The following is a 144,179-nucleotide window of genomic DNA, read 5'->3' on the forward strand; positions in this document are numbered from 1 at the left end:
ATATCTTCAGGAGCGCATATTGGAGGAATTCTGAATATATCAAAATGCTGTGTTATATTTACAAACGCCAAATCAAGAATTTTGCCGTGGGTATTTTTTTTTTTTTTTTTCAAAATGTTTATTTGATAAAGATTTAAGTCACAAAAACGATTTATAACTTCAAATGTATACTGAATACTGTTCATTTCGGATGGCAAAAAAATCAAAACTTCAGAATCTTGCAATGGAAGCCACCTAATGGAAGACATATTAAAATCACCAAGGATCAGGATGCGATCGGAATCTTTAATTTTTTCAGTGATTAAATTTATTGCTGATTAAGCGCTGATTACAAATGTCAAGTGAAGATGAAGGTGGAATATAAGAGCAAGTTACAAACAATTTAGATTTGCCCAATTCAACGGAAACACCAATGAATTCTATATCAAGAAAATCATTTAGATCAATTAAATTAGTGGTATACTTGGTATCAACTTCAATAAGGACGCCACCACCTTTTTACAAACACGGTCTTTTCTAAATATTTGATATTTTGAACATAAAATTTCACTATTTTTAACCATGTTTCGGAAAAAACCAATACATTATAATAGAAACCAATGATATCAGTGTATAACCGGTTAATTTTTTGTATTAAGCCCCCCTTACATTCTGATAGCAAATAGACAATGAGTCATTTAGTTTTTTTGGAAACGAATCTGGTCTTAGAGGCAAATCAGCTAAATTATCAGAAATTCTTTAATTAATGCCTTAGCAGGCCAAAATTCTTTTAAAATCAACTGTACAAAAATATTTTCAGGCACAACGAAAAAAATGAAAATGCAGATCGGAGCTTATAAGATCTCAAAAAGTAATCTCCCTCAATTTTTGATTTTATATAAACACTTATGTAATCGGCCGTTGTTTCTGGTGCAAACCTTGTCCCAAATATAATTTTCATTGCGAGAGCCATAGATAACGATCTATGAACAGGTTGAATTTTGCCAGTAACAGTCTCTGGACGATCACTAGATATCGGAAGTAAAAGAATACAAGCAAGAATACAAGCCGTGTGACGCTAGCAGCACCAACCAACCACCACCACAATGTTCACACAACACGGCCATAGGCAGCCCACAAGGCGACAACAGCACCGATCAATCCCACGGCGGCCGGTTCTATGTACCGGATTGACTCGGAGGCACATTTCTCCGACCAGGGGCCGTCAACCCAGCAAATACATGTTCGTGTCCTAGGTAATGACCAGAGAGGCATGGCGCTGGCTGAGCAAATCGATAGCTCCACGTTTTGCACAGTGAATGAGGACGCGCCCACCAGAATAAGGGGAGACTGCCACAGTTCTCCGGACATATCCATCGTGTCCCCAGGTCTGACGAATGACGTAACTTGGCAATCAGTCATTTCTCTAGGCTCAGACCACCTCCCCATTATTATCGCCATCAATAGACCACCCGACTTCATCGACTCTGAACGCCGCACTTTCCTTAACCACGGGAAAGCTAATTGGCAAGAATTCAGAGAGTATACCAATCGCCGCTTCAGAGAACTGCCCAACCCATCTGATGTTCAGGTAGCAGACAGGTGTTTCCGGGACATCATCAAAGCTGCAGCCGCTCGCTATATACCTGCTGGTCGAATACCTGAAATAAGACCAAATTTCCCAGCAGAGGCAGCGGGATTAGCAAACGAGCGAGATGAGCTTCGCCGTACTAACCCTAATAACCCCAGAGTCAGGGAACTTACTTTGGAGGTAAACAGGTTAGTAGGTGAGCATAAGCGGAAAAAGTGGTTAGAACATCTGAAGCATTGCAACATCGGTACCGGAACGAGTAAATTGTGGGCAACGGTTAAGTCGCTTTCGAACCCTGGAAAAAAGGACGATCGGACATCTGTCTCATTTAACGGCGTAGAAGTGACAGATGCGCGTGTTATTTTAACCGGCAGTTTGTAGAGCACCCCGAGAGTGACAGGGCGAAGAGAAGGATACTACGCCGTGTACGATCCCTTCCAGCCGAGGAGGTACCACCACAATTTACGTTGGCAGATGTTGCACAGGTCATCAGAAGCGCAAAGTCATCCAAAGCGCTTGGTCCTGACGCAATCTCAATGGTGATGTTGAAGCAACTGGATGAACCAGGAGTTGAGTATCTGACAAAGCTTCTCAATCTGTCGTTAGCCACCCTAGTAGTTCCCGATGCCTGGAAAATGGGCAGGGTGGTCCCGCTACTGAAGCCAGGCAAGGATGCCAGCAAAAGTGATTCTTACAGGCCGATATCACTTTTGTCACCAGTAGCAAAGACGCTTGAGGCTTTACTCCTCCCCAGCATAAGAGAGTGTTTCCCAGTAGCCGATCATCAACACGGATTCCGAAAATTGCATAGCACAACAACAGCTTTACACGCCATTTCCACACATGTCAGTAGAGGTCTCAACCAGAACAGGCCGTGCGATAGAACAGTTATGGTGGCACTTGATTTATCAAAAGCCTTTGATACAGTCAATCATGCCACACTGTTCGAGGACATTGAACGCACCACCCTCCGGCCAAGTTTGAAACGTTGGATAGTAAACTACATGTGTGGACGCCAGTCGTACGTGGAATTCAGAAACAAGAAGTCGAGCATCCGTAGAGTTAAACAGGGAGTTCCCCAAGGTGGGGTGATATCTCCGGAACTATTTAACCTCTACCTTTCTGAAATTCCACGCCCTCCAGACGGCATAGAGATTATCACGTACGCAGATGATTGTACGCTCGTGGCGTCCGGACCCATTATTGATGACATTTGCCATCGGTTGAACGCTTACCTTGTTGATCTTACCGCATTTTTCACTGCGAGGAATATGAAGATATCCGCCACTAAGTCGACGGCCACACTTTTCACCACATGGACTGCGGAGATGGGGCTATCCTTGAATGTGCAGGTCGATGGTGCTATTATTCCGACCACCAACTACCCCAAGGTTTTAGGGGTCACATTCGATAGCCTCTTTAAGTCGTCCGCGCATACCACAGCTATCTGCGACAAGATTAGAAGTAGGAACAAGGTCCTCAAGTCTCTGGCCGGCAGTACTTGGGGAGCTGATAAGGAAACCTTGTTGACCTCTTACAAGGCGATAGGCCGGTCTGTGGTAAACTATGCGGCTCCAGTGTGGTCCGCTAACGTCAGTGCTACGCAGTGGAAAAATGTTCAGTCCTGTCAGAATGCCGCCCTTAGAACCGCAACAGGGTGCCTTCTCATGACACCTGTCGATCACCTACATGAGGAGGCGAAGGCCTTACCGGTGCGACAGCATAACAAAATGCTGTCAATGCAATACCTGCTTGGGTGTTATAGACAAAGCCATCCAAATAACCATCTTGTGGATAGGCAACCTCCGCCCAGGCACGTTAGGAAAGACCTTCATGATCTAGAGAGAGAGGTACAGAGGTATAAGAGAGAGCCTCTAGATCAACAGGCCTATCAAGCGGGACTGAATAGTATTCACTCTAATGCGGTCTCAGAAGCCATTGAAGGATATAGAGTGAATACTGTCCCGTCGCAGCTGAAGAACGAGAGCTGCCCCGACAAACCCGAGTAGTCTTGGCTCAATTACGATCCGGATGGTGCAGCCGTCTAAATTCCTACTGGGCCCGGATCAACGGCGAAGTGCAGAACATCTGCCCAGCATGTGGCACAGGCCCACATGACACGCTGCACTTATTTCGCTGCCCAGCCAAGCCTACTCACCTAACTCCAGTCTCGTTATGGACACAACCCATACAGGTTGCATCCTTTTTGAGACTGGACTTAGAGGCAGAACCAGATTGAACTGAGTCAGAAAATGGAAACCGAACGAACACAGATGTGTGAGCTGCTACAACATCAACAACAACAGCACCGATTACCACACAGCATTCGTTGGACGTGTAGTGAACAAATTAAATTTCGGTGGTATGCCGTTCACAGCATAAGGCAAATAATTCGCAATGACTTGGTAGGACCGGTCACATATATTGTTCGGTTTGAGGTGCGATGAGGGAAGGCTTGCTACTGCAGGGGCTTGCCAAAGGGTAGCTAGTGATTTTATAAATTATCTGCCGTCCTCCGACTAGCAAAAGCGTTAGACGGGAATAATTTTACCAAGACTGGATCTGATTAAGTTGAGTGGCCGGTAATTCATTCACACATGAGATTCGGCTCGCTTTTCCGTATTATAGTCAAATATTGGTAGTAGAGTAGCCGTAGTTATAAACCGCAGCTAGTTACCTCGCTCCTGTAGACGACCCAAATGACAAAACCCAAGCTGCCGAACCTGAACGAGCCCCTATCTATCTACAAAGCCAAACGCATCGGTTTCCGAATCCACCCTTAACGAGCTGCCAAACATGAACGAATCTCAATACGCCTACAAAGACCTGGACAGCTGCTTCCGAGGAAGTCCCCTGTGAATTGCTAGCTTATATACCACAGGTCACCAATCTGTCTCCGAAGCCCTGTAATTCCTAATCGTCGACAATCGACGACCACAAACTCCCGATTATCTTCAAATCGTCACAACCCTCATCACCCGAACACAAACTACGTAATTCCTGATCGTCGACAACCGACGACCGCAAGTTCCCTTAAGTCTATTTGTAGAGGAAAAAGCTGCTAGGTGTGCCCTGCTACTCAATGAACTGGGACAATGGCGGAGTCAGTCCTTTGAACACTCTTCCATTCTCATGTATGTGGAGAACATAGGAAATCAGGCTATAGCCAGTGATTATACATCACCTAGGCAAAGCTTTGAATTAGTTGATATCCATATTCCTAACAGAGACGTCTGGACCCTCAAAGCTCCACCTTTTAATGGTATAGCTGCCTATACTGATGGATCAAAGATAGAAATTGGAACGATAGCAGGGGTCTTTTGTGAAAGCTTAAGTATCCCAAGATCCATCAAACTAAACAACTAAACTGCAGCGTTTTTCAGGCAATTTTTTTTTTTTTTGCTGTCAGGAAGGCCAATGAGCTGCTGGCAAACAGATGAATTGGTCAGACGCGGATCTGAGTCAGTAGATCTAGAGATTAAGAGCTCAGTGAAGCCACCTTTATGCCACTTCCTCAAAATACTGCATACACTTCATCTTGAGAGATCTCAACAGGGGATGTAATGTTTCCAAAAAGATTTGGCCGGTGAACTCCGTAAGGAGATCAAGGACACTCATATCCATGACGAAGTCGGACATTAAGCTTATGGTGGGCCTAATTACGGGACACTGCAACATAAGGGCCATGACTTCAAAGTGGCGATACTGAATACTACAGGCTTTGTCAGGCCACTGCCCAACTCTTATCGAAGTGAGACAGAGGCTACTGGGTAAGCAAATTCTGCCCGACTTGTCCTCCCTCTCCGAAACCGAGCGAGCGGTAATTCTTTAGTTAGCCAGAAGACTAAAAAGGCTAAGGACGACACTCTGATTCTTCCTTCCTTCAAATTCACGCTTCTTCCCTTCCCTTTTATTATTTTATTTTTCCATCTTCTCTAAAGAATAACTCATTTTGTTTTAACTATCATTTCTCCATTGCTTTTTGTTCTTTACTTAAATGATCTTCTATCGGTAATTCACTTTTCTAAAATCTTAATGTTTGCAGACGATGTTAAACTTTTTTGTAATATTGAGTCAGACATCCAAGCTTTATATTTACAAATTTATCTACACTATCTTGTGAAATGGTGTGATGTTAACGGAATGTCGCTTAATCTCAAAAAGTGTAAAAAATTATCCCTATATAGATCACGACTGTTTTCCTACTACTATTTAATAGGTTCTTACAAACTGGATAATGTTGACTCTTCTGTTGTTCTTGTCGTTATTTTAGTTGTTAATCTGCGTTTCAATTTACATACCGAGTCTTGTGTCAACAAAGCGATTTATAAGGGTTTATATCTTATTTGCTCTCAGAGAGCTGCCTTGGAATACATATTATTATGTGAAACATAGAGCAACTTGTACAATCGTATTTCGTATAAATGTTACCAAGAACTCTAAATTGCGTCTTCAACTGTAGATGCCAGGTGTATGTGCTACTGTGTTGCATTTGCATTGTCAATTATTCTTAATCCTCTTAAATTAATATGTAATCTGTGTAACCGGCTTATGTATTTACTGAAGTTCCCTAACATTACTAACACTCTCCCTACATTATGGGGAGGTGGCCCCTCGGTCGGCAGGGGCGGGTAAGAGTGGCGTTGGGAACGATAAAAAAAACACGGGAGCAACAAAATCGCTCAGATGTCGTGCTTTAATAACCCCATTTAACCCAAGAAAGAAAAACAAAATATTTAATTGGGTTTTGGAAAAATTATTTATTAGTGCAGGTTTATATGATACCTATATTTGTAGGACATACCGTATAATGTACAATATTTTCATATTTATATTCTTAAAATGGAAACGGACGTACAATTTTTTTTAACTTATCTACAAAATCCAAAATCTTAATAATGTATAATTGTACAATTCTAATTAACTATTTTATTAATTACTTACCATCGACTTCCTTCCCTTCATTTAAAATCGGGTTTAAAAAATCGCGCTTTAGAGTAGGCGAATTCGAAAATTTAAGTGTTTGTTTTCTCTTTCGAGACGAGCTTAATTGTTTTGGAATTTGATTAGATGATGGTTGACTATGTCTATCCGGGGAGATGAAAGCATTACTTTTTGGCAATGTTGGCGTTATCATCTTACGGACTACTTCATTTGAACAGTTCTTTAGTTGTCATTTAGACAATTCTGTTGAAAGAAATTTCTTAAGACGTTCAAAATATTGAGGATGAAGTTCTACATCGTTATGACCCGCACCCTATACAATAAGAAAAAAAGAATCAATTATATTCCATTCGATACCTTTTTAGGCAATGAGCAAATAGGAGTATGCCCGTTAAAAAATAATTAGATTTTATAAAAATTACATGATATTCACTTATAGAATTATAAATCGACCAAAAAGGTCGGTTTACTACAATGGTACAATAATGTATGTATATGAATCCCCAATTACAATATTTTGGTACCCCTTTTTGTCAAGACTTATTTAGATTAACAATAAGTGGTGGTATGTTTGTTTTAACTACTCTACCTTATTATGATGTTTTGCATTTCTAATACTGGCTTATAGATTTAATATGAAATATGTAGTGGATTTCAACACATAATTCAAACGTACTTTATGTCAGCATAAATTCCTCCCTATAAATTCAGAATTATCCATATTTTATTTGAAGGTAGTTTTCTTTTCGATGGGAGCAATTTGAGTAATATTCTATCGCTTAAATAAACAAGTTAAAAACCCGAACTTTGAATACCCTTAGACATTTGGAACGAATTTGGCAATTTTCAAAAGAAATATAATTCGTTAAAAATTCTGTTCAAATCTTAAAAATACCGAATGTTGCCGTTATATTAATGTCTTTACGACGACGTGGACCTGCATAGGCAACTTCGCCATAAGCCATTACAATATTCAGATGCGAGACTTAAAATAAATCTGTGAATAATGTGGCTAAAAATCACCAAAATGTCATTATATGGTGGCTATAGCAAAACGTGGACCTGCACAGACAATTTTATGTCATAGACTGTAATATCCATTACGAACTTCAAATAACGAATTTGAAACAATTCCATTGAATAATGTCGCTAAATTATCGAAATACCGAATATCGGGAGGTACCGTTATGTAGGGGCTATACAAAAACGTGGCCCATTTTCAATACCAAAAATCCTGCAGACATAATATACATTTGAGTAAAATTTCATCAACCTACCTCATTTCGTTTGGAAGCTAGAGTGATTTCAACAGACGGACGGACAGAAGGACGCACATCGCTAAATCGACATAGAATTGTATGTGACTTATATCCGATAAAAATTCCTTTCTTCTCATCTTCATTCTTAGTGTTGTCCTTATGCTCCTTTTCTGTATTTCTTGTCAATTAACATGTCGAGCTATTTTATGCGGACTTTGAAGTTCTGGTATAGTTTTTTTAATAGTTGCGAAGTTTTATGCAAGACAACATTAGCATATATTGGATTGTTATTACCTATACCACCTATAGCCTGACCGCGTTTCCTGTTTTTCATGCACTAGCTTCTTCATAATAATTTTTTTATACCCAACTAAATAAAAATCCAGCATATTTCCACTGCTGACCTCAAAATAACCTCTTTAATATTTATGAGTAATCAAAATTTCTGAAATGAAACAGTAAAAGTCTAGGAAGCATTTTAACTCAATAACTAAATTCCAAATTATGTTTTTAAGTTAGTCTAAGAATTAAGTAGTGGCGTAAGCACAAGAAAAAAATAAAACTAAAAATAATTTTTAAAATAATCAAAGTAAAAGTTACGGGAAAATTGATTCATTATATTATTCATTTTAATATATATATATATATATATATATATATATATATATATATATATATATATATATATATATATATATATATATTATATATATATATATATATATATATATATATATATATATATATATATATATATATATATATATATATATATTTATATATATATATATATATATATATATATATAAGAAAAAGAAAGAAAATGACCATTTAATCATAAAAAGGTAACAAAAAATTGAAACAGTTGAAAGTTTATAAAAAAAAATAAATATTCTTAAACAATAGTTTTACAAGAAAGAATATATATGAAAAAATACGTTCTGTTATGTGGAATTGTAAAATTCTTAAAAAACAAAATTATTTGAGAAATACCAAACACAAAGCAAACCTGCAAATAAAAAAGTACGTATAAAAAATAATAGTAAAAGATAAAACTACTTGGAGAACATCCTCCTCCTCGTTAATCCTCGTTTCAATTTACACACCAGGTTTATTTCTTATTTGCTCTCAGAGGGCTGCCTTGGAATACATATTATTTTATGAAATATAGAACAACTTGTACAATCGTATTTCGTATAAATGTTATCAAGAATTGTAAATTGCGTCTTCTGCTGTAGATGCCAGCCATATGTGTTACAGAGTTGCATTTGTAGTGTCAATTATTCCTAATGCTCTTAAATTAATATGTTATTTGTTTAACCGACTTATGTATTTACTAGAGTTCCCTAACATTACTAACACTCTCCCTGCATTATGGGGAGGTGGCCGCTCAGTCGGCAGAGGCGGGTAAGAATGGCGTTAGGAACGATCAACAAAAACAAAAAAAAAAGAACACGGGAGCAACGAAAACGCTCAGATGTCGTGCTTTAATAACCCCATTTAACCCAAGAAAGAAAAACAAAATATTTAATTGGGTTTTTGAATAATTATTTATTAGTGTACGTTTCTATAATAACCATATTTGTAAGACATGTACAATATTTTCATATTTATATTCTTAAAATTGAAACGGACGTACAATTTTTCTTAACTTATCTACAAAATCTAATACCTTAATAATACGATTTATGTAATGTATAATTGTACAATTCTAATTAACTATTTTATTAATTACTTACCATCGGCCTTCTTCTCTTCATTTAAAATCGGGTTTAAAAAATCGCGCTTTAGAGTAGGCGAATTCGAAAATTGTTTTGGAATTTGATTAGATGATGGTTGACTATGTCTATCCGGGGAGATGAAAGCATTACTTTTTGGCAATGTTGGCGTTATCATCTTACGGACTACTTCATTTGAACAGTTCTTTAGTTGTCATTTAGACAATTCTGTTGAAAGAAATTTCTTAAGACGTTCAAAATATTGAGGATGAAGTTCTACATCGTTATGACCCGCACCCTATACAATAAGAAAAAAAGAATCAATTATATTCCATTCGATACCTTTTTAGGCAATGAGCAAATAGGAGTATGCCTGTTAAAAAATAATTAGATTTTATAAAAATTACATGATATTCACTTATAGAATTATAAATTGACCAAAAAGGTCGGTTTACTACAATGGTACAATAATGTAAGTATATGAATCCCCAATTACAATATTTTGGTACCCCTATACAATAAGAAAAAAAAGAATCAATTATATTCCATTCGATACCTTTTTAGGCAATGAGCAAATAGGAGTATGCCTGTTAAAAAATAATTAGATTTTATAAAAATTACATGATATTCACTTATAGAATTATAAATCGACCAAAAAGAAGGTCGGTTTACTACAATGGTACAATAATGTATGTATATGAATCCCCAATTACAATATTTTGCTACCCCTTTTTGTCAAGACTTATTTAGATTAACAATAAGTGGTGGTATGTTTGTTTTAACTACTCTACCTTATTATGATGTTTTGCATTTCTAATACTGGCTTATAGATTTAATATGAAATATGTAGTGGATTTCAACACATAATTCAAACGTACTTTATGTCAGCATAAATTCCTCCCTATAAATTCAGAATTATCCATATTTTATTTGAAGGTAGTTTTATTTTCGATGGGAGCAGATACGTTTGAAAAATGCTGACAAATACTCAGATTGCAAATTAAGTAATATTCTATCGCTCGGTCATTGACACCAATAAACAACTTAAAAGCCGAATTTTGAATACCCTCCACTATTTGGAACAAATTTGGCAATATTTAATCCGTTACAAATTCTGTTCAAATCTTAAAAATACCGAATTTAGCCGTTATATTAGCCATTACAATATCCGAATGAGTAATTTAAAAAAAAATCTGTGAATAATGTGGCTAAAAATCATCAAAATGCCGAATATAGGTAGGTACCATTATATGGGGGCTAAACCAAAACGTGGACCGGCACAGACAATGTTCTGTCGAAGGCTGTTGTTGTAGACGTGGATCTGCGCAGACAATTTTCTGGCATAGGCTGTAGTATCCATTACGAACTTCAAGTACCGATCTTAAAAAAATTCCAATGAATAATGTCGATAAAATCATCAAAATACCGAATATAGGAGGGTACCATTATATGGGGGCTAAACCAAAACGTGGACCGGCACCGACAATGTTCTGTTGAAGGCTGTTGTTGTATCTATTACGAACTTCAAATAGCACATTTGAAACAATTCCGGTGAATAATGTCGCTAAAATCATCAAAATACCGAATATCGGGAGGTACCTTATATGGGGGCTATACGAAGACGTGGACTTGCACAGACAATTTAAAGTCATAGACTGCAGTATCCATTACGAACTTCAAATACAAAATTTGAAATAATTCCCGAAATAATGTCGCTAAAATCCTGCAGACAATTTTCTGTCATAGGCTGTAGTATCCATTACGAACTTCAAGTACCGATCTTGAAAAAATTCCAATGAATAATGTCGATAAAATCATCAAAATACCGAATATCGGGGTGTACCGTTCTATGGGGGCTGTACAAAGACGAGGACCTGCACAAACAATTTTCTGTCATAAGCTGAAGTATCCGTTACGAACTGTAAATACCAAATTTGAAACATTTCCGGTTAATAATGTGTCTTAAATCATTAAAATACTAAAAAAAGGGAGGAATCATGATATGGGGGCTCTACCAAAACGTGGACCTACATGACCCATTTTCAATACCAAAAGTCCTGCAGACATAATACACATTTGTGTACAATTTTATCAACCTACCTTTTTTTAAAGGACTATAAACGTGGATTTTTTTAAAGAATTTTTAAAGGACTATAAACGTGGATTTTTTTAAAGAATTTTTAAAGGACTATAAACGTGGATTTTTTTAAAGAATTTTTAAAGGACTATAAACGTGGATTTTTTTAAAGAATTTTTAAAGGACTATAAACGTGGATTTTTTTAAAGAATTTTTAAAGGACTATAAACGTGGATTTTTTTAAAGAATTTTTAAATGACTATAAACGTGGATTTTTTTAAAGAATTTTTAAAGGACTATAAACGTGGATTTTTTTAAAGAATTTTTAAAGGGCTATAAACGTGGATTTTTTTAAAGAATTTTTAAAGGACTATAAACGTGGATTTTTTTAAAGAATTTTTAAAGGACTATAAACGTGGATTTTTTTAAAGAATTTTTAAAGGACTATAAACGTGGATTTTTTTAAAGAATTTTTAAAGGACTATAAACGTGGATTTTTTTAAAGAATTTTTAAAGGACTATAAACGTGGATTTTTTTAAAGAATTTTTAAAGGACTATAAACGTGGATTTTTTTAAAGAATTTTTAAAGGACTATAAACGTGGATTTTTTTAAAGAATTTTTAAAGGACTATAAACGTGGATTTTTTTAAAGAATTTTTAAAGGACTATAAACGTGGATTTTTTTAAAGAATTTTTAAAGGACTATAAACGTGGATTTTTTTAAAGAATTTTTAAAGGACTATAAACGTGGATTTTTTTAAAGAATTTTTAAAGGACTATAAACGTGGATTTTTTTAAAGAATTTTTAAAGGACTATAAACGTGGATTTTTTTAAAGAATTTTTAAAGGACTATAAACGTGGATTTTTTTAAAGAATTTTTAAAGGACTATAAACGTGGATTTTTTTAAAGAATTTTTAAAGGATATTAAAAGGACCATAAACGTGGATTTTTTAAACGTGGATTTTTTAAAGGATATTAAAAGGACCATAAACGTGGATTTTTTAAAGGACTATAAACGTGGATTTTTTAAAGGACTATAAACGTGGAATTTTTAAAGGACTATAAACGTGGATTTTTTAAAGGACTATAAACGTGGAATTTTTAAAGGACTATAAACGTGGATTTTTTAAAGGACTATAAACGTGGATTTTTTAAAGGACTATAAACGTGGAATTTTTAAAGGACTATAAACGTGGATTTTTTAAAGGACTATAAACGTGGATTTTTTAAAGAATTTTTAAAGGATATTCAGGGCTGTCATAGAAACCAATTTTGTCACTATTGGTTTTAAAAACGACAAGAAAAAATGCTTTGGTGCCATGAAAATCAATGTTATTGGTTTTATTTTCGAATTAGAATTTTATCGGTTTTTGTTGTCATAGAAGCCAATGTTATTGGTTTTGTTATTGGGAATAAACCAAGTTGCTTAGAGCTGTCACTTTTCATTTGCTTTGGATTTTTTAAACAACTTTTAAAGGATATTCAAAGGACCATAAACGTGGATTTTTTAAAGGATATTTAAAGGACCATAAACGTGGATTTTTTAAAGGATATTTAAAGGACCATAAACGTGGATTTTTTAAAGGATATTTAAAGGACCATAAACGTGGATTTTTTTAAGGATTTTTTAAATAATTTTTAAAGGACCATAAACGTGGATTTTTTTAAGGATTTTTTAAATAATTTTTAAAGGACCATAAACGTGGATTTTTTAAAGGATATTTAAAGGACCATAAACGTGGATTTTTTTAAGGATTTTTTAAATAATTTTTAAAGGACCATAAACGTGGATTTTTTAAGGATTTTTTAAATAATTTTTAAAGGACCATAAACCATAAATCTGCAAAGCAGGTTTATGAGTAAGTTTACAACTCCGGCAACTCCAGTGGGTTGCTGAAATCTCTAAGAGCTTTTCTCGTCACCTTTTTTGAGCGTTCTTCGTCCAACAACACAAAAACTACCACTGCTGATGCCATCTTACTTTATTTATAGCGACTTATTCCTTTTTTTATTTACTTTACTTTTACTGATATTTCAATGAAAAATAAACAAACAACACATGTAAGCAACAACAGCTGTTTCGAACATTGGTTTTATTTACATTCGAAATTGACAAAACCAACTTGGTTTCATGACACCAAATGAAACCAACATTGGTTTACAAAAACGACATGGTTTCTGTGACAGCCCTGATTATTACAGTTCCGGCGGAAAAACATCTTTGCCTTCGGGGAACAACCAATATAATCCCAAAATGTATGAACGATTTAATATTGTCGATGTAGATTATCGGCTTAGTTTAATTTATACTGGAACATATATAATTTTAATATATATAGCCATTCCTAAGGAAGATGTTTGTGTGTTGAATGTACTTTTTTAAATTTTTATCTTATTTTTATTTGTCTTTGCCGAAAATAATAATTTTATTAGAGAAATAAAATACTTATGAGAAGACAAGGTAGGTACGTTTCGTTTCTCCCCGCAACGTAATGTGTGCGTGGGGTGCATTATGATTTAGACACAGCGTTAAAGTACGGTCACACTGGGCAAATATTTGATCGAAATTTGTTTTCCCATATTTGACTGAACAAATGTGAAATTCATACAGAGTTGATTCGATGTTCACATTACAGTCAAATATTTGACAGATTTTGTTTGTTCAAGCAGTCACCAAACAGCGTCAAACAGTGCTATGGGAAAACATGTTTGACACATGTTCACATTCGTAAAATATATTTTCCCATTAAACTGTTTGATCAAACTGTGAGGAAACATAAGTTTATTTGGCCGAGAGAAATAGACAGAGAGAGTGAAAGAGAGACATAAAGAAAATGTAGTTTCGGGTATAATTTATTTGGTGAAGGGAAGCAAAAATACAGCTGTTGTGGAATAAATTCCTTGTCAAAACAATTTTTTTTTTTGCATTTTTGTTTGTATCATGGTAGAAGAATACAGGTAGTCACATCGACATAGCTGCTGGGACAATGAACTGTCAAAACAATTTTGGAATTGAAAATGATGAATGAAGTATTATTGAAATTTGTAAAAATTGTTGAAAAATATATATCATTGCAAACTCCGATTTTTCGCTGTATAGGAAAACATAAAAATCTACTTATTTTTGTAAAAACATTTCAAAATTTTTGACATATCATTGTTTCAAGCGTTGATGCATCTACCCATATCCTGTTCCAGAACCTGCAAGAATCTACTAGTTTCGCAATTTTCTTCGATATAATAAAGGGAAAATCGGTTATCGTAGTAAAAACAATAACAGTCTCGCAGTTCTGGGACAGACCAAATATAAACATTTTTTACTCAACATTCAAATTCAGTTAATTCAAAAATATCAAATAAACAAAGCCACTTATTGCATTCGTTTGTTTTTCTATTCATTAAAAATCATGCTACAAATGCTCCTATTCTTAAAGCAAAATGCTGCCCAATGTTTTAAACTGACATTTTTCCTTGTTTGACCTTACAAAACATTTACATCGTCAAATAAATGTTTGACCAAAAAATAGGAAAATAATTGATCATATATGTTCACATTATGGACACATTGGTCAAATTTTTGTTTTCTGGCAAATAATTTTGTTTTCCCAAAATCAGATGTTTTTGTATTTACCGTCAAATAATATTTGGTGGTCAGATTGTGACAAAGAAATATTTCACATTTTCCGTCAAATATTTGCCCAATGTGACCTTACCTTTAGTAAATAAATGCATGTGTAAATGTATTAAGGTACGGTCACACTGTGCAAATATTTGATCCAAATTTGTTTTCCCATATTTGACTGAACAAATGTGAAATTCATACAGAGTTGATTCGATGTTCACATTACAGTCAAATATTTGACAGATTTTGTCTGTTCAAGCAGTCACCAAACAGCGTCAAATAGTGCTATGGGAAAACATGTTTGATACATGTTCACATTCGTAAAATATATTTTCCCATTAAATCCCAAAATGTATACACGATTTAATATTGTCGATGTAGATTATCGGCTTAGTTTGATTTATACTGGAACATATATAATTTTAATATATATAGCCATTCCTAAGGAAGATGTTTGTGTGTTGAATGTACTTTTTTAAATTTTTATCTTATTTTTATTTGTCTTTGCCGAAAATAATAATTTTATTAGAGAAATAAAATACTTATGAGAAGACAAGGTAGGTACGTTTCGTTTCTCCCCGCAACGTAATGTGTGCGTGGGGTGCATTATGATTTAGACACAGCGTTAAAGTACGGTCACACTGGGCAAATATTTGATCGAAATTTGTTTTCCCATATTTGACTGAACAAATGTGAAATTCATACAGAGTTGATTCGATGTTCACATTACAGTCAAATATTTGACAGATTTTGTTTGTTCAAGCAGTCACCAAACAGCGTCAAACAGTGCTATGGGAAAACATGTTTGACACATGTTCACATTCGTAAAATATATTTTCCCATTAAACTGTTTGATCAAACTGTGAGGAAACATAAGTTTATTTGGCCGAGAGAAATAGACAGAGAGAGTGAAAGAGAGACATAAAGAAAATGTAGTTTCGGGTATAATTTATTTGGAGAAGGGAAGCAAAAATACAGCTGTTGTGGAATAAATTCCTTGTCAAAACAATTTTTTTTTTTTGCATTTTTGTTTGTATCATGGTAGAAGAATACAGGTAGTCACATCGACATAGCTGCTGGGACAATGAACTGTCAAAACAATTTTGGAATTGAAAATAATGAATGAAGTATTATTGAAATTTGTAAAAATTGTTGAAAAATATATATCATTGCAAACTCCGATTTTTCGCTGTATAGGAAAACATAAAAATCTACTTATTTTTGTAAAAACATTTCAAAATTTTTGACATATCATTGTTTCAAGCGTTGATGCATCTACCCATATCCTGTTCCAGAACCTGCAAGAATCTACTAGTTTCGCAATTTTCTTCGATATAATAAAGGGAAAATCGGTTATCGTAGTAAAAACAATAACAGTCTCGCAGTTCTGGAACAGACCAAATATAAACATTTTTTACTCAACATTCAAATTCAGTTAATTCAAAAATATCAAATAAACAAAACCACTTATTGCATTCGTTTGTTTTTCTATTCATTAAAAATCATGCTACAAATGCTCCTGTTCTTAAAGCAAAATGCTGCCCAATGTTTTAAACTGACATTTTTCCTTGTTTGACCTAACAAAACATTTACATCGTCAAATAAATGTTTGACCAAAAAATAGGAAAATAATTGATCATATATGTTCACATTATGGACACATTTGGTCAAATTTTTGTTTTCCGGCAAATAATTTTGTTTCCCCAAATCAGATGTTTTTGTATTTACCGTCAAATAATATTTGGTGGTCAGATTGTGACAAAGAAATATTTCACATTTTCCGTCAAATATTTGCCCAATGTGACCTTACCTTTAGTAAATAAATGCATGTGTAAATGTATTAAGGTACGGTCACACTGTGCAAATATTTGATCGAAATTTGTTTTCCCATATTTGACTGAACAAATGTGAAATTCATACAGAGTTGATTCGATTTTCACATTACAGTCAAATATTTGACAGATTTTGTTTGTTCAAGCAGTCACCAAACAGCGTCAAATAGTGCTATGGGAAAACATGTTTGATACATGTTCACATTCGTAAAATATATTTTCCCATTAAATTGTGTGATCAAACTGTGAGGAAACATAAGTTTATTTGGTTGAGAGAAATAGACAGAGAGAGAGAGTGAAAGAAAATGGAGTTTCGGGTATAATTTATTTGGAGAAGGGATGCAAAAGACCCGCCGTTGTGGAATAAATTCTTTGCCAGAACAATTTTTTTGCATTTTTGTATGTTTATATCATGGTAGAAGAATACAGGTCGTCGCATCGACATAGCTGCTGGGACAATGAACTGTCAAAACAATTTTGGAATTGAAAATGTTGAATGAAAAATTATTGAAATTTGTAAAAATTGTTGTAAAATAGATATCATTACAACCTCCGATTTGCGTCGTATAAGAAAACATAGAAAAATCTACTTATTAAATATTTCAAGATTTTTGACATATCAATGTTGCAGAACCTGCAAGAATTTACTAGTTTCGCAATTTTTATACCCTCCACCTTGGAAAGGAGGGTATATTAACTTTGTCATTCCGTTTGTAACATCCCTAAATATTCGTTTTAGACCCCATAAAGTATATATATTCATAATCAGCATAAAATTCTAAGTCAATTTAACGATGTCCGTCTGTCTGTCTGTCCGTCTGTCTGTCTGTCTGTTGAAATCACGATACAGCCCACATTATTTGACGTAGAGCTCCAAAATTTAGCAGAGCTATTTGCATTGTGTCTAGGATGGTTGGTATTGAAAATGAGATATATCGGTCCACGTTCTGGTATAGTCCCCATATAACGGTACCTCCCGATATTCGGTATTTTGATGATTTATGCCACATTTTTTCACGGATTTGTCTTAAAATTGGTATTTGTAGGTCATAGCGGGTCCCTGAGCGTGTGGCAAAACATTGCATGTATAGGTCCACGTTGTGGTATAGCCCCCATATAAAGGTACCTCCCGATATTTAGTATTTTAGTTTTTTTTACCACATTTTTTCACCGATTTGTCTAAAAATTGGTATTTGTGGGTCATAATGGTTTCCAGCTCCGGTGGCGGAACATTGCATGTATGGGTCCATAATTTGGAATAGTCCCCATATAACGGTACCTCCCGATATTCGGTATTTTGATGATTTATGCCACATTTTTCACGGATTTGTCTTAAAATTGGTATTTGTAGGTCATAGCGGGTCCCTGAGCGTGTGGCAAAACATTGCATGTATAGGTCCACGTTGTGGTAAAGCCCCCATATAAAGGTACCTCCCGATATTTAGTATTTTAGTTTTTTACCACATTTTTTCACGGATTTGTCTGAAAATCGGTATTTGTTGGTCATAATGGGTTCCAGCTCCGGTGGCGAAACATTGTAATTATAGGTCCACGTTTTGGTATAGCCCCCATATAACGGTACCTCCCGATATTCGGTAATTTGATGATTTTTGCCACATTTTTTCAGGGATTTGTTCGAAAATTGGTATTTGTTGGTCATAATTGGTTCCAGCTTCGGTGGCGAAACATTGCATGCATGGGTCCATGATTTGATATAGCCCCCATATAACGGTACCTCCCGATATTCGGTATTTTGATGGTTTTTGCCACATTTTTTCACTGATTTGTCTAAAAATTGGTATTTGTGGGTCATAATGGGTTCCAGCTCCGGTGGCGAAACATTGTAATTATAGGTCCACGTTTTGGTATAGCCCCCATATAACGGTACCTCCCCATAATCGACATTTTAATGGTTTTTGCCACATTTCTTCTAATGTTTCTTTTACCCTAAGGTGGAGGGTATTAAAAGTTTGGCCCGGCCGAACTTAATGTTTTTTTACTTGTTTCGATATAATAAAGGTAAAATCGGCTAACGTAGTAAAAACATTTACATTCTTGCAGTTCTGGAACATTGACATTCTTACTAAACATTCAAATCCAGTTAATTCAAAAATATCAAATAAACAAAATCACTTGTTGCATTCGTTTGTTTTTCTATTCATTAAACATCATGATACAAATGCTCCTGTTCTTAAAGCAAAATGCTGCCAATGTTTTAAACTGATATCTTTCCTTGTTTTACCTTACAAAACATTTGCACCGTCAAATAAATGTTTGATCAAAAAAGAGGAAAATAATTGATCATATGTGTTCAAATTATGGACATACTGGTCAAATTTTTGTTTTCTGGCAAATAATTTTGTTTTCCCAAAATCAGCTGTTTTTGTATTTACCGTCAAATAATATTTGGTGGTCAGATTGTGACAAAGAAATATTTCACATTTTTCGTCAAATATTTGCCCAATGTGACCTTACCTTCAGATGTAAGGTTTAGTGTTAAGGAAATGTTTTAAAATAAATTGAGTTCCCTTCCAGCCACGGAACGAGAAACATCATTTCGCAGAGTTTTCCTTTTCGTTTTTTAGTTACACCGTTTTGTGATGAAGTCGACCTCGTCATTTGGTGATCCCGACGTGATAGTATCGCGTGTAGTTATGAAGGAAGTGATTCGATAGGCTATATTTTTTAGGCTTATACGTTGTAACGACGTAAAAGATGCACTGTGGAAGCAACGATAGTGTTAGATCTTTTCCTTTGTGTAAAAGGAGATATGATAGGTACGCAGTGAAAGATTCTGTCGATCTATTTCTCCATATATTAACGTAATAGACGTGTAGTTAAAAGTAACTTGTTTATTCGTTTATTTTTTGAGCGCACATATATTTCGTCAATATGAATTCTGTAGAATTCATTCAACATCCAAGGATGTTGGGCGTGTATATTCTGTCACTTTATTTAGAACTGGTAAAAAAATTGCTCTGCTCTGGATAAAATTGTGGTGTAACTAAGGAAGCTAGGGAAAAATGTACCAAATTAGGCAGTTCCTTTACAGAAGCAAACAATGAATATTTAGATAACGAGAGGGAACTCCGTCGTATGCAAAAATTTACATACTCGGATTGCATAAACGCCTTGGGAGTGCGGTATGCGACTAAAGATATCGAGAGAGTACTAAACGGGATAGGTGTTTTTGTGCCCATAGAAATTCCAGATATCGATTATTTAGCTGAGGTGAACAGCTGAAGTTCATCGGAACAGTGTGGGAAAAATGCCTTACTGTTCCATTCACGGGCGCCAGATATTGGGATAACGGTTAAACTTATCGATGGATCATTAGATTTTTGGGAGAAGATTAGAAAAATATTTTCTCAGGAATAGAAAATATCGATAGGAATTTTCAAACATTATCGTCACAATACATGCGGTATTTGGATGAAGTTGGAAAGCAGGAAGACTACACAAGTCATTACCATTTTCTTAAAACTTGTTACCGCATAATGAGAAGTGGTAACATTACAAGAATAGCACCTAAAAAGGCGAACATGAAGAATTATGTTGATAATGTTTCAGGTAGTTTAGGGACTCAGCAACAAGTAGTTGAGAACTTAGAAGCTCTCGAAAGAAAAAATGAAAACGTTCGAGTTGATGCTTCGCGAGTCGAAGGGAAAATAACGCGTGGAATTAAAATTGAAGAAGTGCTGCCAACAAGGAATTTGCAGGAACACAAGAATCCTGTATTTGCTCCTCCTGACGAAGAAGAAAGTGAAACTCCGGCAAAGGATTGTATTAGCGATGGACATAAAGAGAAGATTGATTGTTGGTTCAGAAGTCGTGATGAACGTAACAACATAGGTATAAGTAAACGACGTATCCATGCAGAAGATGTTTCATTGAATTATGGCAAGGATTTAAAAATATCCCAGGTATCTGGTCATCGCTGGCGGAGAGATCCAGACTTCAAGTGGTTGGTGGATGTCATAGTTTTAACACTGAGAGAAAAATGCTTCATTGCATCCATGAAACATTTTCATAAGAATTTTTTCATTCATCCAATGAAAATATTCATTAATAGAATGAAACTTCATAGATCCAATGCAAAAATTGCATTGGTCCAATGAAGGTGTTATGAAGGCTTCATAAAAAAATCATAAAAATAATTTCATTGGTTGAATGAAATATTTCATAGGTTAAATGAAATTGCTTTAATTTTTATGAAACTTTAATGAAGGTTTTCATAACCCATTTTCATAAAAGATGTTCATTGGTCGAATGAAAAGTTACATACATGTTTTGAAATAGCTTCATTAAATTGCATTATTTCTTATGAAACTGCATTGAAATTTTTCATCCACAATGTTCATAGGCTTAATGAACCGTTTCACATTTTTAATGAAATGACTTCATAAATAATTCATAAAAAACCCACCCCCATTTCTATCAATTATGTGCGTGTTTCTTGAATTATTTCAAAACGAAACAAGTTTAAAGGTACAAGTACAAAGGTGGCAATAGTTTATTATTTCAGGTTTTAATCTGAATTAATTTAGCATACGCTTCATAAAAATTGTATCACTGGAAATTACGCTGGAATAAAAAAATCAAAGTTGTGATATAAATGGACATGCAGTACTTTGCTTTTTTAAGATTGATCAAATCTCTCTAAACATTAGTTCTAGTTTTTCCTTAATAATGTTCGTTGGAAGCCTAAATATACAAAAACACTCTTGTTACAAGAAAAAAATACACAAGACTGAACGTAACTGAAACTACAATAAGAAGAAAATACAGTTTAACCTCGATTATCTGAAATAGTTCCTGTTTGATTTATAATGAATAATGGGAAGCATTTCATGAATGACATTTTTCAGTTCATAAAAATATATAATGTATGCTTCAATAGTTTGCCACTAAGTCAGTTCATGAGTACACATTAACTTAAGTATATGATCTAAACTGTTTGTTTATTTATAGTATAATAAAAATAAAATAACAGCAAATTAAATAAACGAAAAAAGGTCTTCTGCCTAAAGGCAAAATCCTTTGAAAACTCCAACAGCTACAGACGTTGTAATAAATATTTTTTGCATCTTTAACCATTCTTTATGTTTTTTTTTTCAATATTTATGTATTGCTCCGTTCTGTGTTTATCAAACTTGTGGGACATTATAAGTTGGTGAGTATATATCAAATAGTAAACACTTGACAACTTTAGCGTAATTCTACAAAAACTGTTTTCAATTCAGATTGATATTGACTTCTCGATAATGCACAAATCGCACAACAAAATGCTTAACTGGGACGTTTTTGTTTTTGGGAAAGACTTTGCAAGAATTACACGACCATATTGATTTTTTGTTAAAGATTGATATTGACTTCTCGATAATGCACAAATCGCACAACAAAATGCTTAACTGGGACGTTTTTGTTTTTGGGAAAGACTTTGCAAGAATTACACGACCATATTGATTTTTTGTTAAAGATGAAAGAAAATATTCAGCCTTTTATATTGGGAATCGGAAGTCTGGACAAAATATATGAAATTTTTTTCCTAAATTCCGCAGATTAAAAACTGACTGTGTATTCGAATTACCTCAAATAATTACAAATAAAAACACTTATACACTATATAACTAAAAAAATGTATAGTATTTTATAAGAACTTGTATGTTAAAAATATTTTCAATATATTCCTGTTAAAAACAAATCAAAATGGACTGAACAATAAATAACAACTAAGTAGAATTGTTTACAAAATATGATATGTAAGGAAAAAATGAACTTTTGTAACAATGATTAAATAATATTTACAAAATTAATTTTGAAAAACCGCTTGCAAAACAAGTCAAAATATGAATTTATTATTTTTGATTTTTACATAAATATCTAAGACGTTTTTGTAAATGAATTAACAAAGATACGTTTTTACAAAATAAAAAAAATAAAACAAGTAAAAAAACATTAGGTTCGGCCGGGCCAAACTTTTAATACCCTCCACCTTAGGGTAAAGGAAGCATTAGAAGAAATGTGGCAAAAACCATTCAAATGTCGAATAGTTGGAGGTGCCGTTATATGGGTACTATACAAAATCGTGGACCTACGCATGCAATTTTTCGCCAAAGGAGCTGGAACCCATTATGACCTGGAAATACCAATTTTCAGACAAATCCGTGAAAAATGTGGCAAAAATCATCAAATTACCGAATATCGGGAGGTACCATTATATGGGGGCTGTACCAAAACGTGGACTTATAACTTCAATGACTCGCCGCACGAACTGGGACCCACTATGATCTACAACTACCAATTTTCAGAGAAATTCGTGAAAAAATGTGTCAAAAATCACCAAAATACCGAATATTGGGAGGTACCGTTATATGGGGACTATACCAAAACGTGGACCTATACATACAATGTTTCGCCACACGAACGAGGACCCATTATGACCCACAAATACCAATTTTTAGACAAATCAGTGAAAAAATGTTGCAAAAACCATCAAAATACCGAATATCGGGAGGTACCGTTATATGGGGGCTATACCAAACCATGGACCCATACATGCAATGTTTCGCCACCGGAGCTGGAACTCATTATGGCCAACAAATACCAATTTTTAGACAAATCCGTTAAAAACTGTGGCAAAAATAATCAAAATATCGAATATCGGGAGGTACCATTATATGAAGGCTATACCAAAACGTGGACCTATACATGCTATGTTTTGCCACACATACAGGGACCCGTTATGACCTACAAATACCAATTTTCAGACAAATCCGTTAAATAATGTGGCATAAATCATCAAAATACCGAATATCGGGAGGTACCGTTATATGGGGACTATACCAGAACGTGGACCGATATATCTCATTTTCAATACCAACCATCCTAGACACAATACAAATTGCTCTGCTAAATTTTGGCACTCTACGTCAAATAATGTGGGCTGTATTGTGATTTCAACAGACGGACGGATGTCGTTAATTTTATCGAAATAGAATTTTATGCTGATTATGAATATATATACTTTATGGGGCCTACGACGAATATTTAAGGATGTTACAAACGGAATGACAAAGTTAATATACCCTCATTTCCAAGGTGGAGGGTATAAAAATAAGTATGTGAATATATATAATCGGCCCTATTATGGTTCTCGTCGGCGTCGCAAAATGAAGTCGAGACGACAATAATGATATTAGGGTTGTCGTTTTTTGTCGATAGCGACAAATGATTGCTATTATAATTGTCGATACAACAGTCGACGTGAACTCGATTTTTAAGAAAATCTATCGCCGTATAAAATTGTGGCGACATTGTATTTTTTAGTCGACATTGATATTGTAAACACGACATAAAAACACGAAAATAAAAACAGCAAAACAATTTGAAATGTTGCTTTCCGAATTGGAAAAAAACCCATGCTTGTTGAGGGGGTTTTCCAAAGGTCATTTTCCAGCTAATTTGAAATCAGATTGGAATCCATTGCCACAAGATTAGATGTAAACGGTTCACCGATTAGAGACTGGCAAAAAGTATGTTGAAATTAAAATTATTTTTGTATTTTTTTATTAGTTAGTTTTCTAAAGTTCTTCTAGGTTTGGAAAGATTTAAAATTTAAAACTTAAAAACAATTGTGCACAATAAGGGTGAAGCTAGCAGTGCTGTAAGTATTTTTAAGCAAATGACTATGTCGCTTTGGGAGGAGTCCTTCGCGAATGTAATGCAGTTTCAAAAGTTACTGAATCCACCAGGTCGTGCACTTGGAGTAAAAAATACGGAAAACATAATTGTAACAGACGTTATAGATCGTGAAAATGAGCCAGTGGACAATCCTGATGACGAGACTGGTGTAACTACTTTGCTGCCTTAGCACTCGCCGCTGCACTACTAATACATTCTCCACTTCATCCTCCCTTGAACTTAAGATATGTAACACATTTATAATATCCATTTTTATACCCTCCACTTTGGAAAGGAGGGTATATTAACATTTCGTTTGTAACATCCTTAAATATCCGTCGTAGACCCCATAAAGTACATATATTCATAATCAGCATAAAATTTTAAGTCGATTTAACGATGTCCGTCCGTCTGTCTGTCTGTTGAAATCACGATACAGCCCACAATATTTGACGTAGAGCGCCAAAATTTAGCAGAGCAATTTGTATTGTGTCTAGGATGGTTGGTATTGAAAATGGGATATATGGGTCTATGTTCTGGTATAGTCCCCATATAACGGTACCTCCCGTTATTCAGTATTTTGATTGTTTTTGCTATATTTTTTCACGGTTTTGTCTAAAAATTGGTATTTGTTGGTCATAATGGGTTCCAGCTCCGGTAGCGAAGTGTTGCATGTATGGGTCCACGATTTGGTATAGCCCCCATATAACGGTACCTCCCAATATTCGGTATTTTGATGATTTTTGACACATTTTTTCACGAATTTCTCTGAAAATTGGTAGTTGTAGATCATAATGGGTCCCAGTTCGTGTGGCGAGTCATTGTAATTATAGGTCCACGTTTTGGTATAGCCCCCATATAATGGTACCTCCCGATATTCGGTAATTTGGTGATTTTTGCCACATATTTTCACGTATTTGTCTGAAAATTGGTATTTGTAGGTCATAATGGGTTCTAGCTCCGTTGGCGAAACATTGCATGTGTAGGTCCACGATTCGGCATTTTAATGATTTTTGCCACATTTCTTCTAATGTTTCCTTTGCCCTAAGGTGGAGGGTATTAAAAGTTTGGCCCGGTCGAACTTAATGTTTTTTTTTTACTTGTTTCACATTTTCTATTTTTCCGAAAGAGACGAAATTATAATTCAAAATACAAACAAATTGTTATCTTATTTTGTCAATAACAAGGGAATGTTGCCAACGTTTTTTTAATGTTGCCAACTTTTATGTTAAACTGTCGATGTCGCTCCCATGCCTTACCGTAATACTATTTTTGAATCGAAGCGACGGCGAAGGCGACTTGCACATAAAGTCGACGACGACTATAGAAACGACAACCGTAATTGGCCCGAATGTATGAACGTATTAACACAACAAATGAAACCCATTCATAAAAAAATTAATAATTTCATAAAATCAATGAAACCCTTTCATTATTTAAATGTACATCATTCATTTAGCATATAAAGGGGTTTCATTTGTTGTATGAATATGTTTTATTCAATCTATGAACACATTTCATTGGATTTATGAAGACATTTTATTCGATTTGTGAATAAGATTCATTAAATCTATGAAGATGTTGCATTGAATTGAAAAATTGAATTGAATATGTTTCATAGAATAAATGAAAGCTTCATTAAATCAATGAATTTATTTCATTACATCAATGAACATATTTCATTGGGTTAATGAAACTTTTTCAATAAATGTGTGAATATGATTCATTAGACGAATGCAACTATACATTAAATATATGAAGATATTTCATATATTCTATGAACTTGTTTCATTATATCTTTGAATGGCTGTCATTAATCTACTGCAATATTTCATCCATCCAATGATGAAAACGTTTCATTAAACCTATGATTTCGATACATTCATCCAATGAAATATTTCTTTGGTCTTTTTTAATGAAACATTTCATTGGGCCAATGCAGAAATTCATTATATTAATGCAGAAATTTCTCTCAGTGAAGTAGCACACTTCGGAGATTATTACGTTAGAAATGACTTTAGCACAGTTTTAGTCAATTCTTAATATTAAGAAAATTATGCTTATTTTATATAATTTTTTAAGTTTATTAAAAGATTAGAATCTTTTAAGGACGGGAGTATGTTTAGTTTTGTAGAAACTGTACTTGTTGTATAAATAGTTTGTGTGTTGAATGTACTTTTTTAAATTTTTATCTCATTTTTATTTGTCTTTGCCGAAGATTGTAATTTATTTAAAGAAAAAAAAAAATACTTAAGAGGCATGTGTTTTCCATATGCTATGTTTATGGTCGGTAATAAATAATGAAATTAGTGTCATGGCCATAAATAGAAGATAGGGTCGATCACAAAGTAGGTACGTTTCGATTCCTCCCGCAACGTAATGTGTGCGTGGAGTGCATTATGTATTTAGACGCAGCGTTAGTAAATAAATGCATGTGTAAATGTAGTTGATGTTTTAAAATAAATTGAGTTCCTTTCCAGCCACGGAACAAGAAGCATCATTTCGCGGCGTTTTTCTTTTCATTTTTAGTTACACCGTCTTGTGATGAGGTTAGGAGTCGACCTCGTCAGAAGTAATTAGATGTTTTGGGTCTACGGATATTAGAATGTGTATCGATTACATAATTAATATGAAACATTTATTACGAAAGTAACATTTTAACATTTGATGTAAACGTGAACAGTTTTAGTATAACGATACCTGTTAATCCACCATTATTGCAAGTTCCAAAGAAAGAAACAACCACCAATTCGAAGGAACAAACCTTGCAGGATAATAGCGAATGTAGACCCCAGTGAGTCATCATTTTTATCGTCATCGCAGTAAGAGACCAACCGCAATCTCCACAACAGTAATTCAGGAAGCAGTTGACTCCTCACTGTTCAAATTCCGGAAAACGAATATTTTCTCCAATGTAACTGCGATGGTCTCCAAGGTAAGATCAACGAAATTGTAAGCTTCATGAGTCCGAAGAATATCAAGGTCGCAGCGATCCAGGAAAGAAGCTGAGTACCACTGCAGGATTCAAAGTTGTGATGGATACAACTTATTGAGGAAGGGTCGCATCAGAGGTGGATGTGGTGGATTTGCACCACTCTGTCCAGTACAAATCTATCTCGCCCAAGCTTCTCTCTAGTACTTAGAGGACGAGCCAACCAGAATAAGTAGAGACTGCCACAACTCGCCGGACATATCCATCGTGTTCCCAGGTCTGACGAATGACGTAACATGGCAATCAGTCATTTCTTTCGGCTCAGACCACCTCCCAATTATTGTCGCCAAAAACAGACTACCCGACTTCATAGACTCTGAATAAGCTGAATGTAAGGTGAATACCGTACTAGAAGACCATCCCCCTTCCATCGTAGCTGAAGAGCGGGAACTGTCCCGACAAACTCGAGTAGTTTTGGCACAGTTTAGATCCGGATGGTGCAGCCGCCTCATTTCATATTGGACCCGGATTGACAGCGATGAGCAGAACATCTGCCCAGCCTGTGGCACAGGCCCACATGACATGCTGCCCAGCCAAAGCTACTCAACTAACTCCAGTACCGTTGTGAACCCAACCCGTGGTGTTGCGTCCTTGTTGAGGCTGGACTTAGAAGCAAAACCCGATTGAGACGAGGAGCTGCTACAACAACAGTACTTAAGGAAAATATTTTTAAAAATCAGAATCGCATCAACAATTGAACTGTAAGGTTGTGTGTGTTCCTTTCTCGTCTTCCTACATTTGGTCCTTCGAGCTGGATAGAGAACTGTATATTCAATTCTAACAAAGCGGTAGTGTTTTCCTTTCTCACTAAAACATTGTTCCTTCGAGTAATTTATTCATATTTATAGAGACAATCAGATGATGATTTTTGTTTTGTTAGCCATTTATTTTCAGTTCAATTGATTCTTATATCAAAAAGGAAAGGGGTAGGATGATTTAAGAACTGTGTCGATAGCGTGGCCTTTGTGCGGGAAATAGAAGAGATTTTAAAACGTCCCTTTGCTTTGTGGCCTTATTGAGTCTTCACAGACTAGCACTTGTTTAAAAAGCATTATCCAATGATTTAGTAAGTAAGCAACGGCTACAGTCGGGGGGATAGACCATGGGCTACCCTACAACCCTTTAATTTACGGCAGTTTCTGTAGATCTGAAACCTTTTGGACTGGATATTGGGATACATACTTTGACTATTAAAATCATCAATCTATATGTCTGGTTTGCTTACTAGCAGTTTCAAAAAATGTAATACATTCCTATTTTAGGGTTTCGTATCAATTGTCTCATTTAAAAATTTAGATAAATATTATCATATTAATATTATTTTATCCAAAATGGTAAGCTTCTGTCTGGTAAGGTATGACGAAAAGAATATATAATTTTGAATATGTATGTGACATTGAGCGGTGGTCAATATGGACCTATATTAAAAAGTTGGGTGTTTGTACTGAGTACATGTTTCAAAAAACTTTCTAAATGTTTCTAATTAATAATATTTCCATTCAACATATCTATTAGTTCAACTTCTGTGAGAAGTGATTTATTAAAGTACGAAAAGCGGAATTTTTTAATAGCTGGTATCGGCCTGGAAAATTCAACAAATTTTCTATTTAAAAGGTGTTAAATTGTTTGTACTTTAAGCAGCGTTCGAAAATAAGCAGTATGGTACTGTATCGTAGTGTTCTGTTTTTTAGTGATACTGTACCAGAGCACAACGAGAATCGTAGTGTTCCGCAGCCGGAGCACTACAAAATCGTAGTGTACCACATGGCGGAACATGAAAAAAAATGTACCGGTAGTATACCACATGTGTGTTGTTTACGATTTTTGAGAAAAATTAGATGTTGGATGTTTTTGGTCATGCAAAAAATTATATTAAAATTAAAAATTATTTGTCTTGTATGTTTAGATTGGTTGCGAAATTGAAGATAGTAGAAAAATATGAGAAAAGGTAGAAAGAATAAAAAATGACCAAATCTGAAGTAAAAATAATTTGTATTTAACTATTGAAAATTTAAATTTTAATTTTCCGCGAAAAAGGGTATTTTAGTGGTTGCGTTGTAATGGGTTATTCTGCAGATAATTACCTGCTATTTTGTGGTACCGAGAAATCAATGAATGTACGCGTAAAAAACTAAACTCCGACTGCGGTAAACTACGATCATCGTTGTGTTCCGGTACAGTATCACTAAAATATATTTAGTGGTAGTGTACCGCTACACTACAGCTATTTTTTAGTAATACTGTACCAGTACTGTACACTATGTTTGTGTACTGTTTATTTTCGAACGCTGACTTTAAGTCTGTAGGAAGCATTGGATTTTAGGTAGTTTTGTCAGATTCTTACTGAAATTTGATATGTTATTTTGCGATTTTAAGTAATTTATATGTGTAAAATATCCAATATCTATTTCGTAGTCTGTTATCTATACAGTCATACAGCTCTGATGTTAAATAGTTTAAATGGTTGCATAATTTGTAAATATGACCTTTTCCAATTCCAGTCTCGCATACATAAGTAGTCTGATATTTTGTTCTAATTGTAGTAAACCAAGTGCAACCCAAGGTTAACGCACTTTCTGCAATTAACGCGCATTTTTCATTGGTACGAAATAACTTTGACGCCTATTTCGGAGAAACGATGAAAAAGCTCGAAAAGTCGACTTGGATATGTAACTCATTTCTTGACCAACTATCAACATATTTGTCCAACAAAGCAGGGGTGGATCATTATTTAAATAAACTCCCACAATTTTTGCTTGATCTTTTTGTCTGCGGTCATTTACATAATAACTGTCAAACCAATTTTGAATCAAAAATTATTCAAATTCGTTAAAATTGTTGAAAACTGAATATCCTAACAACCTCCGATTGGCGTCGTATAAGAAAACAAGAAAAATATTAAAAACAAAAAAAAAAAAAAAAAAAACATTTTAAAAAATTGTACATATCATGCTCCTAAGCGTTGATGCACCTACCTGTATTCTTATACTATGATATTTATGGAAAAATCAACAAATAATTTTAGCAATAGAAGTTCTTAAAAATTTAATACAAAAAATGTTTTGTTATAATTGCCTACCGTCCTACTAAATTCTATCGAGGGTTTTCTTTTTTAATAAGGTGCTTTTGTATATATTATTAAACTTACCTCGACCCAAAGTGGCTCCACAGCTTTAGGACATCTTTCGTAAATGCCAATTCCATGAGAAAAATCTATTACTTCATCCTCAGTTCCATGTATTACCAAAACGGGTGACTTAACTTTTGAAACCTTGTCAATGCTGTGATATGCTACAGTTAGTTAGGATAAATAGATTTAAAAAAGTGTATATGGGACAAGGTAAACAAAAATCTTAAGTTTTGTCTGCTGATGTTTGTTATTGAATGCCATTATTCAAAGTTATGTTAAATAGTCACATATGAAAAAATAAGCGTAAGAATGTTTTAATATATTTTTGGGATATAAACCATTTTTATGTAACTTTAAATTCTCTAAATGTTTTATACTGATTTTTACGTACATAATTATATTTAAAGAAACTTTGCGTTAAATTGTAATAAATTGAGCCAAAAGGTGGGAATATTTGAATATTCATATTTATCGATAACAAGCCCCGTATATCAGAAACGATACTATGACATCACAAAGTAACTAGAAAATGTAACACTCAGAATGAAATAAAATATTAATACATTTTCCGGACCTGTAAGCCTACACAACAAGCTTGTTAACTAGTATCGGGGATGTTGTTGTGATGTTGAACTAGAATGTTAAAGGTACGGCCACACTGAGCAAATAAATTTGTTTCTCAAAACGGAATACCACTTTTGTAAAAAATAAAGGGATAAAGCCTGACCATTTTGCAGCAACAAAATGAGGTCTATGAAATTGTTTCTAAACAGCGAAGAAACAAACATTTAGTTGACCGAGAGAAATAGAGGTAGATTTAAAGAAAGACAAAGAAATAAGTTTTTTAAATTTAAATTTGTATATAATATGTATTTCGCGAATACATGTTGTATATCATGTGATGTACTACTTCTATTCTAAACACAGTGTTGTTGTCCTAAAACTTGTGTGATATATATAATAAATGAAAGTTAAGGAACTGTAGTTTCAACAAGACACTACTCATACGGTCAGAGAAACGATTCAATTACTACATCAGTCATTTCCCGGTCGTATTACATTGGAATTCTCCTAATGACATTGACCATTTAAATGTAAAAATTAAAATAAATTGTAACACACACAAAACCACACGTAAACGTTTAACAGGAAACAAAAAGTTCTGTCTGTGTAAATCCTAACAATGACATCCACACCTTCTAAGTTAATACTTGCCCATATTGTTTAACTCATAAGCTGGTAATAAAAGCGATACGGATAGCTATATGACTAAGCCACCCGTTAAAATATTTTTTTTTTCAATCAGTATACAAATATATATAGTTAGTCAAAATAAAACAAACAAAACATTTTCTAAACTTAAACTCTTACACCGCCTCCTCATCATCTGATATCATAATCAAATGTAGCCCTCGTCTGGATTCATCTTCAATACAAATTCCAAAACAAATGCACCAAAACAGAATGTACTCCATAATCTATCGTAACTTATCAACTTATAAAAATTATGAATATGCCAATTCTGCAACAGCAATTCTAGTAAAAAATAATATCAATTAAACGAATACTGTCGATTCAGCTAGAGATCTTGCTTTGCAATAATTTACACGCAAAATTGTAAACTTGATATATATATTCCACATAATCACCAGACTCTCTTAACTAGTGACTCAAATATTCAGAGCACTTGACGGAATATGTCTCACACTTCTGAACGAGGCCTTACATGAACAGAAAATACAAGGATAGAAAATATTACAACATTGTTATGGCACAAGATTAAACACATATATTTCTCGCTGTGTTCCAGAACTGCAAGAATATAAAACTTTTTTACTTTAAACTAGTAGATTCTTTCATGTTTTAGAACTGAGTATATATGAATGTTACCGAAATACGCGAGCGTATGAAATTTCAATGTTGACCAATTTCAATACTGGCAATTGTACAATTTTTTTATGTTGAAAAAGGAATCAGTAATACTCGCACAAACTAAATGCGAATGTTGGAAAAATAAAAATGTATGAAATAGATCAATTTTTGGTTTGTCTGGTTTGTCTAGGCAACTGGCGTTCTTCAGCTGCAATGGCATTCATTTCATATCTGCTGATAGCATCCGCGACTGCATCTGTATAAAAGCCAAAGCCATAAAAAGGATTGCCTGATAGGCTTCTTGATCTAGAGGTTCTCTTTTATAGCGTTGGACCTCCCTCTCTAGATCGTTGTTGTTGTTGTAGCAGTAGTACATGTATGTGTTTGCGTTCTGCTATTCTGGTTCCAGCTCCAGGTTTAGAAATTCGGCTACTTTAACGGGCTGTAGCCAGAGATCTTCTGGAGTGAGTTGGGTAGGTTTGGCTGAGCAATTAAAAAGGCGTAGCGAATTGTGCGGGCCTGTATCGCACGCCGGGTAGGCTTCACGCACATCCTCTTCAATTCGTGCCCAATACGAATTGAGACGACTACACCATCCTGAACGTAATTCCGCCAAAACTTCTGCTATTCTGGTTCCAGCTCCAGGTTTAGAAATTCGGCTACTTTAACGGGCTGTAGCCAGAGATCTTCTGGAGTGAGTTGGGTAGGTTTGGCTGAGCAATTAAAAAGGTGTAGCGTATTGTGCGGGCCTGTATCGCACGCCGGGCAGGCTTTACGCACATCCTCTTCAATTCGTGCCCAATACGAATTGAGACGACTACACCATCCTGAACGTAATTCCGCCAAAACTGGTTTGTCTAGGCAGCTGACGTTCTTCAGCTGCAATGGATGGGATGTGGACTCCGAGGACGGCATTTACTTTATAACTGCTAATAGCATCCGCGACTGCATCGGTGTGAATGCCACTCGGACCTGCCTGATAGGCTTCTAGAGGTTCTCTCTTCGTTCTCTAGATCGTGTATGTCCTTCCTGACACGCCTGGGTGGGAGAGTTGTATGTTCCATCTGATGGTTGGGATGACTCTCACGGTAACACCCAAGCAGGTACTGCAACGGAAGCATATGATTATGCTGACGTAAGGGAAGGATTTTCGCCTCCTCATGTAGATGGTGTCATGAAAAGGCACCCTGTCGCAGTTCTCAGGGCAAAGTTTTGGAAGGTTTGGATGTGCTTCCACTGCGTAGCACTAGTATTCGCAGACCAAACTGGAGCCGCATAGCTGACCACGGACCGACCTATCGCGTTATAAGAGGTCAACAAGGTTTCCTTGTCCCAACCCAAAAGGCAACAAGTAATGACCGAAACAACAGATTCTGTATTATCGGCTATAATAACGAGGCTGACGAAATAACACAACCTGAACAGACACTCCCAAAGGTTGGGTAAATCTAATTTTAATGTGGTCTCTAATAAGAGAGGAAATCCGCAAGAGACAAAATGAATCATAATCTTAGCAACTAAAGAAAAAGGGACAAATTCATCCAATTTATAAACTTAGGCAGAGTCGAAATAGAAAAATCTCAAAAAAGGAAAGGTCAACCTCAATGTAAAAACTGCCAAATGTACGGGCATACGTATTGCAAACTGCTATCGGTGTATGTGCTAATTGCGGCGATCTCCACAAATCCTCGGAATGCAAACGTCAAGAGGTGCAGAAAACGGAAACAGAAACCATATTGCAAACTACAGAGGATGCCCTGTATATGTCAACATAAAAAAACTAACTTAGCCACACAAAAGCTTGCAAACTACCGGATATGAGAAAACTTACAATTTAATAAAAAAATCGTCTGATTTCCCTGAGCTAAAAAAGAGGAAAGAATTCACCGCCCCAATTACAATCTACCGTCTCAGAATATGCAATACTTATATTCTATATATATCATCTATCAAAAAACATATCGACGCCATGAATTTTTTTCATGACAAACATGAAATCATGATGCAAGATATGGTGAGAAATCAATATATGCTAACGCAAATCGATTTAAAACAAAAATAGATAAAATTTGAATCTGTGTTTTGAACGCAAACGGCTTAAGCCAACATAAACACGAGGTCGAAAACATTATTCGTTACACATTTTATTGGTATATAATACTCATTTCACTTCTAGAAACTGTTTTATAATAAACGGTTACAGTACATATGACACTAAACACCCTCGTGGAGAAAATGGGACTTGGGCAAAAACTACAGAAGATGAAGTAAACGCATTTGCCAAGCACCTTGAATCTGTATTTACACCAAATCCCGGGCCATCGACAGTTTTTCAAACTTTTATTGAAGACACCGTTCCGAACCCAATACGATTTCCTCTAAAAGATATGAAAAGTTCTATAGCTTCGACGAAACTAAAAAGATCTCCTGGTAAAGATCAAATTACTCCAAACAAGTTCAAGAAGTTAACAACTACGACCGTAAAACTTGTTTTTCATATTTAACAGCATTCTTCGAGTAGGGTACTTCCCGTCTGCATGGAAAGAATAGTAATGATTCCGACACTTGGAAAAGGTCCAACGGATCCATCAGTCTTCTATCTATACTCTCAAGTGCACCGCATAGTTACAAACATTAGAATGGCATTCGAAAGGAAGCAATATTCGTCCGCGTTATTTACGGATATTTCCCAAGCCTTTGATAGAGTTTGGCATCTTGGAATTCTATACAAAATTTGCGAAACTCTACCTAAAAAAACATATACACCTTTTTTGTAGCTATTTGTAAAATCGTATATTAGTTGTTAAATTGAAAGACGTACTTTTAAATTCGAGAAAAATTTTGGCTGGAGTCCCACAGTGTCGTATCTTAGGTCTTATTCTGTATGTGATATTTACTGCCGATATGTCCACAACCAATGAAACTCTTACCTCAACATTGCTGATGATACTGCATTCATGTATGTCTTCTCGAAAATTGGTTGTACTCAAAGACGTAAATTTTACCCCACGATAAAAATCTTCAATACACAAGTTCCACAGAAAGATACCGTAAAATGCGAAATGCACATGGACAGAGGACTTTTTTTGTTTATTTTTCCCACGCCTCACGTTACCACACCTAGGGGGCGACCTGTATTTTAATTATTTAAAAATAAAATTATTTTAGATCTAGAAACTTTGGCAACATTCTTTGCGTCAATTGAATTTTGTACGGGAACAAATGCAAATCAATGCGAATAATCCGTTATAAAGTGGACCGAGCCATGCCCAACTGCTGAGAATGGCGTTTTTGGGATGTTCTTGGGGACCTCTCAACACTGGCTCGTACGGCAGCGATATTCTCGGCCGATCGCCTTGGTCGACTTTTATATGGCCTCTTCGGATTAGAAAGAGCCTTACCAGTCGAAAATTTTTCGTATAAACGCTTAATGGTGTTCTTAGAAGGCGCACTTCTCACATTTTTTAATGTTTTAAAAGCACGTTGAGTTTCCACAATTGACTTCTTTTAAATTTCAACTATTTCATAGCGCTCGCGTGGCGTGTATTGGTTCATGGAAAAAATCTACTTGGACTGACGCTTCAAACGCGGTATGTCATTAAGCGATGTGACATCTCTGTCAAAAGTTATGGCGTTGCCAGATGGGTCCGTCGAATATGGGAAACTCTGTACACAGAATTAAAGTCAACACACATATTACTAAGAGCCTCGCCCATTGAATAATTCGTGCGGTGAAAATCGGTATATAATAATTAATACATTTAATATTTTTAGTACAAACATGGAGTTCAACATAATACGTCTGCTTTTAGGTGTAGGCAATCTAATTAAATTTAGCCTGCTAGTATAAGAACGCAAAACAAAAGTACTATTCCAATGTAAACCTAGTAAGGCAAATAACAGAAATTGTTTTTGCACGGATTCTATCCATACAACAGAACCGTATTCTAATATAGATCTAACAAGAGACGTAAATAACTGTTTTGTTATATATGGATCACAAAATTATTTAACAAAACCTAGAACGCCATTTGCTTTATTTACCATTGTTATTACATGACTATTAAAATTTAAATTTGGATCGATCAAGAGGCCAAGATCGACAAATGAATCTACAGTTGATAATGAATGACCGTCAACATTATATTGCAATATCGGAGAAGAAGATCTGAAGAAGCACATATGCTTACATTTGCTTAAATTTAAATCCTTACAATTTAACCTGCACCATTAAAATAGCTTGTTTATTACAATTATGGAAAATGAATAATTTAACATCATCTGCGCTGAACAAATTCTTTTATTACTGTTGACGTAAATATTATAAGATTTGTTGTAGTTGAAAGACCACTACGAAAACCATGCTGATATAGGCTCAATAGAGATTGAATTTTCAGTAAAATTACCGCAGTAATTAATTTTTCGAACAATTTTGGAATGACACTTAATTTTGCAATACCTCTATAATTTGACACATTAGTAAGACTACCAGACTTATGTAAAGGCATAATATACGATTTTTTCCAGAAAGTAGGAAAGTGACCAAATATAGTTAAAGGGAGTGCTAATGGGTTTTGAGGAAACCTTTCTTTTTAGGTTAACGAAATCATAAAAAGATTTAGGATTGGATTTAAAATTATTTTTAATCTTGTCGTGGTAAAGTATATTTAGATCTAGCAACAGAGTAATTGGTATAGTCTATTGTTAAGCCTAATTTTTTATATTTACGAAAAAGCTTATTTTTAGAATTTTTTAAACTTGACAACTCAGTGGTTATCCATGGATATTTGTTAGAATTTTTAACTATAGTGGTTGGAACACATTCCAATTTAAATCTATTAAGAATATCATAAAATTGATCAATTACATATTCCAGATCTTTATGGCTGTTACACAGGCATACAGAGGCCCAATTTACGGAGGAAATGAGGGTATTAAGTTTTCGAAAATTATTTTTTTTTGTAATTAAGGACAGTTTGACATGAATCGGACTGACTTCCTTCAATTGCAAAACTGTGAGTCATGGATATATATAAAGTTGGATGGTACATATCTTCAGGAGCGCATATTGGAGGAATTCTGAATATATCAAAATGCTGTGTTATATTTACAAACGCCAAATCAAGAATTTTGCCGTAGGAATTTTTCACACTGTTTATTTGATAAGGATTTAAGTCACAAGCACGATTTATAACTTCAAATGTATACTTAGTACTGTTCATTTCGGATGGCAAAAGAATCAAAACTTCAGAATCTTGCATTGGAAGCCACCTAATGGAAGACATATTAAAATATCAAGAATCAGGATGCAATCGGAATCATTCGTTTTTTCAGTGATTAAATCTATTGCTGATTAAGCGCTGATTACAAATGAAGATGAAGGCGGAATATAAGAGCAAGTAACAAACAATTTATATTTGCCCAATTTAATGGAAACACCAATAAATTCTATATCAAGAAAATCATTTATATCAATTAAATTAGCGGTATATTTGGTATCAACTGCAACTGCTTTACTAAATCTCTCCAGAAATTCTTAAAATCAACTGTACAAAAATATTTTCAGGCACAACGATTTTGAAAGAAGATCTACTTTCAGAAAATGTAGATCGAAGCTTATAACATATCAAAAAGTAATATCCCTTAATTTTTGATTTTATATAACTTGTAATTATACAAGTTACAACTATATTTTGTAAGATCACTTCTGTAGCTTTAACTTTTATTTATTTATTTTATTTTTTAAAAATGGTACGAGATAAAAAAAAGAATAATGTTGGCATCTCTTTTGAGATGAAAAACCAAACAAGATATGTTACAACAACTAATAAGCTAATGTAACAAAGGAAACAGGATTAAGAGGAGAATGTAAAACTACACAATTGATGATGAATTGATGATAAACACTTTTAGACACTTTTTATCAGATTAATTAATTTAATAAAAGTGACAATTAATATTTTTTTTTCAAAAACACGGAGCAACACATTTTTTTGACACTAATCATTTTTTTTTGGAAGCAACAAATCGACGCAAAAATCAATCAAATTAAACCAAAAAGGCCAATCTTGTTTAATAAATTGGTTCTATTAAATTAGGATACGTAGCCCTATTTTATAAGACCGTAATAAAGCCAGTTTGGAATTATGATATACAGTTCTGGAGCACAGCTAGTGGCTCCAACGTAAGTAAGCTACAAAGAAGACAATCGAATATTCTTCGATCTATTACAGGTGCACCTTGGTACATAAGAAACGGAAACATTCACAAGGACCTTAACATGCCTATCGTTGAAGAAGAAATAAAGAAGCTTTGCCGGAAGTATTTGAACAAACTATCTGTGCACCCAAATAATTTGGTTCGCCAACCCCATTTATTCGGAGGATACGATAGACTGCGTAGACGTGACACTCTTTCTATCACATAGTTTATATTTGTCTTAAATGTTCATTATTTCAGCTCTTGTCTGTTCAATTAAACGTTTTTCGTCGCCTACTGTTATACTTTTACAGTTTGTAGTATGTTATAATGAAATCCACTTTTGTGAAGAAATCGCGAGTTGATTAGATATAACTGTATCTAATCAAAGCAGCATCTTACCCGTGAGACTATTCCTGTAGACTAATCTGAATTACTACCTAGTCAATTAATTCACCGCAATATCTGTAACCACAAAAAAGAAACCCTTAACTTGAAAAATAAGAGATACTATAATATGATAATAGTATTTAAAATAAGATATCTAAATATATGAAAGATTCAATAAACAAATAAATATGTATAAAAAAGTTTTTTTTTTTTTCAAAATACCCGATAGAAATGGATTGCACAAAATGAGAGAGTTTTAAGCATTCTATCTGCACCTATACCTTGCAGTATTTCGAAAGTACGATTGTTCTTGAATTGGAAAATTAAAATTATTTTCTACAAATTTTGCCTCCGCTTTACAATTTATTGAGTAAGGGTGTTCCATTTTTCCATCTGATAAATGCCAACAGACGTATAATAAAATCACGCTGTAAGTTGCCTCTGACCAGGTCCTGGGCCATTTTAATATTAATTTACCTTTGGTTTTTACAACGGATGCTTCTAATAATGCCGTTGCAGGAAAATTGTCACACACATTTTCTGAAGGCTGCAAAGCAATTTTATTTTTTGCTTTAACTAAACGTGAAAAAAATTATAACACTCTAGAAATGGAAGCTATGTTGTTTTGTATCACAAAACTCAATATATGTTTATGTTTATATGTTTACTTTGAAAACTGATCATCGCCCTATTCAAACAATATTTGGGAGTAACAAAGGGATTATCAATTATAAACTCTTTCTGGTTTTAATTATTCCATTGAATATTTGGAAGGATGTATAATTTTCTCCAAAGTATAGGCGGCAAGTATTTATGAGGGGACAGTTTTAAATTTAAAAGACCGCATATTTCGTAAAAGTTTCGAGAAAAATATGTTGAACTGGGGCCTAATTACGGCATCCGCTATCGAATGCAGAATTGTATCGACATGAATTACGACTCGAATTTATTGTTGGGATGATTGCATTCGATGCCATCTTTACGAATAAACAAAACATGTTGTTATTTATTTGGTAAAAAAGTGAAATTTTGCAAAAAATGGATGACGAATTGTGTTTTTTTTTATGTCATCGTAAGGAAATAAATCCGCGATAAAAGCAATCCATTCTCTTTGCCAGAAAATATGTAAGTACACTTATTTTAATAAATCACAACCGCTGTTATAGTGTTTCTTCACACTGAAGATTTAAACTACGCTTTCGTGTTTCAAAGGAAGCTTTTAAATATATTTTGTCAGAACTGCACTTTACTGGGCATATGTCAACAGCGGTACCACCTACTCTACAGTTAGCAGCTACACTATGACTTGTGGCTAGCGGCAGCTTCCAGCACTGTGTCGGGAACGACTTTTTGGTTGGTTTGAGCAAAGTGCTTTGTGCAAAACTGCAGACCGACATTTAAAGAAATGGAAAAGAAGTTGTGTCACAAAAAATAACATTTCGATTGGAAGAGTCGGAAAAATGCAAAGAAGCTTTTGGGTCAAAATACAACATTCCGGGAGGTATGTATATGTGAGTATCGAAATATTTAATTTAAGTCGCGATATTAATTACATTTAGTTTGAAAATAGATTTGAGATTTGACCAACATCATTTGAAATCATAATAATGATTCAATTATTTAATATTTTTAAAGAAACTTACATTTTGTTTTTGAATTAATGCGCAAATTATGCTCCAATCAAAATTATAACGCTTTAAATTGTCGTATACGATACAAAAAATAGACGCGGGCAACAACTCGCATGGTTGCATTCGAAACTTCCATGTCAAGTACTCGATATTGAACGCCGTCATCCAAAAATAAGATTACGATATCGTAACTTCTCGATATCGTATGTGGTAATTAGACCCTGATATGGTAGAATATGGTTGTTTTTTATGGGATATAGAACAGTCAAAAATTGTGGTAAACAATTTAGAAGATTTAAATACATCGCAGATGGTATTTATGGTGGTCTGACATTGAGAGTCTCATAAAGAACGGTTTACCCTGTTAAAATTGCAGCCCAGCCCTGTGCTTCTGTGTAGAAACTCGTCCATGAAGATTTTTCTGATCCAATAAACAATTTTATTTTATGATTGTCATTGCATGGAAAAATATATTTCGGGAGAGAACTTAAGACGCGCAAACCTGGAGAAAAATGAATGCCAACAAACAAAGAAAACTGCATAATTATTATTATTTTATATAGTTAAAAGCAAATTTAAAATATCCAAGCGTTCGAATTATATCCGTTTTCTCAACTCTCTAAATCTTCTCCACATACAGGACACATATTGAGAGCATAATTTGCCAAACATCCCAATAATCTTAACGGATTATGTAACCTCCGATTTAGTTCATGTTCGCCAATACTTTATTTAGACACATAAGGAAGATCACCGGGTCCGAGAAAAAACAAATTGAACAACATGTCCCAATATTAGACTCCTGTTAGATGCGTTTGCAAAATGAATACCCGACTGCAAAGGCAACTCAAAGTATGGTTAACAATTTCGAGATATTTTACCGCTTTAAAACATCCATTTTAATAATACTGAACTTTAGATAAAATATATAAAGCAGGTCATAAACTTCTAAAATATTTTAATGTCCCACATAAAATACTCTAAGTTGGTTGATAAATGTTTATGTCGTTTTATTGAATCCTCGCTTATCATAATAATTATGTAAATATTCTAAATCTAGCCAAGATACAACAGAAAGTTTAAAAAGTGAGGCTGGATGTTTGTGCAGCAAAGTTTAGATTACAAGAAATTGGAGAAAAATTGGGTGGTTGTTCGTGGAACAGTATTACCTTTGTACAAAAGAATCGTAATCGGATGTTTGTAATACTACGAGTATTAGTAGAGTGCTGACAAAATACTGTATAGGCGGAGAATACAAACGTCACTCCTTAGAAAATGTCATTACTTTTGGTATTATGTACGAAGTACAAACTCGTATTAAGAGATAGTAGCAGGGTTTAAGAGCCAGCACTAAATTAAAAGTCTTTGCCTCTTAGTGCAACTATCCGCCGTTCGCGGAAACATAGCTGAGTGCTACCGAACGCGTCCACAGGTTGCGGATAGTGGGATATATCTATCGGGCAGCTGCGAATTAAATAAGCAGTCGCGGACAGCTCAGCGGTTTCTAGGGTGAGAGTCTCGGACTAAATACCCGAGTGCCTATGATCCCTGGACTCGACGAGGCAAAGTTACTGGCGCCCTAAAATACACAGTCGACGGACTGGTAAACCGCAATGGACTCCCTAACACGGGGGTGTTACGTAAACCGTGCCCAACAATTTTCCAAGGTTTGCAGTTACCTGCAGATACCTGGGCGCCTCGACGAGTAATAGGCTTAGGTTAGGAGGCTATGTCATGGCAGACCTCGTCACCTCCAATATCCAAAATTTTTATGGAGAAAAATTTAACTAAACAAACAAAAACCGACAACACCTCAACCGCCTCTTCGGGGGCCCAGACACAGGACATGGCCACGGACAATATTTGAATTGCGGGTGGGGACCGGACTCTGCAGACGTACCAAGACGTGGTATGCGAAAGCATACAGAGACAGAGTGAACAGCTATCCGCCCTTCTCGAGAAGACCAAAACCAAAGGCTTTGCCAGGAGTGTGTATCATCTGGGTTTGGGAATGATTCACATCTGTCTGATGAGGAGCTCGACGGCACCGTCATATCCTCATCTCAGAGAGATGAATCAGTCCAAAAAGCTGAAGGGGATGCTCAAACAGACGCTCAGGTGAGGCCAAACCTCGATAAAGGGGTTTCATCGGAGCATACCGATGCGGCCAACCTGCGGTCAAGGAATGCGTCGTGGAAGGTGACACTAGTGTCCCTATCAACCGCGACGACTCCGTTCGAAGGAGGGGCTACAAACGGTCTGTGAGGTACTGTAAATACTTTATCGGAAACGATCCCTTAAAGAAAAGGGAGAGGGAAAAGACCCTAATCTGTACGAACCTAAAGGCTGTGCGGAAGTTCGAAAAGAATCATCCGCAACTGCCAAAATGTTCCCTTGAGAAGGTATTTGCATATCTTCTTACAGACCTCGTAAAGAAGGTGAGTCCAGCTGAGGACAAACCTACGAATGAGGCTGCGCACCATCGTCGAAATTAGGCAAAAAAAGAACAAGAACCCCGACGGAAACAATGCCCCAGTTGTCCCAAAGGAGACCTAGCCCTCCTCTCGTTTAACGATTAAGACGTGACCGCATCCCGAGGCAAAGAAACCGTCAACGGGTAAACTTTTTCCTCCGCCAACTGCGTCATCTACACCCGTAGCTGGCAAGAAGATAGTGGCTAGGTCGGTTCAGGCAGCGTCTGTAGACCCTAGGTCTGCTAAGGCCAAATCTGTTACTACCAACCCTCAACCTTCGAGCCAAAGTAGCAGGAAAAGGAAACATTCCCAAACCACCTACACGGACAATCTCCGTGTAGCTGAACCAGAAGGCAAAATAAGTGAAAGTCGGTGGCTTCTCATTGTGGACCGTCTGAGGAAGTTGGTTTTCCTAGGGGAAGACCCAAGAAGGCTACAAAACGGCAGTACTACCTTCTATTTAGTGAAGATTATCTGTTGCGAAAACGAGGAGTCCAAAAACTTCCTCGTAACCACATTAGCTGGCTCTCAAGGGCTCTGAGATGGAAGTGCACTTGCCGCTATATCCCTAAAGGAAATTCCCTGTAGGAAGATATTGACAGCTTGGGTGCCACCCCATTCGGTGAATCCGACACGCATGCTGACAATATTGGGGAAACAGAATCTCAACCTCAGTACGGACAGCTGGCGTTTAGTCGGCTCAAGCACGGAGGGAGAAGGCCTGGTCGTCAAAATATCCATCGATACTGCTGGGCAGGATTACCTTCAGGCGCGTGGGAGGCACAGGATGGATTCGGTTCCGTCAAACGCCGCCGCCGCAGTAGATAGAAGGAAGCCGCAGCTGCTCAACATTGTGCAGATTAATCTGCCCACTGCAAGGCATCCGCAGCTGAGATTCTCCCGTCCCTCACCAATTTTGAAGTAGACATAGCCCTGGTCCAGGAACCTTATTTGGTCAAAAATAGGGTGACTGGTCTAGGGAGTGAACGGTGCATTACCTATGCCACCTCCAACGGAGAAAACGTTAGAACATGTATTGTAACTAAAAAGAACTTACATTTAATCTTCCTCAGTAATTTCAGCGGAGGATACGCCACGGCGGTCAGATTGGAGTCACGAGCCGGAAGAGTTCTCTTATTTATCTCTATGTAACTACCCTTTGAGTACCCCGACCCGCCTGACCAAATTGTAGAGAAGCTGTTCAGTGAGCTGGGAAGCAAAGGCAATCTCACCATTTTCAATGGGGCAGTAAATATACGAACGCAAGAGGTGAGTCGATTTTTGATTTCATTTTAACACATAATCCCAATTGTACTGGCGGATGCGTTTATTTTTCGTTGGTAATGAAAGGTGTCTTTTTTATAAGTAAAGCAGCTTTTCAAAGAAATCAAACTGGAAGTTTTTAGGAAATAAAATCTAAAAAAAATATTCCTTTTTTATTAAGAATTTTTGCAAAAAAGTTTTTCATTTTTATCCTCTTTTCCCCAAGCAGGAGAAATTAACAAGTACATAATTCGGTTTGTTATAGTGTTAACAACAAGTGCATGTCACTCTCATACGGAAAAGAGAAATGTAAGTGAGAACGGGCAAAACGTATACCTTAAGTTGAAGTCGACAGATTTCGGCTCAACCGAGCCGAAACGCCACGAAAGCTGGTATCATGATTCATGATCCAAGTATAAACCCCCCTTCCAGCTCAGCTGATTACCAAACGATCTGTCAATTAAATTTGAATTCGCCGCAACAAAAACAAACTTCAAAACTATGGTAGAAGAATACAAGTAGTCGCATTGCATAGCTGCTGCCAACCAAATTTTTAAATTGAAAATTTTAAATGAAAAATTATTCAAAATATTATTTTAACGCTTGGGAACATTGATATGTCAAAATTGTTAAAATGTTTTGGCAAAAATAAGTAGATTTTTATACGTTTTCTAATACGACGGAAGTTGTTATGATATGCATTTTTCAACAATTTTTACAAATATCAACAATTTATCATTTTAAATTTAAACGTTCAAATTCGGTTTGACGGTTCATTGTCCCAACAGTTGCGTCGATGCGTGTGCCTTTATTTTTCTACCATGTGTTATACATACAAAAAAATGACAACAAACATATTCGCCACAAAATTTTGACAGAAGAATTTTGTGGCGAATATGTTTGTTTTCGCCTCAAGCATGAATTTTGACATTTCATCTGATAAAATAACAGCTGTTTTTAGATTAATTCGCTCGAAGGAAGACCTTATAATTGTCATATAAACAAAATAATGTAAACACGTCCAAATAAATTCTATAAAGGTGCTATCACACGATGCGATTGCACATCAAGAAATTATCGCTTCAAAAAAGCATGCGTCTCTTAGAAAAAAAACACCAAGCAAAACAAAGTTCCTGCAGGCATGGACCGATATGCGAAGCGAAAGGCTAGTTCTAGAACTACAACAAAGGAACCAAATGCTAAAACACAAAAGTCTGCAAATAATCGGCCCTATTATGGTTGTCGTCGGCGTCGCAAAATGCAGTCGAGGCGAAAATAATGATATTAGGGTTGTCGTTTTTTGTCGATAGCGACAAATGATTGCTATTATAATTGTCGATACAATAGTCGATTTTTAAGAAAATCTGTCGCCGTAAAAAATTGTGACGACATTGTATTTTTTAGTCGACGTTGATATTGTAACTTTTTTGTATTTGATATTTGATTATGAAAATAACAACAGCAAAACAATTCGAAATGTTGGTTTCCGAATTGGAAAAAAAATATTTTTGGCAAAAGGGTTTACCAAAGTTCATTTTCCAGCTAATTTTAAATCAGATTGGAATCCATTGCTACAAAATTAAATGTAAACAGGTCAACGATTAGAGACTGGCAAAAAGTATGTTAAAATTAAAATTATTTTTGTATATTTTTATTAGTTAGTTTTCTAAAGTTCTTCTAGGTTTGGAAAGATTTAAAATTTAAAACTAAAAAACAATTATGCTCAATAAGGGTGGTGGTATTTTTAAGCAAATTACTTTATCGCTTTGGGAAGAGTCCTTCGCGAATGTAATGCAGTTTCAAAAGTAACTGAATCCACCAGGTCGTGCACTTGGAGTAAAAAATACGGAAAACATAATTTTAACAGATATAGAAATAGATCTGGAAAATGAGCCTGTGGACAATGCTGATGACGAGTCTGATGTAACAACTATCCAAGCTTCTCGATCGCCCAGAAAGAAGCAATGATAAAAAGTCATTAAGGAAAGAAAAAAACTATTGAATTCTTGAAAGAGCAGTATAAACTTTTGAAACAACACAATCAAGAGTCAGGCAATCCAAATATGTTTGTTTGCTGCACTCGCCGCTGCACTACTAATACATTCTCCACTTTATCCTCACTTGAACTTAAGATATGTAACGCATTTATAATATTCATTTTTTCACTATATTTTTTATTTTTCCGAAAGAGACGAAATTAGAATTCAAAATACAAACAAATTTTTATCTTATTTTCAATTACAAGGGAGTGTTGCCAACGCTCTTTTAATTATTGCCAACTTTTATTTTAAACTGTCGATGTCGCTTCAATGCCTTACCGTAATACCATTTTTGAATCGAAGGGACGGTGAGAGCGACTTGCACATAAAGTCAACCGTAATTGGGCCGAATGACCGGAGCAACAGATTCTCAATTTTCTGCTCGAATAACGAGGCTGATGAAATAATACAACAGGTTAGATCCCAAAAACTTCCCCCAATATATCTTCACGAAGAAACTACAATCTCGTAAACAAGCTCTCCCAAATGTTGGGTAAACCTAATTTTCACGTCGTATCTATTGAGACAGGAGCTCTCTAAGAGACGAAAATACAAACGTATACTGGGGACCTAGTTATATGGACCTAGTTCGTGCTCTGGATTCTGAAAACAAAAATTACTATTAGATCAAGAGCTCAAAAGGACAAATCGTCGTAATTAAAGGGCTTCATAGATCTACACATATGGAGGAAATAAAAGATGCTCTCGCAGCAGAAGGATTCGAAACAAAGTCCATCATCAACATTTTCAATAAAGATAAAGTCCCGCAACCTATGTTTAAAGTAAAACTAACATACGAATCTTCGCAACTAAAGAAAATAGAACAAATTCATCACCTTAGGTTTGTTTGTAATCGCGGAGTGAAAAGAAGAAGAAGAACCTCAAAAAGGAAAATGCCAACCTCAATGTACAAACTGCCAAGAGTACGGCCATACCAAAACGTATTGCAAATTGCTATTGGTATGTGTTACTTGTGGCGACCTTCACAAATCATCGGAATTTCCACATCCCAAAACTGAAACAAACGTCAAAAAGTGCAGCAATTGCGGTGGAAATCACACTACAAACTACAGAGGATGTCCTGTATATATCCACTTAACAAAAAACTAGTTTAGCCACAAAAAAGCAAACTACCGGGTACGGGAAAACCCAAAATTTGATATCCAAATAGCTGATTTCCCTGTGCTAAATAGGAGGAAAGAAACCGCCGCTCCCAATTACAATCTCCCTTCACAGAATATGCAATATTTATATTCTGATACTTTTAGAAATGACTCATAAAAATCTAAATATAGAATCATCTATCAAAAAACTAATTGTCACCATGAATTCTTTCATGATAAGAGTGCAAAGCATGATGCAAGAAATTGTGAGAAATCAATCTATTATAATGCAAATAGTTTTAAAACAAAAATAGATAAAATTCGAATCTGTTTTTGAAACGCAAACGGCTTTAGTCAACATAAACACGAGGTCGAATACTTTATTCACTCACTCAACATACACATTATATTGGTATCTGAAACTCATTTCACTTCTAGAAACTGTTTTAGAATAAACGGTTACAGTACATACGACACTAAAAACCCTAGTGTAGGGGCTTGCGCAGGCAACGCGGTGATAATTTATAATAAAATTCAACATTACCCCATGCCAGAATATAAGATTGGCCACTTACAAACTACAACAGTTGCACTATCTTCAACGAATACAGTTATAACTGCAATATATTGTCCTCCAAGACATAATATAAGCAAAGGCGAATTTACCGATTTCTTCTCATCTCTTGGCAGTAGATTCATTGCAGCTGGAGATTATAATGCCAAACACACTTTCTGGAAATCTAGACTTATTACACCCAGAGGTAGACAGCTTTTAAACTCCATTTCGTCCGCCAACCTAGACGTTTTGTCTACCGGCCAGCCTACAGACCTGCAAAAACGTCCTGACTTAAGTAATTTTGGGGTAACAAAGAATATTTAGAGGGAACAAATGTCCTTAGTACCCCGTTTGACTTGTCGTCAGACCATTCACCAACTATAATAACATTAAATGACATTCAACTCGCAACTTCCCCGTATTATCTGCCAAATAAATATACAAACTGGATGAAGTACAAAAAATATATGTCAGTACACATGCCAATCTTAACACTTCCCTAAAGTCCGGAGAAGAAATTGACAATGCAGTTAAAATATTTACTTTGATAGTCAACTCCGCTGTCAATGCTTCCACTCCCTCTTAATTTTCTAAACCAATAAATAATTCCGCCAAGAAAATGGGACTTGGGCAAAAAATAAAGAAGAAAAAGTAAACGCATTCTTCAAGCACTTTGAATCTGTATTTGCCCCAAATCCCGGACCATCGACAGTTGTTCAACCTCTAATTGATGACATTGTTCCTAATCTAATACGATTTTCTCTAAAAGAAATCGAAAGGACTATAGCCTTGATGAAACTATAAAATCCCCGGTTAAAGATAGATTTACTCCAAACATGCTCCAGAAATTACCAATACCGGCCGTTAAACTATTGTTATTCATATTTACCAGCATTCTTCGAGTAGGATACTTCCCGTCTGTATGGAAAGATTCCGAAACCTAGAATTCCGATTCCGAAACCTGGAAAAGATTAACGGAGGTCAAATGGTATAGACCCATTAGTGTTCTATCTATACTCTCAAAGTTGTTCGAAACAACATTACTAAGAAAGTTAACTCCCCATATTACATATAGCAATATCATCCCCGACCACCAATTCGGCTTCCGTAAGAACCACAGTACTATTGAGCAAGTGCACCGAATAGTCAACATTAGAAAGGAAGGAATACTGTTCCGCGTCATTTATAGAAATTTTCCAAGCCTTTGACAGAGTCTGGCATCGTGGAATTCTATACAAAATTTGCGAAACTGTACCTAAAACACTCATAAACTTTTTTATAGTTATTTGTCAAATCATACATTTGTGGTTAAATCGAACGACGTGCTTTCAAATTCGAGAAAAATATTAATATTCATTTCATTTATTTACATTCAATACAAAGAAAGCCACTGAAGTCACAAAAGTAGAAGTTCGTACTAATGGAGCATCAATTTGTATGTTACGTGTAGAATTTATAAATGCAAACTCTTAAACCAACAGTTGAGTTTGTTGGGTTCTAACTATCTTGTAAAAATGAGAACTGTACGCAGATTAATGTAATACCTACAATTGCAACCTAGAAATACTGGTGTTAATTGAAGAGCACGTACATGATCCTACATACCTATATGAAAAATAGATCCAACGTCTTTTTTGCACTATTTTTTCAATCCTATCAAGATTATAACACCACGTTCCAGAAAAAACTTCAATGCCATAATTTACAATGGATATTAATAAAGAGTTTGCCAATTGTATTCTAACATTTAAGGGTGTAAAAGCATTAAGACAATAAAGTCTTCTCAAAGTAAGGCATACTTTTCCATTAATATGGTCAGTAAAACTAAGATGAGAATCAATAATTAAGCCAAGACACTTCATAGAATACACAAATTCAATAGGGGAAACATTTATTGCAATACTTTTAACAGATGCAATTTGGTTACGTGGATTAAAATATAAAGCTTTAGTCTTTGAAGGGTTAATTTCCAAATTGTTAGATAACAATAAATTTGAAATACATGAAAAATGATTATTCGCGGATTCTAAAGAATACGATTGGAACAACAAAAAAAATGTCATCTGCAAAAACGTAAGGATTAAATATAGAACTTTGTAATGCTGAGACAATATCATTTATATAAATATAAATAAGAAATAGAATGTGGCCTAAAATCGATCCTTGCGGTACACCAGAAGTCACATCACCAATACAAGAATTAAAATCATTGTAAGATACATACTGTTTACGTTCGACTAGATAGGAATGAATTAATTTACAAGCCAATTTAGAAAACATAAACTTGTCTCTAAGTTTATTTAACAAGATGATATGATTGACACGATCAAAAGCTTTGGAGACATCTAACAAGACCAACATACAACTATCGTGATTGTCAATATGCTTTCTTATGGAATCTGTAATAACTAGTAGGGCAGAAGTCGTGTTGTGGTTTTTACGGAAAGCAAACTGACATGGACTGAAAATTGAGTAACGTTGACAATGTTCAAGAATTTGTGTCTTCATAACATGCTCAAGAATTTTAGAAAAAGATGGAAGTACAGAGATAGACCTATAATTGTCTGACAAATTATGACGACCCTTAGATATAGGGACAACACAGTTTCCAATCAGTTGGGAAGAAGGAAACAGTAAGTATTGTATTAATAAAATGTAGAACGTATGTTGAAATAATCGGATATATAATTTTAAGAAAAGAGATTGGGACTTTATCATAACCAATTGCATTCGATTTTATAGAATTGATTGCAACAATTAAATCATATTCACTTAAAGCATGAAATGAGAATGACGAATTAGTATTATCAAAAAATTCTTCAATGTTAAATGTGACATCATCTGAAGGGTACAATTACTCAAAAAAGAATTCGCAATCGTATCAACATCAATGTCTTCCATGTCAAAAGATTCTTCACGGCCAATGCAACCCATATGTCGTAATTTTTTCCACATTTGAGAACTGTTTGCATCTGAAAAAATTCTATTTCGGTACGGTACAAAGACGTGCTTCTCTTATAGTGGACTTAGCCTTATTTCTAAGGCGAGTATATTTCTTCCAATTTTCCTCAGTAAGACTTCTAAGATAGTCAGAATAAGAAGCGTCTCTATTTTTTCTATCTTGTTTAACTTCAGACGAGTTCATCCATAAATGATCGGTAGTGGAAGGATTAAATTTAACAGTAGCAACATACGAATGAAATAAGTTAATTGCATTAGATAAAGTGGATAATTGAGAATTCACATCGTTAGAGCGATAAATAGAATCTAAATTAACATCAAAAGCAATGTCTGCAGTACTTTCAATCCTGAATTTATTGTAATCCTTAAATTCAACCCAATCATGCCTCACATGAGATACAAATTCCATAGAAATGAAAATCAAACTATGGTGGGAGGAAAAGAAGGGAAATTGCATCTGTATGCTATGGGCAGCATGTGACAGATTATAATTTTCAATTTGAAAAAAACAATTCATAACGATATTACCATGTAAATGAAAATGGAATATAGTAATTGTAATATGATTAACAAAATGAATGAGATCAATTGCAACAAATTTAAAACTAACCAGTAAAGAAAGTCCTAAACTCGGGCTGGGCCGACTGTATGATACCCTACACCACTTTGCTAATTTAGTAGAGCTCCACATAACAATTAAGTTTTTATGGGATAATTTAATCATACACGCTATGATTATAATTATTATTTAAAGTTCAAAGGACTATATATGCCGAAGCATTTGTATCTTTTAAATTCGGACTTGTATTGCCCATTTGGTGCAAAATTAATTTGAAATCATATAAAGATATATATGGGAGCTATATCCAAATCTGAACCAATCTTGATCAAATTTGGCAAAGATATATCTGAGCTGTTATGATGTATTTCCCTGAATAACATTGTTACGGAGTGCATATTACGGCTGTGGGTAACAAATACAACAAATCGGATGAACAATATATATGGGAGCTATATTTGAACCGATGTCGATCAAATTTGGCATACATATTTGCAGGCCTAATTTGGTTGTATGTGCAAAATTCCATACTATTCGGGCTGATATTACACGTTTGGTGCGCAATAAAAGGCAAATCGGACGAAGATATATATGGGAGCTATATCTAAATTTTTACCGATTACCTCCAATTTCAATAGGGTTCGTCCTTGGGCCAAACAAATGTTGTTTGGAAAATTTCGTCTCAATTGGATAAGAAATGCGACCTGCATTTTGTTCACAAGAATACATGGACAGACGGACGGAAGGACTGACATGCATAAATCAACTCAGAAAGTGATTCTATGGAAACCCTCAAAAGTAACTATGGATCTATCTCGCTTCCTTCTCCATGTTACAAACAAATGCAGAAAGACATAATACCCTTACCACTATGTGGTGTAGAGTATAAAAATCCAGGTGGTGAGATTCACAAAATTCAATGCATTGATGAAGATTAAAGACTTTAGGATCTTGATTATCCAAAGTCATTCTAGATTTCAGCACTTCATTATTTTTAAGACTAAAGAGAGTAATATTCTTTTCCTTCTTCAATTTCCAACAGATGTTAAAAAGTTTATTTGCTAGGTTCGACTTGTTGTCATTAAGGTAGACCCTAGTGTGTACAGATCCGCCAATAACTTCCGACACCTTGAGGGATTTGGTTTCAAAATAAGCAGCCATGATTTCATCTCGATTTAAGACATTGTTGAATTTGATTAGTATAGATCGTCGCTTATTGACATACATAACATGATCAACACATCCAGGTCATCAAAAATGCACACATGTAATCAGCAATATCATCAAGCTTTTCAAGATTATCAGGTAAATCAGATATCAGCATGTCGCCTCTGTTTAATCTGGGCTGCAAGATATGGTTCTGATATTCAAGTTCTACGAACTTATTCTTATAAGACACATCATGGGATTTGACAAGGTCTCTGCAGTTAAACAATATCATCTTGGATTTCCTGTAGGCTTTCAGATAAATCTGCTCGAATTTCCGTAACTACATCTTGAAACTTATTTTTTATTTAAGCTTGGTCATTCTTTAATTCACTTGCTAGTGTACGAAACGAATCTCAGAGAAAATTAAAATGCTCACGCAGAGTTGTCTGGAGGATTTTTCATACAATTAGAACAAGTATATACAATATTGCGATTCTTGTCTAATATCTTGAATAGAGCTTTCGAAACATTTTCGCAATCAGCATAATACCAGACACTACATTTTCTGCATAGTATGCATTTCGTTTTATCTGTTTCCAAGTCACAGACTCCACAAGGATAACTCATTGTTATGTTTTAAATATCAAGTTGCAGCAAAATTTCGTATTGTTTATATTTTTGATCAACTAAATCAATTCAAAGCCAGATCTCAAAAAAGGTACGACGGCATAAATAAATATGACTTCAAAACGCTCTCATTAACAACAATTTTGAACGCATCGATTAGTTTTTTGACTAGCTGCTTTGATGATCAATGCCACAAACAATGTAAGAAACGAATGATCGACGGCCAAATGTTGTTAATTTTTTATGGCGTCTTCAAACTGAGTCAATACGCAATTCTCACAACACAATGTGATTTTTTTTAATTTGCAAATAATTTTAAAAAACGTGTATGTCACAATTTGATTTCATATAACCGAGTTAATATATGTTCAATTTACCACTCATTCACTTAAAGGAATGTCTTTTTCGTTTTTCAATTACGAGGAATATTACACACGTCTACCACAGCATAGCGTTGCCACCTGCCGATATGCCCACAACCAATGAAAATCTCACCTTAACGTTTGCTGATGATACTGCTTTCATTAGCATAAACAAGGTCCTATGATAGTTTAAAAAAAAAATTACAAAACCTTGTAGATCTTCCCGAAAATTGGCTTTTTCTGTAAGACGTGAACTTTGCCCCACAATAAAAATCATCAATACTCAAGTTCCACAGAAAGATACCGTAAAATATCTCGGAATGCACCTGGACCGAAGACTTACATGGAAGCAACACATCGACGTAAATATCAATCAAATTAAACTAAAAAGGCCAATCTTGAGTGGTTAATTGGTATACGTTCTTCTATTATATTAGAATACAAAGTCCTAATATATAAAACTGTAATAATGCCAATTTGGACTTTTGGCATACAGATCTGGGCCACAGCTAGTGGCATCAACGTAAGTAAGCTACAAAGAAGACAATCTAATATTTTTTCGATCTATTACAGGTGCGCCATGGTACATAAGAACGCAAACATCCACAAGGACCTAAACATACCGTTGAAGAAGAAATAACGAAGCTTTGCCGAAAGTACTTGAGCAAACTATCCGAGCACCCAAATAGCATGGCCCGCCAACTCCTATTATTCGGAGGACACGATAGACTGCGTAGACGTGACCCTCTTTCTATCACATAGTTTATGATTGTCTTACTCTCTCATTATTTTCAGCTCTTGTCTTGTCAATTGAACGTAATAATAATAGAAATCGATAACTATTAATGTAGTCCGCGAGATAATTAGATATAACAGTATCTAAACAAAGCAACATTATTTTCGTAAGACTATTTATGTAGTCCACGAATCTAAATTACCTACTTAATTAATTCAGGGATATAATTGCATCCACAAGCCCACAAAAAAGACACCTCTATATCTTAAAAAAAAAAAAAAAACATAATAATAAATAATTAAAGCACGAAAAAATATAGGGTGATTGTATTGACTACTTCCCTATAAAAAATAATAGTATGTAAGATATGAAAACTTATTGTTATTTTCATCAAAATATATGAAAGATTCAATAAATTAAACAAATATAAAAAAACATATCAAAATATGTAATAGGGGAAATGAGGCTACTTTCCAACATAAGAATAGGGAAGAGGTCATTGATCTCACCCTTACTCTGCTTTAATGAGTCCATAGAAGATGTCAACGCAGCCTCCAGATTCCGTAAAGTACTTTCAAAGGATCCCAAATCCATTGGATGCGTAAAGCGGAACGACGGAAGCTGGACTGACTGTGGTCTAGAACTGCTCCGATATGGTAATTGACCGATTGGTAAATCGGTTTAGTCAGCATCGTGGGGCGGAGAACGTAAGTTTGACTGAGAGGATTGTAAGTTCTCGCAAGATTTTGTGGACTATAAAATCAAACCTTTCAAGTCACCGGGGCCGGATGGCATTATTACGATAAAAATGCCATCCCTGGAAGTGATATTTAAGGCTTGTATGCGTCTCTCTCACATTCCATCACTGTGGGGGGAAGTTACAGTCACTTATGTCCCCAAGTCATGTACTTCCAAAAGATTACAGGCCTATCAGTCTCGCGTCTTTTCTATTGAAAATGCTGGAGAGACTAAAAGACATTGAGATTAGATCTCTAACACCCTTGACCTCGTTGAGCACAGCTTAACATGCCTATATGAAGGGCAAATCTGTTTTATCAGCGCAACACGACGTCGTGGGTTATGTAGAGAGGAAGCCTTTAATAATGTCACACTCGAGGCATTTCATAGTTCTCTCGCAAAACTTAGTATACCACCACTCCTAGTTGATTGGATTGATGTTATGTTCAACAGCAGAATCGTCAACTCAAGCATCAGGGAGTGTTTTGTTAGAAAAACGGTCATTAGGGGCACTCCGGCAGGAGGAGTTCTGTCACCACTCTCTGGCTTTTGGTGATAAATGGCATTCTAATCGAACTGGAACATGGCGGAACAAAGGGTCGTGGCTTACGCCGACGATGTGGTCTTGCTGATTGCTGGGAAATTCCCGCAAACTGTTTCAGATCTTATGCAGGGAGCTCTAGTAAAACTTTGCAGATGGGCACGCTGTAACGGGCTTGGCGTGAACCCATCTAAAACTGAGTTCGTACTCTTCACAAGGAAGCAGAAAATCCCAGATTTTTCTCTACCGATACTGGATGGTGTTATGTTAAGCCTTTTTTCGGAAGCCAAATATCTCGGTACCGTCCTAGATCAGAAACTAAGCTGGAAGAGGAACATCGATGAACGAGCGAATAAGGGCTCAATTGCACTTTATTCCTGCAAAAACTCCATAGGAAAAAACTGGGGACTCAAGCCTCATATAATCAAATGGGTTTATGACTCAGTCGTCCGACCAATTCTACCCTATGGAGGGCTTATTTGGCGGCACTCTCTAGGACTAACTACCTTCAGCAAAAGCATTGATAAAGTCCAAAGAGTTGAATCGCTACTAATTAGGGTTTTTTTGTAGAGGAACAAGCTGCTATGTGTGCCCTGCGACTCAATGAACTGGGACAATAGCGGAGTCAGTCCTTTCAAGTATGTGGAGAATATAGGAAATACTGAATACTGTTGGCTTTTTCTAGACGACTTGTCCTCCCTCTCCGACATCGAGCCAGCGGTCATTCTTCAGTTAGATAGATGACTAAAATGGCTAAGGACGACACGCTGACTACACCGTGGATGCAAACCTACTAACTTCTCTAGTCTTTATTTAGATTCTTGTTTCTTCACTTTCCCTATTCGTTTCCTTCTGTTTCCTTATTTTATTCTCCTATCTTCTTTAAATTAGGATGAACACAATGGACCAATAGGTCTCCAAATGGAGTGGTTGTTTATACAACCACCTAATCGAAATATTAACCAACTTATAATTAATTTGTCAAATTTATTATTGGAACTAAATTTAACTAAACTTTAGGTGTTGGCAACCCTGTTGTGATTAGTGTCAAAAATTGTGGTGCTCCGTGCTTTTGAAAATATTATATCTTTTATTAAATTAATTAATTTGAAAAAAGTGTCTAAAAGTGTTGAATATTGATTTTGCAAATCATAGTGATAATTAGTGTAGTGTTTTAAAGTTTGTTTTGTGTTTAAACTAATATTCAATTGTGTAGTTTCACATTCTCCTCTATTAGTTTTTGTAACATATCTTTTTGTTTAGTTTGTCATCATCTCAAAAGAGTTGCCCACAATAAAAAAAAGAAAATAAATTAAATAAAAAATTCCAGTTACAGATCTGATCTTAAAAATATAGTTGTAACTTGAATAATTAAAAAAGAAATTATTATAATTAAAATAAATAAAATGTTCCTGCCCTTTTGAATTGTGTAATATTGTTGCAGAATATGAATTGTGTGTTACCTGTTGGTTTTGTCTTAATCAATGGCATGCCAAATGTGCTAGGATTAATGCAAAAGTCGTAGACACAATAAGAAATAATATTGGTGTTCGTTGGTGTTGTGTGCAACTGGTTTCAGTTAATACCACTGATACAATTGAAACTGGTACGTGAACAGTCGTATGCCAACGTTGTTACACACCCAGTTCCGGCAATTAATAGCGATATAAATAAAGGGGTTAATAATCCTGAGGTTATGAGTATTGATATTGAGATTTCTAAGAAAACCTCACAATCTATTCTTGACATTCAGAAATTATTACTTCCGATATCTAGTGATTGTCCCGAGACTATTACTGGCAAAACTCAACCTGTCCAAAGATCGTTATCTATGGCTCCCGCAAGGAAAATGATATTTGTGACAATGTTTGCACCAGAAACAACGGCCGATTACATGAGTTTTATATAAAATCAAAAATTGAGGGAGATTACTTTTTGAGATGTTATAAGCTCCGATCACTACGTTACGTCGTTTAACGCGAGTGGTCGTGTTTTCGTTGTGCTCCTACAAAATTGCAATTATATGTGAAATATTCTTGTAATAATTGAAAAGGAACGTATTGAATTAACAAACTATACACCCTGTTTCCAAAGCATACAAAAAGCTTTACTAAAATTTTCATTGTGCTCACATTTTTGCAAATTTTATATTCTTGAAAACAAAAAACATTAAAGAAAGTATAAAAACAAACTCCAAACAACAACAACAAGCAGTGAACATAAACCACATAGTAAAAGAGGACATCCACAGTGAGAGTGACTTACATTTTAGTCTCCACTGTTAAATGTAAATTAATACGTGGCAACAAAAGGGCTCCAGCCTGAACTAGTAAAAGCTTTTGTTTTTCAATTTCTTTTTAACGCGCCTAAAAATATGCTACACCTAATCTCATAGGGTGCTTCATATTGTTACGAATATAACTTTAGATTTAAGTTAATTTAGATGAATTCCGTTAATTTAAGAATTTGAATTGTAACGTAAATTTCTACTACGCAGTTTATTTGAATAACTTCACAACAACAACTACTGTATAGATTTTTCTACATCCTTCCATTTCCTCTTTCATTTTCTATTTTGTTGCTGACGTACAATTCTTGTTAAACGTCATCATTGATGATCGCTTAATTCCTCTTTCTTTGTTACCCCCTCGCCTGTGTATGTGTTGTTGTTATTGTTCACTCAATGTAAGTTTGTATGTGTTGTTGTTATTGTTCACTCAATGTAAGTTTGTATGTGTTCGTTGCATTGGTAGATTGTTCGTAATCTAGGCGTTACCAGATCGTCTAGAAACTTCTGTAGCGACAGGCGAGGCTCATATAAATAGGGGAAATGGAAAGGCAGTTAGTCAGTTGTGAATCAGATCGCGAATTGAAACCGTCGAGTAAAGTTGTGTGAATAAAATCATTGTAATAATCGTAATCCGAAAGAACCCGCGTTTTATTTGGTACGAGCTGTATTGGGAAATAAAACAACGTCTACACGGGATTAAGTAAAATCCAAGAACGTAACAATTGGTGTCGGAAGTGAGATTACGATAATACTACGATGAAGTTTAAGGATCTACGAGTGGAAGACTTGAAGAAGGAACTTAATAAATTGGAATTGTCCTCTACTGGCAACAAGGCTGAACTACAAAAACGTCTGTTGGATGAGTTCGAGCGCCGTGGTATGAACATCGATACATATGAGTTTGACAGTAAGGATGAAGTGGATTTATCGGAAATGGGCGAATCCAACGGTGGGGAAGTCTCGTCAGTAGCTGCCAGGGGTGACGATTTCAGAGAAATGTTAGCCAAAATGTTTGAGGAAAATTTCAGAAGAGTCGAAGAAAATTCGAGAATAACGAACGAGAAACTCGAGTACATTACAGAAGTTATTGGAAGGAGAATGGAAACCGTGGAGGTCCAAATTAAAGAGTTGGATAAGAAAGTGCAGTCGGTTGACGAGAAATTTCTGTCCCACGACCATAGGGTTACAAATCTGGAGAAGAAAATTTCGGAACTGGAAATCAAAGGTGGTCCGGTGCGAGTTCCTGATAACACACTAAAAATCATACCTCCTGTATTCGACGGCTCTACGTCATTCAATGTTTTCAAGTTACAGTTCGAGACAGTGGCTTCTAGAAATTCGTGGAACGACAGCGACAAAGCGGTTGCACTACTTCTGGCATTGAAGGGCAGTGCTGCTGATGTTATACAGAGTATTCCTGTCGCTTCTAGAAACAACTATGAAGATGTTATTGCTGCACTGGAACGTAAGTACGGTGGCGAACATAAACGAAACATCTACCTTATGGAATTAAGGGGAAGAGTACAGAGGGCAAACGAGACGTTACAAGACTTTGCAGCTGAGGTGGAACGTTTGGTGCTAATGACGTATCCAGGAGAGGATCACCCATTGCTTGACCGTATGAAAATCGAAACCTTTGTGAATGGCATACGTGACCCTGAGATTAAGTATGCAACATATGCGTCACCAAAAGCATCATTTTCCGAAACTGTGTCGTTTGCCCTTGCCCAAGAGACGGCAAGAATAGTTGTTAAGCCCCAGACCCACAAGATTCGCCAACTGGAGACCGAAGGTTGCGAACCCAAATCTCTCGTTAACTCGATCGAAGACGCCATGAGGCGGGTAATAGAAGAGACAAAGTTAGTTGGGATGACTAAGCCCAGGGTTAGATGCAACAACTGCGATAAAGCAGGTCATATTGCGCGCGAATGCAGAGCTAAGCGCAAACGATCCAGGTCATCATCACCACCTCCAACGAAAGATGGTAGAAGAATGGCCCAACAGTCCACCAATGAGTCACAGTTAAACTAAATCGAGCCAGTCCAGCGGGGCATGAACTGGCTCCCATCGACGATGGCCCCACAATCTCCATAGCAATAGTACAACAGGAAAGTCACAACCTAACAACAACTGGGTACATCAATGGTGATAAGCGAGTTCTGACGTTAGATACTGGCGCATCAAAGTCCATCGTAAGATCAGATCTGGTAAAGGGAAAAATAACGCAACTTAATGGAGTCAGACTGCGCACAGCAATGGGGGAGCCCGCGGCAGTACACGGCAAGATTACCCTGAGACTAACTATTGCCAATAAATCGGAGAATTACGAGTTTATAGTTGCCGATATCGTAGACGAAGTGATAATAGGCGCAGATTTTATGATTGCCTTTGGTATCAATCTGGATATGAAAGAACGTGTGATGACCTGGTGTAACGTCGAAATTCCGTTAAACGTGGGCTACGATGAAAGTACACCCATTAGACGTCTGACCACGGACCATCCAGAGATAATACCGCCCTGTGCCGAAGCAATAATATGGGTACCAATGAATGGAGATTGTGGAGCCGAGAAGTTGTGGGTGGTGGAACCAGCAGAAAACAGAAACAGTAACATCCTAATAGCGAATGCCCTGGTGAAAAGCAACAAGGACGGATTAATTCCTGTTAGAGTTTTGAACCTGTCAAACAAGCAAGAGCAAATTTGCCAATTTTCCGATGTTGGACAATGCACACCAGCTGAAGCTGTAGTTAATTTGGAAACTAGCACCGAAAAGCCAGCTGCCATGGAGAAGAAGCACCTCGACGGCTACATAAAAGAGTGGACACACCAATTATCACCTTCCGAGAGGAACAAGGCTAAGCAGCTATTATGGAAATATGCCTCTACCTTTGCGTTGACAAAAGAGCACCAAGGAAGAACATCAGTGGTGAAGCATGAAATCAATACAGCAGACGCGAGACCCATTAAACAGCCTCCAAGAAGTGTTCCCCTGGCAAAAAGAGACGAGGTTCAGAAGCTGATAAGTGAAATGGAAAAGAGTGGTGTAATAGAACCATCGTCAAGTCCATGGTGCTCCCCAGTGGTCTTGGTCAAGAAGAAAGACGGAAGCACCCGATTTTGTGTGGACTACAGAAAGTTGAATGATGTCACCAAGAAAGACCGCTATCCGCTCCCAAGAATCGACGACACATTGGACACATTAGCCGTGACGTCATGGTTCTCCACCCTCGACCTGCAGAGTGGGTACTGGCAAGTAGAGATCGCCGAGAAAGATAAGGAGAAAACAGCGTTTGGCGTAAATGGGGGTCTCTGGCAGTTCAATGTCATGCCATTCGGACTCTGCAACGCCCCGGCTACATTTGAAAGGCTGATGGAGCGTGTGTTAAAAGGGCTTTAGTGGAAGTCGTGCCTCATATACCTGGATGACATCATAGTCATGGGACGCAACTTCGACGAACACATCAAGAACTTAAAGGATGTTCTACAGCAGCTTTCGTCTTCAGGCCTCAAGCTGAACCCAAAGAAGTGCAGTCTCTTCCAACGAGAGGTGAAGTTCCTGGGGCACCACGTGACGCCGGAGGGCATATCGACGGATAAGGAGAAAATTCAAGCCGTCAGAGATTGGCCGCAGCCCCGAAATCTCCATGAGCTGCGAAGCTTTCTGGGTCTCTGCACATACTACCGTCGATTTGTCCAAAATTTTGCCAACATCGCCGCCTGTCTACACCGTTTGACGCAAAAAGGCCAGAGGTTTCAGTGGGGCAACGACCAAGAGGAGGCATTCAGAAAGCTCAAAGACATGCTATGCAGAGCCCCCATTTTGGCATACCCTATACCTGGCGGCAAGTTTGTCCTGGACACAGACGCAAGTGCGTGCGGCATCGGTGGCGTCCTTTCCCAGGAAATCGACGGACAGGAAAAAGTCATCGGGTACTACAGCCGGACATTGTCGAAACCTGAGAGGAATTACTGTGTGACGAGGAGAGAGCTGCTTGCTGTCCTTGAGTGCGTTAAACACTTCCACAAATACCTATATGGCCAGCATTTCCTGCTGAGGACCGACCACGCTGCTCTCCAATGGTTGCTGCAGTTTAAGAATCCGGAAGGTCAACTAGCCCGTTGGATCGAGAGGCTCCAGAGTTATGACTTCAGAATCGAGCACAGAAAAGGCGGAAAACACGGTAATGCTGATGCCCTGTCTCGTCGGCCATGCAAAGTAGAATGCAAGCACTGCTCAAAGGCTGAGAATAAAGAGAATATCGTTGATGTCCGACTATTGCAATTTGAGTCGGTTGAAGATTGGTCGACGGAACAACGAAGAGATCCCATTCTGGGCAAAGTAATTTCGGCCATAGAAACGGGCAAACGACCTAGTCGCAAAGAAATTACCTCCGAAAGCCCTCTTTTAAAATCCTATTGGGCCCAGTGGGACAGCCTACTTATAATAGATGGTTGCCTATATCGCAAATGGGAAAGTGAGGACGGTAAATCTCACCGGAACTTGATCGTCGTCCCAGACTCCAAAATAAGAGATGTCTTGTCGGAGTTTCACGATGGGCCAAGTGGAGGACATCTTGGCATAGCAAAAACCGCTGAAAAGGTAAAGCAGAGATTCTACTGGGTCGGCTGTCAAAAATCCATTGCCGACTGGATCGCCAATTGTGAAAGGTGCATAAGAGCTAAAGGTCCAACACGGAAGAGTCGAGGCTACATGCAGCAGTATAATTCAGGAGCCCCTTTTGAAAGAATCGCAATGGATGTAGCTGGACCGTTCCCAACAAGCGACTCTGGGAACCGGTATGTCTTAGTGGTCATGGATTACTTCAGTAAATGGCCAGAGGTTTATGCTATCCCAAATCAAGAAGCCAGGACAATTGTGGATGTGTTCAGCAGAAATTGGATTTGTCGCTATGGTGTTCCATCTGAGATTCATTCCGATCAAGGGAGGAATTTCGAATCAGCGATCTTCAAGGAAATGTGTGACTCCTACGGAATCAAGAATACCAGAACGACGCCCCTACATCCACAATCAGATGGCATGGTGGAAAGATTCAATCGCACCCTGGAAGAACATCTACGGAAAGTGGTGGACAGTGGCCAACGAGACTGGGATGAGCATATTCCCAAGTTTTTACTGGCTTATAGATCGGCCATTCATGATTCCACATCCCGGACCCCAGCCAAAGTTCTGTTCGGAAATGAATTAAAGCTACCTGGCGATTTGATATTCGGTGCTACCCCAAACGACGATGTGAACCAAGATGAAGACAGTCAAAACTCTTTTAGTAAAGTCCACGATGCAGTCCGACATCGAATAAAAATGGTTAGCAACGGCATGAAGGCAAGGTACGATCGAGCGGCAAACACCGATGGGTTTCAGGAAGGGCAACTGGTACTATTGTTCAACCCACAACGAAAGAAAGGACTATGCCCCAAATTACAAACGCACTGGGAAGGACCCTACAGGATTGTCACGAAAATAAATGACGTCGTTTATCGCATCCAGAGGAGCGACAGCCCCAGGTCGAAGATGAAAGTTGTACATTTGGAGCGGCTGACCCCCTACGGAACGGGAACTGTGCCTATTCGGGACGAACAGGCTTAAGCGGGGGGCAATGTTACGAATATAACTTTAGATTTAAGTTAATTTAGATGAATTCCGTTAATTTAAGAATTTGAATTGTAACGTAAATTTCTACTACGCAGTTTATTTGAATAACTTCACAACAACAACTACTGTATAGATTTTTCTACATCCTTCCATTTCCTCTTTCATTTTCTATTTTGATGCTGACGTACAATTCTTGTTAAACGTCATCATTGATGATCGCTTAATTCCTCTTTCTTTGTTACCCCCTCGCCTGTGTATGTGTTGTTGTTATTGTTCACTCAATGTAAGTTTGTATGTGTTGTTGTTATTGTTCACTCAATGTAAGTTTGTATGTGTTCGTTGCATTGGTAGATTGTTCGTAATCTAGGCGTTACCAGATCGTCTAGAAACTTCTGTAGCGACAGGCGAGGCTCATATAAATAGGGGAAATGGAAAGGCAGTTAGTCAGTTGTGAATCAGATCGCGAATTGAAACCGTCGAGTAAAGTTGTGTGAATAAAATCATTGTAATAATCGTAATCCGAAAGAACCCGCGGTTTATTTGGTACGAGCTGTATTGGGAAATAAAACAACGTCTACACGGGATTAAGTAAAATCCAAGAACGTAACAATATTATAATTAATACACAAACAAAAAACTTTAACGAGTCAGCCTGCCAGTCCCCATAATTCTTTATATTTCAAAATGTTCCATGAATGCGAATTAGATACTACTCAGGTGAGTTTTTCGGCTGATAACATCAATAAACAAGATATTAGGGCCCCCAATCATTCAAAAACAACAAAGGTTTCTGATTCTCCTTTCCGCCTAATATAAATGCTCGACGATCGATTTGCAAAGCTAAGTGATCGGTTGACAGTGCAATTTAAAAGTATGCTTAAAGACATTGAATCCCGTATCCTAGAAGACCTTGACAATAAACTGTCTAATCTAAGAGCTGACTTAGAAGATGTGCAGAACAGGGTTTCTAATCTTGAGAACAAAGTTTATGATTGTAAGCTTGTCAAATCTGAATTGGAGGACCTTAGGACTGAGCTATTAAGGCAAGAAAATTCTCCGGTGGCCTGTGAAATCTGAGTTAATGGCGTACCATTTGTTAAAGATGAGAATTTGGCCGTAGTTTTCAATAACATCTGTCGCTCCATCAACATGAATACACCATTTACGAAATCCATCCACAGGTTGCAAAATAGATTGTGAAATTTATGTCCCCCTACGATAAAAATTTCTTTCTAAAGTCCATATCAATCTTTAAGAAGGCTAACCAAAATAAACTGTACACCAATTCAATTGGTTTTTCATCAAATGCCCAATACTACGGTAATGAAAATCTGTCAAACACCAATTATCTTCTTCTTCAGGATGCAATACAGATAAAGAAGAACGGCGTAATGATCCTATATGTGTTTACCACCGAAAAGTTATTGATCAGTTTCGCACGCTTGGAAATGTTTTATGCTCCGAATCTCAGGGTCAACAGCAATAAAGTTCACACACAATTGGAACATTAAATTTTCCTTGTAATAAGCACATCAATTTTTATCATTCTTTTTTATATTCTTAAAATCTTTAATGTACAAGTGACTAATACTTGTTAATCTTAAAAGGGTCCATGTTTTCATACTTTTATTTATTTTTTTTTAATTTCAAATATACACGATGCTGATTGCTCTATTATTAGTGCACCCCACAACGATGCCCTTGGTTAGACAAGAAACTAATTCCAGGGACGTAACATACAATCTATTGAGAATTCTAACAAAGCAAAGAGAAGACATTAAAATTTGTCATATTAATGCACAGAGTATTGTGAACAAAGTTGACGAATTCAAGTACTTATTTAAAAACTCAGGTACTGATATTGTATGTGTCTCTGAGACTTGGCTAAACTCTACGTTAGGCCTGGACGTATCAAACAATTCTCGTCCTACTCACTTCTCCTTAAATACTAATACGCCTCTGGATTTATTTTTTGTTAATAATCCCCATAATATTCTCTTATACGATAAAATTTCAGCGTCATGTTTTTCTAAGCATGACCTGATATTTCTTATATACAAATTTATATAATGATATGGTTCCACTAAAGACTAAACGTATTGATATTAGAAATAAACCTTGGTTCAACTCGACTATCAAAGCATTTACTGCTTATAGAGACAAAGCTTATAAAAGATGGAAACGGTATAAAACTCTAGAACTATATAAGGAATTTCGCTTACCCGAAGGAGAGTAAGCAAACATATCAATTATTTATTTCCTTGTCTTATTAGACCACTCGAAAGCCTTTGACACTGTCGATCACATTAACCTTTGCATCACACTACGGCATCTGTTGAATTTTCCAACACTTCGACTAATCTTATAAAATCTTACTTGTCCAACCGCTCACAATCGGTATACTCTGGAGGGTCCACCTAAACACCATTGGCTATATGTAAGGGCGTCCATCAGGGCTCTATAGTAGGTCCTCTTCTTTTCAGTATGTATGCAAATGATCTTCCCAGCCAAATAATCCATAGCAGTGTGCACATGTATGCCGATGATGTACAAATATTTCTAAGCACCAATGTGAATCATGCAAGACAATCTGTAGTTAATTTAAATGAGGATCTCGACAGGATTTGTAAATGGGCTAGAGCGAATGGTCTCCTCTTGAACCCCTAGTAAGTCCAAATGCCTCATCATACACAAGAATAAAAGACTTCAACTGAGAAATATAAATATCTTATTGAATGATCAAAAAATAGAAATTGTTACGCATGCCAAAAACCTTGGAGTAGTTTTTAACTCTAGTCTAAGTTGGACTAACCACATTAACCATGTGGTTGGACAAACCTATCGAAAACTACGAACCTTATGGTTAACGTATTCGTTTACACCTCTTCATATTAGACGACTTTTGACTAAAACTTTCTTGTTACCTGGGCTGATATATGGCTCTGAACTTTATGCAAATTGTGACTCCATAAGTCGACGAAAGTTAAACGTGGCTTTTAACTACATTACGCGTTATGTCTTCGGTCTGCGTAGAACTCAACACGTGTCACAATACTCTTGCGCTTTATACGGCATTAGTTTTAAAAACCTCCTTCAAACAAAAGCTTTAACACTTCTACACAAGATTATTGTTAAACAAAGTCCAGCATATCTCTTCAATCATATCCAATAGAGGTAAAAAGATTATGCCTTTTAGAAAGAAAAGCTGGGTTTCCGAATGCCAGTTCTTTACTTGGACATTTCGTCTCTGGAATACTCTTCCATCTGACATACAAAGCATCAGCAACGTGTATATCTTAAAAAATAGGCTTAATTTCTTTTTTAAAAATATGGAAACAAGCACTTAACATAAATATTAAATTTTCTCTTTTCCATACATTGGCCAAATTGTTAATATTAACTAAACAATATATGTAATTTTCATGATCAAATGATGTATTTTATTGCATTAGTTGGAAATGTTTATAATATTTGTCGCCTGTACTGTAATTTATAAGATATTAATCTTGCTGTGCAGGAAGAAATAAATAACTAAATAAATTTGGCCTCTGTGTGCGTGTGTAACAGCCATAAAGATATGAAATTTGTAATTGATCAATTTTATGATATTCTTAATAGATTTAAATTGGAATGTGTGCCAACCACTAGAGTTAAAAATTCTAACAAATATCCATGGATAACCACTAAGTTAAGTTATCAAGTTTGAAAAATTCAAAAAATAAGCTTTTTCGTAAATATAAAAAATCAGGCTTAACAATAGACTATACCAATTACTCTGTTGCTAGATCTAAATATACTTTAGAGTCTCGTAGATTGTATAATCTTCTCGACAAGATTAAAAACAATTTTAAATCCAATCCCAAATCTTTTTATGATTTCGTTAACCTAAACCAAAAGTTTCCTCCAAGCCCTCAGTATTGAATTATAACTACAAAGAATTTGTCATAGGCACAGATATTGCTGAATGTTTCACAGATATTTCACAGCCTATTCCAGTACATCCTGTCAAATCAAAGATTCATGTCCTTTTAAGTTGTCACAGGCTGATCAAATTTGTATGCCCAGGCCCGGATGGCATTTCATGCCACGATCGATATATATATATATATATATATATATATATATATATATATATATATATATATATATATATATATACATAAATGTTTAATTATTGTTCTCACAACATATTCACTTACAACACGAGCAAGTCAAGCCAATGCCATAACAGCAGATCCAGTTACAACACGAGCAAACCAACATAACACGCGCAACCCGAAACAATAACACTTTTCCACAATCATCAAATATCAGTGGCGTGATCGTGGGAAATACAAAGTCAGCATAAATAATAATAATTACGTAGTATATAAAGCAGAATACGGCGAATAATCATCAACAGAACGAGCCAGCAAACACAGAAGAATACTAGAACTTTTTGATTCTATAAAAGGTACTAGTAGGTATTTTGCCATCCTACATACCGTCACATCGAAAGTTATTGGTGACGCTGATACCGCTCTGAAATCTTACAGAACTTCTTTAGACTGGGGAAAAATCAAAAAGTGTTTCATGATGCACTATTCCGATGATGAGTTACCAAAATTATTAGCAATTTCCGCTCCCAATTCACTGCCTCAAGCATTTCATATCTGTCTCAAATTGGATAATATGAACATAAGAACTAACCATGTCTTTGGTCAGACGAGAACGGCTACTAATTTCGGAAACTATGCAACACCTATCCAGAACTTGTTAATTTTGAGGGACAGAACGAATTCCAAGCGAGCCTCAGTTTCCGCCTCGGACTCAAAAACCATCAGGGTTTAAGGCACCACAAGCCTCCAATAGTAATCATGCTTTTAGACAATATTTTAATAATAATCGTTCTCAAATCAATCCGGTTCAACATTACCAATATGATACAACATATAATAAGCCTCAACCCATGGAAGTAGATCAATCCATGCAAACGAGACACGTTAACTATGCAAATAGACCTCAATTTAATAATTTTCCATTCAAAAGGCCAGCAACCGCAAGCTTTCAAACACCAGTCAATAAAGTTAAACGCAACTTTCATTTAAAGACAAAGGATACACCAAATTCAGTAAATACAGATTTCAAGGATTTACCAGAATGTTGCTCATCCAGAGCAACATCGGACGCTGCTGCCAATGCAATATCGGGTAATGTTTTAGTCACTCACCATACCCTAGTTGAAGTATTCGGTAAAGAAATTGGAGCAATAAAATTTTACATATTGCCAAGCTGACGTACATTTGACGCTATTTTGGGAAATGACACACTTGTGGAATTATCTGCTGTGATTTACTCATCTAAAAATTACTTTACACTTCACAATCAAGTAAAAAGACCCATATACCAATATTTGATTCAAAACATTAATAAAACAGAAATGAGAATGGGACAAATGACTCCAAATCAAAAGGTACAACTTTCACGGATGATTGATACTTTTAGGAACCTTTTTGCTGACCCAGACGAGCGTTTGACTTATACCACTCGGGTAAAGGGCGAAATTCGGACTACAACTAACGAACCGAAATTATCCATATCCAACAGCACTGAAAGGGATAGTAGACGAAGAAATTAGTAAGCGTCTCAAGGATGGAATAATAAGACCTTCTCGTTCACCATATAATTCGCCTATTTGGGTAGTTCCAAAAAAGGAAGATGCATCAGGGCAAAAAAAATATCATGTGGTGGTAGACTTTAGGAAGTTGAACTCAATAACAATTACAGATATGTATCCAATTCCGGAGATTACTGAAGTTTTTTCAAAGCTTGGGGGAAATAAGTTCTTTTCAGTTATTGACCTAAAAAGTGGATTTCGTCAAATCCTTTTAAGAGAGGAAGATATCGAGAAACCCGCGTTCCCTGTCAATAACGGCAAATATGCATTTACAAGGTTGCCATTCGGATTAAAGAATGCGCCCTTCATATTCTAACGGGCACTCGACGATATATTGAGAGATTATATTGGTAAGATCTGCTATGTCTACATCGACGACGTGATTATTTTTAGCAAAGACGAACAGTCGCATTTAAAAAAAAATTGGAATAAATCGTTTGGACATTGGACAACGCGAACATGAAGATACAGTTAGGATTTGTAGTTTCTGGGGAAGGGATAAAAACTATAAGGAAGAAGGCACTTGTCAACATTCCATATCCTGTCACACTTAGGCAATTGAGATCATTTTTAGGGCATTTTTAGGTATTGTGAACAAAGTTGACGAATTCAAGTACTTATTTAAAAACTCAGGTACTGATATTGTATGTGTCTCTGAGACTTGGCTAAACTCTACGTTAGGCCTGGACGTATCAAACAATTCTCGTCCTACTCACTTCTCCTTAAATACTAATACGCCTCTGGATTTATTTTTTGTTAATAATCCCCATAATATTCTCTTATACGATAAAATTTCAGCGTCATGTTTTTCTAAGCATGACCTGATATTTCTTATATACAAATTTATATAATGATATGGTTCCACTAAAGACTAAACGTATTGATATTAGAAATAAACCTTGGTTCAACTCGACTATCAAAGCATTTACTGCTTATAGAGACAAAGCTTATAAAAGATGGAAACGGTATAAAACTCTAGAACTATATAAGGAATTTCGCTTACCCGAAGGAGAGTAAGCAAACATATCAATTATTTATTTCCTTGTCTTATTAGACCACTCGAAAGCCTTTGACACTGTCGATCACATTAACCTTTGCATCACACTACGGCATCTGTTGAATTTTCCAACACTTCGACTAATCTTATAAAATCTTACTTGTCCAACCGCTCACAATCGGTATACTCTGGAGGGTCCACCTAAACACCATTGGCTATATGTAAGGGCGTCCATCAGGGCTCTATACTAGGTCCTCTTCTTTTCAGTATGTATGCAAATGATCTTCCCAGCCAAATAATCCATAGCAGTGTGCACATGTATGCCGATGATGTACAAATATTTCTAAGCACCAATGTGAATCATGCAAGACAATCTGTAGTTAATTTAAATGAGGATCTCGACAGGATTTGTAAATGGGCTAGAGCGAATGGTCTCCTCTTGAACCCCTAGTAAGTCCAAATGCCTCATCATACACAAAAATAAAAGACTTCAACTGAGAAATATAAATATCTTATTGAATGATCAAAAAATAGAAATTGTTACGCATGCCAAAAACCTTGGAGTAGTTTTTAACTCTAGTCTAAGTTGGACTAACCACATTAACCATGTGGTTGGACAAACCTATCGAAAACTACGAACCTTATGGTTAACGTATTCGTTTACACCTCTTCATATTAGACGACTTTTGACTAAAACTTTCTTGTTACCTGGGCTGATATATGGCTCTGAACTTTATGCAAATTGTGACTCCATAAGTCGACGAAAGTTAAACGTGGCTTTTAACTACATTACGCGTTATGTCTTCGGTCTGCGTAGAACTCAACATGTGTCACAATACTCTTGCGCTTTATACGGCATTAGTTTTAAAAACCTCCTTCAAACAAAAGCTTTAACACTTCTACACAAGATTATTGTTAAACAAAGTCCAGCATATCTCTTCAATCATATCCAATAGAGGTAAAAAGATTATGCCTTTTAGAAAGAAAAGCTGGGTTTCCGAATGCCAGTTCTTTACTTGGACATTTCGTCTCTGGAATACTCTTCCATCTGACATACAAAGCATCAGCAACGTGTATATCTTAAAAAATAGGCTTAATTTCTTTTTTAAAAATATGGAAACAAGCACTTAACATAAATATTAAATTTTCTCTTTTCCATACATTGGCCAAATTGTTAATATTAACTAAACAATATATGTAATTTTCATGATCAAATGATGTATTTTATTGCATTAGTTGGAAATGTTTATAATATTTGTCGCCTGTACTGTAATTTATAAGATATTAATCTTGCTGTGCAGGAAGAAATAAATAACTAAATAAATTTGGCCTCTGTGTGCGTGTGTAACAGCCATAAAGATATGAAATTTGTAATTGATCAATTTTATGATATTCTTAATAGATTTAAATTGGAATGTGTGCCAACCACTAGAGTTAAAAATTCTAACAAATATCCATGGATAACCACTAAGTTAAGTTATCAAGTTTGAAAAATTCAAAAAATAAGCTTTTTCGTAAATATAAAAAATCAGGCTTAACAATAGACTATACCAATTACTCTGTTGCTAGATCTAAATATACTTTAGAGTCTCGTAGATTGTATAATCTTCTCGACAAGATTAAAAACAATTTTAAATCCAATCCCAAATCTTTTTATGATTTCGTTAACCTAAACCAAAAGTTTCCTCCAAGCCCTCAGTATTGAATTATAACTACAAAGAATTTGTCATAGGCACAGATATTGCTGAATGTTTCACAGATATTTCACAGCCTATTCCAGTACATCCTGTCAAATCAAAGATTCATGTCCTTTTAAGTTGTCACAGGCTGATCAAATTTGTATGCCCAGGCCCGGATGGCATTTCATGCCACGATTGATATATATATATATATATATATATATATATATATATATATATATATATATATATATATATATATATATATATATATATATATATATATATATATATATATATATATATATATATACATAAATGTTTAATTATTGTTCTCACAACATATTCACTTACAACACGAGCAAGTCAAGCCAATGCCATAACAGCAGATCCAGTTACAACACGAGCAAACCAACATAACACGCGCAACCCGAAACAATAACACTTTTCCACAATCATCAAATATCAGTGGCGTGATCGTGGGAAATACAAAGTCAGCATAAATAATAATAATTACGTAGTATATAAAGCAGAATACGGCGAATAATCATCAACAGAACGAGCCAGCAAACACAGAAGAATACTAGAACTTTTTGATTCTATAAAAGGTACTAGTAGGTATTTTGCCATCCTACATACCGTCACATCGAAAGTTATTGGTGACGCTGATACCGCTCTGAAATCTTACAGAACTTCTTTAGACTGGGGAAAAATCAAAAAGTGTTTCATGATGCACTATTCCGATGATGAGTTACCAAAATTATTAGCAATTTCCGCTCCCAATTCACTGCCTCAAGCATTTCATATCTGTCTCAAATTGGATAATATGAACATAAGAACTAACCATGTCTTTGGTCAGACGAGAACGGCTACTAATTTCGGAAACTATGCAACACCTATCCAGAACTTGTTAATTTTGAGGGACAGAACGAATTCCAAGCGAGCCTCAGTTTCCGCCTCGGACTCAAAAACCATCAGGGTTTAAGGCACCACAAGCCTCCAATAGTAATCATGCTTTTAGACAATATTTTAATAATAATCGTTCTCAAATCAATCCGGTTCAACATTACCAATATGATACAACATATAATAAGCCTCAACCCATGGAAGTAGATCAATCCATGCAAACGAGACACGTTAACTATGCAAATAGACCTCAATTTAATAATTTTCCATTCAAAAGGCCAGCAACCGCAAGCTTTCAAACACCAGTCAATAAAGTTAAACGCAACTTTCATTTAAAGACAAAGGATACACCAAATTCAGTAAATACAGATTTCAAGGATTTACCAGAATGTTGCTCATCCAGAGCAACATCGGACGCTGCTGCCAATGCAATATCGGGTAATGTTTTAGTCACTCACCATACCCTAGTTGAAGTATTCGGTAAAGAAATTGGAGCAATAAAATTTTACATATTGCCAAGCTGACGTACATTTGACGCTATTTTGGGAAATGACACACTTGTGGAATTATCTGCTGTGATTTACTCATCTAAAAATTACTTTACACTTCACAATCAAGTAAAAAGACCCATATACCAATATTTGATTCAAAACATTAATAAAACAGAAATGAGAATGGGACAAATGACTCCAAATCAAAAGGTACAACTTTCACGGATGATTGATACTTTTAGGAACCTTTTTGCTGACCCAGACGAGCGTTTGACTTATACCACTCGGGTAAAGGGCGAAATTCGGACTACAACTAACGAACCGAAATTATCCATATCCAACAGCACTGAAAGGGATAGTAGACGAAGAAATTAGTAAGCGTCTCAAGGATGGAATAATAAGACCTTCTCGTTCACCATATAATTCGCCTATTTGGGTAGTTCCAAAAAAGGAAGATGCATCAGGGCAAAAAAAATATCATGTGGTGGTAGACTTTAGGAAGTTGAACTCAATAACAATTACAGATATGTATCCAATTCCGGAGATTACTGAAGTTTTTTCAAAGCTTGGGGGAAATAAGTTCTTTTCAGTTATTGACCTAAAAAGTGGATTTCGTCAAATCCCTTTAAGAGAGGAAGATATCGAGAAACCCGCGTTCCCTGTCAATAACGGCAAATATGCATTTACAAGGTTGCCATTCGGATTAAAGAATGCGCCCTTCATATTCTAACGGGCACTCGACGATATATTGAGAGATTATATTGGTAAGATCTGCTATGTCTACATCGACGACGTGATTATTTTTAGCAAAGACGAACAGTCGCATTTAAAAAAAAATTGGAATAAATCGTTTGGACATTGGACAACGCGAACATGAAGATACAGTTAGGATTTGTAGTTTCTGGGGAAGGGATAAAAACTATAAGGAAGAAGGCACTTGTCAACATTCCATATCCTGTCACACTTAGGCAATTGAGATCATTTTTAGGGCAATGCAATTACTATCGACGATTCGTACATGGATGTACGAGGACCTTATGGTAACATACCTAGGGCGGAATCAAGCAAAATAAAAATTGCTCTGGGAGAGAATAAGAAAAAAGCGATAGACAATCTTAAAAATGCCTTGGTATCTAGAGATGTAATGCTGTATTACCCCGACTATAAGAAAGAGTTTCATTTGAATGCAGACGCTTCAAACAGTGCATTAGGTGCAGTTCTTAGCCAAGAAGGTAGACCAATAGCATTTATATCCAGAGTACTTTCAGAAACTGAAGAAAGCTATGCTACCAATGAAAGGGAAATGTTGGCAATAATATGGGCTATAGATACTTTAAGAAATTACGTATATGGAAAAGCTAAATTAGTAATTTTTACCGATCACCAACCCCTCACGTATGCCCTTAGTAAAAAAATAACAACCCTAAGATGGAAAGATGGAAAACCATCTTAGAAGAATATAATTATGAGTTAAAATACCAACCAGTAAAATCAAACGTGGTAGCCGACGCTCTTTCTAGGACAAACACGTCCAATATCAATTCTCCTACAGGAACTGTGCACAGTCACGAAAGTTCCGCAGAAAATTTAATTCATAGTACAGAAATTCCAATAAACGTATTTAAGAACCAAATTTGGTTCTCTATACATGATGAGCCATCCTACCAATTTAAAATTATATTCCCAGGTTACCACAGGCATATTATTAACGAACGAGAATTCACACTAGAGAACTTGACAAAATTTTTAAAGCGTTATTTAAACCCTTCAATCAGAAATGGTATAAAAGCACCAGAATGTATTATGGGCAAAATTCAGGAAATATACCCCATTCATTTTCGAAATTACAAAGTTTTATTTTCCCAGAATGTTGTTGACGATGTTACATCTGAAACTGACCAAGTAAATATTATAATAGACACCCATAAAAGGGCACATCGTAATGCCGAGGAAAATAAAATACAGATGTTGGAAAAATATTACTTCCCCGGAATGCTAGGCAAGACAAAAAGGAATGTGAAACTATGCACGATTTGCAAAGCAAATAAATACGAAAGGCACCCTAGCAACCCAAAACTTAATGAAACACCTATCCCCACCCACCTATCCAGTACAAATCCTTCATTTGGATATCTTTTCAACGGACAAAATATCAGTGCTAACATCCATAGACAAAAATCTACAGAAGATGTAAGGAGAACTCTTAGAGATCTCTTATTTTTTTATGGGGTACCAAAAACGGTGGTAATAGACAATGAAAGATCGTTGAATTCTTCATCAATAATGTTTATGATGAATGATGAATTAGGGATTGATGTATTTACTTGCCCACCTTACAGGAGCGAAGTTAATGGATAAATCGAAAGGTTCCACTCAACATTAGCCGAACTTTTGAGATGCATTAAATCTGAAGGAGTATGCCGTGATTTTGAAGAACTTTTAGAAAAGGCCGTTAACGAATACAATCACTCGATTCATTCAACGATAGGGAAAAAACCGGTTGTTCTATTTTTCGGTCGAACTGTAGATTTTTCACCCGGTAGTTACGACCGTACAAGACTCTCAAACGTTGACAAACTGCAGCAAAAACAGGCATATGACATAAGATATCACAACCAAAATAGAACCGAAGGAATATTTACCAGGCCAACACATCTACGTTAAGATAAATAAGCGGCTAGGGACAAAATTGTCAGAAAGGTGTAAACAAGACGAAATAGTAAAGGAAAATAGAAATTCAACCATAGTAACCGAAAGTGGACGAATAGTCCACAAAAGCCACATAAAAAATTAACTAAATTCACTTAATATATTGCAGAGTACCACCACATTAACTAAATTCACTTAATATATTGCAGAGTACCACTACTGCTGTCATTATGTAGAGCAGATATCCAAATATTGGACTATTCCAATTCTAAATTAATGACAATACATGCCGGGCTAACAAAAATTCAAACCAGATCATTTAAAATTATTCATACCATCGATTTGCAGAATTATGAAAATATAATACGTAAATTTGAAGAAAACATTTTTACAGCCGTCATCTCTTAATCCCATACATATCCTTCACCTTATCCCAAATAAAATCCCATATTGCTAGAATTAAACCTAGGATAAGATCCAGAAGATCGCTAGATTTTCTCGGTACAGCTTGGAAATGGTTGGCTGGTAGCCCAGACCGCCAACATTTTGAAATCATTTCAAAGAAAATTGAAAATACTCTTAAGAACAATGATAATCAAATAATTATTAATAAGTTTCCAATTGAAAAAATTAATCAATTAACAAACATGTCTAACGAAATTGTAAAAATCATTAAATCCGAAAATAACGAAGAAAATGAAAAATTGTTGAATTCAAATATAAATTAGAAATTTTGAAAGAAGAAATTGTTAATATAGAACTAGCGATCTATTTAGCTAAGGTAAACGTTGTAAATTCATTCATATTGTCAGCTATCGAAATTGAAACACTTAATAAAATGTTTAACAAAGAAAACATTCCGTTTCATAGTATTGACGAATCACTACATTTCTCGAGAGTAAAAATAGCATCAGAAGGATTTAATATAATTTATATCATAAGTGACATAAAGAGGAAAATTGTAAGAGAAAAATGATTACAACTATAAAAAAATAGAGATGAAATATTGAAAATTGAATTTGAATTTATCCTTGAATGTAACAATTTTTTCGGCCTTAAAGACAAATGTAAATTTTATAATTCATTAAATTTCCGAAACCAATAAAATTATTGATATTACAAACACTAGTTGTATTCCAAATTTGATGAAAAGCCAACATTCAACCTGCACCACAACCAACAATAGAGGAAATAGAGGAAGATGTTATAATGCTTAATCAATATGTCGGCTAAATAGTAATAGATGACTCAACTTTATGGCTCAACGGCTCGTATGTTATTCACCACTATAATTCAACTGTTCAAATTGACAATAAAACGTACACTTCATCCCAGATATCAAGTTTAAAGCCTCTACCAGCCCCAGTGCAACCTACAAAAACCACCAAGCAGTGTCAGTTTCATTACGGTGAACACAAAACATATAAATGCCCTTGAAGTAAATTGTATAAGATTTCTTGTGTTTATGAAACCACTAAGAAAACCATGCATATATGGACTCATAAGAAAGCATAGCTGGATGCTACCGGACGAGTCCACAGGTTGCGGATAGTGGAACGCCCAATAGATATATTGGGCAGCTGCGAATAAATAAGCAGTCGCGGACAACTCAGCGGTACCGGGAGGAGAGTCTCGGAACAAATATCTGGGTGCCCATGATCCCTGGTTCGACGAGGCGAACAACTGGCACCTCAAATTATCCAGTGATCGGTATTGGTCTACCGAAGATTAAGACCCCTAACGCTGGGGTGTTACGTAAACCGTGCCCATCAGTATTGTATTCGTATGGTTGAATCACTGATACCTGGGCACCTCAGTGAGTAACAGGCTTAGTTGCCAAGTCCTTACCATAGTAGGGAGGCTGCCATGGCGGACCTCGTTTCCTCCAAGTCCGAATTTTCATATGGAGGCAAATAATACAATCAAAAACAACAACCACCAATGACACTATTGCTTCCAAGGAAGCAACGACCAAGAACCTGTCATAGGTCACGATTTTCAACTCGGGAGGGGACGACTTAATACTGAATTACAGTGACGTCATCCATGACAGTATTCAGCAACATAGTGAACAATTGTCCGCTCTCCTGGGAAAGACAAAAGCACTGAGGCTCAGTCAGGAAAGTGTTCCTTTTGGCTTTGGAAATGACTCACCACTCTCTGATGAGGAATTTGACATCACGGTCATTTCCTCGTTTCAAAGTGGTAAGTCATTTCAAAAAGCCGCTAAGAACACTCCCGACGAGACTTGCACAGAGTCACAAATCCAGGAGGGATCATCGTCGGTCTCCTCCGATGTTACAAGCCAAGACACCATAAACGTAGGTACTGGCAGGAATCCTGGCAGCAACCCTACCTCTCATGAAGGCGCCGACACGAAGGAGGCGAAAGCAAGGCGGGGCTATAAAAGGTCGGTAAATTACTGTAAGAGTATTCTGATTAAGATGAACCTCAAGGTAATTGCAAAGTTCGAAAAGAACCACCCGCATTTACCAAGCTGTTCTCTTAATCAGGTTCTTCTAACTCTCCTATCATCTGCTATCAACAAAAGGGTAAACCCACCTGTGGTTCAACCCTCTGTTGAGGGCCCTGCGGAGGTCAGTAAATCCACCCCCGATAACAAGACCACTCCGGTTGTTGTTCACGCGGTGACGGCTAGTGCTGACCCTGCTGGGTCAAACCCACTTGCCAAAAAGAGCAGGAACAGGAAGGCCAAGAAACCGGAGCCCGTGATAGCCGTAGCCTCGGCAGTTCACGCTCAGCGTTGAAGAGGGGTCGGTCTACAGAGGAACCACACCCTTCTCGACTTACACCTACAACTTACACTCCGTCCGTCAGCAGCAACCTACCAGCCCGTTCAAGCTCTAAGCCTGATAAGGTCCACAAGGGGGGAGGTCAACTCACAAATGGCAGGCCAAACAGGACGGAAGAGGAAATACTCTCAGACCATCTGCCCGGACAATCTGCGAGTAGCAATCATCGACAAGGCTGAACCGGAAGGAAAAAACAGCGACAGTCGATGGCTGCTATTCGAAGATCGACTGAGGGATCTTGTCTTTACGGGAGAGAGTGACCCAAGAAGAATGCAGTTTGACAGCGCAACCCTTTACAGAGGCGTGAAAGTCATGTGCTGTAAAAACCAGGAATCTAAGGATGACCTGGTCACCGCAGTATCTGGATTTCACGACCTCTGGCAAGGCTGTGATCTGGCGGCTGTATCCTTAAAGGACATCCCCTGTCGTAAGGTATTGACATCCGTGGATCCGGCACGCATCCCGACAATACTGGGCAAGCAAAACCCCAACCTCAGAACAGACAACTGGCGTCTTTTCAGTTCAAGCACTGAGGGAGGGGGTCTGGTCATCAAAGTATATAGGGATACGGAATGCCAGGAGTACCTTCAAGCTCGTGGGGGAAAATTGCACTTCGGCGCCGGCTGGATCCGTGTTCGGCTAACGCCGTTGCATTAGGAGGAAGAAAACAGCAGTTACTTAGAATCATGCAGATTAATCTGCATCACGGCAAAGCAGCTGCTGCCGAACTCCTATCCCTCACAAAAGCTGAAGTAGACATAGCCCTGGTTCAGGAACCCTATATATACAATAATAGGGTAACTGGCTGCTTTCCTCGATATTGAGGGAGCCTTCAACAACGTCACGTTAGAATACATTCATAATTCACTATCAAAACTTAAGGTACCCCAAAGTAGTCGCATACGCTGATGATGTCGTCCTATTAATTGCCGGGAAATTCCTGCAAACAATCTCTGACCTAATGCAAGGAGCTCTAGACGCCCTATCACGGTGGGCGCGTCGCAATGGACTAGGCGTGAACCAATCAAAGACAGAACTTGTCCTTTTCACTAAAAAACGTAAATATCCTTCACTTACACCACCGAGACTAGATGGAGTCACTTTAAACCTCTCACCAGAAGCCAAATACCTTGGCACTATCCTTGACCGCCAATTAAGTTGGAAGAGGAACACTGAAGAACGAGCTAAGAGAGGCTTGGTCGCACTCTAATCCTGTAAGAACTCCATAGGTAACAGCTGGGCCTCAAACCACATATCATTAAATGGATGTATGAGTCAATGATGCCTGTTCCTCCACATGTATACTCAGCGGACTTAACCCCAGTAGAGTATCCAGTGCTGCTTGAGGCGTTCTCCTGAAGGCACCCGTTATTAGTAGGGATGCGGCTCTTTGAACTTTGTTAATGTGTCGTGAGTAGGTTGACTTCTTCAAAGAATGCCACCATACTGACAGAGACTCCTGGGCCCATAACAACCCACCTTTCCGCGGCATAGCTGTTTATACCGACGGTTCAAAGATGGAGTGAATCCTACAAGCTTGGAAACAGCTGTAGCGTATTTCAGGCGGAAATCTTTGCGGTCAAAAAGGCCAAGCTCTGTTTGGTTCTTGGCCATTATAACATCCCAGGTAACGAGACTGCAGACAAATTGGCCAGGCTAGGATCCGAATCAACTACAATTGAAGTAGGCAACTCGGTTAAACCACCACTGTGCCATTTCCCACAGGTCACTCATAGATATTACTCTAAGAGAATCTTTTGGAAATGGGATGCACCATCTCCAAAAGAATCTGGCCCACACTCTCAGAGAAGAGAACAAGGTCGCTGCTGTCATTGTCGAAACCGGATCTAAAACTTGTGGTGGGTATCATCACAGGTCATTGTAAGGAGAGGGCTAAGACCTCGAAAGGGGACAGCGACGACATTGACTACTGTAGGATCTGTCAAGATGAAGAAGAAGTCAAGACAGTCGAACACTTGTTCTGCCACTGCCAAGCACTCATTAATGTGAGACACAGACTAGTGGGAGAACTAGTATCACACTCCTCAGCCGTAGATCACACTCTATAACTCTACCTCTTCTACCAACCACTTCTTCCTCTTTACATTCTTCCTCTTAACATTCTTCTAGGATGAACACAATGGAATTATAGGTCTCCGAGTGGAGCGGTGAGCATATGGTAAACACGCGTGCTTTAACCTAACCTATACCCCACCAGTGGTTAGAAACTTAAAAGAAGCAAAAAGTAGGTATTCTTCACAAATTAACCGCTACACACTGGTCCCAACATTTTCGACAAATATATATATGATGGACAATGAAGCCAGCTGATAAAGGTGGCGGTGACTGTCGGAGTAGCTGGCCTAAACAGTGGTGTCGTTCCCTACCTCACTGAATATTTATATTATTTCTATATATAAAAAACCATAGATTACTATTCATATTTTTATATTTATATTTCGTATTGTCAAATTTTCAATTTTATAATGATACAATCCACTACAAACATACAATTTTAAGCCGCCTGGGAGAATGCACAAAATACGTTGTACATACCTTTGAGTGCGGATGAGGCGCTGGAAAAATTATAAATCTAAATATTAGGTTAAGTAGCACTTAAGGAACATATTTTCAAATAAAAACTAGAATTAAATTGACAACCGAATAGCGAGGAAATCCTTCTCATTCTAAACACAACTTCTTTAAAATAAAGTTTACCTTGGACACTAAAGAATTCACATGCACGTCAAATGCCAAACAAGAATCAAGAAACAGACAAAGGCATTTCATCGAGCATTCAACATTTATAAATGTTTATTGAATCATCAGACATGTTCCCAAAAAAACTGAACATTAGCTTTTGAGTATTGGTTGAGAGGCCGTTACATGACAACCACGTAACCAACATATTAACATAAAAATCAATTGGTGACTACAACACATCCATAAACATATATTCTCCTTTAAACAAAATTTCTACCATTAACACAACTCAACAAATCATTAACATACATGATGAACAATTGAGGGTCAAGAACAGATCTTTGTGGCACAACACTGCTCGCTACTTGCGTATTCGTACCATATAAGACTTTTTCAAAAAGTGTCAAAATTTAAGTGAATAGTTAAATTCACTTCTATTGGAAATGTTAATGTGTCTGAATTATATGAGGTACCAGCTGAACCCGGTGCGCTTCGCTACCCCTTTCGATTTTATATGCATTCAAAATGTGTATACGAATATTTGTTGGTAAAAAAAAAAATAAAAAATTCAAAATAATACTTTATTGCGTAAACAAACAAATAGCTCGGTTTACCATCGCGTGAACATGCCAGCAACAGCTGTCCATGCAGGAACATGCCAAATTTAGTCCGCATACACGAAGGGTTTATCCTTCGGATTTATTAATTTCATAGCAAATGCCAAGGGTGCAGGAAACTGCAATCTTTTGAAGTTGAGTGGCATTTCTGTTGCTATTAGAGTATTCGAGATAGCAACATACTTCGAACATACATATCGTGTTTGGTACATCAAATAAACGAAATCGGTCGAAAAAATATATGGAAACTATATCCAAAATCTGTACCGATTTCAATATAATTTGACAAATTTATCTTTTAACAAATTCCGTCTTTTATACCAAATTACATAGGAATCGAACATACATATCGTGTTTGGTGCAGTAAATACATGAAATCGACCGAGGAGGCTATATCCAAATCAGAAACGATTTCAATATAATTTGACAATCAGTTTTTTAAAGTGTTTTATGCATCAAATACATGAAATCGGCCGAAAATATGTATGGGAGCCATATCCAAATCTGAACCGATTTCAATATAATTTGGCAAATTTATTTGCTCCAAATTCCGTTACGCATTCCAAATTTGGTGACTGTAATAATCGATCAATAGATATGTGTATATAAAATCTAAATTTTTGGGAGGTACCTCCGATTCTGATGCTATATCTTCTGTTCCAAGTAGAATTTCAAAAATTTATATAGCCTATGTTACTTTCAGGCGATGTTGTAGTATACTTGGAAATTGTCAGGAAAATCTGTGCAGCGTTTTTCGAGTCCATAAATTACAAACAAACATTTTCCCATTTGATAGATATAGAAGATAGCTGAACCCGGGGTAGCGAAGCGCACCTTTTATTTTATATGCATTTATAATTTTGAATAAAAGAAAAAAAAAAAACAAATTTAAGAATATAAAAAATGTATTTATTGTAATACTTTAGGACATACATTGTTTTTATACCTTCCGCCATACTATGAAGGTTAACTCTTAGAAATACTCATGTCAGACCCAATAAGTACTATATGTTCTTGATCAGCCTAAAATTGTAAGTCGATTTAGCGATGTCCGTCTGTCTGTCTGTTGTAATCACGCTATCTTTGGAACGAATTGAGATAGAAACCTAAAATTTTGCACACTTATGTATTTTACCAGTAGTCAGGTTCTTAAAATGGCCATGCCGGTCCACGTTTCTATATATACTCCCCATATAACGGTACCCCACCTATATTCGGTATTACGATAATGTTAAAGAAATTATTTATTGGATTAGTTTAAAAGTTCTCACTTGAAGATCTTAAAGGGTACTACAATCTATGACACGCCACCATATAACGGTACCTCCTTCGGTATTTTGATTCTCCGGAATTGTTTCAAATTTCTTATTTAAGTTGAGAATCGGTACTACAGCCCATGATACAATTACAATCAAAACTTATTATTTCAAAATTAGAGACAACAGAATGTATAATTTTGGGATAAAATAATCTTGTCCTACTATCATAGATTCAATTTTGTGGAGAAACCCCGATTTCGTGAAAACTGTTTGAATAAATAAAACAAATTGTTGCATGTTCAAAAACTCTGTTTGACATATACTCCAGTACATCCTTTCTCTTAAGCCAACAGCCTATGACAAAAAATTATGAAGCATACCCACCATTTAGGGGTGGGTGACATCCAACCAAATGCTCGATGTCTCGTCATGTCGGTCACACTCAAACCCATCGTCATAACATGTAATGGCCAATAAAAGGGAATGTTGAATAGTGTGTCGTACAAAAATGTTCTATCAAAAAAACAACAACAATTATGAAACAATTGCCAACGAAAAAGACACACACGTGATGAAGGCAAAGCGCAAACGCTACCTGCTTTCCCGATATGTGAAAAAAATATTTTGTAATAAAGAATTTCTTGGCGATTACTAAAATATTAAAGGTACTTCTAATTGGTCCACACAAAATTTTCACATTTCGTGGTTATTGACGAAACAATTTAAAATGTTAATCCTTATAAAAAACAATAATCCTCTGAAAAATTGTATTTTGATTATAATTTCGTAAATGTTTGCCTCCGGTAGTGATGTGTAAATGAGAATGAATGATACTGTAATTCACGTAACAACACTATATACTTCCATTGTTCAATTCTGTGCATATTCTGTTATTGAATGAGAGTCAAATCTCTGCCCACAAACTTTAATTTTAAAAGAACACTTTTTGTAGATAGAAAATAGGCAAACAATATTTTCCTCTTTTTTATGACCAAAATTTTATGATAATCACCAACAAATTGGGATTGTTCAGTAAATATTTCATTTTTTGTATTCATTTGTTGATGTCTATGCACATTTTGTTATTGAACTCAATTTTATATGTACGCGGTGTTTGTTACTTCAAAATTACAGCACACACAAAAACACACCCTCACCGTCGAAAGTAACACACACACACACTGTCAATATTTAAGCACACGTACACAAATGACACACAATTTGACGATGACACGGTTCGATGTGATCGTTGACACCCTGCATTTATGGATAACACCATGCAAATATTCGAGTCAGCCATGTCACGATCGAACCTTAGACAATGGCACACATGAATCAAAATGGGGGATGTTGTTGGTTGTCATTGCCTATCAAATACATAGCGCATGATTGAATAGACAAAGTCAGTGTGTCGAAAAAAGCATAGTTCACACAGTTCGTCTTGTGCAGGCCTTTACTAGGTACAGCTTTATACTAAAGGGCTGCAAGTGTGACATATTTCTCTATTTATGCCATGGAGAAAAAATGCTCGTCATGTTGTGCCCTGTTTGATCAAACGCATAACAGTACGTGACATCCAACCAAATGCTCGATGTCTCGTCATGTCGGTCACACTCAAACCCATCGTCATAACATGTAATGACCAATAAAAGGGAATGTTGAATAGTGTGTCATACAAAAATGTTCTATCAAAAAACAACAACAATTATGAAACAATTGCCAACGAAAAAGACACACAAGTGATGAAGGCAAAGCGCAAACGCTACCTGCTTTCTCGATATGTGAAAAAAATATTTTATAATAAAGAATTTCTTGGCGATTACTAAAATATTAAAGGTACTTCTAATTGGTCCACACAAAATTTTCACATTTCGTCAATAAAATTTTCTTATTTTGATTATAATTTCACAAATGTTTGCCTCCGGTATTGAGGTGTAAATGAGAATGAGTGCTACTGTAATTCACGTAACAACACTACATACATACTTCCATTGTTCAATTCTGTGCATATTCAATTATTGAATGAGAGTCAAATCAAATCTACACTATATATAGATAGAAAATAGGCAAACAATATTTACCTCTTTTTTATGACCAAAACTTTATAATAAATCACCAATAAATTGGGATTGTTCAGTATATATTTCATTTTTTCTATTCATTTGTTGATGTCTATGCACATTTTGTTATTGAAATCCGATTTATATTTACGCGGTGTTTGTTACTTCAAAATTACAGCGCACACAAAAACACACCCTCACCGTCGAAAGTAACACACACACACTCTCTCAATTTAAGCACACGTACACAAATGACACACAATTTGACGATGACACGGTTCGATGTCATCGTTGACACCCTGCATTTTTGGAGAACACCATGCAAATATTCGAGTCAGCCATGACACGATCGAACTTTAGACAATGGCACACATGAATCAAAATGGGGGATGTTGTTGGCTGTCATTGCCTATCAAATACATAGCGCATGATTGAGTAGACAAAGTCAGTGTGTCGAAAAAAGCATAATTCATACAATTCGTCTTGTGCAGGCCTTTACTTTATACTAGGTAGAGCTTGATGAAAACACGCATTGTATCAATAATTTCAATGAAATGTGAAATATCTAACGGAATTTAAAACGAACATACATTTTGCTTTTTTGAAGCACCAAACGCGATATGTATTTTCTAAAAATATAATATATATATATATATATATATATATATATATATATATATATATATATATATATATATATATCCGATTTATATATATATATATATATATATATATATATATACATACATATATATATATATATATATATATATATATATATATATATATATATATATATATATATATATATATGTATATGTATATATATATATGTATATATGTATATGTATATATATATATATATATATATGTATATATATATATGTATATGTATATATATATATATGTATATATATATATATATATATATATATATATATATATATATATATATATATATATATATATATATGAAATTTCAATAGCACTACCACTAAATTAGTGGTCAGGCTTAATCCCCTTATTGTTGGTTTTATAAAAACAACGTGGAACACAATGGTAATGTTTTAAAAACAAAATAGCACTAAATTTGAGCTATTCAGAAAAGTAATCACATTTTATTAATATGTGCTACATATTGTACGCTATTCACTTCAATACACTTCATAATAGCTGGTATAATACTTATAGGGTAAGTGTACCAATAGTCGGCATTTTTTGGCTTTTCAATTTTTCATTCTGAGTGAAATCTTTCAATTGCAGAAAAATAAAGTTGTTCAGATTCCAAATTTTGTTTAGTTTTCTAAATAATAAACAACAATTGAATTTGTTTTAATTAAATTGGCAAAATTTGCAATTTTACTAAAATAGAAGTTTTTTGCCAGTAGTCGGCATCAATTTCCAATGCTCGGCATGTCTATTTGCCAATAGTCGGCATATACTATTTCAGTAAAAAAAAATATTATTTTGTATATTTTTTTTATTTCAAATAGTATAAAACAATGTTGTATTACTAATTCACAGTTTAAATAACTAATTTCGTTTTTAAATAGTGTTTTAATTAATTATTATTCTAAACCAAATATAGGTAGAAAACCAAGAATAGTATGGTTACCTTCAGTAATGTATGGATTTTCAATTAAAATAAAAATGAGATTAAATAAAAATGTACCTTTCTTATATTTGGAATTTGTGAATTGATCTTTTTCCTTTATATAACCAATATTTTTTAAATGCCACTGCTATCTAAGACGTCAAATAGCTGATTTAAAAACCTACTTAATTTAGAAAACCTACTTAATTAAAAACTATTTTTTATTTGAGTTGTTTTTGGATTATTATTTTTTTTTTTAATACTTTTCTCAAGTTTTGATGAAATAGGATATTTTTGTAGTAATCGGCAACCCCTGCCGACTACTGGCAAATCTCTTTTTTTCTGTTCCTAATGTCGGCATTAAATAATATAAGAGAAAAATGCTTGATTATGTATGTTTTTCAAGTTATAATATGATCTTTAGACTTATAGTCTTACTTAGTTATTTACTATTATAAATTATTTCTGATCCAAAAAGTATTAAATTTAATTTACTTAAATCGATTATTAAGTTGACGCCACCACCAATTTTTTCTTTACAGACAAGCACTATCGCACGCGTTGGAAGACACTCACTGACGAAAACCGTTATTCTCTCGTAATAAATGATCGGAGCTCATTTTTTTTACAGAAAGAGAGCAGAGAACACCGTTGACGTTTTTTGCAATTATTTCATTATTTGGTCAATTCCATTTTTAGTTATTTAAGTTTAAATTTCAAATCTGCCGACTACTGGGACATGCCGAACTTAGGCGCACTTACCCTATACATAGTGCTTTTTTTGGCTTCGCTGAAATTTAGTGGTAGTGCAAATTTTTTTGAAAAATCACTAAATTTAGTTAGTAGTCGTGCTATTAAAATTTCACTACCACTAAAATGTAGTGGTAGTGCAATTTTTTAAATATCACTAAATGGTTAGTGGTAGTGCAATTATTTTTTACTACCACTAACCCTTTAGTGGTAGTGGAATAAAAAATTGCACTACAACTAATGATTTAATTCTTAGTGCACTAAAAATTTAGTGCAATATGCCCAACCCTGTTTTGAACACATGATTGCATGGCTAAACCTTCTTATTTCTACCATGTCTGTGTTTGAGGGTGGTCATATAATTAGAAACGCATTCATAATTTAATTTCATTTATTTACATTACAAAGAAATATAAATAACCCCACAGGGCCCATAACTTATATTACCGATCTACAATACTCTAACATAATACAAATTCAATGATTAATGCAAACTTAACAAATAACATACTAAACCTAATAATTTGTCTTAAAAATTCACGAAAAACTCGAACCCTACAAGTCGATTCACCATCACCAACTAAACAATAGTCTAGTAGAGTAGTGAAAAAGTGTAGCAGAAACGAGCAAAAAATAAGAGAGAACTATTTTATTACTCTAAACAGAGTATAAATAGTAACTTACATTATAACACCCTACAAATAAAATTAAGAAGATAATAAAGTGGCTCCCCAGCCCAACAAAAAGTAAAACCCATAATAAACCAACGCAACCACTATAAAAACATAGCCTACATATTTAGGCGAAGGTACTCAATTACTTAAAACCTAAACAGATAATTGGTATAGGCAAAAGTACGTAGGCCAAAGGAAGCTGATTCCACAATCTCACCGTCCTAACCACAAAGGATCTCTCACCAATGGAGGACGAAAACCTTGGACACAACAATTGAGGATTTCGAGATGATCTACAAAACACAAAGTTGTCACGAAGAGGTGAGTCAAAATTGCACATAACAACTACAACATAACAAAACTACTACCTCCAGACAATAATTTACCTGCGATAACAGCAAGGATACAACCACTCTCTTCCTAACATGAAAAGGCAAATACGCGTTAAGACAATAAATCCTCCGCAGCTGAAACCTTAAAGTCCAACTTCCGATCAATTATAATACCAAGACATTTCATTTCATCAACAAATACAACTAACACAGAACCCACAGAAATATAAATATTATGATCATTGAACAGCATAGCTTTAGTTTTATTCCAATTAATCATAAGGTCATTTAGCGAAATCCACGATGAAAGAGACAAAACAATAGAATTAACCAACCCTTCCAACCCAGCAATATCAGCCTCTCTGAAGAAGACATATCATCTGCATACAAAAACAGACAACACAATCATTAACACAATGTCATTAATGAACATAATAAATAACAACGGCCCCAGTACAAAACCTTGCGGGACTCCACATTGGACACTACAAACTTCAGACGAAACACCCAAATGAACAACAAACTGAGACCTACCTTCCAAATATGAAGCCATTAAATGACACGTAGAAGATGAAAAACCAAACTTAAACCTCAACTTGTCAAGTAAAAGATAATGGTCGATCGAATCAAAAGCCTTTGACAAGTCAAGGCCCAATAATAACCCAACATCAGATGAATTAAATACATACTTATCATATCCTTTTTACAAGGAGGCGGAAAATACCTGTCTTCTCTCTACCAATGCTGGACGGTGTAATTCTAAGCCTTTCTTCGGAAGCAAAATATCTCGGTACTATCCTAGACCAGAAACTAAGCTGGAAGAGGAATATCGAGGAGCGAGCGAAGAAGGGCTTAAATGCACTTTACTCCTGCAAAAACTCAATAGGAAAGAGTTGGGGGCTTAAACCCCATATTATCCGATGGATATATGAGCCAATCGTCCGACCAATCCTAACATATGGGGGACTTGTTTGGTGGCATTCCTTAAGGAAAACCACCCTCTGCAAGAATATTGATAAAGTTCAAAAAGTTGCATCGCTACTAATTACAGGTGCGATCAGGAGCACGCCACAATCCGTTCTAGATACCCTACTTAATTTAAAAAAGCGCTAGGCTTATTTGTAGAGGAACTAGCTGCTAGGTGTGCCCTGCGACTCAATGAACTGGGACAATGGCGGAGTCAATCCATCGGCCACTCTGTCATTTTTAAGTATGTGGAGAACGTAAGTAATCAGGCTATAGCTAGTGACTATATACTCCCTAAGCACAGCTTTGAATTACTCGACATCCGCATACCAAACAGGGATATCTGGTCCCGTGGCACTCCACCTTTTAACGATATAGCTGTCTATACTGATTGTTCAAAGATGGAAAGTGGAACGGGGGCTGGAGTCTACTGTGAAAGTTTAAGTATCCAACGATCTTTCAGAACAAACAGCGGTTGTAGTGTTTTTCAGGCAGAGATTTTTGCTGTCAGAAGGAAGGGGATGTAACATCTCCAAAAAGATTTGGCCAGTGAACTCAGAAAAGAGATCACGGTCACTCACATCCATGACGAAGTTGGACCTGAAGCTTGTGGTGGGTCTAATTACCGGTCATTGCAACATAAAGGCCATGACTTCAAAATGGGGGGGGGGGGGGGTGACGACACTGAATACTGCAGGCTTTGCCAAGATGAGGAAGAAACAGAAACGGTGGAACACTTACTCTGTCACATAGACATAGGCTTCTAGGTAAGCAAATTCTGCCCGATTTGTCATGCCTCTCCGAAACCGAGCCAGTAGTTATTCTTCAGTTAGCCAGAAGACTAAAATGGCTAAGGACGACACGCTAACTACACCGTGGATGCAAACCCACTAAATCTTTTATTTCCTATCTATTCTACTCTAACCTCCTAACTTTTTCACTTTCATTTTCCTAAATTAGGATGATCACAATGGGCCAAAAGGTCTCCGAGTGGAGTGGTTGTTTTTACACAACCACACATCCTTTAACCTAACCTAACCTATCATATCAGTAAGATATAAGTGTGTAGTCGCACTACATCGTCGCCGAAAACCAAACTGAGAACTACTCAATAGCCTACGATCATCGAGGAAGTCAACAATCGCTTCTTTAATAATATGTTCAACGACTTTTGACATAGCAGGTAGAATACTAATGGGACGCAGATTTGACAAATCAAATGATTCGCCAGTTTTCGGCACAGGCACTACTCGTGCAACCTTCCACGCCCGAGGAAAAGTAGATGTCATAAAATAATGATTAGCAGCATTGACATCAATTGGAGGAGCATCATTACCACTACCCAAAACACCAAACGACTTTAGAGATTTCCACAGCTGATTATTATTCATACGACAAAACAAATCATTATAGTACTTACGCCTCTCATTCCTCATCACAGCCTTACAACGATTCCTATACATACAGCGACCCCCATAGGTCGCTTGCGCCATTCAAAGTACGCAAGATCTCTAAACATCCGTGCCAATTTCACTACATCAGATTCCAACCATGCATCATTCCTGGGGTTGACCTTAGGAACAGAAACTGGATCGAAAGACAATAGCGTGTTAAACAACAAATCAAATAGTGAAAGTTGACAATTCACATCAGAAGTGGAATATAAGGGGTTGAAGTCAAAATCAGATATGAAATTTAAAATGCCCAACCAATCAGCTCGACCAAAGTTTCGATACTCAATAAATCTCTCCTCTGAAAATACAGGCAGGTTAAGCAAACCAAAAACAAAGGCATGGTGTGATATACCAGGACATCGACCCTGAGACGAGAAAACCAACGACAAATTATCACTAATAAGGCAAAAATCAATTAACGAGGTAGAGGTTTCATGTTATGCACAATAGTTAGCCCCAATGATCTGCATAATACCCTCATCAAAGCAGAGTTCGAAGACACAAATAAATTACAGTTAAAATCACCAAGGACAATGATATTAGAGAAGCGATCAAACAAACTCTCATGTACATCACAGAAAGACTGGACCATCGCCATGGGGAAGATATAATACCGCCACAATCAAAACCAATGCCCCAATATTCAACTCAACACACACCGACTCACAAACACCAAAATTATTTGGACGAAAAACTACCTTATAAGGTATGCCACTACCAATATAGAGACATACCCCACCACCAACACGATCACTCCGCACCAGCCTATATCCTGGAATAACCAACGATTTCGATGAGACTGCAGAATTAAGCCAAGATTCAGTGACACCAAAAATGCTGATACCACTACCAACCAGTAAGGATCGAAGCTCATCGATTTTATTATTGAATCTCGATGGGCGAATACTTTGGCAGTTCAAGTGGTCATAAGTTTACCAGACAAACCCTCAAATTAGGGTTTAAAAAAGCCAGCGTCATTAATTATGGGTCCCATATTATCATCAAGTGACATCAAACCAAATAAAGGGGCTGGGGAGCAAAATTATGTAAATTCGATTTCGCATCTTATACTAAAAACTGAAAAATATGAATATATAAATAATAATAAAAAAATAAATATATGAAAGATTATTTCGAACAATTAAGCAAGAATTTACATCAAGAAAACAATTAAATTGCTAATAAGATCAAAACAAAATCAATAATTACATTACATGACTATACTCCCAAGGCAGGGCCCAGCAGCATATCACCAACCAACAGAGCACCAGAGGACAACTACAAGCAAATTCAAGAAGCTTTTGTCGCTCAAAAATTGTTTTACTTCCATCAGCAAGTATCACCACAACTTGAGGTGCATCACTATTCAACAACCTGAATTTCTTAATCTTCTTCTTCTTCTTGAGCAGGCCTCTGCAGGAAAAGACAAGACTAGATGCCGATTTAACAAGATGATCATTTAAGTAGATACGGGACTCCAATAGACAATTCTCCATAACATCTTTTAGGGCTACATTCCCTCTTTTAACAAATCGGCGGATAAGGGAATCTCTTGTCTGAATAGAATTAAACTCCAAAACCGCTCTACGTTCAGATATGTAACAGCACTGCTACATGTCGCCATGAGATAGCACATTGTTAAAAGACTCAAGCTCAGAAATCCTATCAGCAAGTTTCTTTTCTGCTAACAAAGCCGTACTTTTAACTTCAGAGACTGTCACCTTCAACTCAACTACGGTCTTTTTAAGCTCAACCACATCACGCTTTACTTCAGTGATTTGTGCATTATAAAGATCAAACAGAGTATCCGTTTTGGTACGGAATTCGGACAGATATCTAGCCATATACGTGTCCATTTGTTGTTTCATAGACGAAATCAAATTATCCTGCAGCTCTCGCAGAGCATCAGAATTCTCAACAACATCACACGCAGCAACACCCACTGTCCCATCACCACCATTCAAAGAAGCATCAGCTGTGGCCCCAACCCTAGATCCATCAACTGCAGTGTTCACTTTTGTTCCGCGATCAACCACATCAGCATCACCACTACCACCAGCAGCCCGAACACAGCACACACAAGTGTATCTGAGTTGCTTATTTATTTTAGCCTCAGCCTCGGAAATGCCAACGCAATCCAAATGGAAAAAATTTGCACAGCCTTTGCAACAAATCTTATATTTGGATTTGGCAATATGATCCTTACAAACATTACAGGTCAATAGCGACGGCATTTTCAGGATTACCTTGGCAGATGTAAATGATTAAAAAAAAAGAGGCGAGAAGAAAAATCAACTCCATCAAAAGCCACAGCTCCAGACCTTCAAACAGCAATATCCACAAGTAATAGTCCAGTCAATTTGTAAATTTCTCCAATTTTAAATATTTAATTATTTTCTTGACAGAGCTCAAATTTAATGCTTGTTCATTGCAGGGATCTATAGTTCGTTTTTCCAAGTTGTGAATTTTTATTTGTGAAAATTTATTTATTTTTTAGTTTTTAAATAAAATTTAACTAATTTATGAAATAATTCAGAATAAATATGTGGAAAAAACATGCACTCCAGCACTTCGAGTGTTGATTGTACGCAGCTATTATGAAGAAAATCAGTCGCTGTCTGAGATAGCGAATAGATTTTGCTGTTAAAAAAAAGGTGGTTTTTGGAGCAATACAAGGTTTTCGAAACACAGAAAGTTTTGAGAACCCCGAAAGAATTCCAAAGCCAAAAAAACTACTCAACACGATGATAGAGTTATTTGTAGAACCAGTAAAGCCAATCCATTTTTGACCTCTGCTGAAATAACTGCTATCGTAACTCCACAAATTACACAGAATATTTCATCTAGAACTATTCGACGTAGATTAAGAGAAGCTGGTCTTCATGGATGCATTACACGAAAGAAACCACACGTTTCCAGCAAAAATATTAAGAAACGCTTACAGTATGCAAAAGAGCACCTGAAGAAACCCCTTAATTTTCGGAAAACATTCTTTGGAGCGACGAATCGAAGTTTAATTTGTTCGGATCAGATGGAAAATGTTATGTTAGACGGCCCCTTAACAAATCTTTGGATCCTAGATACACCATCAAGACGATTAAGCACGGCGGCGGAAATGTGATGGTATGGGGAGCATTCAGTTGGTATGGTGTTTGTCCCATACACCGCATAGATGGTCGAAAGGACCAACATCAATATACCGTACTCGTTCGAAAATATGCCCGTTACGTACGTTTTTCAACAGGATAACGATCCTAAGCATACTTCCCGAGTTGTAAAGCAAGGGTTTATGGATACGAATACCGCGGTTTTGTCTTGGCCACCACAAAGTCCGGACCTAAACCCAATCGAAAACCTATGGTAAGATGTCGAAAGAATGTTAAAACCGAAGACTCCAAAAAATAATGAGGAGCAATTTCGAAATATAAAAGAAGTTTAGGAGTCGATACCAACTTCACGTTGCCGGACTTTGGTTGAAAGTTTACCACGGAGATTGTCCGACGTGATAAAAAATAAAGGTTTTAGTTGTTGTTTTTGTATTATTTTAATGTTATTTTATTAAATTTTCGATCAAATTTGGAATAAAGTTTAATTTTTGTTATCGTTTCCAATTATATAACCAGTGAATTTTTAGGTTCAATGAGAAAATGTAGTTAGGCCTGTTTAGAAGTAAGTCTAAGTTTGAAAGTAAGCCCAGATGATAAAGTACGAAATGCGATGTTTACGAATGCGTAAACTTTTGATCTCCACTATCAGTTTGAGTTAACGGCCACTGCGGCAAAATTGTAAATATATGTTGCACCAATACAAATGCGCAGTCACCGGTAACTTCCAACTGACTGGAAGTAAATAAGCAAAAAATTGATTTGCAAATTTGGTTGCTAAGCTGATGCAAATTAGGCATCAAGACAGTTCGCCTTAAAATCGCGCCCGCGAAAGTTCAAAAGTGCTCCCAGTGACAAGTGAAAATTAAAGTTCAATAATAAGTGAAGATTGAAATTAATAAACATAATTACAGAACATTAGAAATACAACACGAAGAACATTCAACCATAAAAAAAATCATTACACAGATTACAAAGAGATATTAATCTTTACACAGAAAATCATACATAAAAACTACATGAATTTCAAAAAAAAAAAAAAAAAAAAAAAAAAAAACATAAAAATTTACATGAATTTTCACACAAAAATAACAATCATTATTATATTTAAATAACAACACAAACATAATTTAAAATTGCCACACAAAAACCAAAACCACTGAAAACTACTGAAAAATTAGAACAAATCACTTGAATAAAGAATGTGCTTATTTTGAATTGAAAATATTAAATAAACGTCTTTTTAATAAAAAAAGGCATCCCACAGGTATAGTAAAAAACATTTGATCCTTCAACGCCGGATTAAAGTGCAGTTTTTTTAAATAACTAAAAACGAAAAAAAAAAATACATGTACATACATTAGTGCGTGACAAGCAAAAAGTTCATCGAACATATAAAAAGAAGAAGTTAAAAGATTTACAACAAACAAAAAGAAAAAACTGGAAAATTCGTGTCATTGCTAAAAGTGATCCAACACAACGAATTGTCGTTTCACAGTGGTGCAAAAACGGACTTTGCATAGTGGAACACAGTTCCAAAAAATACAAAATATATTTAAAATCAAAAAAAAAAAAAAAAAATATATATATATATATATATATATATATATATATATATATATATATATATATATATATATATATATATATATAAATTATCATTTTTTACAGAAGGAACACATATACGTACAAACAGTGAACAGTGCAAAGTGGTACAAAACTACAAAATACAAAAATACCCACGAAAAATTAAAAAAAAAACATTTTTACAAAAAGGAGACCCAGCATATTCGAGGAGATAAACCCAGAAAAGCCAAGAAGAGACCCAGAAATTCGTCAAAGTGAGTACTTGTGGAAAGATTTTTGGAATTTTTAAGACACAAAAAGCATTTTTGGTTCTGACAGATCATTAATATTTGTTCTGAGCCATATATGCAAATTTCTTTGACACCTTTTTGGAATCTGCTACTTGCCCCATTGACATTTTTTGCGCAATTTTCGGGAATATTAACCTAAAAATTGGCAAAAAAAAATTATATCGGTGATCTTTTGGACGGACGGACATTAATACAAAAGACTCACACAAAATAAGTTGCGATTATTATATAAAACAGTGGAATTTTTTTTGGAAAGTTGGCGTCATTACGAATATATAAACGCCATTTTTTCGTGGAAATTAGCTGAACGTGGAGTTCAGGCATTTAACTTCGCCATATTTGTACATACAGTTTTCTATATGGAAATTTTTTGGAAAGTTGGCGTCATTACGAATATATAAACGCCATTTTTTTCGTGGAAATTAGCTGAATGTGGAGTTCAGGCATTTAACTTCACCATATTTGTACATACAGTTTTCTATATGGAAATTTTTTGGAAAGTTGGCATCATTACGAATATACAAACGCCATTTTTTTCTTGGAAATTAGCTGAACGTGGAGTTCAGGCATTTAACTTCGCCATATTTGTACATACAGTTTTCTATATGGAAATTTTTTGGAAAGTTGGCGTCACTACGAATACATAAACTTTATATCTCAAATTATACATATACATATTGGAAAAACATAACGCCGTCAACTACATAGCGCCATATTTAAAAGCAAATACATAGCGAATTAAATAACAAAGTCTGGTGACATAGACTTATGCCATAAATCCTAACCTCTGTGATTTATTAAAATTTTCTACGCAATTGTTGAAGTCTGATGGACAGACAAAATCAACATTTTTGAAACATTTTTTTATCAGCGTCTGGTGGACAGACGGAATTTAATAAACAATATTATCTTCATATATTTTTTAATTAATTTAATTAATTTTCAGCTTTTTTTGTTTTATATTGCTTTAATCTAAAATATTCTAAATTTTTTGCAATAATTTTGGGAATTGTGCAACCTTGTAGTTCTTTTGTATAAAAAAAACTGTTTTTGACCCAGAAATTTTTCATTTTTTGGAATATTTTCGGAATTGTTCACATTTTGAGAACTTTTTGAAAACAATATCTGGGGTTTTGACCCAAAATTATTTTTGTGCACCGAAATTTTTTATTTTGTTGCTGAATAACATCGTAGCGCACTTAGAATATTTGTCGCTTTAGAGAAATATTCAGACACTACTTTAAAGAAACTTACTTTTGGAGAAAAGTTTAAATTGGACAAGCCATAAACGCTTCCTAACAAAGGATATCATAAGAGATTGCATGCAATTTTGGAATTTGAATTTTTCGGAATTTTACGACAACCCAGCAAACATTTTTTACTTTGGTGGATAGACGGAGCTGTCCAATTATTACTCTACAATTTTCTGACTTTTTTTTTAATAATTTTTTTAAATTGTGGGTACATGTGTTCATCGATTGAAGGTTTCATAGATCTTTTTTAATTTTTTGTTCTTTCATTCGTTTTTCTTGAAGCGGAATATCTTTTTTTTCTTTTGTAATCGGATAAAGCTTCTTTCAGTTGACCTTTCGCTCATCCAACTATATTCGAATACGTTTGAGGACGAATTTTGGAAAAACAGTTCTCCAGATTTTGGATTGAAAAACTGTATAACCATCGAAGCGTTCACAGAAAGTTAAATTTTTTCAAATTTTCTCGGTAGGTTTTGGAAATATTGACCCAATAGGTAATTCGTTGCAAATTTAAAAGAAAGAGACTTTCTCGCTTTTGAACCACAAAAAGTTGAATTTCTAAACAGAGTCAATCCTTCTCGTTGGGCTTCTTTTGGATTTTGGACAATAAACCAAAATTTTGAAAGGTTACACGTTAGGAATTGAATTCAAATTGGAGTCAAGTAAGGAGAGTTTATATCGATTGCAGAGAGCATGAAGCAAAGGAAGGAGAAAATGTTATTGATAAAAACAAGTTAAGGAAAAATTACATGGAGGCGATGGACGCATATAAAAAGGCTTTAAGTGCCGTCAAAATTCAATTACAGAATGTTCGAGAAAAACAGATGTTGGAAAAAACAAAACGAGAGTCATTAACGACACAGCAGGGAAAGGATATGGATTTTGCTTCCGTATCTCGCTTACCACCATGCGATACGGACACCTTTAAAGGAGGATATCGAGAATGGCCCACATTTAGAGACTTATTTATGGCAATTTATACAAAAGGATCAAAGCTAAGCAACGTAGAAAAACTATTTCACTTGAAACAAAAAACCACTAGGGAAGCAAAGGAAATTATTATTCACGTACCATTGACTAATGATGGATTTGAACTTGCATGGAAAAATCTTACTGATAGGTATGAAAATAAACGGATGCAAGTAAATGAGGAGATAAAAACACTTTTTAATCTACCTGGAGTTTCGGCCGATTCAAGTTATTCGATACAAAATTACAACGAACTGTCAACAGCTGTATACAGACCTTGGAATTGCTAGAAGTCGATGTCAAAGGATGGGATCCTCTTCTAATATACATTTGCTCTTCAAAATTACCAAGAAATTTTTTGGAGGAATTCGAGAAATCACTAAGCAACTGTAAAATACTCCCAGAATGGGAACAATTCGACACATTTCTAACGAACAAATTCAAAACAATGGAATCCGTTGGAAATATAAAGCCTTCGACCCAGGACCCATTCCTGGAAATGCTATCCAACGAAAACAAATTTCATTGTTAAACACAACATCCATTGAGAAAATACTTACACGTTTTTGGGAGGTGGAAGAGACCCCTAAAAAAGTTTTACGGTCAGAAGAAGACCAATATTGCGAATCGAATTTCATTGACACAACAATACGGGACAAGGATGGAAGATATGTTGTGACTCTCCCATTTAAAAAATGCGAGGAATTGGGGATTTCTAGGAACATTGCTTTAGCTCAATTCTATCGAATGGAGAGGAAACTTATGAAAACACCAGATATCAAGGAACAGTACGACAATTCGATACTCGAGTATCTCGAACTTGGCCATATGAGGAAAATTAACCCAAATGAAATTAACGATATGCCCAATTATTATCTGCCACATCACGCAGTTGTAAAACCAGATCGTATTACAACAAAGTTAAGAGTCATATTCAACGCTTCATGCCCTTCATCGAATAAAACATGTCTAAACGACATACTATTTCCTGGACCCATATTACAACAGGACTTGGTACTACAAATTTTGAAATGGAGATTTTTCAAATACGCATTTAACGCCGACATTACAAAGATGTATCGGCAAATACTTTTAGACGCAAGTCAAACAAAATATCAAAGGATATTATTCAGAAAATCACCAGCAGAACCAGTAGAGGATTACGAGTTACTAACAGTGACCTTTGGAGTAAACTGCGCGCCGTTTTTAGCATTGAGAACTCTCATTAAGTTAGCAGAAGATGATAAAGATTCGCACCCTAGAGCAGCGGATATAATATTGAATAATTTATACGTTGATGATGTACTGGCCGGGGGCCATACATTGGAGGAGTCAATCATGGCCAGAAAGGAATTAGCAGCTGCTTTGGACTCAGCTGGATTTACTGTAATGAAATGGGCCTCAAATGAACACAATGTAATCAAAGATATTCCGAAAGAAAATTTACTGCCACTGAATTGGTTAGATATTTCTGAGGATGCCTCCACCAAAACATTGGGGATTCGATGGAATATTTCCGGTGATTTTTTCTCTTTTACGCCACCACAAATGGAAAATCAAGAAAGACATACAAAAAGAGGAGTCCTATCAACAATAGCCAAATTGTTTGACCCTTGTGGATGGCTGGCGCCAGTGGTAATTGTAGCAAAATTTATAATGCAGCAAATCTGGCTGGACAAAATTGATTGGGATGAAACGTTGAAGCCTTTGACCCAAATAAGCTGGAATAATTTCGTGAAAAATAGCCAAAATATAGAAAAAGTTGAAGTACCAAGATGGATTCAATACACCTTAGACAGGTACGGTGGAAATTCATGGCTTTTGTGATGCCTCAGAAAACGCATATGGAGCAGCAATATACATTCGAGTCGAAAATGCTGACAAAAGCGCACATACATTCTTGTTAGCTGCAAAGACTCGGGTAGCTCCGATCAAAAAACTCTCTATTCCTAGACTCGAATTATGTGGCGCAGTTCTGTTGTCCAAACTGGCAGTATCGATAACGAATAATATACAAATTTCTCACTATACGACCCAATTTTGGACAGATTCCACGATTGTGTTGGCTTGGTTAAAAAAGCCACCTTGTCATTGGAGCACATTTGTGGGAAACCGAGTTTCGGAGATTTCTGCGGGCGTGGGTCAAGAGAACTGGAGGCACATTGACTCTGAAAACAATCCAGCTGATATAGCCAGCCGAGGATGTTCACCTCTCGAATTGCATAATCTACAACTCTGGTGGCATGGACCCCACTGGCTCACATTGCCCAAGGATCGTTGGCCATCAAATCCAATTGAAAGTGATACTAATTTAGAGGCAAAAACAGTCAAAACTCTTACGCTATTTGAGGAAAAAGATGACCCCCTTAAGAATTTCTCATCGTTAGCCAAAGTTTATCGTTCATACGCATATGCTTTGAGGTTCAGGAAAAACACTGGATCAAACAGACAACTTAGGATGACGTCAAACGAGCTTACAGCTGCCGAAATTCAAGATGGAAAACGAGCAAGCATAATACAGACTCAAAGGTTCTTCTACATGAACGAATATGAAGCATCGACGAAAAAGACTCCAATTTCATCAACAAATCCACTTTTGACCTTAAATCCATTTTTAGATTCGAAAGGCATCGTGAGAGCCAATGGAAGATTGGTACAATCTACTGCCTTAACATACAATGAACGTCATCCTATAATTTTGCCTCATGGAGCAATCTTTAGCCAGTTGTTGGTGGACTTTGTTCATAAACTCACTTTGCATGGCGGAAATCCGTTGATGACTCGAATAATAAGGTCCGAATTCTGGATATTTGGATTAAAGTCGCTGGTCAAGAAAACTCTTCGTCACTGTAAAATATGCATTATACATAAAAAAGGACGCAGGAACAAATAATGGCATCACTTCCACCCGAACGAACTTTTCTGTCCAGACCCTTCACAAATACTGGTGTCGATTTTGCAGGACCCTTCAACGTCAAAAGTTATTCTGGAAGAGCTTGTTTTATCACAAAAGGTTATGTGTGTCTTTTTGTATGCTTTGCGGCCAAGGCAATACATTTAGAGCCTACAAGCGACCTTTCAACTCATGCATTTCTTGCTGCGTTTTCAAGATTCGTTAGTCGCCGAGGGTGTCCGTCTTGAATTTATTCCGACAATGGAACCAATTTCGTTGGAGCTGTCGATTTAATAAAAAGAGATAGAATTGCGCTTATCAAAAGCCTCCAAACAAATACGATTGACAGCAATTTTTACCAAAATCTTAGTTGGAAATTCATCCCACCTGGTGCGCCGCACATGGTTGGCTTATGGGAAGCAGGAGTTAAGTCATTTAAACTTCATTTAAAGAAAAGTATACCAAAAATGAACTTTACGTTTAAGGAATTTACAACAATTTTAGCCCGAATAGAAGCTTGTCTCAATTCGCGACCATTAAGTCCATCTAGCGACGACCCTAATGATTTGTCACCCTTGACTCCTGGTCATTTTCTTATAGGTACATCAATGCTTGCTCCAGCGGAGCCCGATGTTTCAGACACAGACATAAATTTAGTAAATAGGTGGAAACGACTCAGAGTGATTTCACAATATTTTTGTAACAGATGGAAATTAGAATATTTGCATGAACTCCATCGAAGAATCAAATGGAAATACCAAAAAGACAATGTTAAAGAGGGAGACTTAGTAGTGATTAAGGATGACAGACTCGCTCCAAACGAGTGGAAGTTGGGGCGCGTTCAAAAAACTTATCAGGGCACGGATCAAAATACTCGGGTAGTGGATATACGGACTTCTGGTGGCAATATAAGCAGACCCATTACCAAAATTGTTAAACTATTATCCGACTGACTAGCCGGATATTTCCTCCTAAAAGAACATAGTACTCGCTTCTTGTTTTTTACAGATATGGCTGCTTATCTACCGAATCAGGACTGGCGCATGGAAGACCGGAGCCGCAGCCCTAGTAACTCAGCCCGGAGCCCCAACCGCCCAACCACACAACACAATCGAACAGCCCGCAGTCCCAACCAGCCACCGAGGAGCAGACGTGAGGCAAAGCTCAACAGACGCCTTTTAAACGAAAGACCCAGCAACTGGCAGTACTCCTGTGGACTATGCCAACAGGACCACAGCCTTTACTCGTGTCCGGTGTTCCGGCGACAGACCCCGTTTCAAAGGTATGAGACGGTGGAAAGACGTGGTTATTGTCGGAACTGTCTGGCAAGGAGCCATCTTGCCCCCGATTGCCCCAGTTTGGATGGCTGCAGACGTTGCGACAGCAGGCACCATACGACCCTGCACGGGGCATCGCAACTGGATGAGGTGCCTCTGAATATGGAAGCTATAAACGCACCAGCCTTTGTATGGGATTTGGTATTGGTGCCCACCGTAATGATCAGGTTAATGGCCGAAGGGATGGAAGGCTTCGTGATGGTGCGGGCACTGATGAGCCAGTCGGTAACTATGACCACCATTTCATATGCGGCATATAGACGGTTTGGCCTGCAGCACCGCATATATAAGGGGCAACGCATAACCACATTCACTATACGACCCAGAAGAATTAGCAGCAGCTGGTCTTTGCAAGTAAATGCGGTAGTGAGCGACAAACTCCCCAGGCGACTTTATTCGGAGGCTGTTGGAAGACCCCACCCGGGGCTTCACTAATTACGCCATCGCCGACCCAGATCCTAGGGGGAACACGCCTATAGATGTGGAATTAGGGGCGGACACATACAACGCGATTTGCAAAAGTGGGTGTGTGGCGGTTGGATTAGGGGATGTACGGGCTTTCAACACACAACTGGGATATGTGTTTGCTGGACCGATCCGGAACATGCTGGCTGCCGAAAATTGTATGGAGCAAGCGGAATTGAAGATTTACACTTGTCACTCGGGGGCCCAGAAATGTTTACGAATGCGTAAACTTTTGATCTCCACTATCAGTTGGAGTTAACGGCCACTGCGGCAAAATTGTAAATATATGTTGCACCAATACAAATGCGCAGTCACCGGTAACTTCCAACTGACTGGAAGTAAATAAGCAAAAAATTGATTTGCAAATTTGGTTGCTAAGCTGATGCAAATTAGGCATCAAGACAGTTCGTCTTAAAATCGCGCCCGCGAAAGTTCAAAAGTGCTCCCCAGTGACAAGTGAAAATTAAAGTTCAATAATAAGTGACGATTGAAATTAACAAACATAATTACAGAACATTTTCACACAACAAACATAACACACAACAAACATCACCAAAATATTTATTCAACAAATATACAACACGAAGAACATTCAACCATAAAAAAATCATTACACAGATTACAAAGAGATATTAATCTTTACACAGAAAATCATACATAAAAACTATATGAATTTCAAAAAACATAAAAATTTACATGAATTTTCAAACAAAAATAACAATCATTATTATATTTAAATAACAACACAAACATAATTTAAAATTGCCACACAAAAACCGAAACCACTGAAAACTACTGAAAAATTAGAACAAATCACTTGAATAAAGAATGTGCTTATTTTGAATTGAAAATATTAAATAAACGTCTTTTTAATAAAAAAAGGCATCCCACAGGTATAGTAAAAAACATGCGATAAATACTACGAAATGAATGAGCATAAAGAGGTACTGGTGAATAGAAAATAAATCATAAATACCTCAAATCGTCAGGTTATATGAGTGAAACCAGTGTTAAAGGAAATCATTAAATGCTAAATTAGCATGAGAGCTACATCTAAATGGGGACAAATATATAGCTTTTGTAACATCAATAATCCTAAGAATAATATAAATGTCTGTACATACATAGTATCAAAGACGCATGTTGAATATCGTAATTGAAATGGCAAACGGAGAGACAAACGGACATATTCTAATCGACAAAGATTTCTACAATTTACATAGTTTATGGGGTCCCTACCTTTTATAAACAAATGACAACTTATTTTTGATAGTTAAATTAAGGCCATGTAGCCAGGACACTTGAAACGCATAAAGAAACCGGTACGTGAATCTATATTGAATTTTTGTAGTTAGAGTTTACTTCAATTTAGAAATTACTATCGATTCTAAGGACCAAAACTTAAAAAAATCGAAGATATATATGCAAATGTTTATGGAAAATGTCCTTCATTCATCATAAATAGCGTGCTCCTTAAATATATGTGTATATACAGTAAACCACAAAACAAGGAAAACACAAAAAACCCGGCAAATTTGTTGGATAATTGCACCACAATTATTCATTGTGAAACATAAAAATATTTGAATAAAAACTAATTTACGTTACCATGCATATTGATCAAAGTTTTCCATATGCTTTTTATACCCTACACCACAAGGTGGTCAGGGTATTATGTCTTTGTGCATTTGTTTGTAACAGGCAAAAGGAAACGAGATAGACCCATAGTTCCTTTTGATGATCTGCATAGAATCACTTTCTGAGTTGATTTATGCATGTCAGTCCGTCTGTCCGTCCGTCCGTCCGTCCGTCTGTCCATGTATTCTTGTGAACAAAATGCAGGTCGCATTTATTATCCGATTGAGATGAAACTTTGCAAACAACATTTGTTTGGCCCAAGGACGAACCCTATTGAAATTGGAGACAATCGGTAAAAAATTAGATATAGCTCCCATATATATCTTCGTCTGATTTGCCTTTTATTGTGCACCAAACGTGTAATATCAGCCCGAATAGTATGCACATACAACCAAATTAGGCCTGAAAATATGTATGCCAAATTTGATCGAAATCGGTTCAGATATAGCTATAGCTCCCATATATATTGTTCATCCGATTTGTTGTATTTGTTACCTACAGCCGTAATATGCACTCCGTAACAACGATATTCAGGGAAATATATCAAATACAGCTCAAAAATATCTTTGCCAAATTTTATCGAGATCGGTTCAGATTTGGATATAGTTCCCATATATAACTTCGTCCGATTTACCTTTTATTGTGCACCAAACGTCTAATATTTGCCCAAATGGAATGGAATTTGGCACATACGGCCGAAATTAGTTTAGAAGGTAGTATGCCAAATTTGGTAAAGATTGGTTCAGATATAGCTATAGCTCCCATATATATTGTTCATCCGATTTGTTGTATTTGTTACCTACAGCCGTAATATGCTATGAATTACAAACAGAATGGAAACATCACATCCTGTTATTTTTCCTAATATTGACCAAGAGGGTACATATAATTTCAGAGAAATCATGAAAATGTCCACTAATTTGGAAGGACAATAAATTGGTCTAACAACATGAAATGAATTTATAGTCCTAACATATCAGTTCGTATGCAAATTTTGTCAAATAGAATTCAATCAAAAAAGATAAATCTTAAAAGTTGTAATTTTTACAATTTCGGAAATATTTGTTTCAAATATGTTGTAAGATATATTTATGTGATCCAATATTTCTTACGGTGTATTCATAAAAAAATCCGACAGCACCTTCCTCAACGACTGCTCGAACAAAACTAAATATTCTCCCAAAACAAATTTGACAGAAAATTCAAAACAATTTATTTTTTACAATTGTGTTGGTGTACACACAGATATCCCAAGGGATACTCTTTGCCTACCCTTGGTCTATAATGATTACTGGTCTGGACAAGTTGTCTAATAATAAAATGAAAAGCTGAATTGAAAATCCACATAAGAAGTGTTCTTAATCAAAGGGGAATATCCTATAGATTATGCGCCCAGGCTACGCTGGAACTGTTAAATAGAAATATAAAACCCATTGATGGAGAAAGATATTCAGTGTGGAAGTTTAGAGTTAGTGCGCTGTTGGAAGAAATGGACGCATTGAAAGTTATAGACTGTGAATTCCCGAAAAGTTAACCCCACAATGGATAAGAAGTGAACGAAATGCAAAAAGTTTAATCATTGAATATCTAAGCGATTCTTTTATTGGTTTTGCAAACACGGAAAGTGCAGCAAATCAAATGTTTAAAGATTTGGATGGAGTACATGAACGGAAGTGTTTGGCATCCCAATTGGTGGTGCGAAAAAGACAGCTGTCTTTAAAGTTAAAAGGGTATACATTGATAATGAATCATTTCATTATATTCGATAACCTGATTACTGAATTAATCAAGTGTAAGGTGCCATTTCTGTGGTAAAAAAGGACTAAAGGCCTGCACAAGACGAATTGTATGAATTATGCTTTTTTCGACACACTGACTTTGTCTACTCAATCATGCGCTATGTATTAGATAGGCAATGACAACCAGCAACATCCCCCATTTTGATTCATGTGTGCCATTGTCTAAGGTTCGATCGTGGCATGGCTGACTCGAATATTTGCATGGTGTGCTCCATAAATGCAGGGTGTCAACGATGACTTCGAACCGTGTCATCGTCAAATTGTGTGTCATTTGTGTACGTGTGCTTGAATTGAGAGTGTGTGTGTGTTACTTTCGACGGTGAGGATGTGCTTTTGTGTGTGCTGCAATTTTGAAGTAACAAACACCGCGTAAATATAAAATTGAATACCAAACCAATAATTAAAAAATGTTCTTATTATTAAATTAGGACAGATATGACTTATTCAATAACATAATATTCACAGAACAGAACAATGGAAGTATATAGTTTTGTTTACGTGAATTAAAGTAGCACTCATTTTCATTTACTCCTCAGTACTGGAGGCAAAAGCCGTGTTTTTATTAAGAAAATTTAACAGGTATTTTTAATAAAGATTGACAATTTGGATTGTTTCGTCAATAACCACGATATGTGATAATTTTGGGTGGACCATTAGAAGTACCTGAAATATATTAGTATTCCAAAATACTTTATTACAAAAAAATGTATTTTTTCATATATCGGAAAAACAAATTCTTTTCTATTGGACTCCGGTGCCTCCGACCACATGATAAATGAATCAAGCTTGTACACAGATTTTATTTGCCCGGAGTTTTCCATTAAAATTGGAATTGCTAAACAAGGAGAATTTATATACGCAACCAAAAAAGGAATAGTAAAGCTGTACACTTAAGATCAAGAGCAAATCAGACTGGAAAATGTTTTATATTGCCAGGACTTATTATCCGTCAAGAGAACTGGTTTGACTATTGAATTTAATCCAGGGCATGGTACAATGAAGAGAAGGTAGGTCAACTTTGAAAAAATTGCAAGTATAGAGGTCTACCTGTTTGGCTTGTAATGTCAGAAATAGTATCAAAACAATAACAAAATCAAACAACTTGTTGCATTTATTTTGAATAAATAATTGAAAACCGCCAGATACATAAATAAATAAAGATGACATATTAAGCCAAGAAAATAAAAAAAATTGAAATCATATGGTATCATAGCCCTACCTTGATATCATTGTACCATGATCCAGGGTGTGTTTTAGTAACCAAAAACGGAAAAGTTGTTATGGATGGTATATATAATTCTAATAAACAAGGTAGTTTACTTCAAAACGATTTGGTTAGCCTTTTCCAATGGTGCAGGTTAAATTGTATGGATTTAAGCAAATGTAAGCATATGTGCTTCTCCAGATCTTCTCTGATATTGCAATATAATATTTATGGTCATTCATTACTCTTGATGGATCCAAAATTACAATAACAATAGTAATTAAAGCAAATGGTGTTTTAGGTTTTGTTAAACGGTGGGCCAACGAATTTTCTGATCGATATATAACAAAACAGTTATTTACGTCTCTTGTTAGACCTATATTAGAATACGGTTCTGTTGTATGGGATCCTCAATATGCAATATACACAGATAAAATAGAATCCGTGCAAAAACAATATTCGCTATTTGCATAATAACGAGGTTTACATTGGAATTGTGATTTAGTTTTACCATCTTATGCTAGCAGGCTAAAATTGATTAGATTGCCTACACTTAAAAGCAGACATATTATGTTGAACTCCATGTTTGTACTAAAAATGTTAAATGGTAATATACCTTCAGATTTCCAAATCTCATCTATTAGAATTAATGTTCCGTTTAGATCTAGAAATAAAAAGCAAGGGCAAGTGCAGAACCTGGCTGTGATTAATGCGAAGCTTGTATAGATGGTAAGCAATGTACGTTGTCATTTAGTAAAATGGAATACAAAAAACATATAAAAAGACCTTTATTTATTATTCATTCGGATGTTATTTTAATTTAAAGGTTGTTAACATCTATGAAAATAATGGTAGAGAACATCTATCTTCTTAACTGAACATCTATCTTCTTAACTGGTGATCCTGTATTTGAAGAATCAAATGAACACAATAATCAGTTGTCCAATTCGGAAACTGAAACCGAGATCAAATTTTAAGAACGAGACATGGATTCTTGTCTTAAACGGGTGTTAAGATACCTCAGGGGTACTCTTAAGTTGAAATTGACTTACCAAAGAAACGACAGTCACAGTGACATATTTATTGGATATGTAGATTCTGATTGGGGTCGAAGCGAGATTGATCGGTAGAGTACAAAAGGGTACTTGTTTAAAATGTTTGAAACATGACTAATTTGTTGGAATACAAAGAAACAGAACTCTGTAGAAGCTGAAGCTGAATATATGGCTTTGTTTGAAGCAGTAAGGGAAAATTTATGGTTAAAAGCATTAGCGAGTAGTATTAAAATACAGTTCAATAGTCCTATTAAAGTTTACGAGCATAATCAAGGCTGTAGAAGTATATCAAAAAATCCATCATATCAAAAACGATCGAAACATATTGATATTAAATATAATTTTTCCAGAGAACAAGTTGAAAATAAACTAATAACTATTGAGTATATTCCAACAGATAAACAGATTGCTGGTATATTAAGAAACACCTTGCCAGCTGCTAGATTTTTGGAATTGAGAAGTTATCTCTGCTTGGAAAGCAGTATATATAATATATTTTTGAGGGGGTGTGTTGGATAATTGCACCAAAATTGTTCATTGGGAAACATACAAATATAAATAATAAATAAAATAAAAACTAATTTATGTTATCATGCTTGTTAGACAGAAGACTAAAGTGACTAAAGACGATACGTTAACACACCGTGGATACAAACCAACTATTTTCTCTAATGCCTATACAAATTCTTACTTCTTCACTTTTCGCTATCCATTTCCTTTTCTTCTCTCTATTCTATTCTAGTATTTTCTTAATAAATATGAACACAATGGACCAAAAGGTCTCCGAGTGGAGTGATTGTTTTCTTATAACCGCGCATCCTTTAACCTAAACCTAACCATTCAAAAATATATAGATCATAGTTCTCCATATGCTTTTTTATGTTATAAAAGTAGGTTTTGCTTTTATATGTATTCGTAATGAAAAGAAAAAAATAATATTTTTTAGTATATAACGTTTACTGGTGTGAACAAGTTGTCACACAGTAAATGGAAAAGCTGAATTTAAAATCCACACAAGAAGTTTTCTTAATAAAAGGGGAATATCCTATACTTAGGCTTTTTCAAAGAGAAAAGCTAAACGTTTACAACTAATTTTAGGATCTTAAAAATATGCATTAAACAATAAAACTATAGGCTGCCAGCAACGCGGTCCGGGTCAGCTAGTATACCTATATTTTTAAAACTTTTAAAACATTCAACTTTGTGAAATGAAAATAACGGTCCTATTGAATATCTGGCATAGGCCTTCAATTATTTTAATCACAAGTTTTGAATTTTATGTAATATGAACTTTTAAGAATTTTTCCGATATAAGTAGAACGTACAAATTTGCAAAGTTAAAAAAATAATAATAGAAACTAATGTGAATCTATGCAATTGGAAAAATAAAATGCAGACGAAAATAAAATTCCAACATTTTGCAATTATCTTATTTGGATTCCTTGACGATTCTTTTGTATTTGGATAATACAACACACACTATTCAAGAGGAACCATATAGAAATTTGTTGTTGTAATGCACGTGTCAGATTCCGAGAGATGGCGATAAATTGTCATCAGATATTTGATGGAAACGGATTCGATTGTATTTGTGGAATTTGGATGTTATAAATTTTAGTCTTTGATGACTGCTTCATTTCATTTTCGTATCGTCATACGGAAACAAGCCTTTATTTTTAAATCGAATCGCAATGCAAAGCCATAATGTCAAATACAAAATGTTTGTAAATCTAACAGTCTAGACAGTTATAAAATGTTTTGAACGCCCGAATTACCCAAATACGCCAGGTCCATATCTTAACATCTACCGACTAATAGTACGTTTCCATTGGAAACAGAACAACGTTGTTCGCTCTCAGAATTATATACACGAACAGATCCGTTCGCATGGCACCATTCGTCATACATAGCAACATGATTCATATTTATTTTTTGTTTCCATGTTTTTATCGAAACAAATGAAAAGAAATATTAATAAAAATAAATAAAAAAATCAGTTTTTTTTTTCAAACGTGTTTTTCTTTAAAAATTATGCACTTTTAATCAATGTTTTCCGCTTTTTCAAAAATTATTGATATTTTAAATATATTGTAATATTTTTGCAATTTTCAACTCAACAGAAGAGAGACATGTCAAAAAAAAAAATATTGATACCGCCATTGGCAAAATGTATATTATTCTCTAGAATTGTGCTCATATTCGACCCTATGGACAAGATGCGTACCATGGATTAGATAGAGAACAAAATGTTCTTTTGTCTGAATATATACATGGCATTTAGCATTATATTTTTCATTCATAATTTGAGTCTGTCTGGAATTTTTTGAAATTTAATTTCATAATTAAATTTTTCGATTAATGCTCTCATTTGTTAAGTGCTAAAGTGATTTGATTTGAACAATGTCGGATATCAGCGTTCGCTCAGGAAATGTTGTGTGGAGAATTAAGTCGTTTTTCCATAGCTTAGGCATAGACAAATAAATGTATAGACAAAAAAGTTGTCTCATCTATTATCCTCGAAATAAAGCGCTTCAATAGATGTCGTTCATGCTGTGAGAGAGCATAAGACTATTCACTCAATTCTCTCAAAATACAAAATATTGAATATTTTTATGATTTATTATTATTTTTCAATTGAAAATGAAACAGTGACTTTACATTACCCAACTATGTCGTGAAATATAGAACTTAAATAGCAGAAAAATGAATAAATTGTTTTCGAAGTCGAGTGATTCACTAGCCCTGAGTGACTTTACTAGCCCAAGATTAACCATAGTAACATCTGCCGGAAGCGGTAAATTTTAAAACTTTTTAGTCTATACCTTTATTTGTCTATGGTTTAGGGTCAAACAACGAATAGAGAGCGAATCAAGTGCAGTGGAAACGCCACATAATAATGTTGTAAAAATTGATAGTTTTCAACATTCATTCAATTGTTATCTACATATTCAAATTACAAACTTTCACATTTTTTGTTTCATTCATTCCTATTTTCAACACACAAGAAAAGAAATTCTCCAATTGTCAATGTTATATGAATACATGTGTTTTACTTGTGTGGTCAAAAACGTCGGCAGAGTACATCGCATTTTGGGTAACGCTGTAAAAAATTAGTATTACATGCGACAAAATTAAAATTTGACATAACAGGATTAAACTATAGTCTGGAATTGTGATTTTTATAACTAAAAACAAGTTACTGGTAAATACGTCTCACTATTGATTTATATCGAGGAACATTTTTTACCTTATCATTCTACTAAAAGAGGCATTTCATGAACAATAAACAGCAAGAAATAGTTTATATCACTAAAATATAAAAAAGTGAGTTGTGTTCAAATGCATTTTAAGATTAAATATATCAATATAAAAAGAAGCTTTACTGAAGGTATAGCAACTTTGTTCATGTAAAATGTATGTTTAAATATGAGTTGTAATTCTGTCATTGCATTAACTTTGTCCCATTTATAAAACAAAACACATTTACCTCGGAAATGCATCAAAAAACCACGTTCGTTTGGTGTTCCTAAAAACTACTCTAAGCCCAGACATTAAGGGGGAATGAAGTATTACAGCTCCTACTTCATGTCTCGTTGCTAAATCTACAGTAGGTACCGTTCCAATACTTTGCCCATAGAGAATGATGGATTCAGGGTTGATGTTAAATCTAAATACATAAGTCTTAATATTTGCTCTTAATAAAATATTTTGTCATTTACCTGGTCCTCATAGATTGCCAAGCCGCTTCTATATCAGCATACAGATTTTTTTCCGAAGGCTTTCCTCCACTCATACCGTATCCAGAATAATCATACCCGAAAATATTGCAATTAAGTTGTGAACCTAGTGATATGTAAAAACTGCTCATCTGCCCTAGGTCAACTGCATTGCCATGTGAAAAAAGCAAAGTATACTTTGCATTTTTGCTGCAACGGACATATATACATGTTATCAGATTACCACGAGAGGTTCGGGTAAAAAATGCTTCCACTTTCGACTTATCTCTATCTGAATATTGCCATTCTGCTCGATCAAAGAATTGAATATTATATTTTGCATTATTTCCGTCCGTCGGTGTTAATTTATATGTTGGATCTGGAGGTTGAAAAGCCAATTTAGCTGCAATCGGCCCAGGACATGGCGGGCAGCAAAACATACAACAAAGTTCACTTATACTGAACATAACTTTGCACAGTAAATAAAAAAATGTCAGTATTGGGTTGAATGTAATTGCTGTAAAGAGAAACTGAGTATTAAAACCGCAGTGCAAATAAAACAAATTCGAATACCTGTCAGGGCGTGTTATAACAGCATTGATTTTTTAATTCCAAAGATTTATTGATGCTTCAAATAAAAACTTTTTACGGAGAAAATGAATTATTTGCACTGCGTCCTTAATGTATAGAAGAGCTGAATTAAGAACAAGCTATTAATAAGCTTGTAGAATGATTGCCTTAGTAAAGAAAATCCAAGCCAATAGTATTCGTTATATTGTATAGAGGCCGCAAGTGTGGGCATTATTTTCTATTTTTTACGTACGGTGTGTTCGCTTATCCAATACTTACGCTTTATGCATATATAACATCTCCGTCCCTGCCGTTAACGCGAAATACATGGCAACTCTAACAATAGAAACCTTAGAAGAAAGCTAAAGTTACCTGAAACATGAATACTTTAAGTATTTCACCAAAATTGCTCTCGAAATTCAACAATAGATTAAAAATATTAGTTGCTAGTGAAATCATCAGCACTACAGCCAGCGATTCCAATTTGGTGGTTTTCCCGCTACTAATGGTTATTTTTGACGCATAAAAACCATCGTTTAAGAGTTATAGCGATTTTCTATTTTAAATAGCTACAGTATCGACTTTGGCTGTTTAAGGTAGTGATTGTAGCGATTTTTACGCAAAATTGTTTATTGTCATCGCATTTAAAGCAAACAAAAACGAAAAACTGACCAAAACCTATATAATTTGAACAAGAAGACTACTTCCAATAACAATTTGGCAATTAACTCAGTAGCGATTTACGGTGGTTTAAAAAAACTTATCTGTAGCGATTTTTACGTCGGAACAGTTGGCATCCCTGACTACAGCTGTTGGCAGATCGACCCATGGTACAATAATTACAAGGAAGGATAGACCATTAAAAAATACATTGTCAAAAAGGGTTGTTTCTAAGAGTGAAAGGTGAAGTTATTTAGTGGTATTGTGCTAATTTTTGTTCCATAAAAACGAAAGTGTGTTAACATCATAATATGTGAAAAAATATTTTTTTTATAAGAAATACAAAACAAACAAAATGTGAGAAAAAGTATACAATAATTGTTTATGTATTAGATGACTAGTATCATGGAAATCTTGCCCAACTTCAAAGAAGCTTGAAAATGCAACTCTGTGCTGGAGAATGGAACAATAATGGAATTTGTAGGTTATTCCACAGGATTGAATCTGAAATAGTACTACAATACAGTTTTATCCCAACACTGTAAAACTGAAAGTATGCATTTATTTTGCAACCGAATTGGAAATAATTTCAAATTATTGTATATTTTATTTAAAACAATACACACACGTAAACAAGACGTATATATGTTTTGACAGAATAACGACACCAAAAGAAAAAAAATTGTATTTAGGGGGTAGCTTTGTTCTACCTTCTACAATTGTACCATGACTAGTATGAGAATGATACACCTAAAGTTTTTAAAGGTTAATTGAAGCAGCTTATATAAATATAGGGTAAGTGCACAGTAGTCGGCACTTTTAGGATTTTCGCATTTTCAATCGTTCACCATTTTGAGTGGAACTTTTCAGTTATTACAAAGTTAATTTATTCAGATACGACGTTTTGTATATTTTTGCAATAATAAAAAAGTTTTAATAGCTTTTTATTAAATTTCAAAAATTTGGAGTTTTAATAAAATAATGATTTTTTTTCCAGCACCACTTGCCAATTGTCGGTATGACGTGTTCTAACAGTAGGCATACCGATTTTTTTGTAAGGATAATTAATAATAATTTATTAAAATATTATATGTTGCTTAGTTACACTGATTTGACATCATTATTATACTTTTCTTAAGAATATGCATTGTCCCGTTCTTTCTGAGGACCTTCACAGACAAAAATTTACTTTTTATTAGAATAAATTAAATTTTCTTAGCGAAACTGTATTCAAAGATAGCTGACATTATATTTGAAGCAAAAAAAACTGTTTACAATGTTTCATTTATTCAAGCTTAACAATAAAAGGTACCGACTACTGGGACATGCCGAACATAGGCATACTTACCCTACTTCGACAAACAAATAAGGTGAGAGAATGAAATGCTTACAAATTGTTAGGAAATCATGTAACGTACCCTTTTTTAATTCGGCAGGTCGGATTCAGGCTCAGACAGGGAGATCTTAGGGACAGCAGTCCTATCAAGACCACTTAAGAAATCAATATATAACGTGGTCCACTGCATAACTAATTTTTGCAACACTTTTGCAAATCTTTGCTCAGCAGCTAAAATAATTAATCACAAACACCAAATTTGGATCTGATACGGCGAATTCTCCAGGCTGTTTATTAGCCACACAGTGTTTTGGAATCGCATCGAAACCACCCTTAATTTAAGTAATTCCAACCCAATTAATGCTTGATTCAATTGATTTAAAAGGAAGCTATAACTTCATAAGAATTTATTTGGTCGCAGAGATGACCCCAGTGTGTTCACAAACTTATTAAAAATTACAAAAAGAAAAATTTTTATCACGAATTTTACTATTTTTTTAATTTCTCTATTTCCATATTCTTTTTATAACTTACATTTTGTAATATTTTTAAATAATTTTTTTAATGTGTTTTTTATAATAGTTACGTCACCTTAAATGTTTTGCTAAAATCTTTATTTGGAATTCATTCATTAATTTTCTCGTGGGCAAGTTTTTGAAACTGATAGTTGGATCCCTCTAGAGTCCATCATAGAAAATAGTTAATTTTTTGTGAAACTAGGTGGATTCGGTTGCTCGAAAGCATAAAACTTGCCTATCGGAGTAATTGTAAATAATTTTGTTTGTTCTACAATATTTTATGTTAGTTATTTCTGTATTAATATAAGCCTTAAAATTACTTAGCAGAAAGAAGGCGTGATGTAATTTTAGAAAAATGATGTGTTAAAAAATTTTTGAGGAGGTAAAATAGGGAGGTATGTGGTGTTTGATTGTGTAGAAAAGCGGTCATCAGGACATGCAACAGATGATCGAAGGTAGGGAGGCTAAATGTCGTGTATGCCAGTAGACGGTATGGATTTAGATGGTGTTCTAAGCCGTAATAGATTTTTCTTTGTGCCAGAGGTGCCAGAACATGATGTACAAAAAAATTTGAAGCCCGTTTTTTTTTTATATGAAATAAATGTGATGAAAAGTACATACCAGGGTAGATTGTGACGCACCTATCGGAATATTAGACGATTTTGCACAAAAAAAAAGTGTTTTGATAGATACCGTAAAGAGGGATCCGTTTGAAAGTTAATGATGATCCAGCTTCATTAATAGAGTATCCGCTCTGGCTTTAAAAATATGTTGAGCAAATGTTTTATGTAGTTGTTTTATTGATTATAGTGACAGATTTCCACACAACGCATGAGGTACTGTCCCTGTGCGTTGCCCTTTGTTTTACTTGGTTGGCTCCCCCTATGATCCTACATACTAAGTTGTAACTTCTTACAGGTATAACTATTAAATATAATTTTAAATAAACAATGAAGCAATAAAATAATAAGGCGTTCTTGATATGTTCGTAAGAACACTTAAAGTTTTCATTTATCTTATTTGGCTGAATTCCATTAAAGGCATACTTTCCAAGATACCATGAGAGAAGAATACAGGTAGATGCATCAACGCTTAGGAGCATTGATATATCAAAAAAATTTTAATGTTTTTTCAAATATAAGTAGATTTTTATATGTTTTCTTACACTACGTCATTCGTAGGCTATTATAATTCGCATTTTCAACATTTTTTACAAATTTAAATAGTTTTTCTTTCATCATTTTCAATTCCAAAATTGGTTTGACAGTTCATTGTCCCAGCAGCTGTGTCGACGCGTCTACCTATATTCTTCTACCATGCAAGATACATTGAGAACATAGAAACATCGTTGCCACTTTTTTCTTGGTTGGATTTCCCCATTAGACATGGTACATTAAGAAGGTAGAACAGCTTCGAAAACTATAGAAATACATCCCTGAGGCTATGACCGCTTCCTGTCGGACTCATTCAAAATTATGTACAACTAGTTGTAAAATGAGTTAAAAGCGCGAAATGAATGAAATGCTTGAATTTTCTCTCAAAAATATGATCCAACCTGTTCAATCTTTCAATTTCGCGGCAAACTTTATAGCTTTAATGCGCAAACCACAATGTACGTGTCTTCCAATCATTGTTTTAAATTATTTTGTTTTCATTTTTCAAAACAATAAATACATACACTAAACTGGAAGAACAAAATTCTAATCAGCTCGTAGCTCTACCTTACTACATATAATTAAAACTTATAGGTACAACTATTAAGTATAATCTAAAAATATAGAATGAATTAATAAATTAATAGTGTATTCTTGAATTATGGATAAGAATTCTTAAAGTTGTCATTTAATTTTCTTTGTTGACTTCTCTTTAAGGCCTACTTTCCCAGAAATTCTTAAGAATATTAAAACTCCGTCGCCACTTCTTTTTGCTTGGTTGGCATGCCTTATTGGGCTACTTACCAAGTTTCTCATATTGTACATACATTTATATTACATTAGAATTATTTTATGTATTGCTGTCGTTCTTAAAACTATATTTATGGTGCACTTTGTGTATTAATATTAGCATAGTAAAATTTAAAACAGCCTTCACAAACGCATCGGTTACAACTGCAACATATATTTAAGTGTGAACCATTACGACCGCAATGGAGCTAATAGTTTTGGTTGGGTCAGTATATTTTTCCATTAAACGTGTCATGTATTCTCTATATTGGATTTGACATTCAAGATATATCAGTGGTTTATTTAGTAGTCAAGGTATTATATATATATATATATATATATATATATATATATATATATATATATATATATATATATATATAAGTATTATATAGTGTATGGAATGCAATATTGGGATAATAATTTGTTCATACTCATCTAATGGGAGAAGAATATATTTTGAACTGTAAAAAATTGTTTCATCATCGTGACAAGTTGTAGAAAACGATTTTCTCTCTTGGTCACGGTGCGAAAAATGTTGTTAAAAATATATCAACAGTGCTATTAAATAACATTTTTGTATTTTCCATACTTTTAATCTCCTCTACGCCAATAAATGTAAAAATTGGCAAAAACATTTTTAAATCTCGATTTTTCATATTTGAACAGCACATAACTTCTGATCTGACTTAGAGTATTGCGAAGTTGTTGGAAAATGTTAAGGAGTTTTTTAATACAAATATGTCCCATACATTTTCTTTTAAAAACTTTTTTGACTGTTTCTATTTCTTTTAATTTTTAATAAATGTCGCGGAGTTATATTTTTTTAGATTGTCTTTTATGTTTTATGTTATGTTCCTTTCTTTTTATTTCTTGTTTTTGGATTTGAATAAAAGTGTCTTACACCTTTTAGTTTTGCTTGTGCATAAATATTTTCAGTAATCTAGTTTTAATTACATTGAAGTATGTTTCTACGGGGCTGTTAACTATACTTTTATTTTCTTTATCAACAAACCAACCTATTAAATCGGTCTATAAGGGTGCGTTTGTATCATATTGTGTTAACATAGTTTTAGCAAAGTCTTCATTAAAATATGCATTCCTTTTTTCTCCGTCCCTGATATTCTTCTTCACATCACATTATAATTGTAATACGCGTACATATAAATTGCATTTTATATAAGGACAGTGGCTTGTTTTTAGAGTTGGTATGGTTTAATTAGATGTTTCAATAGTCGAACATTCCAAAGTAGAATTTTCAGCAAAAGATTTTTCGATTTCTGAAGGTTCTTTCTCTGATCCGAGTGCAGAAGTATCAATTACCGAAGCATCAGCAGTCTCACTATTGACACTCAAATCATCAATGTCAAAGTCTTATTCTGGAATATTATCTTCATAGGCAGGATATTCTTTTTCAATTGACTCCAAAGACTGTAATGCCTCCTTCACAATTTTGAAATTTGGCGGATTAAGTAAGAGAATGAATATATTTTGAAACTTATATTTGATAACTTACATTTACGGCTACATTAAATTTGGTTTTCCCGCTACTAATGGTTATTTTTGACGCATAAAAACCATCGTTTAAGAGTTATAGCGATTTTCTATTTTAAATAGCTACAGTATCGACATTGGCTGTTTAAGGTAGTGATTGTAGCGATTTTTACGCAAAATTGTTTATTGTCATCGCATTTAAAGCAAACAAAAACGAAAAACTGACCAAAACCTATATAATTTGAACAAGAAGACTACTTCCAGTAACAATTTGGCAATTAACTCAGTAGCGATTTACGGTGGTTTAAAAAAAACTTATCTGTAGCGATTTTTACGTCGGAACAGTTGGCATCCCTGACTACAGCTGTTGGCAGATCGACCCATGGTACAATAATTACAAGGAAGGATAGACCATTAAAAAAATACATTGTCAAAAAGGGTTGTTTCTAAGAGTGAAAGGTGAAGTTATTTAGTGGTATTGTGCTAATTTTTGTTCCATAAAAACGAAAGTGTGTTAACATCATAATATGTGAAAAAATATTTTTTTTATAAGAAATACAAAACAAACAAAATGTGAGAAAAAGTATACAATAATTGTTTATGTATTAGATGACTAGTATCATGGAAATCTTGCCCAACTTCAAAGAAGCTTGAAAATGCAACTCTGTGCTGGAGAATGGAACAATAATGGAATTTGTAGGTTATTCCACAGGATTGAATCTGAAATAGTACTACAATACAGTTTTATCCCAACACTGTAAAACTGAAAGTATGCATTTATTTTGCAACCGAATTGGAAATAATTTCAAATTATTGTATATTTTATTTAAAACAATACACACACGTAAACAAGACGTATATATGTTTTGACAGAATAACGACACCAAAAGAAAAAAAATTGTATTTAGGGGGTAGCTTTGTTCTACCTTCTACAATTGTACCATGACTAGTATGAGAATGATACACCTAAAGTTTTTAAAGGTTAATTGAAGCAGCTTATATAAATATAGGGTAAGTGCACAGTAGTCGGCACTTTTAGGATTTTCGCATTTTCAATCGTTCACCATTTTGAGTGGAACTTTTCAGTTATTACAAAGTTAATTTATTCAGATACGACGTTTTGTATATTTTTGCAATAATAAAAAAGTTTTAATAGCTTTTTATTAAATTTCAAAAATTTGGAGTTTTAATAAAATAATGATTTTTTTTCCAGCACCACTTGCCAATTGTCGGTATGACGTGTTCTAACAGTAGGCATACCGATTTTTTTGTAAGGATAATTAATAATAATTTATTAAAATATTATATGTTGCTTAGTTACACTGATTTGACATCATTATTATACTTTTCTTAAGAATATGCATTGTCCCGTTCTTTCTGAGGACCTTCACAGACAAAAATTTACTTTTTATTAGAATAAATTAAATTTTCTTAGCGAAACTGTATTCAAAGATAGCTGACATTATATTTGAAGCAAAAAAAACTGTTTACAATGTTTCATTTATTCAAGCTTAACAATAAAAGGTACCGACTACTGGGACATGCCGAACATAGGCATACTTACCCTACTTCGACAAACAAATAAGGTGAGAGAATGAAATGCTTACAAATTGTTAGGAAATCATGTAACGTACCCTTTTTTAATTCGGCAGGTCGGATTCAGGCTCAGACAGGGAGATCTTAGGGACAGCAGTCCTATCAAGACCACTTAAGAAATCAATATATAACGTGGTCCACTGCATAACTAATTTTTGCAACACTTTTGCAAATCTTTGCTCAGCAGCTAAAATAATTAATCACAAACACCAAATTTGGATCTGATACGGCGAATTCTCCAGGCTGTTTATTAGCCACACAGTGTTTTGGAATCGCATCGAAACCACCCTTAATTTAAGTAATTCCAACCCAATGAATGCTTGATTCAATTGATTTAAAAGGAAGCTATAACTTCATAAGAATTTATTTGGTCGCAGAGATGACCCCAGTGTGTTCACAAACTTATTAAAAATTACAAAAAGAAAAATTTTTATCACGAATTTTACTATTTTTTTAAGATAAATTTCTCTATTTCCGTATTCTTTTTATAACTTACATTTTGTAATATTTTTAAATAATTTTTTTAATGTGTTTTTTATAATAGTTACGTCACCTTAAATGTTTTGCTAAAATCTTTATTTGGAATTCATTCATTAATTTTCTCGTGGGCAAGTTTTTGAAACTGATAGTTGGATCCCTCTAGAGTCCATCATAGAAAATAGTTAATTTTTTGTGAAACTAGGTGGATTCGGTTGCTCGAAAGCATAAAACTTGTCTATCGGAGTAATTGTAAATAATTTTGTTTGTTCTACAATATTTTATGTTAGTTATTTCTGTATTAATATAAGCCTTAAAATTACTTAGCAGAAAGAAGGCGTGATGTAATTTTAGAAAAATGATGTGTTAAAAAATTTTTGAGGAGGTAAAATAGGGAGGTATGTGGTGTTTGATTGTGTAGAAAAGCGGTCATCAGGACATGCAACAGATGATCGAAGGTAGGGAGGCTAAATGTCGTGTATGCCAGTAGACGGTATGGATTTAGATGGTGTTCTAAGCCGTAATAGATTTTTCTTTGTGCCAGAGGTGCCAGAACATGATGTACAAAAAAATTTGAAGCCCGTTTTTTTTTTATATGAAATAAATGTGATGAAAAGTACATACCAGGGTAGATTGTGACGCACCTATCGGAATATTAGACGATTTTGCACAAAAAAAAAGTGTTTTGATAGATACCGTAAAGAGGGATCCGTTTGAAAGTTAATGATGATCCAGCTTCATTAATAGAGTATCCGCTCTGGCTTTAAAAATATGTTGAGCAAATGTTTTATGTAGTTGTTTTATTGATTATAGTGACAGATTTCCACACAACGCATGAGGTACTGTCCCTGTGCGTTGCCCTTTGTTTTACTTGGTTGGCTCCCCCTATGATCCTACATACTAAGTTGTAACTTCTTATAGGTATAACTATTAAATATAATTTTAAATAAACAATGAAGCAATAAAATAATAAGGCGTTCTTGATATGTTCGTAAGAACACTTAAAGTTTTCATTTATCTTATTTGGCTGAATTCCATTAAAGGCATACTTTCCAAGATACCATGAGAGAAGAATACAGGTAGATGCATCAACGCTTAGGAGCATTGATATATCAAAAACATTTTAATGTTTTTTCAAATATAAGTAGATTTTTATATGTTTTCTTACACTACGTCATTCGTAGGCTATTATAATTCGCATTTTCAACATTTTTTACAAATTTAAATAGTTTTTCTTTCATCATTTTCAATTCCAAAATTGGTTTGACAGTTCATTGTCCCAGCAGCTGTGTCGACGCGTCTACCTATATTCTTCTACCATGCAAGATACATTGAGAACATAGAAACATCGTTGCCACTTTTTTCTTGGTTGGATTTCCCCATTAGACATGGTACATTAAGAAGGTAGAACAGCTTCGAAAACTATAGAAATACATCCCTGAGGCTATGACCGCTTCCTGTCGGACTCATTCAAAATTATGTACAACTAGTTGTAAAATGAGTTAAAAGCGCGAAATGAATGAAATGCTTGAATTTTCTCTCAAAAATATGATCCAACCTGTTCAATCTTTCAATTTCGCGGCAAACTTTATAGCTTTAATGCGCAAACCACAATGTACGTGTCTTCCAATCATTGTTTTAAATTATTTTGTTTTCATTTTTCAAAACAATAAATACATACACTAAACTGGAAGAACAAAATTCTAATCAGCTCGTAGCTCTACCTTACTACATATAATTAAAACTTATAGGTACAACTATTAAGTATAATCTAAAAATATAGAATGAATTAATAAATTAATAGTGTATTCTTGAATTATGGGTAAGAATTCTTAAAGTTGTCATTTAATTTTCTTTGTTGACTTCTCTTTAAGGCCTACTTTCCCAGAAATTCTTAAGAATATTAAAACTCCGTCGCCACTTCTTTTTGCTTGGTTGGCATGCCTTATTGGGCTACTTACCAAGTTTCTCATATTGTACATACATTTATATTACATTAGAATTATTTTATGTATTGCTGTCGTTCTTAAAACTATATTTATGGTGCACTTTGTGTATTAATATTAGCATAGTAAAATTTAAAACAGCCTTCACAAACGCATCGGTTACAACTGCAACATATATTTAAGTGTGAACCATTACGACCGCAATGGAGCTAATAGTTTTGGTTGGGTCAGTATATTTTTCCATTAAACGTGTCATGTATTCTCTATATTGGATTTGACATTCAAGATATATCAGTGGTTTATTTAGTAGTCAAGGTATTATATATATATATATATATATATAAGTATTATATAGTGTATGGAATGCAATATTGGGATAATAATTTGTTCATACTCATCTAATGGGAGAAGAATATATTTTGAACTGTAAAAAATTGTTTCATCATCGTGACAAGTTGTAGAAAACGATTTTCTCTCTTGGTCACGGTGCGAAAAATGTTGTTAAAAATATATCAACAGTGCTATTAAATAACATTTTTGTATTTTCCATACTTTTAATCTCCTCTACGCCAATAAATGTAAAAATTGGCAAAAACATTTTTAAATCTCGATTTTTCATATTTGAACAGCACATAACTTCTGATCTGACTTAGAGTATTGCGAAGCTGTTGGAAAATGTTAAGGAGTTTTTTAATACAAATATGTCCCATACATTTTCTTTTAAAAACTTTTTTGACTGTTTCTATTTCTTTTAATTTTTAATAAATGTCGCGGAGTTATATTTTTTTAGATTGTCTTTTATGTTTTATGTTATGTTCCTTTCTTTTTTATTTCTTGTTTTTGGATTTGAATAAAAGTGTCTTACACCTTTTAGTTTTGCTTGTGCATAAATATTTTCAGTAATCTAGTTTTAATTACATTGAAGTATGTTTCTACGGGGCTGTTAACTATACTTTTATTTTCTTTATCAACAAACCAACCTATTAAATCGGTCTATAAGGGTGCGTTTGTATCATATTGTGTTAACATAGTTTTAGCAAAGTCTTCATTAAAATATGCATTCCTTTTTCCTCCGTCCCTGATATTCTTCTTCACATCACATTATAATTGTAATACGCGTACATATAAATTGCATTTTATATAAGGACAGTGGCTTGTTTTTAGAGTTGGTATGGTTTAATTAGATGTTTCAATAGTCGAACATTCCTAAGTAGAATTTTCAGCAAAAGATTTTTCGATTTCTTTCTCTGATCCGAGTGCAGAAGTATCAATTACCGAAGCATCAGCAGTCTCACTATTGACACTCAAATCATCAATGTCAAAGTCTTATTCTGGAATATTATCTTCATAGGCAGGATATTCTTTTTCAATTGACTCCAAAGACTGTAATGCCTCCTTCACAATTTTGAAATTTGGCGGATTAAGTAAGAGAATGAATATATTTTGAAACTTATATTTGATAACTTACATTTACGGCTACATTAAATTTGGTTTTCCCGCTACTAATGGTTATTTTTGACGCATAAAAACCATCGTTTAAGAGTTATAGCGATTTTCTATTTTAAATAGCTACAGTATCGACTTTGGCTGTTTAAGGTAGTGATTGTAGCGATTTTTACGCAAAATTGTTTATTGTCATCGCATTTAAAGCAAACAAAAACGAAAAACTTACCAAAACCTATATAATTTGAACAAGAAGACTACTTCCAATAACAATTTGGCAATTAACTCAGTAGCGATTTACGGTGGTTTAAAAAAAACTTATCTGTAGCGATTTTTACGTCGGAACAGTTGGCATCCCTGACTACAGCTGTTGGCAGATCGACCCATGGTACAATAATTACAAGGAAGGATAGACCATTAAAAAAATACATTGTCAAAAAGGGTTGTTTCTAAGAGTGAAAGGTGAAGTTATTTAGTGGTATTGTGCTAATTTTTGTTCCATAAAAACGAAAGTGTGTTAACATCATAATATTTTTTTTATAAGAAATACAAAACAAACAAAATGTGAGAAAAAGTATACAATAATTGTTTATGTATTAGATGACTAGTATCATGGAAATCTTGCCCAACTTCAAAGAAGCTTGAAAATGCAACTCTGTGCTGGAGAATGGAACAATAATGGAATTTGTAGGTTATTCCACAGGATTGAATCTGAAATAGTACTACAATACAGTTTTATCCCAACACTGTAAAACTGAAAGTATGCATTTATTTTGCAACCGAATTGGAAATAATTTCAAATTATTGTATATTTTATTTAAAACAATACACACACGTAAACAAGACGTATATATGTTTTGACAGAATAACGACACCAAAAGAAAAAAAATTGTATTTAGGGGGTAGCTTTGTTCTACCTTCTACAATTGTACCATGACTAGTATGAGAATGATACACCTAAAGTTTTTAAAGGTTAATTGAAGCAGCTTATATAAATATAGGGTAAGTTCACAGTAGTCGGCACTTTTAGGATTTTCGCATTTTCAATCGTTCACCATTTTGAGTGGAACTTTTCAGTTATTACAAAGTTAATTTATTCAGATACGACGTTTTGTATATTTTTGCAATAATAAAAAAGTTTTAATAGCTTTTTATTAAATTTCAATAATTTGGAGTTTTAATAAAATAATGATTTTTTTCCAGCACCACTTGCCAATTGTCGGTATGACGTGTTCTAACAGTAGGCATACCGATTTTTTTTGTAAGGATAATTAATAATAATTTATTAAAATATTATATTTTGCTTAGTTACACTGATTTGACATCATTATTATACTTTTCTTAAGAATATGCATTGTCCCGTTCTTTCTGAGGACCTTCACAGACAAAAATTTACTTTTTATTAGAATAAATTAAATTTTCTTAGCGAAACTGTATTCAAAGATAGCTGACATTATATTTGAAGCAAAAAAAATCTGTTTACAATGTTTCATTTATTCAAGCTTAACAATAAAAGGTACCGACTACTGGGACATGCCGAACATAGGCATACTTACCCTACTTCGACAAACAAATAAGGTGAGAGAATGAAATGCTTACAAATTGTTAGGAAATCATGTAACGTAACCTTTTTTAATTCGGCAGGTCGGATTCAGGCTCAGACAGGGAGATCTTAGGGACAGCAGTCCTATCAAGACCACTTAAGAAATCAATATATAACGTGGTCCACTGCATAACTAATTTTTGCAACACTTTTGCAAATCTGTGCTCAGCAGCTAAAATAATTAATCACAAACACCAAATTTGGATCTGATACGGCGAATTCTCCAGGCTGTTTATTAGCCACACAGTGTTTTGGAATCGCATCGAAACCAAGTAATTCCAACCCAATGAATGCTTGATTCAATTGATTTAAAAGGAAGCTATAACTTCATAAGAATTTATTTGGTCGCAGAGATGACCCCAGTGTGTTCACAAACTTATTAAAAATTACAAAAAGAAAAATTTTTTATCACGAATTTTACTATTTTTTAAGATAAATTTCTCTATTTCCGTATTCTTTTTATAACTTACATTTTGTAATATTTTTAAATAATTTATTTAATGTGTTTTTTACGTCGTCACCTTAAATGTTTTGCTAAAGTCTTTATTTGGAATTCATTCATTAATTTTTTCGTGGGCAAGTTTTTGAAACTGATAGTTGGATCCCTCTAGAGTCCATCATAGAAAATAGTTAATTTTTTGTGAAACTAGGTAGATTCGGTTGCTCGAAAGCATAAAACTTGTCTATCGGAGTAATTGTAAATAATTTTGTTTGTTCTACAATATTTTATGTTAGTTATTTCTGTATTAATATAAGCCTTAAAATTACTTAGCAGAAAGAAGGCGTGATGTAATTTTAGAAAAATGATGTGTTAAAAAATTTTTAGGAGGTAAAATAGGGAGGTAAGTGGTGTTTGATTGTGTAGAAAAGCGGTCATCAGGACATGCAACAGATGATCGAAGGTAGGGAGGCTAAATGTCGTGTATGCCAGTAGACGGTATGGATTTAGATTTTGTTCTAAGCCGTAATAGATTTTTCTTTGTGCCAGAGGTGCCAGAACATGATGTACAAAAAAATTTGAAGCCCGTTTTTTTTTTTTATATGAAATAAATGTGATGAAAAGTACATACCAGGGTAGATTGTGACGCACCTATCGGAATATTAGACGATTTTGCACAAAAAAAGTGTTTTGATAGATACCGTAAAGAGGGATCCGTTTGAAAGTTAATGATGATCCAGCTTCATTAATAGAGTATCCGCTCTGGCTTTAAAAATATTTTGAGCATATGTTTTATGTAGTTGTTTTATTGATTATAGTGACAGATTTCCACACAACGCATGAGGTACTGTCCCTGTGCGTTGCCCTTTGTTTTGCTTGGTTGGCTCCCCCTATGATCCTACATACTAAGTTGTAACTTCTTATAGGTATAACTATTAAATATAATTTTAAATAAACAATGAAGCAATAAAATAATAAGGCGTTCTTGATATGTTCGTAAGAACACTTAAAGTTTTCATTTATCTTATTTGGCTGAATTCCATTAAAGGCATACTTTCCAAGATACCATGAGAGAAGAATACAGGTAGATGCATCAACGCTTAGGAGCATTGATATATCAAAAAAAATTTAATGTTTTTTCAAATATAAGTAGATTTTTATATGTTTTCTTACACTACGTCATTCGTAGGCTATTATAATTCTCATTTTCAACATTTTTTACAAATTTAAATAGTTTTTCTTTCATTATTTTCAATTCCAAAATTGGTTTGACAGTTCATTGTCCCAGCAGCTGTGTCGACGCGTCTACCTATATTCTTCTACCATGCAAGATACATTGAGAACATAGAAACATCGTTGCCACTTTTTTCTTGTTGGATTTCCCCATTAGACATGGTACACTAAGAAGGTAGAACAGCTTCGAAAACTATAGAAATACATCCCTGAATATTAAAACTCCGTCGCCACTTCTTTTTGCTTGGTTGGCATGCCTTATTGGGATACTTACCAAGTTTCTCATATTGTACATACATTTATATTACATTAGAATTATTTTATGTATTGCTGTCGTTCTTAAAACTATATTTATGGTGCACTTTGTGTATTAATATTAGCATAGTAAAATTTAAAACAGCCTTCACAAACACATCGGTTACAACTGCAACATATATTTAAGTGTGAACCATTACGACCGCAATGGAGCTAATAGTTTTGGTTGGGTCAGTATATTTTTCCATTAAACGTGTCATGTATTCTCTATATTGGATTTGACATTCAAGATATATCAGTGGTTTATTTAGTAGTCAAGGTATTATATATATATATATATATATATATATATATATATATATATATATAAGTATTATATAGTGTATGGAATGCAATATTGGGATAATAATTTGTTCATACTCATCTAATGGGAGAAGAATATATTTTGAACTGTAAAAAATTGTTTCATCATCGTGACAAGTTGTAGAAAACGATTTTCTCACGGTGCGAAAAATGTTGTTAAAAATATATCAACAGTGCTATTAAATAACATTTTTGTATTTTCCATACTTTTAATCTCCTCTACGCCAATAAATGTAAAAATTGGCAAAAACATTTTTAAATCTCGATTTTTCATATTTGAACAACACATAACTTCTGATCTGACTTAGAGTATTGCGAAGCTGTTGGAAAATGTTAAGGAGTTTTTTAATACAAATATGTCCCATACATTTTCTTTTAAAAACTTTTTTGACTGTTTCTATTTCTTTTAATTTTTAATAAATGTCGCGGAGTTATATTTTTTTAGATTGCCTTTTATGTTTTATGTTATGTTCCTTTCTTTTTTATTTCTTGTTTTTGGATTTGAATAAAAGTGTCTTACACCTTTTAGTTTTGCTTGTGCATAAATATTTTCAGTAATCTAGTTTTAATTACATTGAAGTATGTTTCTACGGGGCTGTTAACTATACTTTTATTTTCTTTATCAACAAACCAACCTATTAAATCGGTCTATAAGGGTGCGTTTGTATCATATTGTGTTAACATAGTTTTAGCAAAGTCTTCATTAAAATATGCATTCCTTTTTTCTCCGTCCCTGATATTCTTCTTCACATCACATTATAATTGTAATACGCGTACATATAAATTGCATTTTATATAAGGACAGTGGCTTGTTTTTAAAGTTGGTATGGTTTAATTAGATGTTTCAATAGTCGAACATTCCAAAGTAGAATTTTCAGCAAAAGATTTTTCGATTTCTGAAGGTTCTTTCTCTGATCCGAGTGCAGAAGTATCAATTACCGAAGCATCAGCAGTCTCACTATTGACACTCAAATCATCAATGTCAAAGTCTTATTCTGGAATATTATCTTCATAGGCAGGATATTCTTTTTCAATTGACTCCAAAGACTGTAATGCCTCCTTCACAATTTTGAAATTTGGCGGATTAAGTAAGAGAATGAATATATTTTGAAACTTATATTTGATAACTTACATTTACGGCTACATTAAATTTGGTTTTCCCGCTACTAATGGTTATTTTTGACGCATAAAAACCATCGTTTAAGAGTTATAGCGATTTTCTATTTTAAATAGCTACAGTATCGACTTTGGCTGTTTAAGGTAGTGATTGTAGCGATTTTTACGCAAAATTGTTTATTGTCATCGCATTTAAAGCAAACAAAAACGAAAAACTGACCAAAACCTATATAATTTGAACAAGAAGACTACTTCCAATAACAATTTGGCAATTAACTCAGTAGCGATTTACGGTGGTTTAAAAAAACTTATCTGTAGCGATTTTTACGTCGGAACAGTTGGCATCCCTGACTACAGCTGTTGGCAGATCGACCCATGGTACAATAATTACAAGGAAGGATAGACCATTAAAAAAATACATTGTCAAAAAGGGTTGTTTCTAAGAGTGAAAGGTGAAGTTATTTAGTGGTATTGTGCTAATTTTTGTTCCATAAAAACGAAAGTGTGTTAACATCATAATATGTGAAAAAATATTTTTTTTATAAGAAATACAAAACAAACAAAATGTGAGAAAAAGTATACAATAATTGTTTATGTATTAGATGACTAGTATCATGGAAATCTTGCCCAACTTCAAAGAAGCTTGAAAATGCAACTCTGTGCTGGAGAATGGAACAATAATGGAATTTGTAGGTTATTCCACAAATTGTTAGGAAATCATGTAACGTAACCTTTTTTAATTCGGCAGGTCGGATTCAGGCTCAGACAGGGAGATCTTAGGGACAGCAGTCCTATCAAGACCACTTAAGAAATCAATATATAACGTGGTCCACTGCATAACTAATTTTTGCAACACTTTTGCAAATCTGTGCTCAGCAGCTAAAATAATTAATCACAAACACCAAATTTGGATCTGATACGGCGAATTCTCCAGGCTGTTTATTAGCCACACAGTGTTTTGGAATCGCATCGAAACCAAGTAATTCCAACCCAATGAATGCTTGATTCAATTGATTTAAAAGGAAGCTATAACTTCATAAGAATTTATTTGGTCGCAGAGATGACCCCAGTGTGTTCACAAACTTATTAAAAATTACAAAAAGAAAAATTTTTTATCACGAATTTTACTATTTTTTAAGATAAATTTCTCTATTTCCGTATTCTTTTTATAACTTACATTTTGTAATATTTTTAAATAATTTATTTAATGTGTTTTTTACGTCGTCACCTTAAATGTTTTGCTAAAGTCTTTATTTGGAATTCATTCATTAATTTTTTCGTGGGCAAGTTTTTGAAACTGATAGTTGGATCCCTCTAGAGTCCATCATAGAAAATAGTTAATTTTTTGTGAAACTAGGTAGATTCGGTTGCTCGAAAGCATAAAACTTGTCTATCGGAGTAATTGTAAATAATTTTGTTTGTTCTACAATATTTTATGTTAGTTATTTCTGTATTAATATAAGCCTTAAAATTACTTAGCAGAAAGAAGGCGTGATGTAATTTTAGAAAAATGATGTGTTAAAAAATTTTTAGGAGGTAAAATAGGGAGGTAAGTGGTGTTTGATTGTGTAGAAAAGCGGTCATCAGGACATGCAACAGATGATCGAAGGTAGGGAGGCTAAATGTCGTGTATGCCAGTAGACGGTATGGATTTAGATTTTGTTCTAAGCCGTAATAGATTTTTCTTTGTGCCAGAGGTGCCAGAACATGATGTACAAAAAAATTTGAAGCCCGTTTTTTTTTTTATATGAAATAAATGTGATGAAAAGTACATACCAGGGTAGATTGTGACGCACCTATCGGAATATTAGACGATTTTGCACAAAAAAAAGTGTTTTGATAGATACCGTAAAGAGGGATCCGTTTGAAAGTTAATGATGATCCAGCTTCATTAATAGAGTATCCGCTCTGGCTTTAAAAATATTTTGAGCATATGTTTTATGTAGTTGTTTTATTGATTATAGTGACAGATTTCCACACAACGCATGAGGTACTGTCCCTGTGCGTTGCCCTTTGTTTTGCTTGGTTGGCTCCCCCTATGATCCTACATACTAAGTTGTAACTTCTTATAGGTATAACTATTAAATATAATTTTAAATAAACAATGAAGCAATAAAATAATAAGGCGTTCTTGATATGTTCGTAAGAACACTTAAAGTTTTCATTTATCTTATTTGGCTGAATTCCATTAAAGGCATACTTTCCAAGATACCATGAGAGAAGAATACAGGTAGATGCATCAACGCTTAGGAGCATTGATATATCAAAAAAAATTTAATGTTTTTTCAAATATAAGTAGATTTTTATATGTTTTCTTACACTACGTCATTCGTAGGCTATTATAATTCTCATTTTCAACATTTTTTACAAATTTAAATAGTTTTTCTTTCATTATTTTCAATTCCAAAATTGGTTTGACAGTTCATTGTCCCAGCAGCTGTGTCGACGCGTCTACCTATATTCTTCTACCATGCAAGATACATTGAGAACATAGAAACATCGTTGCCACTTTTTTCTTGTTGGATTTCCCCATTAGACATGGTACACTAAGAAGGTAGAACAGCTTCGAAAACTATAGAAATACATCCCTGAATATTAAAACTCCGTCGCCACTTCTTTTTGCTTGGTTGGCATGCCTTATTGGGATACTTACCAAGTTTCTCATATTGTACATACATTTATATTACATTAGAATTATTTTATGTATTGCTGTCGTTCTTAAAACTATATTTATGGTGCACTTTGTGTATTAATATTAGCATAGTAAAATTTAAAACAGCCTTCACAAACACATCGGTTACAACTGCAACATATATTTAAGTGTGAACCATTACGACCGCAATGGAGCTAATAGTTTTGGTTGGGTCAGTATATTTTTCCATTAAACGTGTCATGTATTCTCTATATTGGATTTGACATTCAAGATATATCAGTGGTTTATTTAGTAGTCAAGGTATTATATATATATATATATATATATATATATATATATATATATATATATATATATATATAAGTATTATATAGTGTATGGAATGCAATATTGGGATAATAATTTGTTCATACTCATCTAATGGGAGAAGAATATATTTTGAACTGTAAAAAATTGTTTCATCATCGTGACAAGTTGTAGAAAACGATTTTCTCACGGTGCGAAAAATGTTGTTAAAAATATATCAACAGTGCTATTAAATAACATTTTTGTATTTTCCATACTTTTAATCTCCTCTACGCCAATAAATGTAAAAATTGGCAAAAACATTTTTAAATCTCGATTTTTCATATTTGAACAACACATAACTTCTGATCTGACTTAGAGTATTGCGAAGCTGTTGGAAAATGTTAAGGAGTTTTTTAATACAAATATGTCCCATACATTTTCTTTTAAAAACTTTTTTGACTGTTTCTATTTCTTTTAATTTTTAATAAATGTCGCGGAGTTATATTTTTTTAGATTGCCTTTTATGTTTTATGTTATGTTCCTTTCTTTTTTATTTCTTGTTTTTGGATTTGAATAAAAGTGTCTTACACCTTTTAGTTTTGCTTGTGCATAAATATTTTCAGTAATCTAGTTTTAATTACATTGAAGTATGTTTCTACGGGGCTGTTAACTATACTTTTATTTTCTTTATCAACAAACCAACCTATTAAATCGGTCTATAAGGGTGCGTTTGTATCATATTGTGTTAACATAGTTTTAGCAAAGTCTTCATTAAAATATGCATTCCTTTTTTCTCCGTCCCTGATATTCTTCTTCACATCACATTATAATTGTAATACGCGTACATATAAATTGCATTTTATATAAGGACAGTGGCTTGTTTTTAGAGTTGGTATGGTTTAATTAGATGTTTCAATAGTCGAACATTCCAAAGTAGAATTTTCAGCAAAAGATTTTTCGATTTCTGAAGGTTCTTTCTCTGATCCGAGTGCAGAAGTATCAATTACCGAAGCATCAGCAGTCTCACTATTGACACTCAAATCATCAATGTCAAAGTCTTATTCTGGAATATTATCTTCATAGGCAGGATATTCTTTTTCAATTGACTCCAAAGACTGTAATGCCTCCTTCACAATTTTGAAATTTGGCGGATTAAGTAAGAGAATGAATATATTTTGAAACTTATATTTGATAACTTACATTTACGGCTACATTAAATTTGGTTTTCCCGCTACTAATGGTTATTTTTGACGCATAAAAACCATCGTTTAAGAGTTATAGCGATTTTCTATTTTAAATAGCTACAGTATCGACTTTGGCTGTTTAAGGTAGTGATTGTAGCGATTTTTACGCAAAATTGTTTATTGTCATCGCATTTAAAGCAAACAAAAACGAAAAACTGACCAAAACCTATATAATTTGAACAAGAAGACTACTTCCAATAACAATTTGGCAATTAACTCAGTAGCGATTTACGGTGGTTTAAAAAAAACTTATCTGTAGCGATTTTTACGTCGGAACAGTTGGCATCCCTGACTACAGCTGTTGGCAGATCGACCCATGGTACAATAATTACAAGGAAGGATAGACCATTAAAAAAATACATTGTCAAAAAGGGTTGTTTCTAAGAGTGAAAGGTGAAGTTATTTAGTGGTATTGTGCTAATTTTTGTTCCATAAAAACGAAAGTGTGTTAACATCATAATATGTGAAAAAATATTTTTTTTATAAGAAATACAAAACAAACAAAATGTGAGAAAAAGTATACAATAATTGTTTATGTATTAGATGACTAGTATCATGGAAATCTTGCCCAACTTCAAAGAAGCTTGAAAATGCAACTCTGTGCTGGAGAATGGAACAATAATGGAATTTGTAGGTTATTCCACAGGATTGAATCTGAAATAGTACTACAATACAGTTTTATCCCAACACTGTAAAACTGAAAGTATGCATTTATTTTGCAACCGAATTGGAAATAATTTCAAATTATTGTATATTTTATTTAAAACAATACACACACGTAAACAAGACGTATATATGTTTTGACAGAATAACGACACCAAAAGAAAAAAAATTGTATTTAGGGGGTAGCTTTGTTCTACCTTCTACAATTGTACCATGACTAGTATGAGAATGATACACCTAAAGTTTTTAAAGGTTAATTGAAGCAGCTTATATAAATATAGGGTAAGTGCACAGTAGTCGGCACTTTTAGGATTTTCGCATTTTCAATCGTTCACCATTTTGAGTGGAACTTTTCAGTTATTACAAAGTTAATTTATTCAGATACGACGTTTTGTATATTTTTGCAATAATAAAAAAGTTTTAATAGCTTTTTATTAAATTTCAAAAATTTGGAGTTTTAATAAAATAATGATTTTTTTCCAGCACCACTTGCCAATTGTCGGTATGACGTGTTCTAACAGTAGGCATACCGATTTTTTTGTAAGGATAATTAATAATAATTTATTAAAATATTATATGTTGCTTAGTTACACTGATTTGACATCATTATTATACTTTTCTTAAGAATATGCATTGTCCCGTTCTTTCTGAGGACCTTCACAGACAAAAATTTACTTTTTATTAGAATAAATTAAATTTTCTTAGCGAAACTGTATTCAAAGATAGCTGACATTATATTTGAAGCAAAAAAAATCTGTTTACAATGTTTCATTTATTCAAGCTTAACAATAAAAGGTACCGACTACTGGGACATGCCGAACATAGGCATACTTACCCTACTTCGACAAACAAATAAGGTGAGAGAATGAAATGCTTACAAATTGTTAGGAAATCATGTAACGTAACCTTTTTTAATTCGGCAGGTCGGATTCAGGCTCAGACAGGGAGATCTTAGGGACAGCAGTCCTATCAAGACCACTTAAGAAATCAATATATAACGTGGTCCACTGCATAACTAATTTTTGCAACACTTTTGCAAATCTGTGCTCAGCAGCTAAAATAATTAATCACAAACACCAAATTTGGATCTGATACGGCGAATTCTCCAGGCTGTTTATTAGCCACACAGTGTTTTGGAATCGCATCGAAACCAAGTAATTCCAACCCAATGAATGCTTGATTCAATTGATTTAAAAGGAAGCTATAACTTCATAAGAATTTATTTGGTCGCAGAGATGACCCCAGTGTGTTCACAAACTTATTAAAAATTACAAAAAGAAAAATTTTTTATCACGAATTTTACTATTTTTTAAGATAAATTTCTCTATTTCCGTATTCTTTTTATAGCTTACATTTTGTAATATTTTTAAATAATTTATTTAATGTGTTTTTTACGTCGTCACCTTAAATGTTTTGCTAAAGTCTTTATTTGGAATTCATTCATTAATTTTTTCGTGGGCAAGTTTTTGAAACTGATAGTTGGATCCCTCTAGAGTCCATCATAGAAAATAGTTAATTTTTTGTGAAACTAGGTAGATTCGGTTGCTCGAAAGCATAAAACTTGTCTATCGGAGTAATTGTAAATAATTTTGTTTGTTCTACAATATTTTATGTTAGTTATTTCTGTATTAATATAAGCCTTAAAATTACTTAGCAGAAAGAAGGCGTGATGTAATTTTAGAAAAATGATGTGTTAAAAAATTTTTGAGGAGGTAAAATAGGGAGGTAAGTGGTGTTTGATTGTGTAGAAAAGCGGTCATCAGGACATGCAACAGATGATCGAAGGTAGGGAGGCTAAATGTCGTGTATGCCAGTAGACGGTATGGATTTAGATGGTGTTCTAAGCCGTAATAGATTTTTCTTTGTGCCAGAGGTGCCAGAACATGATGTACAAAAAAATTTGAAGCCCTTTTTTTTTTATATGAAATAAATGTGATGAAAAGTACATACCAGGTAGATTGTGACGCACCTATCGGAATATTAGACGATTTTGCACAAAAAAAAGTGTTTTGATAGATACCGTAAAGAGGGATCCGTTTGAAAGTTAATGATGATCCAGCTTCATTAATAGAGTATCCGCTCTGGCTTTAAAAATATTTTGAGCATATGTTTTATGTAGTTGTTTTATTGATTATAGTGACAGATTTCCACACAACGCATGAGGTACTGTCCCTGTGCGTTGCCCTTTGTTTTGCTTGGTTGGCTCCCCCTATGATCCTACATACTAAGTTGTAACTTCTTATAGGTATAACTATTAAATATAATTTTAAATAAACAATGAAGCAATAAAATAATAAGGCGTTCTTGATATGTTCGTAAGAACACTTAAAGTTTTCATTTATCTTATTTGGCTGAATTCCATTAAAGGCATACTTTCCAAGATACCATGAGAGAAGAATACAGGTAGATGCATCAACGCTTAGGAGCATTGATATATCAAAAAAATTTTAATGTTTTTTCAAATATAAGTAGATTTTTATATGTTTTCTTACACTACGTCATTCGTAGGCTATTATAATTCTCATTTTCAACATTTTTTACAAATTTAAATAGTCTTTCTTTCATTATTTTCAATTCCAAAATTGGTTTGACAGTTCATTGTCCCAGCAGCTGTGTCGACGCGTCTACCTATATTCTTCTACCATGCAAGATACATTGAGAACATAGAAACATCGTTGCCACTTTTTTCTTGTTGGATTTCCCCATTAGACATGGTACACTAAGAAGGTAGAAAAAACTATAGAAATACATCCCTGAATATTAAAACTCCGTCGCCACTTCTTTTTGCTTGGTTGGCATGCCTTATTGGGATACTTACCATGTTTCTCATATTGTACATACATTTATATTACATTAGAATTATTTTATGTATTGCTGTCGTTCTTAAAACTATATTTATGGTGCACTTTGTGTATTAATATTAGCATAGTAAAATTTAAAACAGCCTTCACAAACACATCGGTTACAACTGCAACATATATTTAAGTGTGAACCATTACGACCGCAATGGAGCTAATAGTTTTGGTTGGGTCAGTATATTTTTCCATTAAACGTGTCATGTATTCTCTATATTGGATTTGACATTCAAGATATATCAGTGGTTTATTTAGTAGTCAAGGTATTATATATATATATATATATATATATATATATATATATATATATATATATATATATATATATATATATATATATATATATATATATATATAAGTATTATATAGTGTATGGAATGCAATATTGGGATAATAATTTGTTCATACTCATCTAATGGGAGAAGAACATATTTTGAACTGTAAAATATTGTTTCACCTTCGTGACAAGTTGTAGAAAACGATTTTCTCTCTTGGTCACGGTGCGAAAAATGTTGTTAAAAATATATCAACAGTGCTATTAAATAACATTTTTGTATTTTCCATACTTTTAATCTCCTCTACGCCAATAAATGTAAAAATTGGCAAAAACATTTTTAAATCTCGATTTTTCATATTTGAACAGCACATAACTTCTGATCTGACTTAGAGTATTGCGAAGCTGTTGGAAAATGTTAAGGAGTTTTTTAATACAAATATGTCCCATACATTTTCTTTTAAAAACTTTTTTGACTGTTTCTATTTCTTTTAATTTTTAATAAATGTCGCGGAGTTATATTTTTTTAGATTGTCTTTTATGTTCCCTTCTTTTTTATTTCTTGTTTTTGGATTTGAATAAAAGTGTCTTACACCTTTTAGTTTTGCTTGTGCATAAATATTTTCAGTAATCTAGTTTTAATTACATTGAAGTATGTTTCTACGGGGCTGTTAACTATACTTTTATTTTCTTTATCAACAAACCAACCTATTAAATCGGTCTATAAGGGTGCGTTTGTATCATATTGTGTTAACATAGTTTTAGCAAAGTCTTCATTAAAATATGCATTCCTTTTTCCTCCGTCCCTGATATTCTTCTTCACATCACATTATAATTGTAATACGCGTACATATAAATTGCATTTTATATAAGGACAGTGGCTTGTTTTTAGAGTTGGTATGGTTTAATTAGATGTTTCAATAGTCGAACATTCCAAAGTAGAATTTTCAGCAAAAGATTTTTCGATTTCTGAAGGTTCTTTCTCTGATCCGAGTGCAGAAGTATCAATTACCGAAGCATCAGCAGTCTCACTATTGACACTCAAATCATCAATGTCAAAGTCTTATTCTGGAATATTATCTTCATAGGCAGGATATTCTTTTTCAATTGACTCCAAAGACTGTAATGCCTCCTTCACAATTTTGAAATTTGGCGGATTAAGTAAGAGAATGAATATATTTTGAAACTTATATTTGATAACTTACATTTACGGCTACATAAATTTGCCATTTTATAAACATGGCAATGTCGTCATTGAACTTGCATTTCTTAATGTCGTTTAAGACAACCTTTATTGGGCAATTGTAGAAGACAACGCTTAGACTCTACACATTTCCTTCTGTATTACCGATATGTGGAAAATAAAACCGATTTTTGTAAATGCGAAATTAAAATGCGATAATTTTTAAATGTGTTGTTATTGTTTATTTGTACCCGATAAGGAACATAATCATAAGTATAACAGAATAAAATAACTACTTTAAAAGTCTTTCAATAAAAACTTTTGTCCTCACAGCGATTGTTTTTTCAGAGAAGAAAATTACATATCCCACTGTGCAGTAATTAAAATTAGTGCACGCATTTGAATGGTAGTGCAGGAAAGATAGTTCCAAGAGCTTCCCAAAACGCTTTACAACAAAAATAGTGGATGGACTTTTAAAACATTTGTAGTCACTTTAAAAAAGTTTTTGATCATATGTTTTACATTGTTGTTTTATTGATTATAGTGACAGATTTCCACACAACACATGAGGTAGTGCGTTGATTTTTGTTTTACTTGGTTGGCTTCCCCTATGATCCTACATACTAAGTTGTAACTTCTTATACTTGTAACTATTAAATATAATTTTAAAATAAATAATGAAGCAATAATTAAATAAGGTGTTCTTGATATATTGGTAAGAACAATTGAAGTTGTTACTTTTTAGTTGGCTGACTTCCCTTAAAGGCTCACTTTCCGAAATACTACTTGAGAACATAAAAACACCGTTGCCACATTTTTTCTTGGTAGGCTTCCCCTTTAGACGTGGTACAATGAGAAGGTAGAACAGCTTCGAAAACTAGAGAAATACATTCCTGAGGCTATGTCCGCTTGCTGTCGGACTCATTCAAAATTATGTACAACTAGTTCTTTTAATTTTTTTCAGATTTTCCTCATTTTTAAAATGATACATAGCGCGAAAATGAATGAAATGCTTGAATTTTCAATCTTTTTATTTCAATGTTTTAATTTCAATCTTCTGTTCGATCTTTTAATTTCATGGCAAAACTGGTTGATAGCTTTAATGTGCAAGCCACAATGTACGTGTCTTCCAATCATGATTTTGAAAATATTTTGTTTTAATTAAAATCTTCGTTGACTTCCCTTCAAGGCCTACTTACTTGAGAATATTAAAAGTCCGTTGCCACTTCGTTTTACTTGGTTGGCATGCATTGGCATACATATAAATATTAGCATAGTAAAATTTAAACAGCCTTCACAAACGGATCGGTTACAACTGCAACATATATTTGAGTGCGAGCCATTACGACCGTAATGGAGGCAAACAGTTTTGGTTGGGTCACTATAATCTTCCATATGTTCTCTATATTGGCTTTGACATGCAAGATATGTCAGTGGTTTATTTAGTAGCAATGATTCTACATAATGTGCTACAAATACGGTAATTAATATGTAGTGCAGCTACGTACATTATATTTATTTATTATACCACTCGATATTCCGTATTTTGATGATTTTAGCGGCATTGTTCACCGGAGTAGTTTCAAGAGTTCGTAATGGGAACTACAGTCTGTGGCAGAAAATTGTCTGTGCATGTCCACGTCTTCGTATAGGCCCCACATGTCAGTACTTCCATATATTCGGTATTTTGACGATTTTAAGTGCAATACTCACAGAACATGTTTGAGATGTCGTATTTCAAGTTCGTAATGGATGCTACAGCCTGTGACAGAAAATTGTCCATGCTGGTCCAGGTCTTCGCACAGCTCTCATATAACGGTACTTTCTATATACGGTTTTAGATACATTATTCGCTGTTTATTTTAGAGTTCGAATTTGAATATGGTAATGGCTTATAACAAAGAATTCCTATGTAGGTCCACGTCGCGTAGACCCAAATAGAACGGATATATTTGGTATGTGTAAGATTTTAAAAGAATTTTTAACGGTTTTTATTTTTTGAAAATTTGTAAATTCGTTCGAAATGGTGGAGGGTATTCAAAGTTCGGCCCGGCCGAACGTACTGCGTTTGAACTTGCTAAATATATTAAAGAAAATATTTGTCAATTTTACAGATTTGCTTTTTTCCGAGAATTTAAGTAGTGGAATAATTAATTTTTGATGTCAAGAAAAATTAGTACACAGTGTACTGAATGTAATATTGGTAATAATTGTTTCATACTCATCTAATGGGAGAAGAATATATCTTGCACTGTAAAATACTGTTTCACATTTCAAGTCGTAGAAAATGACTTTCTCTCTTGGTCGCGGTGGGCAAATATTGTTAAAAAATATAACAATAATTCTATTAAATAACATTTTTGTATTTTTCAAAATTTTAATCTCCTCTACGCCAATAAATGTAAATATTGGCAAAAGCATTTTTAAATCTCTATACATTTTTTCATATTTGAACAATACTTAATTTTTTTTTTATTACCTAAATCTTTTGGTATTTTTGTTCCTCCTTCAGCGGTGCTCTTTTCCATACGCCTTCCTCCTAAAACCTTTTTGACTGTTTCTACTTTTAATTTTTAGAGGGTATATTAACTTTGTCATTCCGGTTGTAACTCATCGAAATACTCATGTCGGACCCAACAAAGTATATATATTCTTGATCAGCGTAAAATTCTATGTCAATTTAGACGTGTCCGTGTTTCTGTCCGTCTGTCTGTTGTAATCACGTTATCTTTCGAACGAATTGAGAAAGAAGGCTAAAATTTTGCACATATGTTTATTTTTCCAGTAAGCAGGTTAAGTAAATGGGCCGTTTAGGTCCACGTCTTCATATAGCCTCCACATAACGGCACCTCCCAATATTCGGTATTTTGACGATTTTAGGTACAATATTGTTTGGGATGTCGCATTTGAAGTTAGTAGTGGATGCTACAGCCTGTGACAGAAAATTGTCTATGCTTGTCCAGGTCGGTCCAGGTAACGGTACCTCCCTATATACGATATTTTGATGATTTTAGCTACATTATTCACCGTTTATTTCAAGTTTCGAATTTGAATATGGTTTCCAAGTTTTTTCCAAGTTTCCAAGTTCGTTCCAAATGGTGGGGGGTATTCAAAGTTCGGCCCGGCCGAACTTACTGTTTTTTAACTTGTTATGTTTCCTTTTTTATTTCTTGCTTTTGGATTTAAATAAAAGTGTCTAATTCCTCTTAGTTTCGCTTGTGCATGAATATAAGCATTCCGTGTGTATGCAGTAACACTTTCAGTTTTTTTCAGCAATCTATTTTTAATGACATTGAAGTATGTTTCTACGGGACTGTTAGTTATACTCGTATTTTCGTTATCAACCAACCGAACCATTAAATTTGTCCATAAGGGTGCGTATGTATCATATTTTGTTAACATAGTTTTAGCAAAGTCTTCATTAAAATATGCGTTCCTTTTTCCTCCGTCTCTGTTATTATTCTTCACGTCACATTATAAAATAAAAAAGGATTTTTTATATAAGGGAAGTGGTTTGTTTATAGATCTGGTATTGTTTAAATTAGATGTTTCGAACATTCCAAAGTAGAACTTTTAGCAAAAGATTTTTCGATTTCTGAAGGTTCAGCATTCTCTGTTCCGAGTGCAGAAGTATTAACTACCGAAGCATCAGCAGTCTTACTATTGACACTCAAATCATCTATGTCACAGTCTTCTTCTGGAATATTATGTTCATAGGCGCGACTTTCTTTTTCAATTGACTCCAAAGACTGTAATGCCTCCTTCACAAATTTTGGAATTTGGCGGATTAAGTAATAGAATGAATTTTAAATCGATACATAAAATTTAGAAAGATAATTTATATTAATGGCTACATAAATTTGCCATTTTAAAAACTTGGCAATGTCTTCATTGAAATTGCATTTCTTAATGTCAACCTTCATAAAATGTATATAGTATAATTGGACAATTGTATATTATGGTATACCAAGATCACACAAAGCTTCTGATATTTGATATATTCCAGGTGGATGCTTCTAACTCTCTAATCTCGTCCCTGGTAAGTGCTCTACACCGCGTACTTGATGTGGTATTTTTGTATCCTGCTCGAACTTCTTGCTCTCGTTTGTGTATACTTTGAATTTATATTTTCCACATACGTAATTATTGAACACACAATTAGCATATATGTTGTTTTATTTTATTTTTTATTATTGATTAAAGTTTGTAGTATTTTCCTTGTCATTATGGTTTGCATGACATTCTGGTAAACTTGTTTCATTCATACATTAGGTGACATTTGAAGTAGATACAATATTTGTTATTTGAGCGTCCAAACAATTGCGTTTGGACCCTTAATATTTCCAAACTTGCTATTTCCACTATACCTACTGTTGGGAGTATTGTTATTACTATATTCAAAATTCATTCCCAATTGCATAATATTATTTTTGTTTGATTTAATATTAATAGTAACAATTTCGTTTGATGTGAAACCCATGCCAGTATTGTGTGTGGTGTTATAACTATACATTTCTATTTCATCCATTTTAATTTCTTTATTCGTTGTTTCATCAACTTAATTGGGTTTATTAGTACTACATACCGGTTCATCTGTAGCATTTTTCGGAGCAACGATTATCGAGTTTCAATTAAGGGTATTCTGTTTATTCATCATCGGTAAGAAATCCAAAAAGGCTAACTATTTCCTCGCATCAATCCATTAGATTGTTTTTGAAACATAATACTTTGGTATTTTATAGCAAATCATCAAATGTCATATTTTCGAAGTTCTAAAAAGATTAATTTTGTAGAAATGGGTACGTTGTAATTATTTTTTTGCATTTAACGTTATGTATTATAATAGTAACGCAATAATTTTTAGCAAATGCTTTTCACATTCAAATTGATAGGGACTGTTCAATATCAGGGGAAACGATTCACAAGAGTGAATTTTAGTTACAATTTTCTACTTCATAGACTGTTACAAATTGAGAGTTTGAAATACCAAATTTTAAAAATTTTCGATGAACATCAATTGCAATAATTCTTATGCACGTATACAAAACAACTACGTACATTATGAAAGTTTGCGAGGATAATGCGAAACTTCATAGCGATAGAAATTTCACAGATAGAAAATAGTTTCATTAAGAAGCCTCACAAGAAACAAGGAAACAATTTAATTTTAAATTGAGAAAAATATT

The 144,179-nt window shown here is 34.7% G+C and overlaps 1 protein-coding gene across 3 annotated transcripts; it reads right to left on the bottom strand.

Annotated features, from left to right (window-relative positions):
* Window positions 1-6,305: 6,305 nt before the first annotated feature.
* Window positions 6,306-113,569, bottom strand: LOC101897430 (alpha/beta hydrolase domain-containing protein 17B). 3 transcript variants are annotated; one of them, XR_009344140.1, is made up of 6 exons: window positions 113,415-113,569; window positions 112,845-113,358; window positions 112,613-112,792; window positions 30,849-30,981; window positions 9,513-9,789; window positions 6,306-6,827 (listed from the first exon to the last, which is right to left on the bottom strand). XR_009344140.1 is itself a non-coding variant. In XM_059131218.1 (5 exons), exons 2-5 carry the CDS (start codon window positions 113,306-113,308, stop codon window positions 9,706-9,708), a joined length of 861 nt encoding a protein of 286 aa, XP_058987201.1. In that variant the 5' UTR covers window positions 113,309-113,358; window positions 113,415-113,569; the 3' UTR covers window positions 9,300-9,705. The 3 variants fall into 3 exon arrangements, 2 of the variants coding, with proteins under 2 accessions (XP_058987201.1, XP_058987202.1); XM_059131218.1 differs by lacking the exon at window positions 6,306-6,827 and having other exon boundaries at window positions 9,300-9,789; XM_059131219.1 differs by lacking the exons at window positions 6,306-6,827; window positions 112,845-113,358; window positions 113,415-113,569 and having other exon boundaries at window positions 9,300-9,789; window positions 30,849-30,991; window positions 112,613-112,753.
* Window positions 113,570-144,179: the final 30,610 nt, after the last annotated feature.

This window comes from Musca domestica, unplaced genomic scaffold (genome assembly GCF_030504385.1).
Source record: "Musca domestica strain aabys unplaced genomic scaffold, Musca_domestica.polishedcontigs.V.1.1 81, whole genome shotgun sequence".
In the NCBI taxonomy this organism is placed as follows: domain Eukaryota; kingdom Metazoa; phylum Arthropoda; class Insecta; order Diptera; family Muscidae; genus Musca; species Musca domestica.

Excerpts from the sequence above, each read along its gene's own strand:
- LOC101897430 (XM_059131218.1), bottom strand. The coding sequence starts at position 113,308 with ATGTTCAGTATAAGTGAACTTTGTTGTATGTTTTGCTGCCCGCCATGT. Across the intron at positions 112,793-112,844 it reads TGGCAATCTATGAGGACCAG|ATTTAACATCAACCCTGAAT; the intron begins GTAAATGACAAA and ends TTATGTATTTAG. Across the intron at positions 30,982-112,612 it reads TTTTTTGATGCATTTCCGAG|CATTGACAAGGTTTCAAAAG; the intron begins GTAAATGTGTTT and ends AGCATATCACAG.